This window comes from Mya arenaria, chromosome 5 (genome assembly GCF_026914265.1).
Source record: "Mya arenaria isolate MELC-2E11 chromosome 5, ASM2691426v1".
Classification (NCBI taxonomy): domain Eukaryota; kingdom Metazoa; phylum Mollusca; class Bivalvia; order Myida; family Myidae; genus Mya; species Mya arenaria.
The window spans coordinates 40359266-40487310 of record NC_069126.1 but is presented as its reverse complement, the minus strand read 5'-3'; the positions used below and the strand labels follow the sequence as shown (position 1 = coordinate 40487310).

Genomic DNA, 128045 nt, shown 5'->3' with positions numbered 1-128045 from the left:
GGTTAATAGTTATGTAGCGGACTAATATGGTTATCTGGCTTTTGGCCCTGTGGGGTATAATCATTCAGTCATGCAGTAATTAATGAAACATATAACCGACTTTTAAAAATTACGAATTGAAGACATGTTGTTGTTGCACACACATGACCGATATCAATGTGGTATTTTATGAAATCAACTAATTTTCAAATTATTCCACAAAAAATTCACATCAATGTCAACAATCCTAATGAAGGAACTTAATATTTACAAACACAGTTTGAAGAGTGAATTATTTGCATTAATGTTTACATCGAAAGTACGCTTAAACAGGAGTCATACGCAAGTTTAAATGAATACTAAGCAATACAACCGTCAATAAATTTCATCGCCATATGGATATATTTATCACTAACCTCGCCGGAAGTTACATAGACGGGATGACAAAAAAGGTTACATGACATATGAATTCGTGGCAATCAGTTATTGGATCATTGCATACGAAGAAGATGTGAAATATATACCTAAAACATGCTCAGGATTATGCATAAAGTTGCTAACTAATTAAGCCACGCTTTTACTGCATTGTAAGCATTTCTGCAGCTTGTTGACATTTTATGTGTACCAAATGCATAAATGAGAAATATGCATTACCTTCTCTCTGTATATAAGCAACATAAACACTAACAATTGTAATTTATTCACGCGAGAAATTGTCAATGTGTCAACAAAGAATACAACATATATATCACAAAACAACAATCATATTTATTACTATTTTCACTAGTACACGATCTGTCATCATACAATCATACACATACAGTAGAAGGTAAAGCATAAATTACATTGATAGTTATTACAATACATAAGCGATATTATTTCATGCTTTTCAGTGAAATAAGAAAAAAAGGTATGTTCTATATAAACAACAATATGATATATATATATATAATATATATATATATATATATATATATATATATATATAAATGACAATAACAACGTTAAAGATTTAGAACTATTTTTAAAATCGAATGTGGTTATTTTCTTTTGATCAAAGTCATGCACATCACTAATGGAACTTTTAATGTTCGTTAGGGAAATAAGACTCCTATTTTTTAAACGTTTTCTTTGAAGCTGACTGCTCGAACACTTGCTTTCATACAAAATCATTACAAACGGAAACGAGGTCGATACCATTTATGTAACTTACTTTTAGACTGTCCGACTTTGTCAACATAATATAAACGTAAACATTCAATTTTTAAATAAAATAAAATATCCCATACTTAATCATCTGAAACACGTCAAATGTCTACATCCACCAGAGTGTGGTGTTTACTCTTCAGCTGGAAAACTGCGCAATCTCTTAAAGCGAGACTGATTGAATACCATGAAACAATCTCAAAACGTTTTGTTCATCCTTTGTTATTCCACTTTGCCACTTTTTTGTTTATACTTTTGACGTTTTACATAGTTTATTCAGTAAATGGCAACCTATGTAATATTGCCACATTTATTTTTGCGTTGTTTAGTTAAATTTGCTGTGTAAATTAAGTTTTATGATTTGGAACAAAAAGACATTCACCAAATTTTATTTATATTTGCATGATATTTTTAGTCTGAAATATGAGTAAATAATAAAATAAAAAAGGTAATCATGGATAACTTTTTCTCCACAAGCTGGCGTTGGAATAACATTTTACGTCATCAGCGTTCAAAACTGTGCGTGAGCGGCGTCCAAAGGGTAGCAGTAAATTTCAGTGAAAGATCGTATCTTATTTTACTCGTGATCATGGAAAAACACGAGATAACACTGAAACACATCAAATATCCTTTGTAGCCTTATTCTTAACAGACATTGATTGACAAACATAACAATGGTGAGGGTAATTATAACAAGTTATTTAGTCATCATTTACGAATTCAGGTATTAAAACACTAATATTCAAATATACAAAATACAACAACATTTTTAGCAAAGTAGAATTCAAAATAGTTTTTTTTTTACTTTCATTGCACTACTGATAAAGTTTTATACAAGACTTTGTATTAACGCTTTGTTGAAGTATTTTAGCTTACATTATATACATCATAGAATTCACAGGCCTTTAAAAATAGTTCTTAAAAATCACTTAAACGTCCATACAATATTAATAATTGTATGTCTTAGGCATTTATTGTAAATGCCAACAATCTTTTCTTGTCTAAAATAATAAAAACAAATAACTCTTATTTTAAAAAAGCAGCAAAAAATGCAATTTACTTCAGTCGGAGATGCTGTTCAGTCTGCAAAGAATACACATATATATCACATTTTAAAGATTACAATTAGTTCTAACAATTACTTCTAGTTCATAAATATTTGCATAAATGGTTAATGAAATAGTAAATGTAAATACAAAAATTATATTCTTGTCCGAAAACTTCTTTCCAACTGATATATTCAGTGTTGTTGGAAAAGCGATAATGTTAAATATATATTATGCTTGAAGGCCGTTATGTGTAATTTTGATGGTCAATACATATATGATATTCGTACTCTAATGTAGCTAAATTATCCAATTTGTATCGTTTGATTTCTAAAGGTTTTCATGCCAACTTCAACACCCTTACCATCAAAGGTATAATCATCTCGCTCACTTTACTAATCATCTGCAAGGTACACCCATTCAGGGTCACTGCTAAGGTCGCTGCCGTTACTAGCGGCCACAAACATTCGGCAGGTGCCTGTTTGTCCGTCCACTGCTTCCGCTTGTCGGAAATTGGCGGCTTGGCACTCAATGTGCGAGCGGCACAGAGCAGCACAGTCAAACTGGCTGCGAGCGGTCTTCTCTTCAAGCAAACTGGGAGTGTCGTCGCGCACTCTATTGAACATCAGGTTGATTCGGCGGTTCAGGCGCTTCTTAAATGCTGAAGTAATCAGGAATTATAAACAAGAAGCTAGTTAGAGAATTTCATAATGTTGATAAATACATATGGCAGCAAATTAACTCACATAACTACACATACAGATACGAGTTCAGGCTTAAATGACATAGAAAGAGACAATGGTAGAACTACATTTAAAGGATCAAATAAGGGTTTAAATGGCCACGATAGAGTCAATAGCGGGGTCACATATACAGGATCAAATGATGCGTTAAATTACCAGGAAAGTGACAATGGCAAAGCTACCCGTATATATACATGAACAAATTAGGGCTTAAATGACAAAAATATACACGAGGAATTTATTAGGGCAGAAATATACATACACGAGCTTCAGATAAGCGAATAGATGGAAAAGGATTTATTTAAACCTACGTGAGCACTCAGGTTGAGGGATGGTCCACATTTTATTGGCCCGACAGTTGACCATCATCGAGAGAAAGTCGTTGTCGGCCCAGAATCCGGCGTTGCACGTGATTGTTGCCACTGACCCATACGTTAGTGACGGAAACGACACTGCGCCGTTCGCAACCGTGAAGCTAGGGCACTGAATCACTGACGGCAATAACCATATCGTCAGTGAATACATGTTATATAATGTAACAATAATTCAAATGTTAACCAGCATGTCAACGATGGTGGATGGATATGATTAATTCGCTCGAAGATAGTTGTTGGTGTCTTCGAGTAGACTAAATATACTTATTACTTCAGTCATAAAAGCTAACTTTATCTGCCCCTCCGACCATTCAAAGATACTCATAATCCTAGGTATGTTTACTTCAAAGCAAGTCGTTTCCTAAGCCATTCATTTGTTTCGATCTCATATAAAATACTTGTTTAATTTCGGCTGAGGTTGAAGTGCATAACATTTTTATTTGTTTCTTTACTAAAAGTAGCCGAAACTATATCAACGCTGCTTAGCAAACCTTAGTTCATAGAACGTGATGTTATTCAACGGATATGCGTACTATGATGCGATAAAACACATATCTTTATAAAATACACTTCGTCAAACAATTAATTAATCCTATCCTCGTCTACACATTAGTAGACTTCGGATCTTCCTAAGAAGGTAAAATGACAGACCTCCCGCTTCTTCACTGAATGAGTATATCAAAGATGCACTCTTATTCCCAAATAGATTTACCAAATTTAATACAATTATTTAAGTATACCAAAGATGGTGAATAAATGTCAAAACAATGGTTCTTATGAAGAACACCGAGTTTAATTTGAAAGAAAGTTGCAGAAAACACGGTATTCATTCCTTATGAGACGAATTTAGATCATAGTAAATATTTTCGCATTCACCAGTCATTTAATATTTTTGCGTGCTTAGCCATTAAATACACGGTTACAATCTTGTTATTAGTAATTTATATTTTCCATAAATGCATTATTTAGTAACTAGTTAAAGGTTTATCACTTAAATTTATGTTTGTTTTACATGCGTATGTATTGATTTTGAATAAAGTGTCACTTCAAACAACCCAACTGATATGTCTGTTTTTTTCTATCATATCATTTACTATCATTTGGCCTTATTGTTTAGAACTATTGTTGAAATTAACAAGAAGACATTGTTAACTTCTAAACGTGAATTATTCGTTGATGTGCTAACACATTTAAATAAAACAAATACAGTTGAAACAGTTGTTTGAAATATTGTAAGAGATACTGCAAATAACAAGTGTATTCATAATTTATTCTAGAGCAGTAAAGATTGGAAAGGCAACAATAAAGACTTTAACAAGGTTGTTGACTTAAACAAAGTATTGAACAATCGGCCCATGGCCTTATAAATTGAAATAAATTAACATTTAAATTGAATAAGAAAAGCGCCAATGAACAAAAAAGCAATTATAACTTACAAGAGCAATTGGTGACTGGTTCCCAGATGTTGTTCTGCTGACAGTTGAGTGTCTGTTCGGTGGACCAGTCTGGCAGCTCATACCCGGTGTTACAGCGGTAGGTCACGCTCGTCTTGTAAGTGTATATGCCGCTCTGGTACGGATGGGTCACAACAAGCAATGTGCCGTTCTCTACTGCATTCTGATCAGGAGGGGGGCACTTCCGGTCTAGATTTGTAATTTGTAAATATTTTATCAAACAATGTATTCTTTTAAGATTTAAGCATTGTTAAACAATAAAACAAATGCATGCATTCATATAATGTTAAACATTAAATATTTTTATGTATAGATATGCAATAGTCTGCATAAACTGTTATGTGCATCTGGTAAAAGTTATTCTGCAATTGCTCAATATACAGCATATAAAGCGTCGTTATATGTGGATTACCCTGTCACTTATTTCCAATTATATTGTAATAAATAGATAAATCAATAGAAGATTTACTTATTTATTTAGCGAAAGTTTAACCCATACTTTACCGTATGTCTTGTGGACGGCCTTGAACACCCCGTGTCCATGTACCGATGTAGCTACCTTCGGACAGTAAGTAGAAGTCACCGAACGCAGAGGGTCGTACACACCGCATGAACACATGCTCGATAGGTCTGGGAATGAGATTATATTAAATTTGTTTTAAAGCATTATTTATAATTTTGACAAACAAGAAACTAGCGTCATCAAGGAAATAAACAAAAGTCGAAAGGACAAACCAGTGGTTGCTGCCCGGAATATCAAGCTTATGATTGCTTATCCAGTATGTAACCCCCTAGGTCAGTATGTTTCCCACTAGGTCCAGTATGTTAACACAACGATACACAAAAACATTTGCCAGTAGGAATTAAGCATAGAAATGCCAACTTAACAGAAACTCTTATCTTTCAAATGACCATCAAACCGTTACATACACCTGCTGAACAACATCCGTATCCACGAAGTATCAGCACATACACCCCCACACACATGCACACACGCACACACGCGCGAGCACACGCACGCACGCACACACGCACACAAACACACACACACACACGCACACACGCACGCACGCACACGCACACGCACACGCACACACACACACACACACACACATACATAAATACACATCTTGTGGTCACGCGTTTGAGCACATACTTCCGCCACACAATTGGCCTGGTAGCGTATTGATAGAATAAGTTATATGAGGTTAGTCCTTGAAAGGTGGTCACTAATGTAGTACACTCAATCTTTATAATACCTCTTTATGAAAACATTGCATTGTCTGGGACAATCTTTCGCAGAAAAAAACGACCTTGAATAAATAAAATAACAGGCAGCAAGAATTTTGTCTGGTGCCACTCAACTCGTGTCCCTCAACAATCTATAAAATGAAACTTCATTATAATATCTCAAAGTTGAAAGATATTAAAATAAGCTCCAACAAAATGATCACTCTGTCCCCAACGTGCCAAACTTCTATGATTCCGTTACGCGTTGTCAATACGAGTTCATGCACTCTCCGGAATTCGAATTATCTAAAAAAAACACATCGCCTACAAGTCTCAGCTATTTTTCAATTAATTCCTTCCCATAGGAACAACCTTGAGGAATGCCCCTCCGGACGATATTCTGTATTACCCATCTCTGCCAGTTTTTATTATACACAATCTCGGCAAGAACAAGAAAAAGACCCACTGTTCTATTACGAATGTGATTGGAAGTAGAATCTTCCTCATGAAAGGCTGCAATAAACATTCTTTTTTTGCTGTCTTAAAACAAATAAGGCCGGCATAATGTAACACATATGCCGAAATATACTTTTCTAAGCAAATGTTTAAGACGTGAACCTGAAATTCAATACTCCAAAACTACAATGATAATAACGATCATAATAGTTTGCCGAAAAGCCTTTGCGTAGTTTGTTATTGGATTTATTACATGTGATGCCTGGGACCATATTCATTAAAGCTGCACTCTCACAGATTTACCGTTTTTATAACTTTTTTTTATTTTTTGTCTTGGAAAGAGCAAATTTTTGCGTAAATATGTGCAAACCAATGATAAAAGATTGCTGACAAAAGATCAGCCTGCGGATTTACATATTTCCGTTCGAAAATTATTGTTTAAAGCATAAAACATCAATTTTTGAACTTAAATATAAAAATCTGCGATCTAATTTTTTGTCAGCAGTCTTATATAACTTGTTTCCATGCATTTTCGCAATAATTGGCTCGTTCCAAGACAAAATTAAAAAAAGTTGTCAAAACGTACAATCTGTGAGAGTGCGGCTTTAAGAAAAAACAACAACATTTTTTCCCAGACGGTCATAGGCAAAACATGTAAATATAGAATGGAGACAAAAGCAGCAATAAGACAATAAACACAATTTATGCAAAAAAATAAATATATAAAAAAATCATAATAATAAATACATAATTATGCAGACATAGAGAGGTGAACTAATAGTTAATACATTATATCTATCTTTGTTTTCATAAGAGCACTTGATTAAGTTACTGTGTAATTGTTAACAAACAAATAAATGACAATTACAACAAACCTATACAAATTACATGAAGTATAAGGTAGTGTTTCTCAATTCAAATGCTCCAAAAATATACACACTTACATTTTTCAAAATAGCTTCATTTTTTCGATATTATAAGTTCCACTAATTTATGCATACTGGGACGTTTTCTACAATACCTAGGTAAATATATAACTCTGAGTTCAGTATACAAAGTGCACTCTAAAACAAAATGATATTCGTCTTCTAATAAATTACAAATGGTACATATACGTTCGTTTAAGGGTTTTGATTGTGGTCTATTCCATCTACCTGTTTTAATGCTTAATCTGTGTGTAATTAAGTATCTTAGTGAAAACATTCAGCTTAGTGAAATTTTCCGAGATATTTGTACGCCCCCTCTACTTTTCATTAACATATTAATTTTTCTCATTCATTATTATTATTTCGACCACGTTTTTTTTCTTATTGTCATAGTCACATAGTTACATACAGTATAAAATGCCTTTATGATCAACCTAGAAAAAAGAGTTAATTTTTCAATTTATAAATACGGCCGCTGCTGGAACAGACAAGATAATAATACCTAGTGATGCGTAAGGCTGGGAGATGCCGGCACACAACTCGATACACTCTGGAACCGTGGCTGCAAGTCCCGCGTCAAACATGCTCCCACCGTAGTCAGCCATGCAATCCACGTATCGCGCATCATCTGGAAAAAAGAGTATTTTCTCATGTCTTATAGATAAGAAAACATTTAAGTACACGCTCGCAGGCCAGATACAAGACACATTATTTAGATTTACCAAAGGCATGATTGTAACACTTTTGAGATACAAATAATTAAGTAGGAATTGGAGCTTGTTGTTTCCTTGTGGAGGACTGCCTTTGTATATATTATTACACGCAATGTACATGTAATAAGCTCAGTTAATAAAAGGGCTTGTACAATATTGGATTATGTGTGTTTGTTTATTGTTGGTATTGTTTTGTGGGTTTTGTTTTTGTGTTTTGTGTTTTTCTTTAGAGTTATTTGTTGTTGTTTTTAAGGGGTTTGGGATATTTATTAATTCTTTCATCAGAAAGGTAACTATTTGTTCCGTGAAATAAGTAGCGTACGGATCAATTACAACGATGTTTCAACACATACATGTAGAAGTAGGTATCAGTGTCTATGTCATGTCAAAGCCATTCAATCTCATTTCAGTTACATTAACTTACGGTTGTATGAAGGATATAGGTCACCATGTAGGGTCACTTGAAAAGCGATGCCGCCTATCCAGGTCTGCGGCCAGATTGAGACCTGGGTCGTGATGAATGGGTTGTCTAACACGGCCGGGCACAGGGTCGCCCGATCCGGACAGCCAGTTAGTGTCTGAATAATAATAGTTCTTAAGCACTCTGGTAATGGTAAACTGGTTGTGTGGTAAAAATAGAATTTGGTAGGTTAAATTTCATACAATTTGCTTAATTTTATGTCATTAATATCAGTTTTCATAATTGTTGCATAATTTAAATATTCCATTGTTTTTTTTAATTATAAAAATGCAAATTTTTGATACTTTCCTCTATTTTATATTTCACTTTATTAATGATGAACCAGTCTATTTCACTTTATTAATGATGAACCAGTCTATTCTTAGTTCTGACCTACCTGTCCACTTCAGTATTGAAATCTATATTTAGCATACTTGAACACTTGTCCATTTCAAATCAGGGGTCAATTTTTGTAAATAGTTCTTAATTGCTTTTGATTATGTTGTGTTTAGAATTTATTTAGGAATTAATCTGGCTATTTCGGATTCATAAATTAATTTTCATTATTTTTAAGTTTTTTTTTTATAAAAGTGTTTATCCGATCACCTCAATTCAGTTAGTTGTTTGTAAATGATTATTCAACTTTAAGGAGATATTTCATATTCACCGCTATACTAGTGAATATTCTCTTTTAGGTGATCATCATTTACAAGATATCTTAAGCAATTGATTTGTTTAATGATATTTTTCCGACATGCATGTCTTACAATATTATAACTTAGTTATTAGCTTGACAAATATTTGCTGCCTTATGCAAAGACATGTGTGCTATTTGAAGACTTGAATTCTACGCCAATCAGGCCAGTAACTTTATTTACTGCTGGACTATGAATTTCTGTGTGTAAATAAAGCAGTGCATCTCTGTGAGCAACACTCTGTTACGGAATGTTCACCTGGCAACACCAATCTAACTAGACGGCCAGGAGAAGAAGAATCCTTAACAAGAAGGAAAACCTGAGGCCCCAATATCACGAAAATACTCAAGTCAAATCTAAATCTCAGTCACAACTCCTTTTATCAAATAAAAGCATCATATTAATCAAATTGTAAATGTTTTACCTTTTTTTAAATCACATTCTCTCATTCATTATGTTGATAACAAAATTTGGTAAATATTTTATAGAAATAAATTGAGAGCAAAAATTGTACTTGAGTCCAATATATTATTTTTGAGTTTTGCTCAAGTACATTTTGTGCTGTAGATTTATTTTAGAATATTGAGCAATCATGTTAATCAACATAATGCATGTGAGAATGTGCTTTTAAAAATAGTAAAACATTACTAAATTTCAATAGTGTCATACTGTAATGTGGAAAAATGAGCTGAGATTGAGATTGTATTTCCGTGATATTTGGGGTCAGAAGAAGAATATAAAATTTCCAGAAGCCCAGAAAAAAATACTTTTACCAGAAGAGAAAACAGCTTGACCTTCAACAGCTTCCTGCTTCAAGAAATTATCTTTCAAGTTGACTCCTATTGACTGCTTAATTTTATGAGAAATCATGCCGATATGACCAATAACAATAGCCTCAAAAGTTCAACCCGCAAATTTATTGTCACACACTTCACTTGCACTAAAGTCTAAAACTGCATAAGCATGAGGCATTTTTGGCATTGCCATGCTGTCACTTCATTCTGTCTTGTTAGAGACAGCCTGCCTGGCTTAGATATTTATTCTTGATGTAAATTACATCGGATTTTCATTTACTGTTTTGAGCATCCATATTTGTATGTACACATTTGACTATTTTTAATTAATAGTTTTCTTGATTAATGACATTGTGGTTTGCTTTTCTTTAATTGTTAGTGTATTCCCTCCGACTCTGGTCGGTCATATTTAATTCGGTCATTAGGTTTATTTCTTTACGATTCATAAAGTTAAAGGTCACTTCCTCACCATTTAATTTTAAATCAGAGTTCGGTAACTGCAAGTTTCAAGGTCTTAGTTTTTACACTTAAATTTTGGTGCTGGAAGTTATCATTATTATAGAAATATTTTGGTTAAAGTAATATGTACTATTTCTGCCATCTCAGTTTAAAGCAACACTCTCACAATTTGAACGTTTTGACAACTTTTTTTATTTTTTGTCTTGGAACGAGACAAATTTTTTGAAAATCAATACAAACCAGTTATATAAGATTGCTGACAAAAAATAGGTTGCAGATTTTTATATTTAAGTACAAAAAATTATGTCTTATGCATTTTTTTTTAAAACCGTTAGTAACGGTTTAAGCCATAAAATATTAATTTTCAAACGGAAATATGAAAATCTACGATCTGATTTTTAGTCAGCAATCTTATATCATTGGTTTGCAGATAGTTACGCAAAAATTTGCTCTTTCCAAAACAAAATATAAAAATAGTTGTAAAAATGGTTTATCTGTGAAAGTGCAGCTTTAAACGCTCGCAACAGTAGTCTAACACCAACGGACAATGGGATGTCCAATCCTGACAAATCTATGAAAGGGAGGGAAAATTTAAAGACGACGTTAAACAGATAATGCAATGTTCTTTTTGCAGCTGGGAAAGCTATCATACAGCCCTTACAGTTGTGCCATCAGAAGTTACGTATGGAAGTGTGTGCCCCTGCAGTGTGTCCAGATACTCGAGCCGGTAACCAGTCACATAAATGAGCTCCGTGCTTGACAGTATACCTGCAGGTAGAAAAGATGATGCTTCTACATACTGTTCAACCTAACCACTTACAATCATTTCTAAAAAGTGACCAGCCTGCCACTTTGAAATGAAAGCGATAAAAGCGTTGAAAGGATGTAGGCGCGACATGTCTGATATTAAATTTTTACGATTCTGCTCACACTTCACAGGCAAAATAATCGATTTCAAATAATCGTATAAGTGGCCCCAAGCTGTAACCGACAAGTACCTGTCATAACCTAAGAATAGGTAATGTAAATTGATGATTGTTTTAATATAATTAGCTTGTTTTCTATTAGTTACTCATAAACTTATATATACTATTCGAACATTGCTTTCAAAAGAATAAAGTTATTTAAATGAAACCCGATATTGGCTGAGGACGTTTTGACTATTTGTAGGTGGTAAGATAAGGCAGGGTCTTTTAGTCATCCTCGGTTCCTCGTCAAGTTTTATTGAAGATCCTTCGGCTTGCTTTCAAATTCACTTTAACGTTGCAATCTTATGAACGTATTAAAATAAGTTGGTATTTTAATTTTCACTATTTTAATCCGCAAACTTCCCATTTTGTAAGCATATTTTATTTAAACATGTCATGTCAAAAGGTACCTTATTTCGATTTGAAATACCAAAGTATGTAGGCCTTCAGCCCAAAACATGACTTAATACACTCAATGTAACTTTTGAGCAACATTTCTTTTCATCTCGCTATGCCACTTGGGTGTTTTCAATTAATGGTACTATAACTTTTATAAAGTCATCCCTAATATAAGGTAAAGAATGGCGGTCACAAACTCGTTTTTTTTAGGAGAGAAATTCAGAACTTGTAATAACCGTAAATAAAAAATAACTGTACCTTTTATGATTATGTCCCGTATGAGGTACTCCTCCGGTAGAGCGAGAGTCACAAACTGGGCCGTGGTGAAATAGTACGGCTTCCATGCCTCAACAAAACCTTGGCTGAACCTGAAACAAGAGCAATAGAGTGAAGAACTGTTCCTGACTAAATATTTATACTCGCGTGGTACATTGCTCACACAATTTTGGTACTACTAGTATGCATTTAATTTATCTTAATTGTGGTAAAGAAAATATGCCATAAAACACAAGCTACTGGGTGTTTTTATTGTAAACAGAATTCCAATAACCATCTTTATGACATGCTTTGTTTCCGGTTTAATAAAACCATTTGTTGTTTTGTATTACACCTGGGTAATATAACACTGTTTTATTTGTAATGGTCGAGAATATATCACTCCGCAAACATGTAAATGATTAAATCAGTTAATAATATATCAATAACATTTCAATTAAATAGTTCCTGCTAAGGCCTTCATTAAAAACTTACGAAATAGTGTTTTGTTAAATAACCGAGAAGCGGCTATGTATTAAAGATCTTAAAGAACTCTTACTCCCAAATAAGATTTAACACAATTGATACCATTGTATTGATTTACCAAAAAGGGATAAATAAATATAAAAAGGAATAGTTTTTATACACAGTATTTCTACCTTATGAGACGATAGTGGATCACAGTAAATCTGTTAGCACTCACAAATCATTTAATATCTATGTATTCACCTATTAAATACACGGTTACAATCTTGTTATCAGTAAATATTATTTTCCATAAATGCGTTATAAAGTAAGTAGTTTAAGCATTATCACTCAAAACTTTAAGTTTGTTATCCATGTGTATGCATTGATTTGAGTGTCACTTTTAAATACGTGTTAAAATTACTGATGTTAAATTACTGAAGGATTAAGAGGCATTTGCTTATTAAGGAAACTTTCTTGTATTTTTATACGTTTCTTATTTTTTACGATAAACGTTTATTTTAACTGTAATAAATTTCCATCCAAATCATTAGAAGAAAATATATTTCCTCTTTATTCTATAATAAACATTGCTTCAATGTTTTGTCAATTTATTCACTATTTGGAACATAACAAAATATACAACCTTGACATAATAAAAACAAGTGTGATGTTACAATTCAAAAGCTACCACTATTCTACTGGTTATATCGTGATCTTTAATAGATTTCATCTCAGTATTTTAAAATAAAAACAATGAATTTTAAATATTGATTCTTTTTTTGGTTTTAAATTGCACGGGTACTACTTTTCTGCAATGCATTCACCGCGGAATATGGCACTGCAGTATGTTGATTGGCCAACAAGCGGTACATGTAAAACTGTTTGTTTTACATTCGACAACATAAAAATATTTTATGTGCATATTAACACATTTCATAAATGAATTGCATACAAAAGTATATTATATGCCGGGTCGGGATAAATCCTATAATTTATAGAAATATTAATAGTTTTTGTTGTTATGTTGTATCTCATATGTCTAATAAGGATGTGATATTTGTAAAGGTACATACAATACGCTGGTTTTTGTGAAAGGTGCAATTTCTGAACTGACATTGGACGCAGTGACGTCAATCGGCAGCCCTAAAAATAAACAACTACGATAAATTAATCTGAAGAAGATAATGCACTTTATTCAGGTTAGGTTTGTCTTTCAAGACGCCTACAAAGATGCTACATTGTATTTCAGTACTAAAAAGGTTTGTATTTTAGTGCCAAAATGATGCTTAAAAATAACCAAATTTATTGGAAATAACGGATTATATTCTTAACTGATTACAGAAAGGCATTTCACGTTTAATTAGACTCACCCTCTGCAAAACATTTAAAGGTAATGTATGTTGAGGTGATACTGTTCCTGATGGCATACATTCCTGACTCTGTTATGCCCGCCCGCCATGCATCACTACACGTGCCTGTTAGCCCGTCCCAATCAGCTATTAATGCAAAGTACTTTTGATTTATGCATACTCTTTAGACTAACAACTTATATTGCTTAAATATATTTTTGTATTCTTGTTGGAGAAAATTGATTCTTAATAGATAAAGCTTTATTTTATCGACAATAAGTTCGCAAAAATAGGATATTTTTTTGCATAACTAGTTCAATTAATTTACATAATAGGTATATAAATCTAAATATAAAGACCAAATCTAACAAACATTTAGATTCTAGTCTCTAATACCTTTTCATAAAAAAGTCACACAGTGTGACAACGTCTTCTAAACGCGAGGACTAATAGTTTCTCATAAAACTAGAATTTCTCTAAATCAAATGTGTTTTTTTGTTAAGCTCACCTTTACTTTGACCTTGACCATAAAGCTATTGACCTTATCATAAATAGGTTTCATCTATTTATCATGATGAAGTGGCATACCAAGTTTCAGGAATCTACGACAGGTCCTTCAAAAGTTATTGAACAGGAACGAATATGTGACGCCAACATGGTCGACGCCGGCTAACGACGACGCCGGACACAGAAATCCGTATGTGTATTCGTGCTTCGCAGGCGACACAGTAAAAAAGATGGAAATTTATGAAAACAAACTTACTGATGTTCAGCATGGTGTAGACCGTTTCATTAGCTACAACTCCGCCACATGTCTGCAGGTCATTTCCGGGGCATGGTGAGCTGCATCCTGTATCTAGGGGCGTTCCAGCCGGGTTTTCAATGAAACATAGACATTCTGTCGGCCCAACAGCAGCAAATAGACAGTCGACAGTTCCAAGGCACAGCTGACTGCACTGAGTTAGAGAGTTGTCTTGGATGTTCGAAAAAGTGTATGCCGGCGTGCTGGTAATCTGTGTACAACCTAGGTAGTCTGAAAAAGCATGTATTGCCAATGGTTGCCGAAAGGACGTACATGACTAGAATCCATGTGTTTCCGATACAAATGAAAAAGGTCAGGCGTGCGAAAGCCGGTAACAAGGCTTATGACGTAATTTAACCAGTTGTATACGACATAACAATTATTGGTTTAACATTCATTCAAAAATTTAATACGCACCTGCGGAACATTTTACTAGTTTTAATCGCAAAAAATAATTACTTAAAATTAAAAACGTATAATAAAGCTATGAACAAATGTGTTTTCGTATCTATAACACAAATTAACACCTTTATTATGAATTATCCACCAAACCATAAAAGATTTAAAGTTTTAAAACTTGACCATTTTTTTCACGCCGATTTAGTGACAAACCGCAAACCATTATGAAAAGATCGCGCCCTCCGACTGTTATGCCATGCAATTGACAGTTATAGATGCAAAAGATTCATTTTCAAATTCATTTTAAAATGTACAATATGTTCAACAACAGCCACAACAATTACCTTTATTTGTCATGGTAACATTTGTTACAACATACTATTAACTTCAATAAAGCATCAATAAACAAGATGGTTATGAATATTTCGTAAAAAATGCATTTGCTTAGATATTTCTTTCCTATCGAAGTGAAATTATTACGCAATATAATAATGTCAACATGTGCAACTGAAATAAAGCTTTATAAACGTATTTGCGGGTTCAGTGACATGGGTAAAACTAGTTAAACAATTCATTTTAACATTTTGAAATTAAATATTTTTGTGAATAAATATAGGATATTTGTGGTATTAATATTTTCTGTCAGTAAATAGTTATCACAAAAAGAGATTATTATATATACATCGTTCATCTTATTTCACAGTAATACTGCTATGAAAACATGACGCTTTAGTGTAATCTGGCACAAATCTATAGAAAGGATAGTAATCAGCACACCATGAAAATCCATGTGCAAAATACAATTGTGAATGAATGTGTTTATTTAAACTTTAAAAAGTGAATGGCATTCCAGTGTGGATATAGTAACAGCAGGTCGGTTTGAGTTTTATTCTATTGTTGGTAAGGCAATAACATTTTTAATAAGGATATTTGCAATTTTGCCTAGATTATTCGATACCTTGTTATTTGTTTTATTGTTTTTGTTCATTTCTATGCTCAATTTGCCAGGGAATGTATGAACTTGACATAAACAATGAATTAAATGAGGCAAAACATCAAGTTGGCGCGATAAAAACGGAGAAAAAAACATGCATGTAGATCTCCAAAAAAGGTAATTATTTACTTCAATGAAAATATGTTCAGTAAATAGTACTGTAAACAGTTGTATTAAAAATGGTTTTATGAAAACGCTTTACTCTTTTGAGTTAATTGAACGGGGATAAAAAAGACCATCATCATGAGGGAATAATCTGTTTTTCTTTTGAATGACATTTGCAAAACAAACAATTAAGCTTTTTTTTTTAAACTGCCTTTGTCCCTGCTCACAAAGCGAGATTACTGCGTAGGAGATTGAGAAACATAGATGTTATAGTTGCGTGTAACCTTTACTTTTTCGGCGAAAAGTTGGTATTTAAAATCAATATTTTCAAAAAACAATATTCGGGGCCGTTATAATTTAAGACTTCGTTAACAATTAAAATTTATAGTTTTTAAAACTATTTTTACATTTTATCGTGCAACCTGGAAATAATCATAAGCATTCTGCAATTCATTACTGGTCCTAAAGTTGAAGCTACATTTTGGACAATATCTAATTTCTGGGCGCCGACAAATAATAATATCGGATGTGTTTGGGAGTCCATAACACAAATAACAACTTAATTATATTATAAATCAACCCCCAAACCAAAAATTACGTTTTAATAGTTTGAACCTTGAGCATATTATTATCACGCCGATTTAATGACAAGCCGCAAACCATAATAAAAGTTTTCGACATCTGACTTTTATGCTATGATATTAATACTTATATATGCAAAAAGTTTATTTTCCATTGCCAGTTTAAATGTACAATATGATCATTGCTATGTCCATATTCCCATGGGTGTATAAACTTGACATAAGGATGAATGAAACGTGTGAAATTCGAACGTTTTGAAAACACCATGTTTTCGATTTTTACATTTCGTCGAAAGTGATTTTTTTTTCTAGTAAGTCTCTTTAATAACTGATAACTTTAATAACCCGGGGACCGAAATCGACAATATTTGATAAATATATACTCTAGTATCTTAATAGATGAAAACAATCGGTATCGGTAAAAAAGTGGACAAATCTCGAGCAAATCGAATTTTTCACTTAATTTTAAATTGGCGGGTTGTTGGGCGTGACTCATCATGGGGTGTAATTTCAACATTTCTCGCACTGGCTACATGACCGGAAACACGTACGTTTGAATTAAAATAACAACAGAAAATCACTTAAAGCACACACCTTTTAATAATACAAACTATTAGATGACAAAACTCCAGGAATTTGGTACCTTGGTCTGTTTGACATATGTGCCGGTTTGATGTGCTGGTGGCTGTCTTCCACTTGCTTAACGTTACATTGTACACAAAGGGCGATGCGGGTATGTCGCCTGGCACAACCTGTGCGTCAGACAGAAGACGCCCATTGGATGCCGTGTATAAAAGCCCATGGGTTGCGCTTCGGATTCCTGTCCAGATGTTTTCCACACTCGCCAGGACACCAGATTCGCTGATCACCTGGGTGAATTTCATAACATATAATCTTTAACAGATGTTCCTCGAGAGAATGCTTATGCTCAATGGGTTTTCTCGGCAAGTGAACTATCTGAACAAACAATAAAGCTGTTAGTATTGGATCTTAATATACATAGAATAATAAATGATGTTTTCTAATGGATGTTTGTTTAGACCTAATGTAAATGCTTCATTTCTTAATGAATGTTTGTTTAGACTTCTTATGACTGATTCATTTCCTAATGGATGTTTGTTTAGACTTCTTATGACTGATTCATTTCCTAATGGATGTTTGTTTAGACTTCTTATGACTGATTCATTTCCTAATGGATGTTTGTTTAGACTTCTTATGAGTGATTCGTTTCCTCCTTGGTGTTTAGATACTTTATGACTGATTCGTTTCCTCGTTAATGTATGTTTAGACCTTGATCTATTTCCTTATTTTTGACTAATTTATTTCCTGATGTTTCCTTTCAATTTTCAAGAGACAAGAGTTTTTTTTATCATGCTTTGATACATAGTTAAAATCACTGATATGAATAACCTGGTTAATAAAGGTGTGGATGTTTGGATGCCATGGATTAAAGATGTACGAATTTCGGGCTGCACACTCCGCCCGTGTGTCCGCGATGGACCGAAGACTGCGGTAGAACTTGAAACACAACCCCTCCTTGCCAAACCACCCTCCCGGACACCGTGTCTCATCTAAATAAAGAAGAAGCGTTAATTTTAAGCAAGCTAGGTAATATTATGTTGATAAAGAGGCGTTGGATCTTGATTGTCATTGAATGAGTTTTAAATATGTGGAGTTCTAAAAAACATTGCCGTTCGTTTTTTGGTTGATTAAAATAAAAAAATGAAATATCCGTTTTACCTTTAGAGGTGCGGGACACAATTACTATCGCAACTAACACTTCCACTAAATTTACATGAAATTGAAAAGAAGTGTGTTTTGCGGTCAAAAATGGTCAAAACGAGTTATATTCTAGATAATTCTTCTATTCTAACAATTTTTTTATTTAAATAGAATAATTATCAATGGGGCCCGTTTTAGGAAGGATATTGGTTGTAAGTTGAAATTATCTAAGTTACCTTAGACTGCTACATATTTGTGTGAATGAAACTTAGATCATTATTATCATGAACATACATTGTGTGGAAACAAAGCAACTTGTTGCCATTTATGACGATTTATGATATTTATTAAAGTTACGACTAAAATTCTCTTATGGGCGTGACCAAGATATCTTTCTATGTTCAATATGTAATTTACATTTAAAATAGCGGTTCAAAAACAAAAACAAAAATGTAAAAGTTAAGGTCATCATAGTTTTTCTTTAACTTTAGTTTTACTCTTGCAGTTATCTAATTTAGATTTTTAGTTATAACAAGCCTGTATTCTTACACTTTTTGATGAAAAAGATTGCAACAAGCCTTTTTACATGATATTCAGATGTTGAACAAGTCGTGCAAATATTTTACAGGTTCAGGGTTCACAGAATTGGGCTCAACTTGTCCAGTGCTTCACTTCATTGAAGGAACACATACCCGAGAATCCGCAATTCGTAAGTGTGCCGTTCACTTTGTATGTGGCGTTGTAGAACACCCCTGTCCTGTACAAGTGTTCGCAGCTCTCCGCGTATGGGACCTCACCCTCCCCTGTTTACAACAGTTTGGTTAGATAGAACTAGAATACGTGCATACATGGTTTGGAAATCGACAATTACTTAAAGAGAAATTGAATAAAAACAACAACACTAAATCATTACAATATTATCCTTTCTGAAATTGCAGAATTGCCAATAAAATGAATACTTTCGACATGATTATCTTCATTTAACATTATGTATTGTTGTATTCTTAAATAGGGTTGATCTGCAGTACTTCAGATTTAATAAAATGACTCATTGTCCTTGAAATTGTGTTCAGTATTTGTGTCGTTTGTTTTCGGTTGACTATATGACGAATAATCATATGACCAAAAACAGAATCCAATTATTTTTCAAAAAAAGAAAAGGATAAATCTGAAATGAAAATGCACATACCAGTATCATAGACCCAAATAACTGAGCCATTTCCGCACATCTGGTCAGGATGCATGGTGCACGGGATGTTACACTCTGCTGCTGACGCTAGTGTCAAATTGTTTAGTACGTCAAAACCGCCGCATGTACAAGTGTCTGCTCCCATGGCAAAAATAGGACGGCTTTTCCCAATGCATAGTTGACGGCAAAGGGTCAATTCCATGGCGCCGTAATTGGACAGAGTTGCTGGCATGGTTGGTGGTTTTTGATAACATCCGTGTCGGTCTTCAGGGGAAGAAATGGAATTTTGATCAACAACACATGGAAATAAAAATTAAGAATGTAAATAAAACAAATTTTATCTTTTTTTCAAGGGATCCCAATCGACAACCCTTTGCAGCCAAGGAAGACAATCTAACATATAGCTATAACACTTATATCGATATGTTGAGTTGAGAAAAATTAAGTTGAGGCATCCTAATTAACATAATTGTGTTTTGGATACATTTACAGTGGTGTGTATATAAATGTATACACAGAATTACACATTTCAATAATTAAACACATATAACAGTGGTTCCAAGAAGCAATCATTTTGTTTTGTTTAATCCCACACATTATGCTAGTTGTTCATACCATTTTTCTTGTTCAAATTGGCCAAACTTTAGTAATAATTTACTCTTTTATCAAAGAAATCGTATGTCTCTAATATTATTCAGACAGAAAAACAAAATTCATGTTTGTGTTTTAAAAACCATAAAAGTAAGTTGGGTTTCAGGTTTATTGAACCATAATGTTTGTCATAAAATAAGCATACAAACATTATGGACCTCTTGTGTTATGGGTAGATGAGCGTGTATCAAAACGAAAATATTTCATTATCTTTTTAACTTTGTAATCATTGCGTGTTGTTTACAATGTTAAGTTTCAGTGTTAAAGGTACACAAGGCGGGATAAAGATTTCATTGCTGATAAAAACAGCAAACAAAATATGAATTTGGGCGTTTTGCGAATTGTGATAAACGCGGAAGAATACAACTTATTGTTAAATTTATATAAAGCCATTCATTCATTCTATATTTTTTCCTTATTCTTTATGTCCTTTTTTATTGGATCCTTAGCTAAGTGGTGCACTAGTTTATTAGCTAACAAAATGATGCTTTAAATATCACGAAGTGAAACATGTTTATTCAAGTCTGTTAAAAGGCATGCTTGGAAGGTATTTACAAAAATGAATTTTACAAAAGAATGCAAAAACGGGATAAGGACAAACCAAATGATCCCTAGGACAATTATGATTTGTTATACTATACTTGTAAATAGGTTTGACATATTATGTTTGAGTAAGATCAGAGTGAAAACACTGCACGAGCAGAGTACCCAGATTACAGGAGAAATAAGCATAGTGAAGGACGATATACTGATCATTGGTGGTGTAGCGTATGGTACCACATGGTATCCTTGTAGCTCCATGCAGGCGTTTGTCAGTCTAAAGAAAGGTTAGAAAGTGTGGAACAGGGCCAACTACCATAGCTACCTGTTCCATCGCGGCGCGAGGTGGACAACACTTAGTGGGGTGTTGTTGCGTCCTTACTCTTTAAGCACTGTTCACCTGCTGGCTAGTTTTGAGACTTAGTTAATGGAATATATATCAATGGTTTGAAAGCTTTGACAACTATATACTTATATATATTGCATCCTGACGCTTAAAGCACTGTTCACCGGCTGGCAAATTATTTCTAACCATTGAATTGAAAGTTAATGACATTAACGCTCTTTTTAAATTTATTAAGACCATTGTTACAATTTGAAACAACGGGCTGTATTTTGTCAAATTTGGTTGCAATTATAATTTCCTTGTGTTAACAAAGCGTTTATTTAAATAAGCGACGTAGTTCAAATGTTTTATTTCAATGTTTATGTTTAAGCACAAGCCTTTTGTAATAAACGATACAATACAACTGAGTCTCTATGGATTTGAACTCTTACTCGAAACTACCAGATTTTTAATACAAATCATTTTTTGAAATATACCAGGAATAATGTTTGGTTTACAATTTATTTTCATGTTTATTCAGAAGTAAAAATGTGTAATAATTTGTTAACAGTTAACAAACATTAAAATATGGAAGAGAAAATTCCTTTGAACTCGAAAACTACTGGCAGTTCTGACTCTGATCTTAATGATTCTGTATTGCATAATAATTATATAAATAACGAAGACCACTACCTATTACAGGGGACGCAACCAAGATATGCAATACAAAATTAAGTCAATGCAGTTTTTTCCCTTCTTAAATATAAATTAGCTAAATGGAGCATAGTATATCCTATACATTATCAATCAATTTATACCTCAGATTTTGCAAATATATATTGGCATTTATACCCTTAACTTCTTAGTATTTCTCTGCATTGCTATGTATGTTAGTGCAAGTTTAAAAATTATCCAACCTTGCAGATATACGGCTTATGTTTTATGAACATTTTAATGATTAGTTTTTTCCATATAGCATTGCTACGGATAATTGGTCTAAATTTGTAACAAGCTATGTTTGGAAAAGAAACCGTATTATCTACACTACAAGTGTGTTCATGTTCTCTTGAAATTGAAGTTGGTATGCATAATGAAATAACAGCCCAGTATACATGTATGGTTGAATCCGAATACCATTTTTTACTATGCTGTACGATTTTCAGCTCATGGAATACACTGGATCAATTTATATTGATAAAGTCATTAAAAATAAAACATAACGACGTTCTGTCACCATTGATGCAGTTGTTCACAGTATAATAGCTTGTTTATTTCTTATTAAATGAATTAATAATGACTTGTGCATCAAACTGTTAACGGTATTGTTGGAGTCTTTGTATTTATGTACATCTCACTGAATATAAAAATATGTTTCAGTTTTTTGCCAATGACTTTCCAATTGCCAAAATACATACAAGGCTAGAAACTAGAAAGTATATAAAATGCAAATTAAAAAGGATGAAGATTGAATGATGATAATGAATATGATGAAGATGATAACGGTTAGATTATGGTTGTCATGATGGTGGTGGTGATGATGATGATAATGGTGATGGTGACTTTTGCTTTAGCAATTCAGCGCTATCAGTGTTTTGATTTATTACAAAATAAAGTGTGACGAATCATTAGGAGTGTTAAAACTAAGAAACTGACAAGTGAATCCCTTTAGCAAATAATGATATTTGCTCAAATATCGTCTTTGAAAGACCACACTTTTCAATAGTGTAGCTAACAGCTTTCAGTGATTTTCGTTATTGCGAGATTGGTTGACATTTTCACAAATGTTTTCAGTTTTTTAACGGACAGAATATCCATGTCTGTTGAAAGAAGTCCTTGTTGCTTTTCGGTTAAGGCCTGAGTTTTCTAATTTATTTGACTGAACCGGCGTGGGTTCGGATTCCATTGAAACCAAAATTTTGTTAATACTTTAATTGTATTATGATGCATTCGATATCATAGAGTACAATTATGATGAAATAAGTGTTTTAGATGTATAACGGGGAAAACTTATTTCTGCTCTAAAAACATAAGCGAGACCCTTTAAGCTACACTATAGTCTAAATTCTTACATATATTCTCTGTATTCCACCAGTTGGTGAGTAAATAAATGCAACATATGATTCCCTATTTAGCTAATAAACCGTGATATTATTTGGAAGCACTGGGCTTAAAAGAGACACATACATGAGACACACGAGACAGTTGATTCACGGTCTGCCAAAACGACTGATGCATGAGAGTGGGTCACCAAATTGGAAAGGCAAGAATTTAGTATATGCTTTCCAGGGGTTTAAACAGAATCGTATCAGATCACGCTGTACTGAAAATATAACATCAAGTTTCAATACCTGATTTTTGTAAACCGTCATGATATTGATCAAGTTTAGTTGGGTTGAGTGAGTTAACTAATGACGAAAAGCATTATAATAACTACTAAGAACCAACTGTGTTTACAAAGCTACATTTCGTAATGTGTAAACATACCATCTATGCATGGCTTGTTGTGTACACATAATTTGATTCGGATAAGAATCACAAGTTAATAATAAGAAGAAGAATAACATTGAAATAGATTTAAAGTTTTGTTTTTTATTAGTCAATGTCATTATTACTAATAAACGTTTTTTTATGAAATCAACTATAGAGCTAAAATGTAAATAACTGTTTTGAGTCATTTATCAAATCGTCATACAGAATAGAAGTTAAAATGTCAAATTTACTTAAGTATTTTGCTTTATTGCTCAATGTTTTGCTATTGATGTACTGACAGTTAATTTTAGTAATACTATTTGTTAATACTGTTTTGTATATGCGTTCATCTGTAAATACTGAATAAAATATTTGTCCTCATGGCTTTCTGGATGTTATGCAAGTAAAACATTGAAACTTTGAAACATAACATTCCTAGCCATACGACCTATTTAACATTAATATATGTTGTATTTCACATGTTTTATACACAACTTTGTATAAGTCATGTTTCCTACTGCCTCTAAACACATGTATTATGTGAAGAGAGTAAAATAAGACAGTGAAACCAAAATGGAAGGGGAGGGGCGGGGGGGGGGTGATGATTCTAAATGAATGTTTGTGAAGGCAATGTAAAGATGTAAAGAGGAATGATATCATCTTAGTTGTATGTTTTGTTATCCTATTTAAATACCACTTGTTCAATGTTATTCAAACAAAGCATGTAATCTATTACCCTATTTAAATATGTTTTTTTATGTTTAACCAATATTTATTGCAGAATATATTGAACAATGTAAATAAGCATTTGAGCTACAAAAATGTATAACATACATACAAATTAAGAAGTGATGAAATGCATAAACAGTGTGTAAATTACAGAATTGAGAATTAACTATGATTGGTTTTACTAAGTCTCTCTTCTGACTAAGTCTCTCTTCTGTGCTTTTATTGTGCGTGTTAAAAGAAATGATCGATCAAACCTTCACAATTATTATTACGTACGCCATATATGTTTGTAAACACTGCTAATAAATATTCGCACTCATAGAATTGTGCTTTTATTGTCTAGGTTATCATGAGGGAAATCACATAAGAATGCATCGGATGACATCATGTAACAATGAGCCACATTGTAACTCTTACAAAAAGGCTTAGCTACATTGAACGAACATAAAGGGCCATAACCGAGCTTAGCTCTGTACACAGGTCACTGAATTAGAACATAAGTCACTACAAAAGCGTTCTTCCTTGATATGAATTGTATATATTTGTATTATTTCCGGGCTTAATTATAGCAAGCGCGAAAATTCTAGCAAAATGTTTTTTCTACCAAAGATTAAGATGATTAGTCAATATTTAAGTCAATTCTGCTCATATAAAGTGATTCGAACAAATAGCGGGGGAGTATTTTTGTACAAAGGACTTACTCGTGTGTTAATGTTAATGCGCAGTTAATGTTTGGGGTGATGTTGGAGGGAGGTTCTATTTAGGTTTTGTAAACACTGTTAAACCAATGAAAGTTACCATTAAAAACTAATTGACTGTTCTATTGGACGCTAGACTACATACAGGTTCGTACATATATTAGGTTTGTATCACTCGTCATAAAACACATTTAAAGAGTCGTTCCTAACTTTATTCATGTTAATTTATGTTTAATACGAGTCTTTTTATGTCCTTTTTGCCGATTACTAAAATATTTTTAATATTTACTTTCCTCTTAATTCAAACGACTTTTGGCTCGAACGCTGCCTTATCAGTCCTTAAGCGAACTTTGTCACTTATTTTTTTTAAGAAATCGACTTTGAAAGTTAAGTCCGGAAAGTATAAGAGCGATATGGACTGTCAATACTTGTGATATATATTTGGATTATTCATTTGTGAAACATCCGGCTTTTACATTTGTTCCATCTTAAACAAACATCACTTAGAAATAGTTATTTTTTACATCGCTCGATTGTACAATGCAGTGATGAACCATCATTTGTTAGATAACACAAAAGACGATTGCTGATTGTCTGATAGTGTAAGAACAATAAAGCGCCAATAAAACTTGGGCTGGAGCAACTAAATGCACTGCATATAACATAAGCATGAAACAAGAAAAAGAAAACACTGATAGAACGAGCTCGAAAAGACATTTCAATGGTATGCATTCAAATTTCACAAATCATGTAGATAGAGCAATTTAACACTGAGGTGACGAAAAAGGTCGGTATATTAGTTCCAGTAAAGAATCTATGGTCATATACATCGCATTTAAAGCAGAGTTTTGACGAATTTCAAACACTTGAAGATTTAAGTGAACTACCATCTAAGGAACAGTAGTATTGAATAATTGGGGTCATCGCTTTCCTATAATGGTTTAGTTGTATCAACCCTATATGATGTGTCCTAGTTATTATCACCACACGTAATAAACGCATCACAAAACGTGTAAAGCCATGGAGCTCCGGCCAGGATAGAGATACAGTGCAACTATGTATTTAATACCCCATTACAAATGCATGCTCAGCGGACATTTTTACCATAAGGGCCACAATCTAATGCCAATAGTATAACTTATGATACTTTGCAAGAAAATACATACATATATCTGTCTTGCAGATGACGCCCCCATCCCATGAAAGCACATGAGCTGTATCCACTCGCAACATTGCATAGTACTGGTATGCGGGCTGAATAACGTCCGTATTCCGGATATTTGTGTTCTCCAGAATGAGGCCAAGATCCGTTAGGTGTCCGTCAGCGCTCACGAGCACCAATAATTCAGCAACGCCCGCCGAATACGCCCCGCTGTTCAGCCCCGAGAAAACCATAGCCGGCTGCCCATCAAGTTCAAGCTCTGAAGGAAAAGAAAATATAACAGAAATGACAACACACCAGATAACTGATACTGCTGGATCTCCATCAAAGTGTGATTCTTGATCTGCTTCTGTTTTCATTATCCGTTAAACTATTTATGTATCATTTAAACACACACATCTTAATACATTATCAATACAATTAGAAACAAAATTTAACAAGACGTGACATAGTAAACAATAATATTTATCTAGGACAACAAGTGTTCAAAGACGTTTTTCTTACGACGGATGTACTCCGCTATGACGTTATACTCATATCTTGTGATGAGTGAGGTAGGTAGGGCGCCTTGATTTCGACAGATCTGGCCCTTTGTCTGTCCACCCACGTTTAGAAAGTGCTTGTAACAACTTCCGACAATACTGATCCAGCCATCACCTCCACAATCACCACCGTCTTAAAAGATGAAGTACATATGAATATATTTCAACTTATCCAAAAAGCTTTATTTAAAGTTGGTTTGGAATAGTTTTGGATTTACTTTACTTGATATTGAACTATATTTTATAAAAGTGATGACACAGGATTTTAATATGCTGATAATAACGTTGAACAATTTGAATTATTATGTTAGTTCATAGATCTGTATCAAGTTCTAATGAAGATTTTGATGTACATCTTCAGTCATTTACTGACATAGTTAATAGTGTATGTAAACCTTTGTTAAAGTAATATGTGTTACAAGTATTAATACAAATATTAACCGTAGTTAGTTTAAAAAAACTGTCAAGGTGTTATATAGAAGCGAGGGCTGGTTTTAGACCAAATATGTGAACTGTTTTTCCTATATTCGTATTGCATTGAGTTATTAATTTGTAGACATTACAAATGTATTTGATTATGTTGTCCAGGATAGTATACGGTATAACCTTATTCAACTTGATTGAAGAGGTAAACTGTTTTTATTATTACATTATTTTTTAAATGTATTTGAATGCTGTGTCGAGTGAAATATGACAATGTACAACATTATTTTATGGAGTTCGTCAAGGAGATCATTTTCAATATTTTTATTTTCAATGAATTTAAATGATAAAGAATAATATCTTATTACAAAAAATTATCATGAATAAATCTGGATTAGCTTTAACGGTTCATATTATTGTATGCTGTTGATATTGTGTTGCTATCAACACCTCAGGCTTGTTTACAAGAAGGCTTGTTATCACTTGAAGAATTTTGCAGTAGATGGAAGACCAAAGTTCACATTCAAGTGAATGTGATAGTTGTATAGAAAGAAGGTAAAATGAAAAGAAAATTGATTTTTTTTGTACAAAGGTCAGGAATTTTGACACATTTACATATTTTCGGATTTTGTTCTTATATGGATGTTCTTTTACTTAAACATTTGATACACTATCTGGCCAGGCTATCAAGTCCATCTTTACCTTGTACAGTGCTTGTCTAAATTCTCTACATTGTATGTTTAGTATAGATAATATATTTATTACAAACGTATATATCCTGTCATTAGCTACGGCGTTGAAGTAACGTGCATATATGAAAGTTCACAAATAGAAATAGTTAAAAAATACTCAGACAAACGTTCTTTATTTGGATCCAGGTAAAACGTTATTGTTTCTTAAACTTGCTGTAAATGTGATAGGCTGAAAATACTGATATGCAAGCTATTAAATATGCAAGAATTTTGATAAAATTTGTATAGAAATAGATAGACACACACTTGGTAAATTGTGGGTATACATTGATAGAATCTTATCTCTTATCATAAAGAATTGGTTTTAATGGTATATGGTTAAATAATGTATATATATATATATATATATATATATATATATATATATATATATATATATATATATATATATATATATATATATATAAATATTGATATATTTTGCATGTTTAAAGCAGAGAGTTCCGGATGTATTTATGGAATACTATAGCTCAGAATGATAAATGGTTAAATCAAGGTGTTGTAAATATCGAATTATAGCAGAGTTGTATGTAAAGATGCATTTATACAAAACTGGAGTTAGAATTAGCAGGTCTTGAACATTTATGTGAATGCCAAACGTTATCTTTCAGTCCAACATTAACGTTGTTTGTATTGCTTTATAAAGAATTGCGGTGTCAAGAATAATGGTATCATCTGTTAACAGATTACACGAAGTGGCAGGCAGAAACCAGTAGCAGCTATTTCAAGATGTCATTTGTGTACATAAAGATAAGTATCATTTCGTTTAGGAATGAAAAGTTGATACTGATATTTTGACAAAACATTTTTTAATAATATTACGTTTGTACGCTCAAATGTGAGTAACCAACGTCGCACGCGCAATTTCGTGCCCATATGTCAGTCACCGACTTCGCACGCGCAATTTCGTGAAATGTACAGACATGCGTTTTCTTAGTTATTTTTTATACAAATGGGAAATTACAAAAAGTATGCATGAACATCAATCAGTCATGTATTTGCGATCACATTAAAAAAAACTTCAACCCTTGGGCACCTTGCAAAACCTCTTCACCGGCTTTTGCATGTACCCTCGCGTCGGAAATATTGATCCCGACCGGAAAAAATAAACATGATACATATGTTTTCAATCAAAAACATACTTCACTGATTGCTAAAGAAATGAAAGTGACAAATAGGTATTGTAACTCTAAGAGGAATGTAATCCAGATCATACCAACAAAGTTGCATGTCTCCAACATGGTGTTAACCACGTAAGTGCCATTCAGAAATACCCCTGCCTTAAACAGGTCCATGCATGTCATGGCAAACTCTGGGTACATATCTGAAAGTTTAATAAATATTAAATAACCAAAAGACATCTACAAATATTATGGAATCAATATTAAGACTCAACAAGAAGCAGTCTTAAATGGCTCTTGGAGTTATTTCTAAGAGTTACGCCTCGTCCTTTGTTTCCAGTGAGCTGACAAAGTAAACTCAAGCAAGGTGTGCTTGGATGCACTCGTTTTTCTCGAATTCATTCTGTTTTGACAACCGACTTCCAATGCGTTTGCAGAAACATTTAAAATTCTTCTATATTTATTTACGCGGGGGATATGACAGTCCGTGACTGTTTCTTATATTAGTAGTAATTCATTCTCAAATGGTAAAATTTAAAATTTAGTATGAACATACGGGTATCTCCCTTATTATCTTGAAACCATGATGAACTTGTTATATGATTATCGAATACAGTACTTAAACAACTTAGCCGGTACTATAAAGAAGTACCTGTGTCATAGACTGACATGTCATCTCCGCCTCCACCGCAGACTGATAATTTCTGTCCTGGGCACGGGGATTTACACAGTTCGTATTAAAACTGCTTAGCAGATACTATAAACAAGTACCTGTGCCATAGACTGACATGTCATCTCCGCCTCCACCACAGACTGACCATTTCTGTCCTGGGCACGGGGATTTACACAGTCCGTATTAAAACTGCTTAGCAGATACTATAAACAAGTACCTGTGTCATAGACTGACATGTCATCTCCGGCTCCACCGCAGACGGACAATTTCAGTCCTGGGCACGGGGATTTACACAGTTCATATTAAAACTGCTTAGCAGATACTATATAAAAGTACCTGTGTCATAGACTGACATGTAATCTCCGGCTCCACCGTAGACGGACAATTTCAGTTCTGGGCACGGGGATTTACACAGTTCGTATTAAAACTGCTTAGCAGATAACATATACAAGTACCTGTGTCATATACTGACATGTCATCTCCGGCTCCACCGCAGACGGACATTTTCTGTCCCGGGCACGGGGATTTACACAGTCCATATTTAGCCGGGTATCCCACCAAACTTGTATCGCACCCACATCGGTTCGTGCCAAGAAATGCGTACCGCTTGTTAACTCCCCTGCATGTCTCTACGCATTGCTGAATTGTCATCCGGTTGTAATTGGTTATTTCCATGGTAACGCCCGTACCAGTGAAGCAGCCGACATAATCTTGATATATAAGCGGGAAAATTATCAAAATGTAATCTCATTTACACAGACAAAGGTTTGCTATTCATTAATATTATAAAGGCTAAGATTTGTAATATTTAAGACTCAACATCAAATGTATAACAAAACATTCTTATCGTTCTATCTTTATTATATTTGGCAAAGAAGTGAAGACAAAGTTCTGAAAACTTTTATATATTGCTTTGCAGAACAAGAAGCGAAATCAACAAGTAAGTAGTTATGTTTTTTCCATCCTTATCTTGCAACGGAATTGATGAAAAAGTACCAATATGGAACTACTTTTTTCATTACGCACAAAAGAGTTCCAGCGGATTTTTACTATATTTTGTTTAAACAATGTGGGATAAAAAGCATCTACCATGGCCGCTCGTGTAAGATAGGTCCATCCCAACCATCAGAGTGTTCTGCAGAATTCGTTAAACCGCGTTGACGCAAAAAAACTATGCTTGGGTTAGGATGAAACTATCTTATACTCTCGGCCATGGTAGTGACGTGTATTCTTTGACTCCTGAAGACTGTCTTAACTTCGTGATAAACTTCTTTCGCATTATTTTGTTTCGGCGATTTGTACGGGTTTACAATTACCAATCAATCATTTAACAAATGACAAAATTAATTTTCGAATTTAACAATCTGCTCGGATTTAGATTCCACAAAAAGCGTAAAAAATATCGTGAAAATAAAACAATAAACAGTACACTGTGATATGGAGATCTGGCACATATAGAAAACACGCGTACCCGGTGCTTTTTCGCAGATGTATGATTGACAAAAGTTCAACTTCTCAGAATAAAGGGTGTCATAATTGTCCTTCTGTACAAAAACACTTGGACCAGCTCGACCCATCGGTCCAGGATTCCAGTTAAAGGGGTCGTCTGCTCGTCCGTTCGACCATCGTAACATTCCATTATTCAGGGACAGAGCAGAGTACCCAATACGCCAGGATGTCTTATTGGAATATGCACCTGACAAAGAAAATAGTATGTTTCTTTTAAAATTGATGTGTTTGTGTTATTTAAGCAATGTAAGGGACATAACTCGAAATGTCTTTGTGTACGTGGCTATTTTTGTACAAAACGTTCCTTCTGATAGTCACAATGCATGGATACCGAAACGATGCATGTATAAAACAATACATCATGTACTTAAACCTCAACATGCAATAAAGGCTAGTGCAACACATATAGCAATTTCTTTTCTTAAAAAATAGAGGCATCCCTGTGCCAATAAAAATCTAAAATAATTGTGGTGGGGTAAAGCTAAATATACCAAAAAGCAATAATTTTCATGAAACCTTTTCCGAACTTTTCAGAACTACATTTATCACAAGACTTAGTCAATCCTTTTTGGAACTAAATTCCTACACGAGCACTCTAGACTCAAGTTCTAAACAACCTTAAAGATGCACTCCTACTCCCAAATCAGATGTACCACAATTAAAACAATTATTTTAGTTTACCGAAAAGGATGAACAGATTTCGAAAACAATGGTTCTCATGAAGGATACCATGTTTAATTTGAAAGAAATAAGCAGAAAGCATGGTATGAGACAATAGTTGATCACTGTAAATCTTTTATGACCTACCAGTCATTTAATATATGTGCGTGTTCAGCTATTGAATTCACGGCTTTAGTCTTGTTATCAGTAATTAATATTTTCCATTAATGCATTATTTAGAAAGTAGGTTAAGGTTTATAACTCAAAATCTTTGTTTGTTATACATGTGCATGGTTTGATTTTAAATGCGAATGTCACATTAAATATTGCACTAACTTGTTTTTTCAGCAATACTTAAAACGCTCTCAAGCTCCTCATTAGTTTCCAACGCAATGACGTAGGAATCGAAAGCGGCACATTTACTACGTGTTTGACCCTCCTTGTCGCACATCAATTGGTATCTATAGCAGTGGCCATCCAGATGAACCCAACCATACTCACATCCTGGTAGGAAGTACAAATGTAAAAGAAAATCATTGCTCTTAATTTAAAGACCAGTTTGTTTCTTACGGTTTTTGGCTTTTCTCGTGCAAGGCAAAGCCTTTCATAATAATTCTTATTCAATAGGAGCACTTACATATTGAACTTGTTTTGATCAGTGAATGTGATTTGCTTTTTTAAGTCTTCTTAAACGATGGTCGAGTTATGTTGAGAATCGATCGTTTACGACCGAGGACGCTATTGAATATATTGGAATAGATTATTGTTGCCAAATTCTCCGAAACTAGAATTTTACAGTAGAACATTGGGTTGATAACAAAGCCTTAGCGCATATTTTACTATGTATGGTAACAACTTTGTACATACCTTTCCCGATTATGCTTATTGTTACGGCCTGCCTGTTGATTGTTCATATTTCGTTTTAAATCTTTGAATCAAAATGGCTACTTACGAAATCATCGGTAGCAATATTAACTACATATTCACATTTAATACGTAGGTCTGTTAAATATAGTAAGGTAGTAAAGTAGTACTAAATATATATTTAAAACTTTAAAAGGCACCATATAGATAGGAAAGTATGATAGTGATCGATAACCATGCTGACTAATAGATGATGGTTTTTATCCAGCGTAAACATTTGCACAAAAAACAACAACACAAAACGGCCAATTTCATTAAGTATTTTCATAAATTCTTAACACTTTACATGAAATTCGACATCAAGAATATTGTCTTGGCCTGTTGCCGAAAATGAATAACTTTGATTTTGCTTTGGTTCAATCGCATACTTTTTCACCATTCTGAGACAACATGAAGTACTTTCTGTGAATCAGAATATTGTGCAGCAAATAAAAATATGTCATCAGCATAAAGCATAACCATTTCCCCCCTGAAAATCAACAAAATAAAGTCACAATACAGACTCTTTATCTCATTTACCAAACCATTAACGTAAATTGCAAACAGCGTGAGAGGAAAGTACATCCATACTTCACCTCGATGATTATCACAACAAACAACCAGTCAGACAGTCTTTCAGTTTAACTGCACATGATAAAGAGTTACATAGTGATTTAATTTCGGACAATATTTAACAATGCATACTAATCGAATGTCTTATGAACAACAACAAAACATGCACAGCTGTGTCTTTTCTTCATAGCATTTGTGACGCAATTTATCACGTGGTATACACACACTGTGTATTAACTTGATCGATAAGGTATTTTTATAATATTGTGCAGCTAAATGATAATGCTAGCAATGGTGCGGCTTTGTTTTGTTTGTCAACGCTGGAAAAGATAGTCTTTATTAGTCAGCATGCTTGTTGCATTCTCGTTCAACAGAGCGATGATGCTATGCGTAAAACAAGTGTTTAGATTTATTGTCGAACTTCTGATGAATAAGAATGGAATAATGAAAACTAAAGTATTTTTCTAAATTATATTCGCTTTTGCCTGATTTTAATGTTTGAAATGGCATTTTTATATTGAACACATCACCAGTCCGTCAGCGATTTTGTTGGTTGTCAATTTTGATAATGAAATATGAATTAAAGTGCGAACGATCGACAAGCGGGTGCCTCATAGGCATAATCGGTCCATCCACAAAACCTACAACTGTTGGGTCAAGAAAATAACCTCGAAAATACTGAACACTATATAATATATAACATAACATCAACATATGTATATATAATACATGTATATTGTAAAATGTAAATTTATTACAACTGATCACGAAAAAATATTTATAATTAATTGTGTAAAGGCAGTCTAAAACCAATTTGTACCAATCAGTCTTGATTGTCATCATGTTTTACATGCTTTCAATTTCGATAACATAATTGATCAATACTCGAAATGTCTCTTCGGATGATCGATTGTGGTGTTGGACAGATTTTAATCTTGTTTGTTATGAATAAGTGTCATAGGCTTGACTATACCAACCTGACTCCCCACAATATGACAAAACAGGTGTGTCCACTGGCATAATCTCGTATGTGTTGTTGTCGATCCCTATCAGCTGAAGTTCCTCACAAGACCTAGCCGACGCCATGAGGGTCACTGTAGCAGAAATATAACAAAGCAAGTTTGTAAAACAGAATGAAAATGCATAATGCAGTGTCAATATAAAGATGAGCATGGCGAGCATATGCCAATGCTTGCCTGTTTGTTTCGCAGTACAATAGGAGAATAATTCGATTATGATTGAGGCCTTGCTATACCTGTTGGTATCGTATCTGGCTAAATGTGAACAATTTTCATATGAATATCATGAACAGTTTTTTAGTAATGGTCATTATAAAGTTAAAATAAAATGCATGACGACACAGCTTATGGTGACATTGAAGCCTATCAAAATACCTCAATGGTTGTTTCGAAAAGGATATGTATTGATATCTCGTAAAGCACACACTCAACAAACGCATGTAGTTAGTATAGCACTGTGTGCATGGTGCGTCATGAAAAGGTTACTGTATAACGTTGTCACAACTTTGTGACAACGTTAGTGCCTAAATTAATTTGTAACCATTTTCCACTAATTATCACTAAAATTTTGAGTAATAGATTAATAATTTAAGGCAGGCATCTAATAAAGATTTGCAAGTAGTACAAGGATAATGAAATTTTATTGAAAGCACAGCGTTATGTTGACGTGATACTAACGTTGTGTTTGAGACTTTGAGATAAAAAAGAATGGCGGTTTTCTTAAACCAAAACAAGTTTTCCAAACATTGTGACAACGATGTCCTGGTCGTTTTGGTAGACGCAGTTTCGAATTAAGGAAACAAATGGTTTATACCATCAATTTCAAATTTTAATAAAATATTATAAAACGTTAAGTGTATTTTTTTAATTCATTTATTAAAAAGTTTTTGTTGTTTGCAGGAAAGAATAGTAAATAATTCGAATCTAACGTTCTATATAATGCACTTTATATTCGTCGAAATGACAAGATGTTAGATGTTAAGAAGAATAAACTTAAATCCTGCTAGTGGCATAAATTTAACAGTAACTTAATTGCTTATCGTGAATTTATCAAGCAAGGTTATTAGTTATCCGTATTTTTATGTATGTGCTTCTTGTTAAGTTTAACTTTATTTATGTAACAACAATTGCGAAGAAAGTTTTATAAGTTTTATATAAGTATTATATTATACTAAGACACTCTCTCGTTGGTACGATGTTGCGCGAGAGTGTGGTCTTGTTTTGTTGGGGAAACGGGAGTACCCGGGTCAAGCCCACATGTCCGGCTTGGTGGTCATCAACCAAACTCACATGCGCCTAGGCCAGAAATTGAGCCCAGGTCGCCTTGGTGAGAAGCTAGTGCGCTAACCACTACGCTTGCCGGACAACCAAACTTATATTGTGTCCATGGCCATTTCATTTGACAGACATTTTTTTGTTCGTTTTGTTTACCCAATCCACCCACTTGTATAACTATAAAATGTAGCAACAACCCAACAAATACATAACGTATTACAACGTTGGTACAACGTTATCCGCTAAAGTTGTCTTAATGTAATGCCTCAACGTTGTCACAGCGTTATGAATGTAGAGGGTTTTTTTAACGTTGTGACAACGTTACTTTGGCAAACAATACAAAACCTTCACACAACGTTTTTAGAACGTTTTAATGCATGGTTGTCTCAATGTTGTGGCTATATTGTATGCATGTTGTGTATTGGTTGCCAATACAACGTTGTCTTAACGTTAAAAAAACTCCACATTCATTACGTTGTGAAATTGTAATGTAATAACATTAAGATAAAGTTAGCGGTAACGTTGTTTCAAAGATGTCACAAGGTTGTCGTTTGCTGGGCAGTGATAAAGGCAATGCCACGCAGTTATGAATTAGATACCGTTCAAAACACTGTATTGGTCCACACTCGGTCCACCGCAATACTGGAACGTGCTGCCAGGACACAGCGTGGAACAATCAGTCGTGTTGTATGGCGTGTGTGGTGGGAGAAGGTCATAACACAGACAGCTGGTTCCTTGTAGGAGGGCCATTGTGATTTGCTGTCCCTTGCAGAACTGGGAACAATACGTCCGTGTCATCATGGCATCCGTCAAGCTTTTAAGAGGAAGCGGAAGGTTTGGGAAGATGCCGCATGGTGGAGTATCACCTACAAGTGTAACCTAATATTTATAACGTTCTGATAAAGCAGGCAATCTAGAGTGAATGGAATCTTGTTGTTGATAAAATGCAAATTATCTTAATTACTCTAATTAATAAGCTCAAATCATTGTTTACAGTGAAACAAGTCAGAAGTTACAGAATTCACTTTATTGAGCAAATTAAGAAGAAAACAATTATTATATGTCAAAGCACAAAAAAACATAAATGGGACATATTTTACGAGTATAAACAAATCGTCATTTCCTGAAGACGTAACGCGGCCATATTAACAAAAGTGAATGTTTGTAGAATTTTTGACGATCATTATATTCAGAACTACTACAATCAACGGAAGCCTGTGTTCAGTGTTTTTCGTAGCGTATATCCAGACTCTGGATCTTACGGTATTTTTTCGGGATGAATTCATGTTGTTCAGCCGAATGATGTTTAGTTGTTGAGACTGCGAATTAGTTTCATATCTATTAAAGTTGAATGTTTACGAAAACCCAAAAGGAAATGTCGAGGACGTGCCCAAAGATGTTTTTGAGAAGGATGGAGGAAGACAAGATGTCGGAAATCACCCTGACCTGGTTGGTTTTCAATCTGCTATAATTGTTTAGGTTTTTATGGCCGATGATCTGAACTATTTTATATGGCGGGACTCCTTTATGGTACAGCTTTTGGACAAGCTTTTTCTGAGCATTTTTTAAAAAGATATATGAATTGTTGAACTGATGAAGTTAAACAGTTGAAAGAGATTAGTTAATTCAAAATGCTTGTGCATACATGTACACGGTTAGATTTTGTAGGTAGAGCTGATCTATCAACTCTTTAACTAGCACATGTGGCCAAGTAAATATTCAACCAATACCTATGATGTGGGTTAATTGTAACAGTATGTTCCATGAAATAGTTCATACATAAAATGGTAAGTTCATTCTTTTTTTAATATTTATAATCAATCGCAAAAAATGTTTGTTTTATTAAAACTATTGCATAATTTTGATATTGACAATTCTATACAATTCGGTCAATGTGTCCATTACCATACTACAGACGAAAGCAAACGTGTGCTCTACTTGTTACATACATATACTTTCTTCAAGACAAGGGGATCAAATCTTATAAAAGATGGAAAAAAGTAGTCCCGAGTTGTCTGCAGAGTGAAATGATCAAATGTTATCATTTCACTCTAGCCAGAGTAAAATGGTCAAGTTATCATTCACCAATATTTTTTCACCGATACGCATGAAATAAATGGATTTTCAATACGGCGTGCTGTATTTCCATTATTGGATATAATAAAGAGAATTATCAGTGAAAAAATAATTGATATATCACTGTTCCAAATAGTAAAAATGTCAATTGTGTTTCACTGTTATGTAATATGAGCCCGTTTTCACGTGCAAATGAAAAGTCAAAAGTCAGTGCGCAAAGGCCTGAGGCACAATTTCAACGTAGTCATTACCGAAATGGCTTTACGTTCGCATAGAATTTGGCGAGCTTTTCTGAGAATACAACAACAGCAAAATGGTATTTTATATTCTTGAAACAAATAAGTATGCTCGTTATAAAGTTTCTTACCTGCAGGCTTCTTGCACATCGCATTAAACTTTCCGCTGGTGCATTTCGTCTGATCCCATTTATACGAGAACGCGCTGGCGTTATGCTTTTGTTCAAAAGCGCACTGCATGAGAGGGTCGTAAGGGGCGGAATAAAAGTTCGAGAATGTGTTCACATTGCCATCCATCCAAGTGTAGGTAACTGTGCTCTGATCGTCAACCAGCCCGACCCAAAAGGGAGACTTCGAGTCCGCCCATAGATCCGGGTATTCTACAAATCCAACAAGCAATGATTGATATGGTAGTGTGGCATTTTATTGTGTAATGTAGTAAGATTTTATTTTAGTTTTACTTCCGTTGCCCGATAGTCAAGGTAAGTTTTGTTCATCCAAAGGTCTTAGTATGCTTTAAAGGGACTAGCACAAGATGATACAATTGCAAAGAAAAATGAAAATTGTCATCAACTTACATAAAATTAACATCGTTGTATACAAAGCATTGAATCTAACTTACTGGTGTATCACATCGCTAACGACACATGCATCGTTCGCAGTTTTTGCGTATTTTTTTCCAAATCGAAATTAACTACGGTTGTCTACCACTTAAATCCCAGTTAGTTTAAAAATAGCATCGGTATATTGATCTGTACTCATAAACTGATATGATCTAAATTGGGAAACCGTTATGCGCTATTTTAAAGGGGTAAACACAGATGTGACAGCATTATGATTATTGCGTTTTTATTATTTTAACCATGTAGAGTGACGTATCATCGGCCTCCTACTAGCTCGCATTGACGATTCTAGGCTGAGGAAATACTGTATTTGCCGATTTTAGGACCATCTGGTGTCAACCCCTTTAACAATGATAGAAGATCGTTCTAGAAAATATATATATGCCTATGATCTGTATAGAGTGAGACTTTATTTTCGTAATTTCACTAAATATAGAAAATTGAGCTTTATCTAAAAATCTGAATTCCAAAGACGGATACAAATTCAGAGTATAAATAAATTCAATAATATTCATAGGCTTTTCAATCTTATTTTCTACTATCTCATGATTATTATTTTCTTAAAGCCGACATGTTCACTTCAATTGTGGTATATATATTTGGAGGACATTTTTTTTTTCTTGACAAAACGTTTGAAATGTTGAACCATCATTATTTCTTTAATCGAGGTTTCCACTGTATTTTTAATTAAAATTATTTCTTTAACGTATACCCAACCATCCAGTAAGAGTAAATTGCCCCATTTCGACGACAGAAATTTTCGTTAAGTCACACGGGGAATGTGACGGGATCATACTATAAAGCACACCTTTATAAACAAAAGTACAAATACTGAATGACTGAATGACATACGAATTAACTTAAAAAGCAGTATTCCGATATCCATTACAATTCCCTTGATTTTTTTTATCTGAATAAAGGTAATTATGTCTATGAAGGTAAAACAGTATGCATTCCATATTATCTTTTAACCAGGCTTTTGGAAACTTTTCCGTGCAGTCTGTCTAATGTTGGTGTCAATTCTAACCTGACAGAATGTTTCTGTATCTTAGAAAGTTATTAAAGCAATACTAAATTTGATGCAAAGCATCAAAGACGTCACGAATGTTTTTAACATGACTGAACGTTATCAGATGTAGTTCACCAGTTTACCAACATTGAGGCACCTGGATACAAGCATTATTCAGTTATTGAACGAAATCGGATTTTCAGCTCAATGTCAACCACCATGACTTTTGACCAACCGACGTCAAAATAGTTATTGTGCTGGTCTTTTTTGAGGGACGTCTACCAAGTTTGAAAGGAAAGTGCGTAATTCAGCTTATGGTCACAGCGACCTAGATATTTGACCCACTGACCTCAAAAGCAAAAAGGGTCATCAGCTGGTCATGACTTATCTGCCTACAAAGTTTAAGGTCCATGCGTCATAGTTTTCTTCACTTTCGTTCTTTGATCCACTGACCTCAAAATCATTACAGTTCATCTTCTGGTCATGACCAATCATACTATTAAGCTTGATGCCCCTGAGTCAAAGCGTTCTTCAAACATTGAATGTAACCCGGTTTTCAACTGAAGGTCACCATGACCTTGATCTTTTTTTTATAAAAAATGCATTTATCGCAATAATAAAAATGAAACTGAAAGTAGAATCTAAATTTAGCGTGCACAAAGTCAATTTGCATATCATGTGACTTTCTTAATGCACAGAACACAATTTTGCTTTATATACTAATAATTTTCATATTTGAACTATGGAGTAATTTGTTTAATTATTTTTTTAAACAAAATAATCATATTACACTATTATTTTCATCAAATATTTCAATTGTAAGCTAAATTACATTATACTAAGACAATGATACGACCACGCGTATTGCATAGTTCGTATAGATACGTACAACTCCTACATTTTATCATTCAACCTGTTATATTTAATGAATTGTCATTGATTTTTCAAGCTAGGGTGGGGATGGGGGCTCACCCAAAACATGGCAGAACGGACCAATGGTTAAAGCAAAATCCATGGGTTTTGCTACACATATGCGTACTGTCTATTGAAACATGCTTTAAATATCTATATAAAGTTGTTGTTTTTTAAGTTATGGCTAAGATTAAAGATTATGCATGCAAACACAACAATGGCATCAATGCTTTCACAATATCTTTTTCTGGGCCAAAAATATAAACATGCCTTATAGACAATATAAATTATTTACTTTCCCTTGTGTTCATCAGAAAATCCTTTTCGGCCAGAGACGTGACGGACGTCATTTCAGCGTTCCTCTCTCGACAGGCATCCCTTCCATCAGACCAGGACAATATGGCATCGGTGTGGAAGTAGTAGCAGTGACCGACAAAGCCGTACCACCCTAGCTCGCAAACCGTACCGTCTGTAAACATTATATAGGCTTTAAGTTAAATAACAAAACTCAAGGAACTTGCACACTGAATGATGAACATGTTTACTACGTTTTGGAACAATACTTTTTTTAACTTTAAAAAGATTTAATGAGATACGTTCTCAAACGTGTAAAGACCACAAACAGACCAAACCACCAAACTATCTCCGGATGTTAATACAGCATATGTCATTACGGCATAGAAACGGCCAGTGAAACACGAGTGCACTGAAGTCACTGGGATACGAGTTCACTGGAGTCACTGGGATACGAGTTCACTGAAGACGAGTTCACTGAAGTCACTGGGATACGAGTTCACTGAAGTCACTGGGATACGAGTTCACTGAAGTCACTGAGATACGAGTTCACTGAAGTCACTGGGATACGAGTTCACTGAAGTCACTGGGATACGAGTTTACTGGGGATTTAGACTAGTTTGGATGCCCATAACTTGTATATGATGTAACTTAAGCGTGATAATTAAAGCGTTTAATTTTCCACCACTCAGAATGAAAAAAAAGAGAAAACATTTACCAAAAATTAGATAAAGCAATGATTTTCAAGAGCTTTGAATTGTAAGTTCTTTCGATTTACAAACGAATATTATCGTCAAACCTATGCATTCAGGCTCTTTTCACTGTTCGTAGAAATGCAGTGGGCGAAGTAATATAGTAGAAGCTAAATGATGCTAATTGCAGAATTCCTGCGAACGTTTGAAGAAAGAACACGGAAGCTTCATAATGTTCCTTCACTCAGTTTTCAAAAAGGTGATTTTATTCTAACATTTATTATTAGTTACACGTTGTTGTCTTGTGTATAAAAATCACCTACCATAGAAGTTACAGTAGTCTTTACGTAGCGGTGAGTTCAGATAGTAGTATCCATGTTCCTTCACTCCGTTTTCAAAGAGGAGCTGACACGAGCTATACACAGGCAAATCTGTCCCTATAAATATAAAGGTATACGACCCATATAAAGATATCGCTGAATTAAACGACTTATTAAAATGTTAATGTATCAAACCCATATCATGATATCGGTTAATTTAATGACATATATAATTGAGGTATCCAACCCATATCATCGTATCGGTGAATTTGGCGCCTTATTTAATAAGGTATCCAACCCATATCGATATCGGTTTATTTAATGCCTTGTTATTAAGGTATCGAACCCATAGCATGGTATCGATGAATTTGGCGCCTTATATGATTAATGTATCAGACCCATATCATGGTATCGATGAATTTGGCACCTTATATCAATAAGGTATCTGACCCATATCATGATATCGGTGATTTTGGCACCTTGTATGGATACGGTATCTGACCAATATCATGATATCGGTGAACTTGGCACCCTTTATTGATAAGGTATCTTACCCATATCATGATATCGGTGAATTTGCCACCTTAAATTAATAAGGTATCTAATCCATAACATAATATCGATTAACTTTACGCATTATATTAATAAGGTATCTGACCCATATCATGATATCGGTGATTTTGGCACCTTGTATGGATACGGTATCTGACCAATATCATGATATCGGTGAACTTGGCACCCTTTATTGATAAGGTATCTTACCCATATCATGATATCGCTGAATTTGCCACCTTAAATTAATAAGGTATCTAATCCATAACATAATATCGATTAACTTTACGCATTATATTAATAAGGTATCTAACCAATATCATGATATCGGTGAATTTGGCATCTTATATTAAAAAGGTATCAAACCCATATCATGATATCGATGAATTTGTTGTCTTATATTAGTAATGTATCTTACCCATATCATGATATCGGTGAATCGGTGAATTTGGTGCTTTATATGTATAAGGTATCTAACCCATATCATGATATTGGTGGATTTGCTGTCTTTTATTAGTAATGTTTCTAACCAATATCATGCATGATATCGATGAAGTTGACACTTTATATTATTAAGGTATCCAATATGTATCTTGATATCGTTGAATTTGGTGCCTTATATTAGTAAGGTATCCATCCCATATCGTGATATCGGTGAATTTGGTGTCTTATATTGATAAGATATCTAAACCATAACATGATATCGGTGAATTTGGCGCCTTATATTGACAAGATATATAACCCATATCATGATATCGGTGAATATGGTGCCTTATATTAGTAAGGTATCCATCCCATATCGTGATATCGGTGAATTGGCGCCTTATATTAATAAGGTATCTAACCCATATCGTGATATCGGTGAATATGGTGTCTTATATTGGTAAGGTATCCATCCCATATCATGATATCGGTGAATATGGTGCCTTATATTGATAAGATATCAAACCCATATCGTCATATCGGTGAATATGGTGCCTTATATTGGTAAGGTATCCATCCCATATCATGATATCGGTGAATATGGTGCCTTATATTGATAAGATATCAGACCCATATCGTCATATCGGTGAATATGGTGTCTTATATTGGTAAGGTATCCATCCCATATCATGATATCGGTGAATATGGTGCCTTATATTGATAAGATATCAAACCCATATCGTCATATCGGTGAATATGGCGCCTTATATTGGTAAGGTATCCATCCCATATCATGATTTCGGTGAATTTGGCGCCTTATATTGATAAGGTATCAAACCCATATCATGATATCAGTGAATTTGGCGCCTTATATTGATAAGATATGTAACCCATATCGTCATATCGGTGAATTTGGCGCCTTATATTGATAAGGTATCAAACCCATATCATGATATTGGTGAATTTGGCGCCTTAAACTAATAAGGTATCTAACCCATATCATAATATCGGTGAATTTAGCGCCTTATATTATCAAGTTATCTTACCCATATCGTGATATCGGTGAATATGGTGCCTTATATTAGTAAGGTATTTATCCCATATCGTGATATCAGTGAATATGGTGCCTTATATTAATAAAGTATCCATCCCATATCGTGATATCGGTGAATTTGGCGCCTTATATTGATAAGGTATCCACCCCATATCATGATATCAGTGAATATGGTGCCTTATATTAATAAGGTATCCATCCCATATCGTGATATCGGTGAATTTGGCGCCTTATATTGATAAGGTATCTAACCCATATCATGATATCAGTGAATATGGTGCCTTATATTAATAAGGTATCCATCCCATATCGTGATATCGGTGAATTTGGCGCCTTATATTAATAAGGTATCTAATTCATATCATGATATCAGTGAATTAGGTGCCTTAAACCAATAAGGTATCTAACCCATATCATGATATTGAAGGATTTGGCGCCTTATATTATCAAGTTATCAAACCCATATCGTGATATCGGCTTATTTTGTGCCTTAAACTAAGAAGGTATCAAACCCATATCGTGATATCGAATGATTTGGCGCCAATATGTATAAGGTATCTAACCCATATTGTGATATCGGTGAATTTGGAGCCTTATGTGAATAATGTATCCAACCCATATTTTCATTGTAATATCATAACCCAAAATTCCTGGAAACTCAATTACAGTTCAGTGCTTAGTCGTTAAGAATTTTAGTTTTACACATGTATAACTTAACTTACATGACGTCATTATCAGCTTCTCAGTCCGGTTAAACACGTTATAATCGAAGTCAATAACCATTGTATAAAAAAATGACTTTAAGAAGCACGATCGATTCGATTGCTGTGCTCTTTAAAATCATTAAGTTTTACAGAATATGTTTAAACTATTACTTGTGTAAGTTTGTTTGTGCTATTAAATATACACATATACCCATATACCCATATTGGCGAAATTTTGTGCCTGATATATGTTGATAGGGTATTGTTTTTTTTTTGTTTTTTTTTATCGTTGATTTTTATCCCGTACACACAAAAAATAATTAGGATTATCTTTAATTATTAAACTGTTTTAAATAGAAAAATTGTAAAAGGGTGATGTTCAATACAAACACTTAGTATATTGACAAGGAGCACAGTACTTTTTATACGAATGCAATAAAAAATCATTGCTAGTTCTGCAATTATAAACTCTTATTTTTAATAATGAAACATACATTAATATTTCAATACACAATAAACGCAATATTCTCATAATTTACCAAGGTTGTAGGCCATATACGTGTCATTGTTGTATGTACAATAGTAACTGCTCCTGGAAATGGTCGCAGGCGTTACCATGGACGTGTCACTCGCACACGTGCAAGTTCCGCTGTAGTACATAATGGCGTACGAGAAATCTTTGCCTCGACACCGCTCCTTGCACGTGAGAATCGTGTCCCCGCTTACCAGCTCCGAAGGGAGGCCCGTCAAGTCCAGATACTCGTAACAACCATCTGAAAAACAAACTTAATGATACACTACTTAAATCGTAAAGATGCACCCTTATTCCCAAATAAGATTTACCACAATTAATAGTATTGTTTTAATATTCCAAAACAGATGAATACATGTCAAAAACAATGGTTCTTATAAAGGATACCAAGTTGAATTTGAACGAAATACGCATAAAATGCCGTATGTCTACCTTATGAGACTACAGTAGACCACAGTAAATATTTTAGCATTCACCAATCATTTAATATTTTTGCCATTCTGCTATTAAATACACGGTAACATCTTGATATCAGTAATTAATATTTTCCAGAAATGCACTATTTAGTAAGTAGCTAAAGGTTTATCAGTCAAAATCGATTTTTGTTATACATGTGTATGTATTGATTTTGAATAAGAGTGTCACTTTAAACATCTTAGTTCAGATTGTTTGTATTCAGCTTACACTGCGGCGTCTCATGTTTTTGATAAGGTTAGACTCCCAATTGATCAGGCAACGGTATTATAATACAGTAATTTTTTTGGCTGTGTGAAGTTAGCTAAACATACGACATTGGACATTGGACATTCAAAATCGAATGTTGTGCTGGCACGACATTGGACATTGGACATTCAAAATCGAAAGTTGTGCTGGCACGACATTGGACATTGGACATTCAAAAGTGAAAGTCGTGCTAGCACGACATTGGACATTGGACATACAAAATCGAATGTCGTGCTGGCACGACATTGGACATTGGACATTCAAAATCGAATGTTGTGCTGGCACGACATTGGACATTGGACATTCAAAAGTGAAAGTCGTGCTAGCACGACATTGGACATTGGACATTCAAAATCGAATGTTGTGCTGGCACGACATTGGACATTGGACATTCAAAATCGAATGTTGTGCTGGCACAACATTGGACATTGGACATTCAAAAGTGAAAGTCGTGCTGGCACGACATTGGACATTGGACATTCAAAATCGAATGTTGTGCTGGCACGACATTGGACATTGGACATTCAAAAGTGAAAGTCGTGCTAGCACGACATTGGACATTGGACATTCGAAATCGAATGTTGTGCTGGCACGACATTGGACATTGGACATTCAAAAACGAATGTTGTGCTGGCACGACATTGGACATTGGACATTCAAAAGTGAAAGTCGTGCTGGCACGACATTGGACATTGGAGATTCAAAATCGAATGTTGTGCTGGCACGACATTGGACATTGGACATTCAAAAGTTCCTGGTTGTCATAGATATTCGCGCAGTGATTCAGATTATGTTAATTGTCAAATCGTTCTTTAAATAGTTCTGGATGCAGCAAAGTGAAGGCAATAAAAAAGAGTTCCATACGGGTACTTGTTTATCTTTGCCCGTTGGGAAGATAAGAATTTCACGCATGGACAAATGTTTGAATCTACTTTTCTGAGGTGGCAGAAATATATATATCCGAAATCTTGGACTGGTGATAAGGCTGCAATTCTAATTTGTCCATTCAAATTATTGTGTTAAATAACGACATTCAACTTGGCTTTTATTTTTTAAAATATGGTTTATAATAACGTATATCTGTCTATTCATAGTGACCAAATATTATTTAGGCATCCAATGGAAGTGGTAAATATTAAGAGAAAAAATATAATGAAACGACAACCAGTATACAAATAATAATTGTTGGACAAAGGTCATTTTTACTCATTAATTATCTGTTAGGAGTACCCTTTAAAATAATACCAAAATTATATGGGATCCCCATGCATCAAAATGTAGCATTATCGCCAATGGTTTATGCATTGACAAGTTTAGCTGTGTGTGTATGTTGCCTTAAGTCACATCCATGTCCGACAATATTATACATTTGAGGTACCTAACACATATTTAACAAAGAAACTTGTATTTGAAAGTCCGCAACATTGTTATTGAGAGTTGTATTAAAAAATCCTTTCGATTGATATACATACATATTTCCATGTAAATGCAGACACATTCATTAATGTAATATAATTATTCTAAAGCTCTGTAGATAAACACATACTGAAGTGCACATTTGTTGGGTTTATATAATTATTTGCGCTTTGTTTCCTTTCAACCCTTTCAACCATTGTCAGTTCTGCCCAATATGCCATTTCCAATGGCGCTGGTGTCACATTTTACATGTATAAATTGTATATTCTGTAAAACCTATAAGAACTTATGTCGTATGTGATGAAGACGTCATTTTGAATTCTTTAATGTCGATGCGATTGATTATAAAACGCTTTGTGTAATTCTGTCGACTTATCAAAAAGGTTTATCGAACACAATTATTTCATATAAACTTAACCAAATGAAGACGACGTAGCATGTTCGACTAACTGAGTCGATAAAAAAAAACAAGTCGACAGGCAGGAATAGGTTACTTTATCGACTCATTGACAATATTTTTTTGTGTTTACGTAAAACCAGATAAAAAAGATGTACGGACGATTACATTTATACTTGTAGGAATCATCAATGCATGTCTATATTTTCCATATGTCATTATATACTGTGGATATAATTATCTTCACTTCCTTTATAAATGGTTCTAGATGTGTAGCAGTGGTGTGTAAACAATTAATCTTATTAAAAATATGCCCTTTTGAAAGCATTATCACTGTTTGTCTACATATAATCCACGACCATTCATAACTATATTCATTTGAATCTTTCTCTGCATATGTGACATCATATATATCTGAATCATGCTTAAGTTTCAATTATTGCGATGGAATCGTCATGCCAATGCTCTCTTGGTGTTAATAAACTTGATAATGGTTCATTGCTTTGTGATCTCTGACCCTTTTCAAATAATTTCAAGACAATATCTCAAACAAACAAAAAATCCGAATAATGCATGCAATCAAAATTAATTTAAAGTCGGTAAAAAAAACATTCATTCATAAAACATGTCATACATTGATTTAAATGTGCTAACTGCTAGCACGACTAACACTTTTAAATGTCCAATGTCCAATGTCGTGCTGGCACAGCATTCGATTTTGAATGTCCAATGTCCAATGTCGTGCCAGCACAACATTCGATTTTGAATGTCCAATGTCGTGCTAGCACGACTTTCACTTTTGAATGTCCAATGTCGTGCCAGCACAACATTCGATTTTGAATGTCCAATGTCCAATGTCGTGCCAGCACAACATTCGATTTTGAATGTCCAATGTCCAATGTCGTGCTAGCACGACTTTCACTTTTGAATGTCCAATGTCCAATGTCGTGCCAGCACAACATTCGATTTTGAATGTCCAATGTCCAATGTCGTGCTAGCACGACTTTCACTTTTGAATGTCCAATCTCCAATGTCGTGCCAGCACAACATTCGATTTTGAATGTCCAATGTCCAATGTCGTGCTAGCACGACTTTCACTTTTGAATGTCCAATGTCCAATGTCGTGCCAGCACAACATTCGATTTTGAATGTCCAATGTCCAATGTCGTGCTAGCACGACTTTCACTTTTGAATGTCCAATGTCCAATGTCGTGCCAGCACAACATTCGATTTTGAATGTCCAATGTCCAATGTCGTGCCAGCACAACATTCGATTTTGAATGTCCAATGTCCAATGTCGTGCTAGCACGACTTTCACTTTTGAATGTCCAATGTCCAATGTCGTGCCAGCACAACATTCGATTTTGAATGTCCAATGTCCAATGTCGTGCTAGCACGACTTTCACTTTTGAATGTCCAATGTCCAATGTCGTGCCAGCACAACATTCGATTTTGAATGTCCAATGTCCAATGTCGTGCCAGCACAACATTCGATTTTGAATGTCCAATGTCCAATGTCGTGCTAGCACGACTTTCACTTTTGAATGTCCAATGTCCAATGTCGTGCCAGCACAACATTCGATTTTGAATGTCCAATGTCCAATGTCGTGCTAGCACGACTTTCACTTTTGAATGTCCAATGTCCAATGTCGTGCCAGCACAACATTCGATTTTGAATGTCCAATGTCCAATGTCGTGCTAGCACGACTTTCACTTTTGAATGTCCAATGTCCAATGTCGTGCCAGCACAACATTCGATTTTGAATGTCCAATGTCCAATGTCGTGCTAGCACGACTTTCACTTTTGAATGTCCAATGTCCAATGTCGTGCCAGCACAACATTCGATTTTGAATGTCCAATGTCCAATGTCGTGCTAGCACAACATTCGATTTTGAATGTCCAATGTCCAATGTCGTATGTTTAGCTAACTTCACACAGCTAATTTTTTTGGAAATGTTTTTACCGCCTATGCCTTGCAAATTGGGGAAAAAAGTCCAAATTGGGAAAAATACAAAATCAGATCAAAATAGCTAATATAATGTCGAATATACATCTGTTCACCATTTTATGCATACTTTATGCTGTGAAAGAGATAGTATTGTCAAGATTTTGTTCATTTTTCAAGATATTCATTGCTTTTTTATTCACTTACATAATGTGCATTTATCAAATTGGGAGAAAAATAACAAAAATGGTGGAAAATGGACATTTTTTCGCAAGGGGAAACGGCAGTAAATTGCACCAAAAAAACTGAACACATACAGTTGCATAGACGGAGTAGACCAAAACAGACGTTTATTCAAATTGAACACATGACATACACTCAATGAATTAGGTCAAAATGACCCATAATCATTGCAGATCTATAAAAAAAATACATATTAAAGAGGCATGATGATGGACAGATCGATAATTAACACAGGAAAATAAATAACTGTATTATTTAGGTATATAGAATGCTGTAAAGGAATGATTCTTGTTATTATGGGGCGTTTATACTAAAATTACTGCCATTAGTATATTTTCTCATAAAGTGTTAATGTAGAACATTGGAGTTTAAATACCTCTATCTGTATACACTACAAATGAGAAACCTGAAAATAAGAGATGTACCGACTTTACATACCTAGAAGAGCAAACACCGCTTCCTGGCCGCCGACGCCACCGCAGAATTTCTCGGCCATGGACTGCGGGCCCGTGTACCCGGGACAAACAAGATCACAGTTCGCGTTTGCTTTTGTCGTCCAGCCGGGGGCCAGGTCATCCCCGCATGTACATGTTGAGCCCAGCACACTTGCATACCTATACATGTATACAAATAAATACAAGGCGAAAATTGATGCAACACATAGAAGAAAAGCAGTGAAAAGCAGGGATGACATAAATTGATATGCATGGATAACATATTACACCAAGAGAGCGCCTTGTTGTCAGAAACATGTTAAAGAGCATATAAAACATACCCCCACCAACCGAATGGCAGCCAATAATTCATTTCGCAGTAAATGTCTGCGGGATAATTTAAGGAGACCTGTGGAAAATAGTCCATACGCCTAAAGGTATTTCAGTATAGTTTACCCGTCTTTGCCGTAGCCCTTACCCAGCTACTTACCCAAGTGACGAATCCTTGTTTTCTTTCAAAAAAAGGGCTATGAAACTCCCCATTTTTAGAAAAAGATCCCGACAGAAAGCAATATATTTTTGACAAACCCAAAACAAAAGATAGATCAGCAAATCGTTAACTTTTAATTCCCGGTTGAATGACCGGAGAGTCGACGATCGTCAAAACTTGTCGAAAGGTTTTTTTTATATTCTCTATTCCTCAGAGCCTCGCTCTGGAATTGACCTACTTGTATACTAAATATAACTATGTTAAACCAAACCAAATGGTTTCCCGTTGAACTATGAATTATTAGTGTCTACATTTAAACAAAAGAAGAAGAGAGAAACAATGAAGTTGGATACAATAATGATAATGAATTGACATACATGTAATTAGCTTTACAGGCAATAATTACTATATTTATAAAAGTCTTCCCGTGCCCTGTAATGAATGCATTATGGCTAATTTGCGTTATCGCCTGGAATGAATCATCAAAGCAAAGACTGGAACCCTGTGCATATTATCCTTAACATTTCCGAGAAGAATGCACGTTCATTTAAAGCGATTTTTCAAGCGCATTACCAGCGACCAGTATAAATGAAAAGCAAGTGAATACGTTTATAGATTACATCTTTAGCCGTTTTGCTTACATTTCCTAATAGAAAGTTGAAATAAATGTGTTATTGCTAAACATTTGTTTTTTCTTACAATCTAAAATTGATCTTTATACTCTTGTCCGTTGAAAATGGTAAACATGTAACCCTATAAACGCGGCCTTCTAACAAATGAAGAAGCATAAGTCCTTGAGCTAATGTGGTCCTTCAAAAATATACAGACTATGGGGATGCCATGGCCTACTTTGGTCTGTCCATAATTATTTTGTTCTTCTCTTAATACAAAATAACAGCAATCAATTTTAAATTAGTTCAAATAATAGTATAAATAATTCTAGAGGGCATTTTACCTGGTTCCCAAAGGGAGACAGAACTGTCGGCACTCAGTTCCACAGTTACTGGCACTTGTTTGTGTTGCAAGAGGCACGACAGCTCCAGGTGAAAGACATCCTGCGTACCGCTCGTCTCCTGGAAAACATTGAAATGCGGTCATGGATTCAGATAACATAACATCATCAACTGTAACACCACATTCACGCGAGTGTTTGTTTAAAGCTAAAACAAATCAAGGTCACTTTCTTGCCGTTAATTCAATTTTGATAGAAAGTTAATAGTATAGCAAATAAAAACAAAATGGTCAATGAGTTTGCCATTGCTGCATTGTTAAACTTATTAAAAAGAAAACAGACTTCTCATGTTTATTCACACTACAATAACCCATTCAAACACGTAAGAATAGTGTTAATACACATACTTTTGCATTTCCCCATGGCGTCCAGGCTTGTTGTTGTTGACGTGTTCCAAAACGCATTTTCGTTACACGTCGCCGTCACTGAGAAGATACCATCTGCTAGGTAATGGCCGGCAAAACACTCGACGTCTGTTGTTGTTCCTGGTAAGTGGATCACAGGGTCACTGAACACCTGCGTCGCGTTGCCAACGCTAGCCCCATTACACACAATCTCTGAAAAAGGAAGGTAAATATCTTCACTAAGTTTACTAAATTTCTACCGGCAAAACACCAACAATGTCGATCGCGCAAAAACACGATCATAGAACACATGTCAAACAAGTAATAAAACAATGCCAAGACTATCCGACTTATGAGCACTGAGTGGGATCTTTGACCTTTGACCTAACCTTCAAACAGGAGTCTTTCACGCCATACGCCGTCTTCTCATGGTGAACATTTGTCTCAAGTTATTAAGTGTGTGTATACCACGTGATAAATTACGTCATATATGTTACATCAGAAGGCAACATTTTGCTTAAAATGAAGACTTAAACCAAAGATAACTTTTCTTTTACAACACCATTTTAAATGAAATCAAACAAAGGGCAGTCTATGACGCTGTAAGAGCCCCGCCTTCGTTTTATTACCGGAGTTTGATAAGGTGATTAGTTTCATCAAACACTTTGACAAACCTGTTTCCAAAATAATGTTTTGACAGTGCTCCGTCAGACGGCCATATTTTGAAAAGGTTTGTCGAAGTGTTTTTAAGAAACTAAACTCTCAATCAAACTCTGGTAAAAGACCGAAGACGGGGCTCCGTAAGCGGCGTAGACTGCGCTATGTAACAATTAAAATGGTGAAAAAAATAGGAAAGTTATCTTTGTTTAAAGTCTTCATTTGAGGCAAAATATTGCCTTCCGACTTAGCATTTATGACGAAATTTTCACGTGGTATACACACACTGTTATTGTAAAGTCCCTACACGCATGGATAAGTTACAGCTCGGACAAGCCAAAATACAAGGGTGTTTGACCATTTGACCAATAAACATTGAGTTTGACCTTGACGTTGTCAATGCAGCGGTGTAAGCCTGGCGTTTTTTTAGTTTGAATGAATTATAGATAATGAATGTTTCCTTAAACACCTCCAGAATGCTAAAACATATAAAGTATTTAAATTCAAGAATGGCAACACCAACTGCGACATACTTTAATCATCTCCCTAACCCTAACGTACAGTACTAGCATTGTTCTTGTCGAAGCCCTATACTCGTGTCCTTTTTAGAATGTAACCCAAGAGAACACGCTGACAGAGAGATGACCATCAAAACCAAACATAAAATCGGTAAAATGGTGACAAATATATCGTCTAGAACAGATAACAACATTAGAAAGTGACTACTCATTGTAACACTTGTTGTTGTTTTGTTGTTGTTGTTGTTGTTGTTGTTGTTGATGATATTGTTGATGTTGTTGATGATGATGATGTTGTTGTTGTTATCGTTATTGTTGTGTTTAATGTTGTTGTTGTCGTTATTGTTATTGTTGTTGTTGTTGATGTTGAAGCTTTATAAAAACTTACTGAACACGCTAGTTCTACTTGATGTACTAATTTTGTTTGTTACAGTTTCATCGCAGTGCTTTTACTCCTACGCCGGAATGGGGTCCCTTCCTCGAATACATATTGGTAACGTACAACCGCAAAAAGTAACTTTTTTAAACTTGCTTAATGTTACGTACACAAGTGGAACTTTCAACACTTGTATGAAAGACTGTATACCGCGTGATAAATTACGTCATAAATGGTGCTTTGGAAGGCAACATTTTGCTTCGATTGATGACTTAAAACAAAGATAACTTTCGCCATTTTAAAAGCCAAATGGCAGTCTATGCCGCTTAAAGAGCCCCGCCTTCGTTTTATTACCTAAGTTTGATTAGGTAATTAGTTTCATCAAATTCTTCGACAAACCTCTTTCCAAAATAATGATTAGACAGTTCCTCATTAGGCGGCGGTTTTGTGAAAAGGTTTGTCGAAATGTTTTAAAAAAACTAATTTCTCAATCAAACTCTCTGGTAAAAGGCCGAAGGCGGGGCTCCGCCAGCCGTGTAGACTGTGCTACGTTGCATTTAATGTTGTGAATAAATAGTAAAGTTATCTTTGATTTAAGTCTTCATTTGAAGCAAAATATTGCCTTCCGACGTAGCATTTATGACGTAATTTATCACGTGGTATACACACACTGGATTAGAACGATATTCCCGTATGTAGTGTTGGAGTCTAGAAATAAATATAATTTCGCGAGCAAATCGGTATATAATTCAATATATAATTTAGAAAATTATTTTTCATTGTCCCTAACATTATATAGCAAAATATTTCCAATTGGTAAGGGTTTGAATCAGAATGATGTATTTTTATAAAGGCCCTTTAACCTGTTAATCATTTAATGGGGCATCGCCGTATAGGGTACCTGAACAGTTTCCTTGGTTTGTCCAGACGCCAGAAATGGATACATTATCGTCATCACAGCCATAGACGGCAGAGTCCTGTATGCGCTTCCATAAGATTGTCTTCTTAAAGTCGAGCTTGAATGCAAAGTCGGGGTCACAGTCCATAGTTATGTTCGCGCCATATTCGTACGGGATATCAGGGTCCATGGTCGACATGTTCGCGCCAACAACCGTCAAGATGGAGGGACACTGCTTGACTGAAACCAGAATTAGGAAGTACAACTATGGCTTATTCATGTTAAATTTAGCACCTCTGGTAACGCTTGAATTTATATTACTTAGCGCTGTTTAATGATTCTGTTCTTAAAAATTAAAATAGATCTGTTTCATGATTCTGTTCTTAACAAATATAATAGGGCTGTTCCATGATTTTGTTCTTAAAAAATAAAATAGAGCTGTTTCATGATTCTGTTCTTATAAAAATAAAAAAAAGCTGTTTCACTATTCTGTTCTTATGAATTTAAATAGAGCTGTTTTATGAATCTGTTCTTAAAAATTAAAATAGAGCTGTTCCATGATTCTGTTCATAAAAATTAAAATAGAGCTATTTTACTATTCATGATTCTGTTCTTTAAAAAAAATAGAGCTGTTCCATGAATCTGTTCTTAAAAATTAAAATAGAGCTGTTTCATGATTCAATTCTTAAAAATAAAAAAAAACTGTTTCATGATTATGTTCTTAAAAAATAAGATAAATCTGTTCCATGATTATGTTCTTAAAAATAAGATAGACATGTTCCATGATTATGTTCTTAAAAAATAAAATAGAGCTGTTTCAAGATTCTGTTCTTTGAAAATAAAAAGGCTGTTCTATGATTATGTTCTTATCAATTAAAATAGAGCTGTTCTATGATCATGTTCTTAAAAATTAATAATAGCTGTTCCATGATTCTGTACTAAAAATAAAATAAAGCTGTTTCATGATTCTGTTCTTAAACATTAAAGTAGATCTGTTTCATTATCCTGTACTTAAAAATAAAAATAGAGCTGTTCCATGATTCAGTTCATAAAAATTAGAATAGAGCTGTTCCATGATTCTGTTCTTAAAAAATAAAAAAGAGCTGTTCCATGATTCTGTTCTTAAAAAATAAAAAAGAGCTGTTCCATGATTCTGTTCTTAAAAAATAAAATAGAGCTGTTCCATGATTCTGTTCTTAAAAAATAAAAAAGAGCTGTTCCATGATTCTGTTCTTAAAAATTAAAATAGAGCTGTTCCATGATTCTGTTCATAGAAAATCAAATAGAGCTGTTCCATGATTCTGTTCTTAAAAAATAAAAAAGAGCTGTTCCATGATTCTGTTCTTAAAAAATAAAATGGAGCTGTTCCATGATTCTATTCTTAAAAAAATAAATAGAGCTGTTCCATGATTCTGTTCTTAAAAAATAAAAAAGAGCTGTTCCATGATTCTAATCTTAAAAAATAAAATAGAGCTGGTCCATGATTCTGTTCTTTAGAAATAAAATAGAGCTGTTCCATGATTTTGTTCTTAAAAAATAAAATAGAGCTGTTTCATGATTCTGTTCTTGAAAATAAGATAGAGCTGTTCCATGATTATGTTCTTAAAAATAAGAAAGAGCTGTTTCATAATTATGTTCTTAAAAATTTAGAATGGAGCACAGATAATGTGTAAAACAGCACCGAAATGGAAAAAAACAACATCCATCAAACTTACTCAAGCATGTGCCGACAACGTCATCCCAGACGGCCGACGAACCGTTGAAGATGCAGGTTATGTTTTTAACATTGACGTTCGTGTCCAGGTAGAATCCCAGGTCACATGACACGAGGACAGGCGGGTCGAAGACGGATTCGCTCAACGAGCTAAGGTACATGTTCGGTGATGCCGTAAGGTTACTGCATGGTAAGGCTTTAAGAAATAAAACAAGATGGTCGACATGTATAATACTGCAGATATACATGCGGAACTCCTCGGCCATTTTTATCGAAAACAACCTCGGATGTATGACGGTACACCAGTTGAAGTAGCTCGTATATTTTTTTTAATTATATCTTTCTTTTATCATATGTAGTGTTTCCGCTTGTATTAATTGATCTAATTTTAAATTGATTGCCAGTGAAGTGTTTTATTGCAAACATGATTAAAATTCCTAAGAGTTAAGTCATTGAGTTTCACTGCTAAAATAAATTACTACGCGATCTACTTGCAGCGGACTTAAACATACCGATTCCTGAGTATGTAAACCGTCCAAATACATCCGAGGTTGTTTTCGATAAAAATGGCCGAGGAGTTCCGAATGGCAGATATAAAGACATACGCAGAATGAAATGAACATGTTGATAATGCATCTATCTACGTTTAAAGGGCAGACAAACCTTTAACAGTGTGCGTTCATAATTCTACACACAACTATAATTATGGTTTTATTTTCCTTCCCAAGGCAAACTAAATTCACTAAATAATACACATCAGTTATATTATTAGAATCACAAAGTTATGTATGTACAATAAATGTGAAATTCATTCTTGCATTAACTATTCCAAAAATCAACTAACTAATAATTTGATTTGCATATATGGTTTTAGACTAATGCCTGTGTTCTCTTTTCTCTTTAAAGTTACGTAGGGTACCAGTCTAATATGGTTAATGACAATAGTTATAGCATACCTTCACAATACGGTATCACAGGCCCCCATAAGCCATTGGGCAGACATGTGACCGTATCGCTTTCAACCAAGGTAAAGCCTATGTCGCACATGTAACTGGCTTGTGAATTGAGGAAAGTAGTCCCCGACAACAGAACATGGCTGCCATTTGAGACAGTGTCTGGAACACCGCAGTCTGAATTGATAAGAATGGACCCATTTCATCAAATTTCTTATATAATTTCTTTAATTATATTATTTTACACATAAAAAAACGTATCGCAGTATAGGGTTAACAGTTGCCGATTTTTATAATTACGAGTTCGCCACATGTGTTCGGACTTTACAGCTTATCAGTATTCTTTATTCGGTTTGTTTCATGATTGTGATTATCATGGCTATAATAAATGAGCGAAGCTTGGATTAGGTACGTTAAAGCTGCACTTCACAGATGGGATCTTTTGACAACTTTTATTTATTTTTGTCTTGGAACGAGCCACTTATGCGAAATTGCATGAAAACCAGCGATATAAGACTGCTGACCAAAAATCAGGTCGCAGATTTTTATATTGAAGTTATTTTTTTTTTATGTACTATGCATTTTTCTTCAAACCGTAAGTAACGCTTTTAGCCATAAAACATTAATTTTCGAATGGAAATATGAACATCTGCGATCCGATCTTTCGTCAGCAGTCTTATATCACTGCTTAGCTGATATTTACGTAAAAATTGGCTCATTTCAAAAATAATAAAAAGTTATCAAAACGGCAAATCTGTGAGAGTACAACTTTAAAAGCAAATAATAATAATAATAATACCGGGAAAGCCGTACACTAGACAGAACAGTTTATTCGGTAGTATTTGACCAGTTTGACTAGATGTTTTACTAGTGATGAAACGATTATCGAGTACAATCGATAATTCGTCGCTGACAATGCTTTGTCTAAGACAATCGATAGTGGTTGTCCAAAATCGAAGTCGCTAATAAAACATCCGGTAACTACGTATTTGTTTGTTTTGTGTAAATGTTATTTTTTCTTTCTGGTAAAATCTCGTTGACTTTATTTAATCAAGGGAAGTCACTCTCTTACACAATTGCGGGGTATAATTTGTAATTAACTAATTTACTTTTTTGTGATATCTTAATAAAATTAAGATATTCTAATGAAATGTTCAATATAATGGGTATTTTTAATGTAAAGCTGGTTCACAAATATTTAGTTTGCTTTTATATGGATAACTTGCTATGATAACTTACAGTCTTTTAATGTTATTATGTTGCCCTTGAATTGAAAGCACTGGAAGCGTTGACTTCTATACAATACTGTTCACAGGCAATAAAAATCGAATACAAAAAATATTACAGTTGCCCGAAATGTAACCGATATTTGCCTGTTATTACCTAAGAAAACGTAATGTAAATTGATGAATTTTTAATACAATTCGCTCGTTTCATAACAATTAACCCGATTTGCTTCTCTCTCTTCCTAATGATATCAAACTTCATTTACAACAAAGCTTAACAAAGATTAAATGCAGGTCTCTTCTCTCAATCAATGAGATCTCATAATCTAAATTTATTGCTGTTTGCAGATGACGCAGCTATTTTGTCAGACACGATGGGGTGGTAACAGGGATCTTTGAATAATTTAAGTTCTTATTGTAGCAAATGGAATTTGGCGGTCAATGTGGAAAACAACTAATATAATGGTGTCTAGAAAAGGGGGCGTATAGGAAAAACTGAAAAGTGGACTTATAATGATAAGGCTGTTGATATCGTCAAATTATTTAATTACCTCGATATTGTATTTTCCAGTGGTGGATCTTTTATGCAGGCAGCTAGCACACTGGCGGGCAAGGCATTGCGCTCTATGAATGCACTTAAGGCTCTGCTCAAGCAAAACCGGGTCTTATTGATATTACATTTAATCTATTTGATGCATTTGTTTTATCTATTCTGAACTATAATAGCGAAGTATGGGGTTATATCCAGACGGAGGTAATTGAAAGGGTACATAGAAAAATTTAAAAATTTGCAAGTGGGTTATAAACGTTAAACGCTCTACAAATACCTTTATGGAGAGCTTAGCAGATTCCCATTATATATTGAGCGACATATTCGTATTATTAAGTATTTTCTCAAGTTATACAATGAGAAAAAAGATAACTGTATTCTCAGGGCAATTATTACAGAGTAATACCGGGAACTTCATGTTAACACACAAAGTCTAAACTGGGCCGACAGAGTAAAAACTCATTCAGGCATCAGGGCTTGAACAATTTAATCTTTCATCTAAGGGTAAAATGTATTCTCTGTTTATGTCCGATATTAAATTTGAGGAGTACCTTAATATCTCTACGTTTTACATTCTTGCATTTCCGCACTAGCAATCATAAATTCCCTATCGCAGTCGGTAGATGGAGACAGAATGCTGTACCACATGTCAATAAAAGTGTACGTTTTGTAATCTAAACGATATCGGTGACGAACTGCACTATTTACTTACATGTCCATTTTTTAATCAAGACCTAATGTCTTATATTTTAGTGAAGTTTTAAATTACAAGAACCCGGATACCTTAAGGAAAACAGCATTTTTTGTTAAAATCTTAGTTAATCACTTTAAACGAATCTAATCATGTATTTAATACTTTTTCATTTGCTATCTCATTACTGTATCGATTATATTATATCCTAATTCAAATAAGTGAATATGATTTGTTATAAGAAATAATACTATTTAAACTAACCACATTCCCCTTACTTATTATATGTGTTTTGTATAATGATAAACTCCAAACCTGTTGTGAAGCTGCCATTAACCCACCTCATTATACCTGTGTTAACATATATATATATATTGCGTTTTTGCATGCTTTTACTTTAATGTAAACTGTGATATTATAAAGGAATATTGAGTTGAGTTGAGTCTTATATGCTTAATTACCTTCTGCATTCCACATCTTATAAAAATCACATGAATAGCATTCCAAATTATTTGTCAAAACTGGACATTCAATAAAGAAGGGTTCGTAATCTGCTACTTCATTACAATGCATACAAAAAGGAAAATCCTTCAATTTCTCGGTAAATAAATTTAAATTCCTTGCTACAAGATTATGCAATAACTTTATTTTAAAAAATGTTTAACTCTATCATCCACAGACTTATGAACAATATAACACCATGTGTTCCAGCAAATATGCTTTTGTAACCGTTAATCTCAATAGCCATGAATGAAAGGCTTTTCATTAAGATGCTTTATATAGATTTAAATATTTGCTTATTCGTCATAACTTTGAAAAGTTTGTTTTTGAGACGTATAAGTGTTTTTTTAATTGACATTTGTATTTGTAGATTCATATGAACTAAGAGTTTCTTTCCAACTGCTAGTAATTGCTTGTTTTAAAGTATTTAATTCAACAATCCAATTTTGTTTATTTCTGAGCTTATTAAGAATTCAATTGGCGTCTAGGTTGCCTGAATTCGATAGTATGTCGATAAGTGAAGCATGTTGTCAATCCAGTTCTTAAATAGAAGACTTTTATTCATTTTTATAACCCCATATTAATTATTTTCTAGTATTGAGGCTGTTGGGTGTTTCCGTTTGATTAAATAGACGTTGTTAAATTGATACTCGTATTTAAATTCAAACACAAAAATGTAAAACAAACATAAATTTCAAGACATAGACCTTTAACTTCTTTCTTAATAACGCATTTATGGAAAATATCAATTATAACATGCATAACAAGATTGTAATGTTGTGTTTAATAGATGAAAATGCACAAATACTACATGACTGGTTGCTTCTTAAGGATATACAGTGATCAACTATCGCCTCAAAGGAAGAAATACCGTGTTGTCTGCACCTTTCTTTCAAATGAAATTTGAAAAAAAAATCCTTCCAAATAAATATTTTACTACTGATGGTATAATTTTCCTGTTTGCATCAACTGTATTACATTGTTCACTTGTTTAAGTATAATATCCAGAATCTGGCATCACTAAACCACCTTCGTTGGTGTCCCCGAGAACTGTTTTGGGCCTTATTTTATCTCTTTTTCCACCTCCAAAAAATTCAAAACCCGTAAAAATCATAGTCTTTATTATTGGATCAGGCGTGACTATTTTTTGAGCAATATATACAAGTTTTGGTAAAGAAATGAGTAAATAACAGTTGCTTTACCAAAGACAGATGGATTTCGTTTATTCCAATTATTTATCAATTGTTTACATTTATCTATTTTTTTCATTTCAGCTTACATTATACATTAATGTTTATCATTTCCAAATTCTTCTCCAGGTGATGTAACGCTTCTTGACGTAAACTTTTTGTTATTCATAATATTAGTTTATTACTTTTTGATTTGCCAAACCAAAGGCCAGAATAGTTCTTAATAATAGCGAAATACACTTTGCTTTTGAGTAAAAGGTAATTCACCTTTTTCAATCTTTGGTTTAAAGTTAAACAACTAGGTCTCCAATGCAATGCCAAAACGTTTGATAAAACACTACTATTGAACATCGAGTAATGGACTTTTGTTTTAGTTTTGTTCCATTAAGTGCTCTTGTAGCTTCTTCGTAAGAACTTTCTCCTTCACAATGTTCGCCTTATTTGGAATCCAGTGTAAAGTTTAAGACAATATCATTTTAATGTTGGTTACAATGCTTGTTGTCTTTAAAGTTTACAATGCTCGTTGTCTTTAAAGTTCGATGTTTAAAAATCCTTATAAAATTCTGCCACCGCATTTAGTATATCTTGAGTATTCTGGCACCATCTATCTTGAGTGAATTAAGGACTTTCTTACTTTGATGTGATTTTTCAAAATTTAAAATTATCTTGAATTGGTTTCTCCTTTTTCGTTTTTTTTTTACCCTTGACGGTATCTTTGCGCATGTGGCTTTATTCTAATATATATCCTTTAATTCGAATAATACCTGCGGAAATTTCAACATTCGAGTTTTTGTCATTCGATTCATATAAGCTTTTTGAAAGTAATTTTTCTAATTCATTAAGACGGTTATGGCGATTTTGTGATTTTTTTTAAATTCAACTGTTCGATTTTTTATTTCTATTTGGCAAATTTCCCATTTTATTACAGGTTTCATAGTTTGTTAAATGATTGTATCTGAAGAATGCTGATAACTGTTTTGTACTCATTATTTTCAAGAACGGAGTAATTAAATTTCCAATACCCAGGACCACGTTTGTTTGGTGTTTTAATCTTATATTAGAAAGCCATACACTCCTTTGTTTGTATGATGGCAGGGGTTATCTCAGTGGTATAAATGTTTGAAACAAATTTAGTTAAGTTCAATTAGTTAAAAGTCTACTCTACATTTCTCGTAATTCCTCTTTACATCTAAGTAAATTGCTATCTCCTCTCTTTTTCAGTCATTTCCAAATATCACACAGTTTAGTTTAATAAGATTTGATAAGTCATTAATAGTAGTGATCTCATACCTTTGTGACTTGCTTTTTAATTGTTTTATTTTATTTTTATGGGGTTGCTTACATGAAGTCTCGAATTTTTTTACAATGATACTTCCATTATTAGACTAAATGAAGCCACAATGTTAAACCTTGTTAAATGAGCTATGTCAGCATTGTTGCTCCGGCTTGATTCCTTGACAGGTGATGTCGGTATCTGGTCGATTAGTACTTGAATTTCATTTTATCAGTTTATATGTTATTTTTGCCTTGTTCTTGATTGTTTTCAAGTTTTCATGTTTATGAGTGTTCTGATGGCTTATATAATTTAATTTCATAATTATTGATAAATGATGATGCAAGTGAGAGGTTATAGCCATACTACTTTAAGTTTAAGCCCCCAGTAGATTCGAGTTTTAGTGGACTCTTGTTTCATTGACCGTTCCAAGGCGGTAATCCCATGATTTAATGGTAAAGCAATTTTTGGTGACGGTATTGGTTTGTTTGTGGTGTTTGTATTTGTAAAAGTGGTGTAAGTTTGTTTTTGGTACAAAACATTATAAACTACTTTTAAATTCACGGGGCATGGTCAGCGATTCCCGAAAATCTCAATTTCCATACTTTGTTTGACATACATTGAAATCATGAAACACGTGAAAAGGGATGGGTCCAGGATTTAATGTTATACGGGGCGCAACACTGGGGTGTATTTTAATACATTCTACACTCCCCTTATAACAGAGGGCGTTGTAGATTAGGCTGGTTTAAATTCACTTGTAATTTTGCATGATTTAATGTACAATGTGCTTTGGTTACAGACGTCACTTGCGTGTACATGGGAATATTTTGACTTTAGGTTTTCATATTTCATTAAATAAATGTATGTGTGCAGGATTATAACGCGTACATGCTATTTAAGCATACATAAGTTTTGGTTTTTCATTTTCATATTTCATTTGTAAATGTATGTGTGCAGGTTTTTAATGTGAACATGCTATTTAAGAGTATTTTTTTTATTTTTTGGATTTTATATCTTTTTAATAAATGTATATGTGCAGGATTATAACGTGTACATGCAATATAAGCAAAAGTTTTGATTTGTTTGGTTTTCAAATTTCTTTTAATAACTCAAATCATAAATCATTATTAAAATGCTTACCAACAGTTGGTGTCGTGGCGGTGGGAAGGGTTGTTGTCGTGGTAACAGCTTCTGTGAATGTCCACTGGAAAACTGAAACAGTTTTACTGTAATTAACTTGTTTATAAAAAAATATAAGTGAAATACATTATTGATATTCCACTGTTTCAAAACTGGAAACATATTTCAGCGCGGACATAAAATTTTGCACTGTTCATAAAAAAAACAATTGTCATTTTATATCCCTTTTAAGCATACAATAAACTAATATTTTTGAAGTGCAAGATCGCAAAATTGAATATTAATTTTAGTGAAATATATTTCATTCCTTAACTGAAACAACAATTATCCTCTATTTGATCTTCTTTTTTTTACATTTTCAGATTATAATTCAACTTTGTATGTCCATTCAAATTCCAAACAATACATATCTGATGAGGTTCTGCTCTTTTTTTAAATACAGCATGACGAAGAATATTTATTACCGGCTAAGGTCCAAAAACAGTGCCAGCTTGATAGCAACATTGCTTCAAGCTACTGCCAGGTTCTACCTTATTCTACGGCGGGTCTTCTTTTTTTATTTGATCGAAAATAAAACATATGCCTGCTGCTTATTGTACTTTGAGGGTTGTTCTACTGCGGTATTTGAATGTCTATATACTCAGTGTGTGTATACCACGTGATAAATTTAGTCATAAATGATACGTCGGAAGGCAATAGTTTGCTTCGAATGAAGCTTAAAACAAAGATAACTTCACTATTTCTTCACCATTTTAGATGAAACACAGCGCAGTATACGCCTCTTACGGAGCCCCGCCTTCGGTCTTTTACCAGAATTTGATTGAGAGTTTACAGGGGGTCCAACGTGATTTGTGTTTGCCGAATTTTAAGTGAGGGAAATTGTGTGAAGCCGAATCAAATGGCGGCGTTTGAAGGAATTTCGGTGTTTCAGGTAGATATTTTCACCTTGTAAGTAAGTTACATCACCATTCTCGCAATATAAATACGCCTACACGGAGACCACATGTTTAAGCGTCGCCCAACATAAAAGGTGTTTAATCATAAAATAATCGGCCGTATAGAGCCCATGTAAGTGCATTAGCCGTCGAAAAGATAAATAATGCAAACATTCAATAACATGTAGCTAAAATAGGTACACGAATGGTAAATTTGGACTGAAAACACAGTTTCAAGTCACGCAATTTTGTATTTTCACTTTGTAAACAATCAATCGCTCATCTTATACATTCAATATTTTTTTTGTTAAGGCCTCTAGAAACAAAAGTTTAAAAAAACGAGAGACGCTTACACGTGTGGTCTCCGGGTAGGCGTATTTATATTGGGGGAATGGTGAGGTAACTTACTTACACGGTGAAAATATCTACCTGAAACACCGAAATTCCTTCAAACGCCGCCTCGGCTTCACACAATTTCTCTCACTTAAAATTTGGCAAACACAAATCACGTTGGACCCCCTGGTTTAGTTGTCTTCAAACACTTCGTAAAACCTTTTCACAATACGGCCGTCTGACGAAGCACTGTCAAAACATTATTATGGAAACAGGTTTGTTGAAATGTTTGATGAAACTAATCACCTTATCAAACTTCGGTAATAAAACGAAGGCGGGGCTCTTTAAGTAGCATAGACTGCCCATTGTTTTTTTTTGTTTTTAAAATGTAGTAGTAAAGGAAAAGTTATCTTTGATTTAAGTCTTCATTTTATTTAAAATATTGTCTTCCGACGTAGCATATATGACGTAATTAATCACGTGGTATACACAAACTGATACTATAGACTAGAACTTACCTGCATGTAACACCACCAACGATCGACGCACCGGCTTTCTCGGGATATGATTTACTTTTAACACAATTAGCATTTGTCGGCAACCACGGTACTTTCTTCTGTTACTCCTCATGCATAACGAAGCATTGTGCAGTATTGGAACGGGGGGTCCGGCGATGCATAAATTATGGTGGTATATAACAGCCTTAAGATAACCTGTTAACGTTCGCGAATTGTTTCGTGTTAACCACTTAATTTTCGCGATAATTATCCGGCTATCTGGTTAATATTCGCGTTACCGATTTGATAAGATAAATATTATCAGACTAAAAACAGACTTGAAAGTGCCCAAGACTGCCACGTATTACATTTTAGCTGTACCACACTAACAGGTTAACAAGTTATGATTTGCGAGTTCCACTAAATAAGTAACATACAAACAGGTTAACGTAATAAGATTCGTGTTACCACTTGCTAAGTGAAATTCGCAAATCATAAGTAGCTAACCAGTTATATAAATATAGTTATAGATAAGTGGTAACACGAATCTTACCACGTTAGTGGTGCACGTTAAAGAGCCAGGGCAGCTCTAACCAGGGTTACATTCTGTCTGTGTACTATGCTCCAACAACCTAAAATGAATAACAATCCAATCTTTACGGAGAATCCGCCGAATGGGCAAGGCCCGAGTGCAAGTATAAATAAGCTTACACACCACCAACGCCAATTAGAACAACTGCGTCATGGACTGCAACTCTGCTTGACACCAAAAGAGTCAGGGAATGCAACTCTGCCATGACATCAAAAAAGTCAAGGACTGCAACTCTGCTATGACACTAGCGCAGTAAACAGGGAATGCAACTCTGCTATGACACAAGCGCAGTTAACAGGGAGTGCAACTCTGCTATGACACCTGCGCAGTAAACAGGGAATGCAACTCTGCTATGACACTAGCGCAGTTAACAGTGACTGCAACTCTGCTATGACACCGGTGTAGTAAAAAGGGACTGCAACTTTGCTATGACACTAGCGTAGTTAACAGAAAATGCAACTCTGCTTTGACACTTGCGCAGTAAAAAGTGACTGCAACTCTGCTATGACACCGGCGCAGTAAAAGGGACTGCAACTTTGCCATAACACCGGCGCAGTAAACAGAGAATGCAACTCTGCTATGACACTAGCGCAGTAAACAGTGGCTGCGACTCTGCTATGACACCGGTGTAGTAAAAAGGGACTGCAACTCTGCTATGACACTAGCGCAGTTAACAGTGACTGAAACTCTGCTATGACACTAGCGCAGTAAACAGGGAATGCAACTCTGCTATGACACTAGCGCAGTAAACAGGGAATGCAACTCTGCTATGACACTAGCGCATTTAACAGGGAATTAACTCTGCTATGACACTAGCGCATTTAACAGGGAATTAACTCTGCTATGACGCCGGCGCAAATAATAAGGGAAATGCACCAACTGAGCAATACGTAAACAGGGAATGCATATATGAGGCCTGTAATACAGTACTTCGTGTTTTGCCGCTTTGCTATATTACTGTATACAATATATCTTTTTTGGAACGACCCTTTTTAAATTTATAACGTTCATTAATTGCCAGTAATGCTAAGAAAAATACAAAACATAATTAATTTCATTTAAATTGCAAGACGTAAAGAACTTAATTAGATATTGACCGTTAACAGTTTTGTGTCACAGCTGGAAATTCTGAATATTTAATGGATATTTATATAATAGAAAATATTCAATTGATAAATGTTTCAATTATTTATATTGTCTTTCAAAGACACCTAGTGTGTTCCTTGTGCATTGGCAATGTTCTTATTGAATGGGCTTATATATCTTTGAATTGGCTTGTTTACACGATCCCATGTTGAACTTATGGAAATGGCTTGGGTAATTCAAGCTCATTAGAATTGTACCACTGAGCTAACCCATTTTATAAATGATTTCTCAAGAAACTGCATGCTAATTACGACAGCTGCGGTTTTGAGTCTATAATTACAATTACAAGTACAATTAAAACGGGACTAAAGAAGGATGTAAACATTTCAACGGGGAGGGAGGGGGGGGGGGAAGTAAACCAGTCCTTCCGACTTCTTCTCACGAAATAGGGACACATGCGCTCAACGAGAAACACAACGTCACAAGTCAACAGAAACTCAAGGTGACACAAAACAAAAGGCACTCAAAGAGACACACTACGTCACAATACAATAGTCTGTCAACGAGACACACAACTCCCCAATACAACAGACACTCAAATAGACAAACAGCGCCCAAAGGCAACAAACACTCAACAATACACACAACGCAACAATACAAAGGACACTCAACTAGACACAAAACTCCACAATACAAATGACACTCAACTAGACACACATCACCCAACGACAACAGACACTCAAGGAGATACACAACACCATAATACAAAAGACACACAACTAGACACACAACACCACAATACAAATGACACTCAACTAGGCAAACAACGCCACAATGCAAAACACACCCAACGATAACAGCAACGCCACAATACAAAAGACACTCGACAAGACACACAGCGCCCAAAGATAACATACACTCAACGAGATACACAATGCCACAATACAAAAGCCACTCAAATAGACACACAGCGCCCAAAGACAAAAACACTCAATTAGACACACAACACAAAAAAACACTCAACTAGACACACATCGCCACAATACAAAATACATTCAACTAGACACATATCGCCAAAATACAACAGTCACTCAACGAGACACACATCGCCACAATACAAAAGACACTCAACTAGATACACATCGCCACAATACAAAAGACACTCAACTAGACACACAATGCCAAAATACAAAAGACACTTAACTAGACACACAATGCCACAATACATAAGACACTCAACTAGACACACAATGCCACAATACAAAAGACACTTAACTAGACACACAATGCCACAATACAAAAGACACTTAACTAGACACACAATGCCACAATACAAAAGACACTCAACTAGACACAAAACTCCACAATACAAATGACACTCAACTAGACACAAAACTCCACAATACAAATGACACTCAACTAGACACACATCACCCAACGACAACAGACACTCAAGGAGATACACAACACCATAATACAAAAGGCACACAACTAGACACACAACACCACAATACAAATGACACTCAACTAGGCAAACAACGCCACAATGCAAAACACACCCAACGATAACATCAACGCCACAATACAAAAGACACTCTACGAGAACAAAAACACCTCATTACAAAAGACACTCAACTAGACACACAATGCCACAATAAAAAAGACACTTAACTAGACACACAACGCCACAATACAAATGACACTCAACTAGATACACATCGCTACAATACAAAAGACACTCAACTAGACACACAATGCCACAATACAAAAGACACTTAACTAGACACATAATGCCACAATACATAAGACACTCAACTAGACACACAATGCCACAATGCAAAAGACACTTAACTAGACACACAATGCCACAATACAAAAGACACTCAACTAGACACAAACCTCCACAATACAAAAGACACTCTACGAGAACAAAAACACCTCATTACAAAAGACACTCAACTAGACACACAAAGCCACAATACAAAAGACACTTAACTAGACACACAACGCCACAATACATAAGACACTCAACTAGACACACAATGCCACAATACAAAAGACACTTAACTAGACACAAAACTCCACAATACAAAAGACACTCTACGAGAACAAAAACACCTCATTACAAAAGACACTCAACTAGACACACAAAGCCACAATACAAAAGACACTTAACTAAACACACAACGCCACAATACATAAGACACTCAACTAGACACACAATGCCACAATACAAAAGACACTTAACTAGACACACAATGCCACAATACATAAGACACTCAACTAGACACACAATGCCACAATACAAAAGACACTTAACTAGACACACAATGCCACAATACAAAAGACACTCAACTAGACACAAAACTCCACAATACAAATGACACTCAACTAGACACACATCACCCAACGACAACAGACACTCAAGGAGATACACAACACCATAATACAAAAGACACACAACTAGACACACAACACCACAATACAAATGACACTCAACTAGGCAAACAACGCCACAATGCAAAACACACCCAACGATAACAGCAACGTCACAATACAAAAGACACTCGACAAGACACACAGCGCCCAAAGATAACATACACTCAACGAGATACACAATGCCACAATACAAAAGCTACTCAAATAGACACACAGCGCCCAAAGACAAAAACACTCAATTAGACACACAACACCACAACACAAAAAAACACTCAACTAGACATACATCGCCACAATACAAAACACATTCAACTAGACACATATCGCCAAAATACAACAGTCACTCAACGAGACACACATCGCCACAATACAAAAGACACTCAACTAGATACACATCGCCACAATACAAAAGACACTCAACTAGGCAAACAACGCCACAATGCAAAACACACCCAACGATAACAGCAACGCCACAATACAAAGACACTCAACGAGACATATAACGCCTCAGTACAAAAGACACTCAACTAGACACACAATGCCACAATACAAAAGACACTTAACTAGACACACAACACCACAATACATAAGACACTCAACGAGAACAGCAACGCCACAATACAAAAGACACTCGACAAGACACACAGCGCCCAAAGATAACATACACTCAACTAGATACACATCGTCACAATACAAAACGCACTCAACTAGACACACAACGCCACAATACAAAAGACACTCAACTAGATACACATCGCCACAATACAAAAGACACTCAACTAGACACACAACGCCACAATACAAAAGACACTCAACTAGACACACATCGCCACAATACAAAAGACACTCAACTAGACACACATCGCCACAATACAAAAGACACTCAACTAGACACACATCGCCACAATACAAAAGACACTCAACTAGACACACAACGCCTCAATACAAAAGACACTCAACTAGATACACAACGCCACAATACAAAAGACACTCAACTAGACACACATCGTTACAATACAAAAGACACTCAACTAGATACACATCGCCACAATACAAAAGACACTCTACTAGACACACAACACCACAATACAAAAGACACTCAACTAGATACACATCGCCACAATACAAAAGACACTCAACTAGACACACATCGCCACAATACAAAAGACACTCAACTAGACACACATCGCCACAATACAAAACACACTCAACTATATACACATCGCCACCATACAAAAGACACTCAACTAGACACACATCGCCACAATACAAAAGACACTCAACTAGATACACATCGCCACAATACAAAAGACACTCAACTAGACACACAACGCCTCAATACAAAACACACTCAACTAGATACACATCGCCAAACGACAACAGACACTCAACAAGACATACAACGCCACAGTACAACATACAGTCAACGAGACACACAACCCTCACAAAACAACAGACACTCAACTAGACACACAGCGCTTAAAGACAACAGGCACTCAACGAGACATTCAACGCCACAGTACAACGCCATAATAAAAATGACACTTAACGAGACACATAACGCCACAGTACAACAGGCTTTCAGCGAAATACACAAGGCCACAAGACAACATTTACTCAAGGAAACACACAACAACACAAGACAACAGACACTCAACGAGACAAACAACGCCAAAAGACAACCTTCACTGAAAGAAACACACAACGCCACAAGACCACATACACACAACGAGACACACACCGTCACCAAGGCAACCTACACTCAACAGGACACACAACGCCACAAGACAACATACACTCAACAAGAAACCTACCATCACCAAGGCAACCTACACTAAACAGGACACACAACGCCACAAGACAACATACACTCAACGAGACACACACCGTCATTAAGGCAACCTACACTGAACAGGACACACAACGCCACAAGAAAACATACACTCAACAAGACACACACCGCCACAGGACAAAAGACACTTAACGTGACATACAACGTCACAAGACAACAGACACTCAACGAGACACACAACGCCACACTACAAATGACACTCAACTAGTTACACATCGCCACAAGACAAAATACACTCAACAAGACATACAAATCCACTATACAACATACACTCAACGATACACACAACCTCACAAAACAACAGACATTCAACGAGACACACAACGTCACAATACAACAGAAACTCAACGTGACACACAACGCCACAATACAATAGACACTCAACGAGACCTACAACGCCACAATACAATAGACACTCAACGAGACCTACAACGCCACAATACAACAGACACTCAACGAGACACACAACGCCACAATAAAACAGACACTCAACGAGACACACAACGCCACCAAACAACATACACGCATTAAGGCCCACAAGGTCACCGAACAATATACCCTCAACGGGACACACACCGTCACCAAGGCAACCTACACTCAACAAGACACATAACGTCACCAAACATCACACACTCAATGTGACACAAGACGCCTTAATACAGCAGGCGCTCAACGTGACATAAGATGCCCCAAAACAGCATACACTCAACGAGACAAACAACGGTACGAAACAACATACACTCAACGAGACACAACACTTCACAAGACAACATTCACTCAATATGACACACAACGCCACAAAACAACAGACACTCAACGAGACACACAATGCGACAATACAACAGACACTCAACGAGACATAAGACGCCCCAAAACAACATACACTCAACCAGACACACAATGTCACGAGATAACATACACTCAACAAGACACACAACGCCACAAGACAACAAACACTCAACGAGACACACACTGCCAAAGGACAACATACACTCAATGTGACACACAACGCCACAAGACAGCATACACTCAACGAGACACACACCGCCAAAAGACAACATACACTCAACAAGAAACACACCGCCAAAAGACAACATACACTCAACGTGACACACAACGCCACAAGACAACATACACTCAACGAGACACACACCGCCAAAAGACAACATACACTCAATGTGACACACAACGCCACAAGACAGCATACACTCAACGAGACACACACCGCCAAAAGACAACATACTCTCAACGAGACAAACACCGCCAAACGACAACATACACTCAACGAGACACACAACGCCAAAAGACAACATACACTCAACGAGACACACACCGCCAAAATACAATATACACTCAACGAGACACACACCGCCAAAATACAACATACACTCAACGAGACACACAACGCCACATCCAACATACACTGAACGAGACACACAACGCCAAAAGACAACAAACACTCAACGTGACACAGAACACTTCAAGACAACATACACTCAACATGACACACAACGCTACAAGTCAACAGACACTCAACGTGACACACAACACAACAATAAAACAGTCACTCAACTAAACACACAACGCCACAATACAACAGTCACTCAACGAGACACACAACGCTACAAGACAATATACTCTCAACGTGACACACAACGCCACAATACAACAGTCACTCAGCTAGACACACAACGCCACAATACAACAGTCTTCAAAGTGACAGACGACGTCACAATACAACAGACACTCAACGTGACACACACCGCCACAATACAACAGACACTCTACGAGACACACACCGCCACAAGACAACATACACTCAACGAGACGCACACCGCCAAAAGACAACATTCACTCAACGTGACACACAACGTCACAATAAAACAGACACTCAACGTGATACACAACGCCCCAAGACAACAGACTCTCAACGAGACACACACCGCCACAAGACAACATACACTTAACGAGACACACAATGCCACGATACAACAGACACTCAACGTGATACACAACGCAACAAGACAACATAAACTCAACGAGACACACAACGTGACACACAACGCCACAAGACAACAGACACTCAACGAGACACACAACGCCACAAGACAAAAGACAATCAACGAGACACACACCGCCACAAGACAACAGACACTCAACGAGACACACAACGCCACAAAACAACAGACACTCAACAAGACACACAACGCCACAAGACAACATACACTCAACGAGACACACACCGCCAAAAGACAACATACACTCAACGAGACACACAACGCCACAATACAACAGACACTCAACGAGACACACACCGCCACAAGACAACAGACACTCAACGAGACACACAACGGGACAATACAACAGACACTCAACGAGACACACACCGCCACAAGACAACAGACACTCAACGAGACACACAACGGGACAATACAACAGACACTCAACGAGACACACAACGCCACAAGACAACAGACACTCAACGAGACACACACTGCCAAAAGACAACATACACTCAACGAGACACACAACGCCAGGATACAACAGACACTCCACGTGACACACAACGCCACAAGACAACAGACACTCAACGAGACACACACTGCCAAAGGACAACAGACACTCAACGAGACACACAACGCCACAAGAACACAGGCACTCAACGTGACACACAACGCCACCAGACAGCATACACTCAACGAGACACACAACGCCACAATACAACAGACACTCAACGAGACACACAACGCCACAATAAAACAGACACTCAACGAGACACACAACGCCACAAACAACATTCACTCAACGACACACACAACGCCACAATACAACAGACACTCAACGAGACACACAACGCCACAAGACAGCAGACACTCAACGTGACACACAACGCCACAAGACAACATACACTCAACGAGACACACACCGCCACAAGACAACATACACTCAACGAGACACACACTGCCACAAGACAACATGCACTCAACGAGACACGCAACGCCACAAGACAACATACTCTCAACGAGACACACAACGCCAAAAGACAACATACACTCAACGAGACACACACCGCCAAAAGACAACATACACACAACAAGGCACACAATGCCACAAGACAACATACACTAAACGAGACACACACCGCCAAAAGACAACATACACTCAACGTGACACACAACGCCAAAAGACAACATACACTTAACGAGACACACAACGCCACAAGACAACATACACTCAAAGAGACACACAACGCCAAAAGACAACATACACTTAACGAGACACACAACGCCAAAAGACAGCATACACTCAACGAGACACACAACGCCAAAAGACAACATACACTTAACGAGACACACAACGCCACAATACAACAGACACTCAACGAGACACACAACGCCAAAAGGCAACATACACTCAACGAGACACACAACGCCAAAAGACAACATACACTTAACGAGACACACAACGCCAAAAGACAACATACACTCAACGAGACACACAACGCCAAAAGACAACATACACTTAAGGAGACACACAACGCCAAAAGACAACAGACACTTAACGAGACACACAACGCCAAAAGACAACAGACACTTAACGAGACACACAACGCCAAAAGACAACATACACTCAACGAGACACACAACGCCAAATGACAACATATACACAAAATGGCACACAATGCCACAAGACAACAGACACTCAACGAGACACACAACGATTAATACCACAAATACTAAGCGAGAAGCACAAAGCCCAAGACAACAGATGCGGATTACATTGATATTGAAATACCGTTGCATAGTTTAAAGTTTATTTACAACACATATAGGCGAACTGTCCATGAGTACACCTATAATGAAGACCCAACTATTCTGAATTTTGACCCAGCATTGATATATATCAATATATGAACATTCGACCAATAAGATTGAAAATCACCAAAATAGAATGTAAATTTTAGCTCTTTAAGGAATAATTTACTCCGTTAACCAGTTTTGTATAAATACAACAACAACAACAACCATAACTCGTTGGTTTACTGAAAACATAAATACATTATTATCACCCACACTTCGGTACATACTCGCATGGTTAAATCCTAATGAATGGAGTAAGTGTTCAATAAATTAGCCTTTGATGTGAAAATTTGATTTTCATCATCATCACAACACATGTAATCATAGAATATTTTTACATACTTTATAGTATTTCATTATCTTATTATTTAATCTAATCATCATCTTTTCATTATAAAATGTGGATGATACCTTTATAGAAAGGTCTGCAATATGGAGTTTGAAGTAATACAGATCGATCCGGTCAAAACGTGGCATACTTGCCACACGGCAGCCAGCCATAAACAAGTTTGTCAAAGCCTTTGGCTGTCCTTTATACGCCTTACGTCGTAGGCAATGTTATTGGTTTTTATATTATTAAAACAGTCGCATACCAGTTATTTTGTGTTAGTACGTACTTTAGTGTTCTGCATGCTATTGCGTAAACTAGCAAAACTCTCAAAGCTTATTGTACACTCTGCACATATAATACATGTGGTACGAGGTGTTTAACAAATGAACATACAAAAATTGAGCCTGCCGCTGATTATATCTACCGGTTCACCTGATTAAAACCAATAACGGCTGACTTCTGATTTATTGAAATAAATGTAATGGCAAATACTTCCTCATTGGACTAAACAATATGTTGACCACTTAATGATGTTTCATGAAGTGAGTGTACGATTTAGATAATGATATTGAACGCCTAACCCTTCATAATACAGAGGTTGTGAAACACGATGCGTACGTGTACTTGTACGTGTAGTTACGCGTGCACGTCAGTGTTGCAGTTTGGTTATGAATATATATGCAAAAATTCTCGTTAAACATGCACTTGCGCGTTTTGAAGCCTCGCTCAATCGCGCATAAATCACTTTCAACGTATACATTTTACACATGCCACGATCACGTAGCCCACTTAGATAAAATAGTTCAACCATGTTTCTGTGTTTATATATGAAGCACAAATTGAAACTTTCCACAAAGGCTTCTGGGATGTTCATTCATTCTAACTTTCAAATACGAATTGTTTCGAATAGCATAATGATGGATTGACTTTAGATCGCCATAGTTCAGTTTCCAAGCCAAATTCTCTGAAGGTCTTCTTTAAATAGGAGTGGTTGAAACCGGGGTGGACGATAACCAATAGGCTTGTCGGCCCGTTAGTCAGCTCTCTTATACGCCTAAGATGGAATGCTAAATGGTGTTTTAGCGTCGTGATGTCCGTGCCGTAAATCTCCATGTTGCAGGCGTATGGTGGATCTATGGATTTAAAAATGGTATCAAACGATAACAACCCGCTCGGGGACTCACCCTCGGGTACACTTGTAAAACCGGCACAATTACTCCCTGACCATGTCAGTAATGGCACGTTTTCAGGTTTTAGTCGGAACGGAATCCAGTCTACGACTATTCGATCGTCAGGAAAGAGATAATTGGAAACCGCTGGCGTAGTGAGATACCTCAATAACGCAGACTGGTTGGGCGTATTGACCACGCCTTGACTTGGACACACGTCGAGTGACGTCAGCTGAGCAGCATCAAACACGTAGCGTGTCATTAACTGTAAAATAAACAACAAATACCGCTTTAATGCAATCATCAAAGTAATGAGTATATAGATATTATGTTATAGTTAGATGACATGAAGTAACATTTAAATAATTAAGAATGGACGGAGTGAACGTAGCGAACGAGCCATTTTTAATCATTAAAATATCACTTCAGGCACTTAACTGACATAGAAAACTACCTCATTTGCTGACACATTGTCAACGCAAAATCTGACGCAGGGAGTGTGTGTCGGATGACTGACAGTAGGCGGACCTTGAACACCCGACAAAGTTGAAACTCCTAAATAAAATGATTTAGCCTAGTTACCAATCGGCAATTTCATTGATGCATTCTTAAGCTTATGTGCGTTGACATCAGGTGTAGTGCGAGAACATGTTCCTTAGTTTTTAAAGCAAACACAAACGTTTAAAACATGCTGCTTGCTGCCAACTTACATGCGTCAGAATGAGCTTCTTATTGACCTGAAACGTCGGTTTCAACACAGCCTGGTTGGCGTCCACTACTACTGAAGTTTGACGTATTGCTCCTGACTGGGCGTAGGCGTGTGCTTTAAGGGCCGTGTACACTCCCTTGCTGGCGACGCGAGGACTAACACGGGACGCTCTGGAAACACATGTTTTCCCAGAATCCACCAAAAGGGACGCACAAAATCCTACCTGGAAAAGTTAATGAGGCTTCAATAATACCTATTGTGTGCTTTTGTGCTGTGTAAATACAGTATTATGTTGCATCTTTCGTCGAACCAGATTGATCCCGTGGGCTCTAGTTGAGATAATAGCGGAAAAGGCTAATGTTGTTGTTGTAACTTGAATTTAGACATGATTAAACAAGAATATCGATTTCCATTACAAAAAATAAGCTTACACATATTATCAATACTTTAGTGTGGTTCAGAAATATGGGGATTCGCAAGAGTGGATGCACTTGAAATAAATCATCAAAATTAATGCGATGTAAAATTGCCCACACAAGTTAACATAATGAAGGCATAAAGCTTGGGTTATCGTAAATAGAGAATTAAAGAGCATATTGATTTACTAATAAACTTACAATCTCTCCATCTAAAACAGCAACGTAGGACTTTGTCATTGCGCACTCCATGAATTTGTCATAGTATGCGGGCAGATAGTCACGTCCCTCGTATACATTTCCATGGATACTAAGCACTGCATCCTTGTCTTCTGGGGTCGACAATCGGAATGCAACGGAGCTTGGTGAATCGGTGGCCATAACTGATGGTTTCACTGCCCTAACCTTTGAAATCAAAAGTATTGGCATATGATAATATTAGCCGTTGGAAAGGGCTGTGAATTTGCCATACTACAATTAAATGTATTTACTAATACAAAGTCGATTCCCGAATCTGACTTTTCTTAGATTGATAATATGTAAGACTTTCTTGACTTAATTCAGTGTATTTACAAACTTTATTTTTTTACAGAATAGTAAGTTGTTTAATGGCAAGGAAAGCTGAAAAACACAAGCAAACAATGACTTTAAACTCACATTCCATATGGTTAACGTACGCTAATTGAGAAAATGCTGGCGTTTAGTTCATGCACGCATTTAAGGGCCGGCAGCGATGCAAAAGTCGATTGAAGTACCAAAATTGTTTGTTTAAAAAAATCAATTTCTATTTGGTTTTGAGGTTCAATATATTTAAGAAGCATGTTTCATATATTCGACACAACATAACAAGATGTAATTAGGAGTTGATCATTTTTTACAAAAAAATATTTTATCAGATTTCCAATCAAAAAGCATTTACGTTTCCCGGCAATGTTTTAATATAAAATGAATATGTGTATTAGTCAAAGTTATCGGAACTGCCCAGTCAACAATGTCTTGGGGCTTTGTGTTGATTACAGATTTTAAAAAAAAAGATATATGCATTTTTTGTAACCCGGAAATGAATTTCATCCATTATTTTTCATTACGTTTCTGAATAACTTTCTTATTTGACAAGATACCATCAAGAACTCTCAAGACGTTGTTGAATAGGTAGTCTGGGGCATTTTGACTTAAAAGAAAGTCATAATGTCGAAAGACTTTTCCGAAATAATTTGAATTATTTTTGATCCAAAACCTATTAAAATCTTCTTTTGTAAAATTTGTTGAACTCCTTACTACCCAAAAATATGTGAGTCGACAAGAATATATGTTTCACTCCCAAAAAAGATCGTTCCTCAAAACTAAATAAATCATGAACTTTTTAAAAGTTTTAGTTTTTTGTCTTCCCCAGTCCAGTGGCGTAGCTACATATAGGCCTTCAAGGCCTGTGCCTACAACGTTTTTGAAAAATGACAAAATTTGAATAACCCCTAAATGAAATAAAAACTAAAAACAACTCAAAACTTGTATATAACGTTATTATAACAAAAGCAAGTCTGGTGGTTATTTAAACTATGTGCCGGGTGTATTGCTCGATTTTATTGAAATCATTGCATATATATCCAAGTTATTGTAAAGTGCATGTACAATGGATGTTATTGTTCCTTTTGTTTTTCTCTTGGAATTCTCCCAAATTGCACTTTTTTGCTTCTAATTTAAAGAAATCTTTAGGGTGGGTATCCCCGAGCTCACTTAGAACCATCGGGCCTACAAGTTTTTTAGGCATAGCTACGTCCCTGCCCACCCACGTTTGCATTGTGGCCGTTAATCCGATGTATTGTTTCATGCATGTCATGAACTATGATCATTTCGATTACTGTCAATTATATTTCTGTGTGCACACGATTTTTTCTAGAGGAAACAGTGTGCTTCAACTATAAGACATCTAAATATTCAAATGTGACCATTCTTTGATGTTACAATAAATATATTCTCTTAAATACGCACACTTAAATTAACACAATCCATTTCCTTATTGTAACAATGGGCCTTCTTTATGCGGATTGAAATTGGTGTCAATCGCCGGCAGCCTCATCGCACTTTCGTATATTCTTACTACTATTTACAAGTCTATCTCGAAGCTTGCCGGAGATGGCCGAGTTTTTACGATTGACACTGTTTACTGACGGCTCGTCGATTATGCACAAGTCAATTGTAACTACGAACACGTGTGGTTAAAAACTTACCTGTCTTATTCCTATAACTGGAATATATTTATTACTATGTATGGCTGTGTAACTTAAAGTTCACTGCGTTTAATTAAAATATGTGCTAATCAGTATGCAAGGAAACGCGTTATATGTGTCCCGTTCTGTTCAAATGTTCACTTCATATATATATGTCATCATTTGTACATGCTTTGAGGAAATGTCACCAAAATATATCAATATCTATTCTCATACCGTATGTTTGGCAATGACGTTGAGCTACATTGACGATATAATATAAAGATAAGACCTCCTGTATTTTTGTTGAATTACAGTCGTGGGAAATGTTAAAGTTTACCGAAAAGATAAGAATAAATGTATGGCTTCATCGTCTTTTTAAACAACGTGGATACAAAAAATCTATGAATTGAAACTTGTTGGGAAGATCGTCATCAAACCAATAAACTGCTGAGATCAACAGATCTTGGGGAAATACATGTATGCGCCTTAATTGTTTATCTCAACTACGATATTCACTAACATGGTGCTGTGAGGCAATTACGCATTCTTCCCTTCAAGCCACGTACTCTTGCCTTCAAGCTAATGGTGACGTCAATAAGGCTTACATGTTTATTTTCGCACTAACTAATGTTTTAATAAAAGTTTTAGTCAAGTGTGAGTTTGGTTGTCCGCAAGTTTTCCACTGACCGTGCCAAGGCGGCTCATTTACCAAATGCTACCCATATTAAATCCACAGTTCTTAATGTTCATAAACTCCTGTTAGCAATCGATAACACTAAACTTTGAAAACCAAGAGACAACTCTTGTTTAGTTGCATACATGTATTTTGTTAAACTTGATTTGCATTGTAACCTGTATTTTGGGTAGCAGGCCTTTTTTAAGTAATAGTCCGTTCGTTCGTAAGCCAAGTCGGTTCACTGACCGTACCTAGGCGATTCACTGACCGTGCCAAGGCGGTTCACAGATCGTGCCAAGGTTGTTCGCTGACCGTGCCAAGGCGGTTCACTGACCGTGCCAAGGCGGTTCACAGATCGTACCAAGGCGATTCACTGACCGTGCCAAGGCGGTTCACTAACCGTGCCAAGGCGGTTCACAGATCGTGCCAAGGTTGTTCGCTGACCGTGCCAAGGCGGTTCACTGACCGTACCAATACGATTCACTAACCGTACCAAGGCGATTCACTAACCGTACAAAGGCGATTCACTAACCGTACCAAGGCGGTTCACTGACCATACCAAGGCGATTCACTAACCGTACCAAGGCGGTTCACTAACCGTACCAAGGCGATTCACTAACCGTACAAAGGCGATTCACTAACCGTACCAAGGCGGTTCACTGACCATACCAAGGCGATTCACTAACCGTACCAAGGCGGTTCACTGACCGTATCAAGGCGATTCACTAACCGTACCAAGGCGATTCACTAACCGTACCAAGGCGGTTCACTGGCCGTTCCAAGGCGATTCAATAACCGTACCAAGGCGATTCACTGACCGTACCAAGGCAATTCACTAACCGTATCAAGGCGATTCACTGACCGTACCAAGGCGATTCACTGACCATACCAAGGCGGTTCACTAACCGTACCAAGGCGGTTTACTAGCCGTACCAAGGCGATTCACTGACCATACCAAGCCGGTTCACTAACCGTACTAAGGCAGTTCACTGACCGTGCCAAGGCGGTTCACTGACCGTACCAAGGCGATTCACTGACCGTACCAAGGCGGTTCACTGACCGTACCAAGAATGTTCACTGGTCGTACCAATGCGGTTCACAGACCGTACCAATGAGGTTCACAGACCGAACCAATGCGGTTCACTGACCGTAACAAGGTTGTTTACTGGCCATAACAAGGTTGTTCACTGGCCGTACCAAGGCGGTTCACTGACCGTAACAAGGTTGTTTACTGACCGTACCAAGAATTTTCATTGGCCGTACCAATGCGGTTCACAGACCGTACCAATGCGGTTCACAGACCGTACCAATGCGGTTCACTGACCGTGACAAGGTTGTTTACTGACCGTAACAAGGTTGTTCACTGACCGTACCAAGGCGGTTCACTGACCGTAACAAGGTTGTTTACTGACCGTACCAAGAATGTTCACTGGCCGTACAAATGCGGTTCACTGACCGTGCTAATGCTGTTCACTGGCCGTGCCAATGCATTTCACTGGCCGTGCCAAGGCTGTTCAGTGACCGTAGTAAGGCGGTTCACTGACCGTACCAAATGCGGTTCACTGACCGTACCAATGAGGTTCACTGACCGTACCAAGGCGGTTCACTGACCGTACCAAAAATGTTTACTGACCGTACCAAGGCGGTTCACTGACCGTACCAAAGCGGTTCACCGACCGTACCAAGAATGTTTACTGACCGTACCAATGCGGTTTACTGACCGTACCAAGGCGGTTCACTGACCGTAACAAGGTTTTTCACTGACCATACCAATGCGGTTTACTGACCGCACCAAGGCGGTTCACTGACCGTAACAAGGTTGTTTACTGACCGTACCAAGGCGTTTACTGGCCGTACCAGGGTGGTGTTCGTATAAATCGTAAAAAACTGCATGAATCATAAACCAATGCCAAGTATGTAGTATTTAGTAAACACTGTCTCATTTGAGATTAATAATATTTTATGTCGAAAAATGATATATGTGAATGAGTTCATCAATAATATTTAAAATAAATTACACAAACACAATATGTTTTGTAGCCTTTTAAAGCTAGACGTTTCGGCGTAACGCCTTCATCATAAGATAAAGAAAACAATCATAGAAAGGAATGCCACGTCATATACTCGTACTGTTTACTGACGGCACGTTGTTTAACGCCATAAAGCCAATACATTTGTACAAATATGACATAAAGTATAATTTACTTATACAAATAAGGTTTATTTGTAAAACTGACACATTAAACAGTGTGTTAAAAACTTACCCTTCTTATTCCTAAAATATAGATATATTTATTACTATGTATGGCTGTGTTACTTCTAGTTCACTGCGTTATATATGTCTTAATCATTATGCAAGAACATGACTGGAAATGGTCGAATATCCGACTGGCGAATATACGAATAAAAGTGAATTAAAACAGTGCTTGTCGCAAAGAAACATATGTGTACATGTTTACAGAAACATTTGGCGATTAATTTTCCCATATGTGACCTTCAAAACCATACATTAAGACACAAACTGAATCCCCATCTACTGACTGGTTTGCAGTTGAATATTCGCGAATAATCGACTGGAAATGGTCGAATATCCGACTGGCGAATATACCAATAAAAGTGAATTAAAACAGTGTTTATCGAATCCCCAACTGGCAACTAGCAGGTAGTTGAATATTCGAATCCCCAACTGGCAACTGGTAAGTAAGTGATTATTCGAATCCCCAACTATCAAATACCAACTACCTTCCAACTTTATCGTCATCATATAGTTTACCGATTAAATAGGATTTAACAAATGACTACTTCGTTTTGTTAAACAACATGAATGAAAAAAATGAAATTTATTAGTTGAAATACACATAAAATATTGCGATCAACAGATTTGGGGGAAATGTATACTAACAATTATTAAACAATTAAACAAATATAAAAACAATTTATGCGCATATATTTATCTATCTAAACTAAGATATTAACTAACAAGCTGATGTGAGTCCGTTTACGAACTCTTGCTTTAAAGTCACGTACTCTTCCTTCAAGCCATTTACTCTTGCCCTCAAGCCACATACTCTACCTTCAAGCCACGTACTCTTGCACTCAAGCCACGTACTCTTGCTCTCAAGCCACATACTCTTGCCTTCAAGCCACGTACTCTTCCTTCAAGCTATGTACTCTTGCCCTCTAGCCACATACTCTACCTTCAACCCACGTACTCTTGCACTTAAGCCACGTACTCTTGTCTTCAAGCCACGTACTCTTGCCTCGAGCCACATAATCTTGCCTTCAAGCCAAGTACTCTTCCTTCAAGCCCTGTACTCTTGCCCTCAAGCCACATACTCTACCTTCAACCCACGAACTCTTGCACTCAAGCCACGTACTCTTGTCTTCAAGTCACGTACTCTTGCCGTCAAGCCACGTACTCTTGCCTTCAAGCCACGCACTCTTCCTTCAAGCCACGTACTCTTGCCCTCAAGCCACGAACTCTTGCCCTCAAGTCACATACTCTACCTTCAACCCATGTACTCCTGCACTCAAGCCACGCACTCTTGTCTTCAAGCAACGTACACTTGCCCTCAAGCCACATACTCTACCTTCAACCCACGAACTCTTGCACTCAAGCCACGTACCCTTGTCTTCAAGCAACGTACTCTTGCCGTCAAGCCACGTTCTCTTGCCTTCAAGCCTTGTACTCTTGTCCTCAAGTCACATACTCTACCTTCAAGCCACGTACTCTTGCCTTCAAGCCACTTACTCTTGTCTTCAAGCCACGTACTCTTCCCTCCAAGTCGCGTACTCTTGCACTCAAGCCACATACTCTACCTTCAACCCACGTACTCCTGCACTAAAGCCACGTACTCTTGCACTCAAGCCACGTACTCTTGTCTTCAAGCAACGTACTCTTGCCGTCGTGCCGCGTTCTCTTGCATTCAAGCCTTGTACTCTTGCCCTCAAGCCACATACTTAACCTTCAAGCCACGTACTCTTGCCTTCATGCCACGTACGCTTGTCTTCAAGCCATGTACTCTTGCCCTCAAGCCACATACTCTACCTTCAAGCCACGTACTCTTGCCTTCAAGCCACGTACTCTTGTCTTCAAGCCACGTACTCTTGCCGTCAAGCCACGTACTCTTGATTTCAAGCAACGTACTCTTGCCGTCAAGCCACGTTCTCTTGCTTTCAAGCCATGTACTCTTGCCCTCAAGCCAAATACTCTACCTTCAACACACGTACTCTTGCACTCAAGCCATGTACTCTACCTTCAACCCACGTACTCTTGCCTTCATGCCACGTTCTCTTGTCTTTAAGCTATATACTCTTGCCCTCAAGCCACATACTCTACCTTCAAGCCACGTACTCTTGCCTTCAAGCCACGTACTCTTGCCGTCAAGCCACGTTCACTTGCCTTCAAGCCACGTTCTCTTGCCTTCAAGCCACGTACTATTCCCTTTAAGCCACGTACTATTGCCTTCAAGACACGTACTCTTGCATTCAAGCCACAAATTCTTGCATTCAAGCCACATACTCTCGCCCTCAAGCCACGAACCCTTGCCGTCAAGCCACGTACTCTTGCATTCAAGCCACGTACTCTTGCCGTCAAGCCACGTAACCTTGCCGTCAAGCCACGTACCCTTGCCTTCAAGCCACGTACCCTTGCCTTCAAGCCACGTACCCTTGCCGTCAAGCCACGTACCCTTGCCTTCAAGCCACGTACTCTTGCCGTCAAGCCACGTACTCTTGCCGTCAAGCCACTTACTCTTGCATTCAAGCCACGTACTCTTGCCGTCAAGCCACGTACCCTTGCCTTCAAGCCACGTACTCTTCCCTCCAAGTCACGTACTCTTGCACTCAAGCCACATACTCTACCTTCAACATACGTACTCTTGCACTCAAGCCACGTACTCTACCTTCAACCCACGTACTCTTGCCTTCATGCCACGTTCTCTTGTCTTTAAGCCATGTACTCTTGCCCTCAAGCCACATACTCTACCTTCAAGCCACGTACTCTTGCCTTCAAGCCACGTACTCTTGACGTCAAGCCACGTTCACTTGCCTTCAAGCCACGTTCTCTTGCCTTCAAGCCACGTACTATTCCCTTTAAGCCACGTACTATTGCCTTCAAGACACGTACTCTTGCATTCAAGCCACAAATTCTTGCATTCAAGCCACAAACTCTCGCCCTCAAGCCACGAACCCTTGTCTTCAAGCAACGTACTCTTGCCGTCAAGCCACGTTCTCTTGCCTTCAAGCAACGTACTCTTCCTTCAAGCCACGTACTCTTGCACTCAAGCCACGTACTCTTGTCTTCAAGCCATGTTCTCATGCCGTCAAGCCACGTACTCTTGTCTTCAAGCAACGTATTCTTGCCGTCAAGCCACGTTCTGTTGCCTTCAAGCCACGTACTCTTGCCGTCAAGCCACGTTCCCTTGCCTTCAAGCCACGTTCTCTTGCCTTCAAGCCACGTACTCTTGCCTTCAAGCCACGTACTCTTGCCCTCAAGCCACTTATTCTTGCATTCAAGCCACAAATGCTTGCATTCAAGCCACGTACTCTTGCCGTCAAGCCACGTACTCTTGCCGTCAAGCCACTTACTCTTGCCTTCAGGCCACGTACTCTTGCATTGAAGCCACGAACTGTTGCCTTCAAGCCACGTACTCTTGCCGTCAAGCCACGTTCTCTTGCCTTCAAGCCACGTACTCTTGCCTTAAAGCCACGTTCTCTTGCCTTCAAGCCACGTACTATTGCATTCAAACCACGAACTGTTGCCTTAAAGCCATGTACTCTTGCCGTCAAGCCACGTACCCTTGCCTTCAAGCCACGTACTCTTGCCTCCAAGCCACGTTTACACTGTCCGTGCAAGTTTTCACTGACCGTGCCATGTTTTCATTGATCGTGTCAAGTTTTTTTTGACCGTACCTAGTTTGCACTGTCCGTGCCAAGTTTTCACTGACCGTGCCAAGTGTTTCACTGACCATGTCAAGTGTTTCACGGACCGTGCCAAGTGTTCATTGACAGTGCCAAGTGTTCACTGACCGTGCCAAATTTACACTGTTCGAGCCAAGGTTTCACTGACCGTGCTATGTGTACAGTGTCCGTGCCAAGTGTTTCACTGACCGTGCCAAGTATTCACTAACCGTGCCAAGTTTTCATTGACCGTACTAAGTTTTTTCTGAGTGTGCCAAGTGTTCACTGTCCGTGCCAAGTTTCACTGCCCGTGCCAAGTGTTTCACTGACCGTGCCAAGTATTCACTAACCGTGCCAAGTTTTCATTGACCGTGCTAAGTTTTTACTGAGTGTGCCAAGTTTTCACTTTCCGTGCCAAGTTTCACTGTCCGTGCCAAGTTTCACTGCCCGTGCCAAGTGTTTCACTGACCGTGCCAAGTATTCACTAACCATGCCAAGTTTTCATTGACTGTGCTAAGTTTTTAATGAGTGTGCCAGGTTTTCACTGTCCGTGCCAAGTTTCAATGTCCGTGCCAAGTGTTTCACTAACCGTGCCAAGTGTTCATTGACCGTGCCAAGTTTTCATTGATTTTGCCAAGTTTTTATTGACCGTGCCAAGTTTTCATTAACCGTGCCAAGTTTTCACTGTCCGTACCAAGTGTGTCACTGACGGTGCCAAGTTTTTGTATACCGTGCCACTGACGGCGGTTCACAGAGCGTACCAAGTCGGTTTACAGACCGTACCAAGGCGGTTCACAGACCGTATCTCGTCGGTCTACGGACCGTGCCAAAGCGTTTAACTTACCGTGCCAAGTAGGTTCACTAACCGTGCGAAGGCGGTTCACAGATCCGACAAGGCGGTTCACAGATCCGACAAGTCGGTTCACAGACCGTACCTAGTCGGTTCACAGACCGTACCAAGGTGGTTCAATGACCGTGCAAAGGCGGTGAACAAACCGTGCCAGGGCGGTGAACAAACCGTGCCAAGGCGGTTCACAAACCGTGCCAAGGCGGTCAACAAACCGTGCCAAGACGGTTCACAGAACGTGCCAAGGCGGTTCACAAACCGTGCCAAGGGGTTTCATTGACAATGCCAAGGCGATAACCCCAACACATACAAATGATTTGTTGTAATATTTGTTTTTTGTTTGTTGTCTTGTATTGTTGTGTTTATTGATTGGTGTTCGTTTAGCCTTGATAGTTGTAACTTAAAACGGGCAATCAGTTAAATGTTGAGCTGGTGTCCTTGTCCTTGTTGTTGACATTGTTTTAATGATACATTTATATTCGTATTTATTGTCATGTTGTCACGTTACATCATCTGATAAATAAAAAAATACATGGCTCCGACCATGTTTAAAAATCGGGTTGAAGGTACTTTATATCAATCCCTGCCATGCATAACAAATTGCATAATCTATGAATAATGAATTCCTTATACGTTACACGAACGTGATATTCAATAAATTAACTTCGGACATATCATGACAAGGCAAATAAGCACGACGAAATACCCCAAAACTGGCATATAAAGCAGTACATTTGAATAGAAAAAAGTGTCGAAGGAGATGGAATTTTGTAAATGGATGGTGTATTATATTTGTAGTCACGTAAGCCAGTACAATAAGATGATAAACTCTCAATTAGTTTACAGCGGTTCTTTTTCATCTCATGAAAACGCATCGAATGGGTGTTTTTTCAACTTGCATTACCTGTAAAATGAATTCCTGTATCCTCCCATATATCTTCTTCTTTCAATAATATGCTAGTATGGCCCACTTCGCATATATTCAAAAAAACTACAAACAAAGAATTCTGAAGAAAACCATCCGGCTCGTGTCCCTAACCGCCGTCCGAGCGCGACAGTGCTCGGCTGAGGAGCGCGAGGACTCTGTTTGGATGGTAGGCGCCGAGATCTTTCCATCGGTTCATCGATCTCGATCTCCCCGATCACACCACGATTCCCCCTAGTGACGACCGTTCACAGTCTTTTCGTGCTCCTGTCTTGTCGTCCCGTCACCGCGGCGAGCCGTGGTCGAAAATAAGCAGTTCCGCCGGGACCGCGAGGAAACATGAAGGGGCCATGTCGCCGCGGCCATGTGCAGGTTTTAATGCACTAAGCATCTTAATTAGTTTTTAAGTAGTTATGGATTATGTATAAACCTGAATTATGTGCGTTGATTACGGGTTCAATGAATACCGTATTACACATTATTTTTTTCTATAAATTTTAATGTTCTAACACACTACAGTAAACGTTTAAATCTATGTTATTTGGTACGTGATTATATCTCTTACATGTGTTAGGCTAAGCTTTTTAGCAGTCTGTAACCTAGCACAAATGTGTGTTCTATGTATTAGATTTGTTTATTAAAATGAATGCTGATATTCCCGATTTTATATTTTACTTCCATCAAACCTCCAATATTTTGAAAAAAAATAATCAAGATTGCATGGATGATAAAAAATGATGACAGGTGAAAAAAGAGAATTATTCGTCAAAATATGGGCGAAATAATGCTGGCAGATATATCCTCATTTTGGTTGGAGAATTTACTGCGTAGGAAAATTCGAAATCGCGACACAGTTCTAGACGTTTTGACTAAATCCGGAAAAAGTGTTATGTGCTCACTTCGAAAACAGTTGTGTGCTACCAACTGTCAAATGCACCAAAAGCTATAATTTTCATCAAATTTCAGCATGTTTGCTCTTGCCACCACAAAAATAACTCAAAATTTAGTAGACCAGTTTGATCCTGAAACACTTGCATCAATGCTTATAATAATTGAACAACAGTGCGGTGTGAAAATAAGCAAATCGAAAAGTACTTTCAATGTTACAGGATCTTGGGGTGACTTGAAAAATGCCCATGAATTATTGAAAAAGCTCGTTCAAACTCCATGTGCAGAATCAATCAAAACAGAACAATTAGATCAAATTGTTTACTCTTCCAGTAATGAGAAATATATTCAAGTCAAAGGTTGGTATCATGGACTTGTATAACACTCGGTGTTCCTTCTGAGTTCCAAAATGTTGTGGTCACTTTTCTGCCAGGGGTTAAGGGAGCCGCAAAAGGCGCCCATACAGGTCCAGGGCAGCATCCTTGTGGGGGTTCAGAGGGGGCGAAAAAATGTGTCATTTTGACTAAAATTTAGAATATTCCAGTTATGTGGTAAATTCTGGGAGGCAGTACATAAGTGTACCCTATCGGGCTTCCGCTGGCAAATCGCCAAAAGTGGCGACAACTTTCCAAATTTGGCATATTTATGGAGACAACGATTTTTTTTTTTAATATTTTCTTAAGCAGTGCCCCTGCCCAATGATAATCGATTCTGTCACTGTCATAAATCAAGCGCATCTGCTGGTGCATCAACAAATCCGATAATTAGGGCAAGCAGTCATGGCCCAGTCAACACCTCACTAATTATTGCGGAATTTTATTTCACAGAATAACAATGACATCCCTTAACTAGTATGTCTCTTATTAGCAAAATATTTAAAGATTTAGCTCGACAGCTTTGTTGTTGCGTAACTAAAGTATTAGTTTTAAAAATGCAAATCTAGGTTGTTGGAAAGACACGTGATATCATGGACCTATAAACCATGGATTGGCAACTCTCATCTGTGTTAATGCGATAATCTCAAACTCACGCGTGCAGCGGGATTTCATTCCGAGATCTTACCGTGTGGTCATTTTCGGGACGTCCGACATCGGCCGAATATATACATGTAGGAAAACATTAATTAAAATTGACTTAAATGCGTGGTACTTTTATTTGAGTTGATAATAGTCCAATGGAATCTGATTAAAATCACAGTTATTAATTATAATTAAATCTATAACGAACAAGGCATTATTAGCAGAGTTGGCGGAAATATCCGAAGATTGCCGTTAATCACCGATCGGAGATTCGGCGGAATTTTTCGATATTTGCCGAGCGCGCGCTAAGGATTGTGGGTAAATTATTATTTCTTATCGTTTCACCGATATGGGGCAGTTGCCAATCCATGCTTTATAGGTCCGTGGTGATATGCAAATTTCGTAATGACGTTTACGCGCTAAAAATAGATTTGCTTTTGGTTTTGTAATTCCTATAAATGCAGCATTTAAGGGGGTTAAAAAGTGTCAAAAAGATTAACAGAAGTCATTGGGTATGCTTACAAATAATAAAGAACTACATCCCATTTGATAAGGCTTCCAATACGTTGGCTGGAGTAAAGAGTAGACACTATTTTATTTGGACAGTATGGCCTTAGTTTGACAATGTACATTTCTTTAATGACACTATTGTATGCAGGCATTAGACTGAAATCAACCTATTGATGTATATGTCGCATTTTTGGCAATATTTTCATTATTTTATATTTTATTTATATACTTGTGTCCATATATTTTGTCAATAGAATAACAATTTGCTAATATCTAGTGCTTCATGTACAACAATATTATATAATGTTCTGCACGACAATGTGCTAATTAAATGCAATTTAAGGCTCTTAAAATGCTTAAACCCCATGAGCTTTAGGGGGCTTCACCCCCTCTGAACCCCCACAATGGCACTGCCCTGGATCCGTAAGGGGGCATTTCGCGGCCCCCTTTACCCCCCGCGAAAAAGTGGCGACAACATTTAAGAACCCAGGGGGAACTCTGCCTATATCGCAATATTGCATGCTTTGATAATTTTTCAACATAAAATATTATTTCTGTCCATTCATCAACAAATAAAGAGTATTGTAGAAGGTTACAGTACATTCAGTAAATTGTAGATGGCAGAAATCTTATGTACAAACAGATATTCAAGACTTACATGTTCAACAATTTCTACTATTACTTGTTCAAATGATATTTATTTCAATTTTTACGATAACTTGTTCATAAATTTATTTACTTAACAAATTCAAAGCTGAAACATGTTGAATTGAAAATGGTCTCTTCTGAAATATGATGGGCGCTATTATACAAAGTGCTGATTTTGCAAATTCTCTCATAGACTGAGATTTCGTGGGAACTTGTCTCATTCCTTATCTCTGTTATATAGGATCTGTGGATTTATCACTTAACAATATAAAATACATTTTTTCAATAGACTTAGGGTACATGAATGAACAAAAATGAACACAAATGCAATTGGCAATGTTAAATAAAATATATTTTCAGGCAATCCCAAAAGGGGTCGTTTCAAAGATAAGAAACTTACAGATGGCAATGTTCCAGAACCGGATATGTTTATTTGTTATCAGGATCAGGAGTATGACAATGCCAGCTGCCTTGATATAACAAAAGTAATCAGTAACTTTGAAAAGACATCGGAGAAACCAGTATCCAAAGAGTCACTGTTAGATATTTTGCAGACAAGGAACAAAACTAAACATCAGTCCAAAGATATTCCAGAATCAGATCAACTAGAAGATATTGGGAAGTCAAATACAGATAATCATAACTTGTCTTGTGATGAAATTTCTAAGCAAACAAGTGAACCTAGAACCAATTTTTCGAGCATTCTAACAAGTAGTAATATTACTGATGTCAGTGCAGAAGTTTCTGATGAACTGGATATTGGTGAATACAAACCAGAGATAGAGGAAAGTCCCATTCCTAGCACTGTAAGGAATGAAGAATTATCCTCTGTTTGTACACATATAAAAGAAGAAGTTGTTGAAATATCAGTTGAAAGTTGTACCACAGAGCAAACTACAGAGACAAGGGACATCAGTGGACATGTGAATTACCAAACAGAGCATCCAACTGCTTGTTCAAGCCCTACAACCCAGTAAGTTTAAAATTAGGTGGGAGTTTTATCATTTTTCCTAATTATACCAACGGACCCGATTTGCTGCTACTTTAAATATATACATACAGTATATATTTAAATCCAACTTGAACCAAACAATGTCAACTCACTGTATTCGACAATGCTCAAATTCAATCCATCAGCTATATTTTTTATATGATAGTCCATATAGACAATTTAGTGCTTTTTGATATATTTTCAATAACATTTTAACATTTAGTAGATGTGAGCATTTACTGAACACAATCTTAATACAGAATGATGATTATTTTCCCATTGATCTTTGTATATCAAAAACTTTTAATTTTAACTGAATGAATGGAAAAAAGTAAACTGGTCCAAAAAATATTTGTTGTGTTTCATATTTCTTCTGACTGCAGACATTATTTAATATTTAAGTCTGAGTAGCAAAAAATAATTCCTGAATGTTAGAATTAGTTTTTTTTCCTGTCTTTAAAATCAACAATGCACTTTGATTTTTAGAATTTCACTTTTGTTTCAGTGTCAGCAATGGGTCATTGAGCGAAGAAAGAAAAGATAATCATTCTCTTGATTTGGTGAGCTTAAAATAATTTATTTTGAAGACATTATTTAAATAATGGTATGTAAAGAATATGTTCTTGACCCCTCTTTTTCGTTTGTTTTCATAATGTTACCAAAAGGCTTAAGCAAGTACTGTCAAAGTATTCTATCCCAATTTTTCTTTTATCAGAATAAAATTAATAAATAGCGTTTTTAAGCTCATTGGTCTTTTGACGCCCTGGTGTCATCATAGGCATCAACGGTGGTGTCATCATAGGCATCAACGGTGGTGTCATCATAGGCATCAACGGTGGTGTCATCATAGGCATCAACGGTGGTGTCATCATAGGCATCAACGGTGGTGTCATCATAGGCATCAACGGTGGTGTCATCATAGGCATCAACGGTGTCAGCATCTTAATGCATAAACTATTTACCATAGCTGTATCTCAAAAACTAGTCAAGATATTCAATTAAAAATTTGTGCTCATGTTGCCAGACACAATACACACATGTTTTTCTCAAAACATTAATAAATTGTTAAAAGTTTTGCCCCTTGATTGGATGGAGAAAAAAACAAGCGTTTGACTTCGGCTTGCACTCTTGTTTATTAACCTATTTTAAATATTTCCTATCAGTGTATAAATATACCGTTGATGATTTATGAAAATTTTGGATTTTCTTATTCTTTCAAGGAAAAGGTTGAGATTGATAATCCAAGCAAGCTTTTGAGGACGAGAGGAACTGCTAAGATACGCAGAGATAGCAAGGTAAAGCCGAGCAAAAACAGAGGTAAGGCCAGTGTGTTACAAGCAGATGAAGTCAAGGAAGCCAAAATTGTAGCCACAAAAACACCTAAAAGCAAACATTTTGCAGATAAAAGGAAGAAAACAATCCAAAAGAAACCTGCAAGTGAAAAAAATAACAGGGGAACTTTGAAAGCCACATTGACAAAACAAAAACCAAGTGCAGTTAAAGATGATAGTGAAATAACTGTATACAAATGTTCAGAATGTGATTACCAAGGTACAAAAAGAAAGCGCCTTACTGAGCATATGGGGCGGGTACACGGACTTCTGACCGAGGCTTGTAAGGGTTCGCAGTTACAGTCAAACTTCTCGTGTGATCAGTGTGAGAAGGTGTTTGTTTTCGGCAAAGATCTGAGTCGTCACAAGAGGATTGTACACCATGCAGAGAGGTTTCATTGTGAAGTATGCGGGAAAACTTACAAGGCCAGATATGTGTTTGATAGACACATGGCTACACATGCAGATGGGTATGTCCAACCCATGTTTAAATGTGAGGTATGTAATAAGTATTTAATTGATATGATTAAATTATGACCAATGCAAGTTTTATTGCATTTTCTAAAAAAAAATGTACATCATATATATTGCGATGTTTAATACATGATTCTTGAATGAAATAATTACTTAAGAATATTTCCTTATATGTTAAACATAATTTGAAAACTTGATAGTAGTATAAATGTGCATTGTATTTTATAATTTATATTTCATAATAGCCATTGGTTTCAAAACATACATAGCTAGAGGGTCAATATTTATTGAGTTGGGGCTTTTTATTAGTCAATTGGGCTAAACAAACAATCTTTTAAGGATGGCTTTATGATACCCAAATGATGTGATTGTGTCCATTACAGGTTTGTAATCGAGAGTTCACCACCAAGTTTTCCTTGGGTAACCACATTAAGTCAGCTCATCTCGACATGAAGAAGACGTATAGTTGTCCGACTTGTGGCCGGACATTCAGCCAGATTCGTTCCTATCGGCAACATGCAAATGTTCACGCAGGTATCCGTCCATATGTCTGCGAGATATGTGACAAAAGCTTCACCTATGACAAGTCACTAAAGGTATGCTTTCCAACTATATATACTTGTTTTAAACAATATTTATTACAAAAACATTTTTAAGATATACAAAGTTTAATCATAATCAAAGGATTTACTACATGGTAATAACATGTGAGATATAGGCAAGTTATATATGCACAAAATAAAATAATTATTAAATTTGCAGCCTATAAAATGTCTTGCTTTTGTACTAAGTACTTAAGATGTGCTTTCCAACAAGTTACTTACATGTAGGTACGCTTTCCAACATGTAACTTGAGATTTGCTGTCCAAAAAAGTCACTTCAGATATTATTTCTGACTAGTCACTTACGGTATGCTTTCCGAAAAGTCACTTAAGATATGCTTTCCGAAAAGTCACTTAAGATATGCTTTCCGACTTGTCACTGCCTTTTCATATCATATTCAAACCAAACCAGTTCTCCTGCTTAATTAAAGCTGCACTCTCACAGATTGAATGTTTTGACAACTTTTTAATTTTTTGTCTTTGAATGAGCCAATTTTTGCGAAAATCCATGGAAAACAGTTATATAAGACTGCTGACAAAAAATTAGATTGCAGATTTTTATATTTAAAAACAAAAATTGATGTGTTATGCATTTTTCTTAAACCGTTAGTAACCTATAAAACATTAATTTGCGAATGGAAATATGAAAATCCTTGATCTGATTTTGATTTTGTCAACAATCTTATATCATTGGTTTGCAGATATTTACGCAAAAATTTGCTCTTTCCAATACAAAAAATAAAAAAGTTGTAAAAATGGTATATCTGTGAGAGTGCAGCTTTAAAATAAACTGTGTGAATATTTTGATTAATTCACGGATTATAATCCATGTGTACTTGTACATGTTTGATTATGCCACACTTAATAAATAGTTTGTTTGCTGTTGTTATTCGACCCACAGTTTTGGGTGTGGGTAAGTAGGAAGTATTTTGTTGGGTTTAAAACCTCCTTCCCCCTTTTTCCGTGATGATTTTTTCTTTAATAAAAAAATACATATAAACACAGGAGAGGCTAAAACTTTTTCCAGTTTTCCCCCTTTTTCCATAATGATCTTTTCTTAAATAAAAAAATACATATAAACACAGGAGAGGTTAGAACACTTTCCAGTTATGCAGGTAGTCAGTTGGTCTGGGTAATGCCAGACAAGATATTTAGTAATGTGGCCTTATCATTCTTCATTATGTTGATATTTTGCAGGAGCACAGATATATGCACGACCAAGTACGTCGGTTCTCGTGCCAGCAGTGTGGGAAGGCGTTCCGTCAGAAGACGTGCCTTATCATTCACCAGAAAGTTCATTCTAACAAGAAAGAGAATGTGTGTAGGTTCTGTGGAAGGGCTTTCTCTCAGAAGCAATCCCTGCTTCGTCATGAACGCATACATACAGGTGAAATCATACTTTACATTAGATTATTCATTTTTTCATTTAATGAAACGTTATTGGGACATCATTTAGCTCATTTTTATTGATTACCGTATTTCACATTATAAGAAAGTCAAATCATATATTGTTTTCACTTAACAAGTGGTAATGGAAAAGGAAAAGGCTGCGACTTCTCCTGCAAGCTCTTTTTTTATGTCTACATAGTATATTCTTCATTTGGTCTTTCAAAAAAATATGAGGTCAGCGGTCCCCACAATAACAAAACAGGCAAAATAATTTATTCATCAATATCATACGAGTTGCAACACATAATTTTGCGACTTGGCACATACATTTGCTTTTTATGTTAATTTGATATTCCAAATCAGTCACATTTCAGGAAGCAATGCTGAAAGTTTTAATATTATATACGGTACTATATTTATATGTCTGAGAAATGTGAAAGAAACAGATTATAAGCATAACATTGAATGTGAAAAAACTTTTGACTGCTAAAATTGATGATACACATATGACGTCTTAGCAAAAGAACTTTACCATAAATGTAGAGGAATTATTTTAATACTTTATAACATTCTGCACGTTTGAAAAGGACAAATATGATATTTTTACCAAATCCGTCCTGATAAAGAACTTGGTTACTATGGGAATATAGGTTTTAATACCGGTAGGTGTTTTTATATAGCTCTTTGAGAACATCATTATTTGTGGCATTTTTTAACAATGATTATCTTATTTTTAAAAGTTATAAGCGAAAATTCAAAATTGCATGTTGGGGCTCATATGGACGGTAATAGATTCATAATTCTACCACTAATGCCCAACACCTGCCACTTTTTATGCAAAATAATGATAAAAACAAAAAAACTATTATTTTTTTCCACAGTAAGAATGTGTTATGAATATATACCGGTACTGTACCATCCAGTCAAAATTCAGTAACTGAAAGTTTAAAAAATGATTACACCATTTCGAAGCATAAGTTTGTTCAAGACATGTAGCTTTTCAATAATAAAGACTTAAGCAAAACATTCTTCTTTAATTTGTTCACTGGTTTTCAATCACAAATGATAGTAGCAAAATACAAGTCAGCTACTAATCTAAATTAGTTAAGCAAACCAAAATGTGTGGGTGCACTGGCTATAAATTCAGCATGTCTTATCTTTACTGATGAGTCCAACTAAAGAAAGAAGTGTAAAACAAATAGACCCCTGCCTTAGCCAGATTCTTACATTGCCTTTTGTTACGGGAACAAAACATTACCCAACAATAAATGATAATCTCACTTCGACAGGTGACAAGCCTTACCAGTGTCGTCTCTGCCAGAGGGAGTTCAGTGATGCAGCCGTTGTTCGAAAGCACATTCTCATGGTTCACAAATGTGACAAGGATGGGTGGAAACAACACATTATCAAGACAGATGGGCCAATCTCGGATCACTACATAGAAGGAGGTCCTGGATACAGACATAATTCAACAGTTTCGTCGAACACTATGATTGGAGATTCAGATTCCTCAGAGGATATGACTGGTGGGAATACTTCGGTAGAAGGGAACATCCTTTCTTCAGAACAGAAAAAGCTTTTTGATGGTAATTTTATCAAAGACGATGGTCAGACTCTAGAAGTTTCAAGTGATGGGGCACCGCTACTTAGAGATTATAATAGCAGCTCTGCCTTTAAAACTCCATCGAGTTCAGCAAGCTCATTAGGGGCTGACACAGTTCAAGACTCTATATCAAGTGAACCTTTTATGGTGAAAAGGGAACCAGTGATTGGAACATTGGATTCATCAGTTTCATCTTTGACAGGAATTTCATTAGGAACACACAGCTATCCAGCTCAAAGCACAGTCACACTCGCAAGAAACTATCCCGACAGTTTTGTTAATATGAGTTATAGTGCTAATGGAAACATTTCTAGCACCCATTTATCTCAGCATTTTAATACCAATGAGATTCAATTATCTGACCATTTCAATACCAATGGCAGTAGAGCTTTCTTGAATTCATCAATTTCACTTTCGTCATCAGAAATTCCAGGGAGCTTATTGTCTGACACTCCAATAAACTTGCCTGTCAATATTCCATCTGGTGTTGCCATGGAAACTGACAGTGAAGCATATGCCAACTATTCCCAACAGTCATCTGTTGCCATGGTAACAGCATCTAGTGAATCTTCTGGTGTTCAACAGTGGAATCAGCTGGGATATCCTGATATGTATTATTACAATTCTCACTATCCTCAGAATGATACCAAAAACTGACAAAATCTGCAATGCTTATGCCATTAAAAATGATGGAACCTTATTTGAGATGTTTAATGGTTTATGTGTTCACAGTTTCTCTTGCTACATGTGTCCGAATTACCAAGACGACATGTCGCGTGCAAGGCACATGTCCCTACCTCTAAGGTCAATGTCACGCTAATTGTTTGTTTACTATAAAATGCTGCATATAAGGACATTGTCCTGTCCCTGATATAACTTTCTCATGTATGGACGGATTTTATGAGAACTTGCAAAATGTGTTTGACATATCAAGACAACGTGTCACGGGTGATTACCATGTCCTTACCTATAGATCTATCTGTATGTGCGTCCGGCTAAATTCCTTTTTTATCCACACATTTCATTTCTAGTTTTTCCCTTTCTAAATGACCTTTGAATCACACTTGGCACCACTTCGGGGGCATTCGTCACCTTCAGGAACAGCATTTGTTCATAATGTAACGAAAATGTGTGGTTATGCTTTTATACAAGTCATGCTCAATAAAAGTTATTGGATACAAGATAGAACAGCACAGGGAGTGTGAAATGTCAACATGAGACAGTTTAGGCTCAAATGCGCAGTAGTCAAAATTAACACAAGCCCTGCACTGATAAAAATGTCATCTGGGCTTGCTAAAATTCTGAATTTGTATAAAAGGGCTTGTTCGAAAAATTGATGCCAGGCAATAGTATAAAAATTCAGGCTTGTTTATCCAAAAGTCTAATTTCAATGACTGATGTGTAAATTGTGTTATCTAAATAATTCGTTTGGAAATGAACAGGTCCATGGTTTATTTGTCAAAGTAGTTGACATCAAATTCATCTCAGACGTTCACACATCCATTTTAGTGAGAATATATTTGTAAACATGTGTTCTTATTATAAATGAATGATCTATGTATAATGTATATTGCTTGTCTTTCGGTTTCCATGCACATAACACCCAGATAATTACAAATGTAAGTTTATAAACTTAAGTACCAATGAAATTTGGAGCCAAGTTTCATGTTCCGAAGTCAATCTGCTGTTGTTGCTCACAAAGAAACAATATTCAGAGTGTATCATACTTGCTATGTGATGATAATCAATTAAAGCACATTATATTTCATTCAATAGGGATATTTTTATTTCACCTAGTTGCCTGTAGCTCGCAGCCAAACATGGGTTTAGCCAAGTTTTGACACCCACAAAGGGTGTGGATGAATGAAGTATGTCATCCATTTGCAATTGTTATTTTCATTCAATCTTATTTAATGAAACTTGGTTAGAATATTGGTCATTAACAAAACATTTTATATGGTAGGGTACAATGTGAAGAAGGATATTCAAGTTTCAAAGTGAAACAAGACAAGAGACAGTCAATCAAAGGAAACTAGAACTCAACAATTACTTAGAGGAACTAGACATCAAATGGTTCCAAAATCGACAAATATAGTATTTCCTCAAAACAAGATTAGAATTGTCAATATGAGCAAGTATGAGGCCGATAATACATCGTTTTACATGATAAAAAAATAATATTTTGTCGCGGTCTCAGCTGAGTTTACCCATTTAAAAATAGCGCATAAAAGTTTCCTAGTTTATAGTGTGTATATTTAGCATGTGAGTCATGTGAATAGTACAGGTACAATAAATTTACGTGAGACAATCCAGTAGATTTTTTAATTGAAATATACGCAAAACCTTCAAAATATACATGTGTCAAAAGCAATGTGAAACATCAGCAGTATCTAGTCCCTTTAACCCGGAGTTAAGGGCCTTGCTAGACATTAGCACATTGTTACTGGTAACATGTGCACATATTTTATAAACAAGATTTGAAGTTGTGGCAAATTTTTGCACACTTGAAACTGGAAGAAAAACGACAAACAAACGGCTATAATTAATTCATCTATATTTAGAGTTGATCTACTCTAGAGTAAATATACAAACGTTTTCATTCATTTTACAAACATTTTACAAACATGAGAACTGGCTCAGAAATGATCATGATAAAGCAGTATGTAATTTGGTGCAAGAGGTAAAGTACATGTACAATACAAATATTTAAACAAGGTTCTCTTATAAAACGCTACAAGCAAAACATGGTCTTTTCATAGAAATTTGCAGCCAACTGTATAAACTTTGAGTAAAATTAAATTTGCAGCCAACTGTATAAACTTTGAGTAAAATTAAGTCTAGTTTGCACATTTAAATGATTTGATTGGTCGGTAGTAGTGATTGGATAATTATTGACCAATCAATAAACATTTTGGCTAATTTTGACCATTCCAAAGAATTTAACCAGTTTTATACCATTGGCTGCTGATGTCAAAGTTCGCTGAATTGAAAAACAAGATGGCGGTGCCCATATAGGCCACACTTTGAAGGTCATGGTCGCCTTCAAGGTTATTTGCATTTGAACAGACAAGATCCGAGATATCAGGGGCGTAGCTAAGGCCAATTTAGGATTACACAGATCAATGCCTTGGGGCATTTTTATTTTAAATTCGGGGGTTTTGTATGACAAAAACTTTGACCTTAAAAAATTTCATTACCCAATTGCATATTTGCGTACAGTCAGCTACGCGCCAAGATATGAAAGAAGCAATAATTCAAACCTAAATTTCTCTATTCTATAAGTCATTTTTCATGCAGCTTATAATTATGTTAAACATTGTTTAGCACTTGTGCATTTCATCACTACAATAATTATAATTACCTGTAGTTATGTTGCAACAGAAATGTAAAAATCGGTTCAAAAAATAATTTCAATTTTAATCACAGTGGCTAACGAAATGTAAGTTAAAAGTTATTTAAAACAAACAGGACAAGAACAAATCAATGGTTTCAATTCAATGCTTTGGTTTCACTAAGCTCACAACATAAAAACACAGGGTTGAAACAGTTATTTTAAGGTGAGATTTTTGCTATTGATAGAAAAATTCAGACTTTTTTTATCAACAATTTGTCAACAAAATCATAACAACTATCAGATCGATTCAAACTGGAGAAAACATTGCATGTGATTGCTCACATGCAGCTTCTTTACGCTTTTTAAAAAAGCACAACAGCGGATTGCATTTTAAATAAAATCATAATTTATGCTCACTAAAACATGCCAGATTGACCATAATGGATTACTGAGGAATTTTCAAAAAAAAATCTTAATTTCAAGCAAAAGAAATAACAGCTTCATAAAGAGCTCAATCTCACCATTCCTGATTGACATTGTAAATATATATGTAAGCAACTCAAAATATGCATATGCAGAAGAGAAATCCAAAATTTTGTTCATATATGTTAACCTGAGACTTTGAAACAAAAAGAGTAATAATCACAAAATATAGTTTCTTTACCCTTAAAGAATTGACCAGTTTTCAGAGTAATTATTGCAGCTTTTCGTGAAAAGTGAGAGTTTTTCCAGTTCATTCATGGTATAAGGCAACCATGTGCTATTATTAATTATCAATCTATTATTCTATTATTGTTGGACTGCCAACCGGTGACTGGAAACTTATCACTTGCTATTTGTTCTATATGAGACAAGAGTAGGGATTTGATTTGGTTATTTTTACTGCTGAATACCGGTCTTTCCCCTCATTAAAGCATTCATCCATCCACCCACCCACCCACCCTTATTTTCTTTCCTTAAGTATACAGGGTTAACAAGAAGTTTCGGTTAAACCATCTTTTTGGTAAAGCAAGCGACCAGCTTCTACGGATTGTACTTAAAACTAACTTATTTTTCCAAATTTGAACCGGCAGTATAAGGGATATATGTAAGAAAACCATGCTCTTATTTTGCCACTTCTAGGACCTTTCATCCTTATTCTCCCCAATTGAAAAGGCACAGGCAGTTATATTATCTTTGAAAACAAATCACTGAATTGTTTAATGAAACTAAAATAAATACCCAATTGCTTCGTGTTGGAGCATCTTTTTCTATACCAGCATTTCTGCGCATGCTAAATGTTAAAAGTAACGACTTTGAAGAAGCAATATTGTTGCTAAGAAATTTAGGCCAGTATTTCAGATATCAGAATATGTTAACATTATCATTAATGGACTGAAGAGCAAACACTATATACCAATGTAAGTACACTCAATTGAAAAAGTTGGTCTCAATGGGTTTTTTTAATTCAGAGATTGCTGCATAACAGTTCTGTTTAATACTGGTACTATTTGAAATAATATTGCAATTAGAATCAACATAACGCCTTGACTTCAAGATGAAGCCATATGAGTAATATATATAACCCATTCATTTAATGATGTCATATTACAGCAGATGCTCCGACATCAATATTTTCTACATGGAGAAACTAAAAAACAAACAGAAATTATAGGACTACAATAAAACTAAGCTACAACAAAAACAAGAGATATTTTTCAAAACTCCGTTGCAAGAACTAATATGTAACTATAATTGTAAATATTCTAATTTCCACCATTCATGGTGTCAACGCTAATCAACAGTAATATTTTAAATCATCTCAGTTGTGACCTGAAGTCTGAAATGTTAATGCACATTTATAATGCACTGTGAGATCTGTAGGGTTTATCTGGTGACCAATATATTGAATGTTGTCAACCATATCCTAGTATCATGCTATATCCGATCCTTATGTCACGATCCTAATGTCAAGGGTTTCAGAAACGAAAACGTCATCTTAAAAAGTAATGAATTGTGAGTCATTAACATGTGGGTCATTTAACAAATAAACACTTCCAACATGGAGAAATAATTTAAATATACAATAAAAACATATATACACAAGTACATTGTTCATATGAAAACAATGATTTAAAAAGTCTATATACCACAAACACAAATTAACACAAGTGTCACAAACACGTACTTTTTTCAGTAACAATATCATTAACATTGACCAATTCTCGATTTGGTTTACTATTGTGCTTATTTAAGAAAACAAAGCATTGTAGTATCTAATATCTACGTAAAATAGTACAATAACAACCTTTGTAAAATGTATTCGTAAAGAAATAATACACCATTAAATCTCTGCTTCACAACTAATTCATTGTCAGTATATTAGCCTCTTATTTGTACTACAGGTATATTTTAGAGATTTAAAAGTAAATTAATATCATAAATGACGTTGCAATCATGAAATCAGTCATTATATTTAGTTAATAAATACTTTGATACAAGTTTATTGATGGCCACATGCTTTAAAGCGATGATATCAATAAAAACAACAACTTGATTTTCATCAAACTTGGTAGGGTTTCATCCATCATAAAAGTAGATTTTCAACAAACAATTCAGTTATAACTTGTAAGTTACTAGTAAGCAATATTTGATCCCTAAGTTTCAATTTTGTATTCAATTTGTAGGCTGACTATTAAACACAAAAACAATATTCAGAAGATTTAAAAAAGCAATACAAAATAACATGTAAGTTCATGTATGTATCAAAAGCAATGCACACTTGTTATAAACTAACATTAAATGACAACATGCATTGGAGGAATTTAAAAAAAAAACATAAACAAGAGAGCTGCAGAGTGAGTACCAACGCTTGTCTGGTTTTGTTCTTTATTAAGTCAAAAAGGCGGCATATCTCTCAAAGCCAGAGTTACAGTGGTCAAATTTAGCACAAGCCCACAGACCTGCACTGGGAAAATACTTTGCAGGCTTGCTCAAATTCTGGGTTTTATACAGCAGGGCTTGTTCAAAATGTAATGACAAGCAGTAGTATAAGAATCAGGCTTGTTTATACAAAAGATTAATTTCGATGACTGGAATTATGGGCCGTGCTAAACACGTGCCAATTGTCTCTGGCAACATGTGTATCATTCAAATATTGTGTATGTTTTTGCCGGTAACAACACCAACACCAAAGCTATGACTGTATCTCAGACCGATTTCTTCAAAAAACAGATGAGCTAAAAATAAATGTCTCAAAAAGGTAAAACATAACAAGTAAACATCACTTTTTTCGCATTATAGCACAAAGAAGCTATCACAACATTCAATGTTCAAAAATATAACCCATATGGTGTGTAAAATGATCAAGATTGTGATATATGTTCTGAATGAATACATGATTTTGAACATTAACAATGACAAAAAAGTTTTAAAATGAACAATGGTTAAATGGAGAATGAAAATCAAATCCAACTTTATGTGTGTGCCAAGTTGATTGGCTCTTCATTTTGTATGGTTTCTTGTTCATTTGTGTCGGAGGTTTCCATTGGTTGATCAGTCTTGCCTTGTATTAAAGCTAAAGCGTTAATGGCTGAGAGATCTGGCAGCTCACCACTGTACTCAGCAATGCTTGTTGCTATTGAACTAGGAATTTGTACCCGCAAATCAGACCCTGGTTGATGCTCAATAAGTACTGAAGGTCCCGAACTGTGCACAGACAGGTCTAACGACTGAGACTCATTCATTACAGACACTGCACCGTCAGATAAGTCTTTTGATTGGTTCCTGTGAGAATTTCCCGCTACACTCGAGACCTGCCCCGGTAGCGGCACATTTAAAACACTGGCGCTTGACTCTGAAGAACGAACATCACCTGTTTCTGACAAGGACCCATCAGAAGTTGATGAATTAGACCCGTTTTGCCCCACAAGTTCACCGGGGCCCCCGCTAGACACAGGGATATGTAACACACCCTGCTGTGATCCAGAAAGTGTCAAGTCTAAACTATGCGTGGGGGTCGATGAAGTTGATCCAGCAACTAGCGTATTGTCCGATGATGGAATCGGAACATTTAGAAGAAAGTGTTTTTGAATGGTTTCCCTGTCTGCTGCAGAGAGCCCGGCAAACGCCACACTCTCCAGCTCCTTAGTAATGACCCTTGGGCCGGTGGTTGGGAGGCAAATCTCCCCCGGGGAACCCTGGGGATAGACAGTGTGGAGGGCCACGGGCATGATCGAGGGTGAATGGGTCTCGTGGCGAACTGTGATAGGGGGGTTCTGGCAGCGCTTCAAGTGATCTTGGATAGAAAACAGAGATGAAGTATCAAATTGCTTTTCAGAAGTAAATTCTTTAATTTGTTGTTAATGTGCTGAGCATATGACTTGTCAAGAGAATTGTGGACTATGAATATTATTTTTAAAAAAAGAGTAAAATCTTACCAATATTATTTCATCTTCACTGTCTAGAGCAGTAAATAAAACCAAACGAAGTAGTGTTAGCGATTCAAATTAAATTCCAATCTGAGGCCAGGCACTTACAGTTTGAGTAGTTGTGCAGCATCCTGGCTCGTCCCAGTTTCACCTTTGCCCCGCACGTACACAGGAGGGTCGAATCATCCACCGCCTGCACACCCGGGTATGTGATAGCCAGCTCTTGAACGGTATGGATAAAAATTTATATATTTTGTTTCAACTTTTTTTTGGGTGGGGAGGGGGGGAGTGGGGTTATAATTTACATGTCTTCTGTATTGTATTCATAATTGATTTACATGTCCAAGGAATTCAGATATATATATTCTTGTTTCAGTTCACGCTGCCTTATTCATTTTTGGGAAGATTGATGCATATTGTATGTTGTTTGCTAAGAAAGAAGCATGAAAACTAAGTATCTTCACTGTCTATTTGAACTTTGAACTTCTGTATTAAAATCAAAAGGTCATCTACTGAAAAGCAGTTGGCTTTTGACAATAAAACCCTAACACCAATACGTCTTCAACTGATCATCACCAAGCTACCTACCAAATTCAATCATCTCTTGTCAAATACATGTTGGGGCACAGTCAAAAAGATCACACCAGATTAATTATGACAATGCTCGACTATTTCGCTTCTATGTGTAAGGATTGCAGTTTTATTGAAACATGAATGGATCACTGTAAAATAAGATTACATGCAAAACCTTAAAAGGGGCAAAATATGTATTATATGCGAGTAATTGACTTATAAGTGCTTACATGCAAAACCTTTCTGTCAAATAATAAAGGGGCAAAGTTTATATTATTTGCAAGATAGAGTTATATAATTGCAAGATAGAGTTATATAAAATTTAAATGCAAAACATGATGTATTTCCTGAGATATGGCCTTAACAGTCGAATAATAAAGGGCCATAATTTGTGTTTTTTGCAAAATAGTTATTTTACTTTTTGATTGAAATAGTGGAGTACCATTGTATAAAGTCTCAATACAACAGATCATCAAGTATTTGCTGAGATATTAACCTATGTGTGCTTACATGCAAAACCTTAACCAGAATTTTTAAGTGGAATAATAATAAGGCCTATAATTTGCATTGTTTTCAAAATAGTGTTATCTACCTTGATTAATGAAGTAGGTTGGATAGTTGAGAACACATATCTTAAATTTCAATGTATTTACATAATGTATTTGCTGAGGTTATGACTTGACGATTCTTACATGCAAAACCTTAACCAAGGTGTATAGCTGACTCTAGGGGCATGGTATAGCCCTCCTTATTCTTCGAATAGTCGAGCTCATAATAATTCATTCAGAGTTTGTCATCTGTGACCTTTGACTAAAGGAAAAAGGTAAATTCTGTGCACATGTGTCAACTACATAAATAACCTTGACCCATTCTCATGATATGGTGCAAAGCTCTGAATGAGCGAACATCTCTGTACTCACTCTGTTTAAACCTCTGTAGCGTGACCTGCTGTTGTTCAGGTGTCCGTTCTTTCTGTGGTATGACCTTCTGTGGGACAACCTTCTTCTTGGACGTCTTCACCTCAACAGCATCCCCGACCTCCGGGGTCATGCTTGTAGGTGCCACAGTGAGCCCCTCAAGGTCCACTGTGGGGACAGAACCAACACCCGCTTAAATAAAGCAAAACAACAACACTGACACCACCAACAACAACAACAGCGACAATGATGGCTAGTGTATGCAACATAACTTCTACAAGACTAAAACATACTCCAAGAGCATGCTACAATATGTGACGTATACATGTATATAAATGGCATTATCAACTAAAGCACCACTATTGGATGCCTTCACTAGTCTGTTTTTTTTCTTCTAATTAATCAAGGGGCATATCTTGCTAGAGTGTGTGGGTATTGCAATGGTGGAATCGTGTACCAAGTTTCATGTTAACATCTTTAAATTGATTTCAAATTAGGCTGCCATGCTGTGGTGAAAACAGCAGCTGCTTCTCCTGAAAATAGCTCTGACAATTCCAAGAATTTATCCCTTTGAAAAACAATCAACCTCAAAACTTTAAAACGGCATATATTCAACCACGTTTGACATATTCACAACAATAGTGGCATATTCATTAGACATTGATGATAAATCAGAAAATATTCAAAATGAAGATAGCGCTCGAAACGGTACTCCCTCACATGCATTGAACAATTGTTGCTTTCAAAATAAATTGATAGCAGAAAATAATGAGGAATTGCAAAACACCAGGAAATGAAAGATAAATTCCACAGTAAAAAAAGATCATGCAAATCTGCTTATCAATTTAACTTGAACATATCAGTCTTTACAACGAAACTCACAGCTGTCAATTCGAACAAGACATTTTACAGAAATTTGGTTTAAAATATCTCTCTAGCTCAATCCTTACTTTGCTTTTTTAGAAGAACAAAATATTTGACTCAAGGTTTAACAATAGTTAATATAAATATACTAGATCAATTGATAATACAGCATTTTATTTTACCAAAGTGGTTACCTTTTGACCAAATTGAGGGCTATTGAAAGCATAAGAGCTATTTAAATGTGAGGTCTTTTTCTGCCACTGGGGTCTATATGACTTCAGGGCAACAGCTTTATGCACATCCAATAACTTACGCTGGTAGTTCCTAGCAGCTAGGACTTCGTCCATGTGCGCAGAGACGACATTCTGCACGATAGCAGCCACCTCCGCACTATATGGCTCATCACTGGCTACCGCATGGCTTGCAACAGCCTGGGCTATGGCCTGACTGACCGCTACTTGATTGGCTGCAACTTGCACAAGGGCTTGATCATTCACAACTCCCTGAAACATAAAGTTGACAAGTTCGAAGTCAGCCCACAGCTTGGCTCACTAGATGACAGGTGGCAACCCGATTCATGGGACAACTGTTGCTCACATTTCCCCCAAACAAGTTTCAAGGTCAATGAATTTTGTTTTAATTCTCACACAATGTTCTGCTTTAATCTACTAGGCATAGAATTGGTGAAAATACATTTCTTCATCACGCAAATAGAAATAAACGAGATGCAAGAAATCTATGTGATAACATATCCACATGGGCTTATCAGTACCTTAGTTGCCTCCACCTCCATCTGCCTAGAGAGATCTGGGTCCACTGGGTAGTAGGGTTTATGTTTGCTGTAGTATTCAAGCAGACTCGCAGCGTAACGTTCATCCAGTATCGGCATTTCCGCCGCCTTCTGCACACGCTTTGGCGAATGCGTTTTTCTCCGTACCGATCGCTTTTTCTCGGCTAGCTGGCGTCTTTCGTCAGCGCTCAGACTAAGGGTTTTCTCGGTCTCAACTGCTAATGGTGCGACATGGGATTGATCTTCTTCATCATCATCCGAGGTCATCTCCACGCCAACCTCCTTCCCGGAAACCTGAAGTTAGTAAACATGTCATGTGTAAAACAATGAATATACATACAAGTCATGTGACCTCTCAGAAAATAATAAATTAATAAATTACACAGACGTCTATCTTAAAAACTATAATTTAAGGAATTAAAAGATATTACTCTCAAGGAGGTATTTTCAAGATATAACTTATATCAAAGAATAGTGACATGCTTCAATTATGAAAGAAAAAATCTAAATTAATTCAAATGCTTTTACAAAATGATTCCATTAAAAGCTGGTGATTACCTTATCCAACAAATAAACCTACAGTACTTTTGTATACGCAATGAATGTTACTGTATTTTGATGTACATAAATAGTATAAACCAACTGAAACTTCAACAAAGAAACAAGTAATTGTAAGAACCATGCAAAGCACTTTTTTTTATATATGATTGAAGTACCTGTTATAGAAATATACTGTTTTCAGAAATGATAAACCTTTTAACAACTGCTACATAACAATATATACTTACATCTACAATAAAATGGTACATTATACCTTGATTCTTTCACATTTATCAAAGATGAAAACAGTGGACTTTAAGCATTTAGAATTACTAAAGTGCACCAATCATATTACAACTCTTCCTCTTTTCCCCTCAACTTTCCCTTCCCTTGTTTCTGCTGCATTAATTTCAACACACATGCCATAAACATAAAAATAAATTAAAAAAAGCCAAAAAGCATTTATATAAGCTGGGAGTAAGAACACAATACTCACCCATCATGTATATCTTCACTTATCTTCATGCTAAAACTATTTCATACTCTTGCGACCCAAGGGCCAATTTCATTAAAGGATTTTAGCTTTGATAATCTTAAAAACTATATAAATGTAACAAATGGCAATAATTTTTTATTTACTCAACTTGGTTTTCATTTTTAATACTGGCTTAAGTTCAAGTTTACACAAAAATGTATCAATAAAACAAATATACTGCAGTTAAAGAAGATTTCAATTTACACCCAAGACTCCACACATAAAATCTTTATTGAAATGGGCCCTTGCGTACAATAATGTTTTACATGTGTCTCTGAGATAGTATCAATCAGCAAAAAAGTTTACAATATTGATAGATTCTATCCATCCCTCTAAATCTCAGTTTAAATTATCGAGATCTTCAGAACAAAATTAGTACTTGGAAATAACCAGCAGTACCTTTGGTTTATATAAACAAAATTGTACTTAGTAAAACTACTGCCCTTATTACGGTAAGCAGTCTGAAGCACGATAAAAAAAAATCACAAGATTTAAAGAAAAATGTACAGTATAAATTTTATTTTAAAATCATCTAAATATATCAACATGTCATGCAATGTTTTATTAACAAGTGCAAATAAAAAAAATACCAAACATAGAAAATCAACAGTTTCCAATCTCTGCCTACCTAGACTTTATCTAGGAAATAATACGTAAAGCCCAAAACTACTTCAATCCATGTAAAGCTCAAGGAGTAGATGAAGTTCACCTTAGAGGGTAAGTAATACATTAAAAGTAAGCACTAAATATAATATATGAAACATCCTTCATCAAGAAAAAGTCCCAAAAATCTTGAAATCAGCTAATATCAGTGCAATATTTGAAGCAGAAAAAAACAAGGGTGGAAGTCTACAGACCTATGTTGGTTAGCCAATACGCTGCCAAATATTACAACAAATTATAAGAAATCACATAGTAATGCATCGGGGAAAATAATATCTTAATATAAACACCAACATGGATTTCAAAAGAAAAGGTATTTTTGAATGTATAGAAGAATGGACAGAAGCCATAGATAGTAAACAAAACATTGGTATTATATACCTTGATTTTAAATAAGCATTTGATAAGGTTCCACATTAAAGGTACGGAATATGTGAATAGGTGGAAAGATTTACAATTGGGTTAAATATATTTTTAGGTAACAGGAAACAAAGAGTTGCAACCAACACAAGCTTTCCATTATATGTCAAACCATGGAAAGTGTTCCACAAGGCTGTATTATGTGACCTTTTCTCTTCCTTATTTTCATATATGACATACCGGTAAATATGATATCTAGAACTTTTTGCAAATGATACTAAAATATATCAAATGCTTGAACATGAATACCAAGAGTTAATATTCCACTGATCAGGATGACATTTTTACTGCATATGATCAGGATGACATTTTTACTGCATACGCATGGTCAGACAAGTGGCAATTGATGTTCAATGTTAGAAAATGTTTAACAAAGCACATCGACAACCACTAACCAAATGAATATTACATGAATGACTGGGAACTATCATTATTGAAATAACAAGGGTTGAAAAAAGAAAATATCTTGATGACAAAGACCTGAAATTCAATGATCATACCGGCAGGAAAAACAACATAGCTAATAAAAACCTGGGCCTAATGTAAAAAACTTAACCCAATTATAAAAGAAAGTGTTCCTCACAAGAAAATGTTAAGACCAGACTTGGGAGTATGCTTCGAATGTATAGGCTCCAAGACATGATTGGACAAAATTGAAAAAGAGCTTAGAAGATTTTACAGAATGGTCAGATAAATGGCAGGCCGAAACTATGTTGACTTTTTTTATGATACAAGATAAGGGGTGATAATACAAGATAAAGGGTGATAATACAAGATAAAGGGTGATAATACAAGATAAAGGGTGATGATACAAGATAAAGGGTGATAATACAAGATAAAGGGTGATGATAATACAAGATAAAGGGTGATGATAATACAAGATAAAGGGTGATGATACAAGATAAAGGGTGATGATAATACAAGATAAAGGGTGATGATAATACAAGATAAATCGTGATAATACAAGATAAATCGTGATAATACAAGATAAAGGGTGATAATAAAAGATAAAGGGTGATGATAATACAAGATAAAGGGTGATAATACAAGATAAAGGGTGATAATACAAGATAAAGGGTGATGATACAAGATAAAGGGTGATGATAATACAAGATAAAGGGTGATGATAACACAAGATAAAGGATGATGATAATACAAGATAAAGGGTGATAATACAAGATAAAGGGTGATGATACAAGAAGAGGGCAATATAACCTAAATCAAAAACATTTCCAAAGAAGAAAAGAACCAGAATGGACCTAAGAAGCAGAAATTGTTAATGAACCGAAGTAACAGTGCATCTGGTCTGTACAACTACATTAACTACATGAACTTAAAATATTTAATGCAGAACAAGCTGAATAATATACATGTTGCATTTTAACTGAAGTTTTAAAAGAACACAGCTATTTAGCTTAAACAATACAATACTGACAAGGGGTTCTCTTAGCAAGATTACATTACAAAAAAGACATTGAATTGAAGATGTATTAACTTGCAACAGCAAGATTTAAGGAAATTTACAACAGGTAACCCTTACAAGAGCTGTCACAGAGACAGAGTGCTCGACTATTCCGCCGCTTTTCGGTGTATGGATTGAAAAATTTTGGCGAAACATGCACGGATCACTGTTAGATTAAATTTCAATGCAATACATGATGTGCTGAGATATTTACATAAATTGAATTGGAAAATATTTGAGGTGGTATGCAAAATTCAATGTAAATTCTAAGTTGAAAAAGGGGCATAATTCTGTCAAAATGCTTGATTCAGTGACCTCCTCCTGTGTACAGGTTGGGGGCATGATGGTGAACAAGCGTGCAAAGTTTCAAAGCCAGATGTCAATGGACTTTGAAAATATTTGAGGTAGTACGCAAACTAACATAAATTCTAAGTAGAAAAAGGGGCATTATTTTGTCAAAATGCTTGGTAGAGTTACCTCCTCCTGTGTACATGTTGGGGGCATGATGGTGAACAAGTGTGCAAAGTTTCAAAGCCAGATGTCAATGGACTTAGAAAATATTTGAGGTGGTACGCAAACTTTAACGTAAATTCTAAGTCGAAAAAGGGGCATAATTTTTTCAAAATGCTTGATCGAGTTACCTCCTCCTGTGTACAGGTTGGGGGCATGATGGTTAACAAGTGTGCAAAGTTTCAAAGCCATATGTCAATGAACTTTGAAAATATTTGAGGTGGTACGCAAACTTTAACATAAGTGGTTACGCCAACGCCGACACTCGGGTGACTAGGATAGCTCTCCTCTTTCTCCGAATAGTCGAGCTAAAATTAAAAAAAATGTATACCTACTTATATATATTACAGACTGTATGTTTTTTTTTAAAAATGTACGTTTTGCTTATATGAAATTGATGTACATAAATAATTTTGTGCAATTTTTTTTCAAGAATTGACAAGAGCAACGCAAACAGATGCCAACCTTTGTCTGTTGTTGTTGTCAATCAATAAAGGGCATATTAAACATAAATTAACACTAGAGATGTGGGCCTCATACACTTGTGTGTATTGTCACTGTTAAGATGTACTAATTTTCATGTTAATATCTGCAATGATTTCTGAGTTTTGGCAAAGGAAAAAATAGTCTAGCAGCCATTTGTTTATAACTGGTTTATTATTTGGTTTGGTCAAAGATAGCCAAAAATGTTTTGATCGCTCAATATTTATCATCCAATACTAATCAATCCAATAATTTTAATGTGCAAACTAACTCAATAGGCCGCAGCCAAGTGGAAAAGCTTGACAATTATCATAATTCAAGATATGGGCCTTGGTGCATTCATGTGTATTATTATTAGTAACATGTTAATTATTATATTTCCATGAAACTTGGTAGAAATATTAACCATGATGCTAAAGTATGTAAGAAGGGACATAAACCTGGTTCAAACATATTTTGAGTTGTGCCCCTTGACCAACTAAGAAATACTGATGAAGGTGTCATCTGGCTGTGATGCCCTTGTAAGGATTTTTTAAAATCGTTTTCAGGTTCAAAGCTTTCATGTAAATAATTTCAGCATTTTTTGAGTTCTTTTCAACATTAATTTTTACAGACAATCAGAGGGCATAACCAAATCATTACTAATGCCAGAGTTATAGGCCTTCCGCAACATATGCATATTGTCACTGAAACCATGTGTTCTGAGTTTCATGTCAATAGCTGGAACTGTGAGTAATGCCTAAGTCCTTGCACAACGCCTCCTTTGATAACTATACCATGAATGAGGGATGACTATACCATGAATGAGGGATGACTATACCATGAATGAGGGATTCATGGATGACAACAACATAGACTACACCATCCATGACTTCACCAAGGCTATGATAAAAACATGATTTATTTTCTTCATTTTTCCAACAATGCATACATTATAAGTTATCTCTATAAGAAACAATAGCACATACACTCTATAACATTATTAGCCTGGTCCAAAAGATAGCATATGAACAGTACATCATGATTTCTAACATAAGCATGGAACCAAGTAAGCACAGAGGGCGCAACTATAACAGATCTTCACAGATTTCAAAGTCAGAAGAAGCTATGCTGCAGTCCAATACAATAACACAGAGATAATAGCAATGCGTATAGCTAGCAACACAAAATACATAGTGGTAGCTATGGCTCAAACATATCCATGCAATATGTTAGCAATGGTTTTAGCCAGGTTTTGAAAAGGATGCTGCACAAGAGGGAAACTGAGCTTAGGGACAGAGGGGCACATTGTATTCGGCTGCGAAGAACTGAAATATTATGAATTTGTCAGCAATTGAAAAGATTGTGTTTATTTGAAAGTTACATAAGGTTTCAACTGCCAAATATGTAGTAAGTATGCATTTATAACCACATAATAAGTTTAAATTAAAACAAATAAATAATTCAGTATATTTTGCATTTTATTCTATGAAGGTAGAAGGGTGCCCATGCTGGTCTCATGATGGCAGAAGGGTGCTACCAAAAATGGACAGAGTACATCACCCTACCCTAGCTAAAACCGTATGTTAGCACAATGCCACAATACATAGCTTTAACTAATGATATCACATTAAACCATAAAGCACAACACAGTAAACATGTTATCTCCATCTAGAACAAACAAAATTCATATCACAGTTTTTTTTGTCAAAAGTTTTCATCTGACTCTTATATGAGCCCTGATTGTTAGCATGCTACATAGTTAGTATAGTACAGGTGCAAGCTGGAAGGAACACCTAGCATTTAGGGTTTACACTGACAGACTTGTCTATGTGGGATGATGGGAGAGGTGGTAATACCTGGGTGTAGTTCTGCTGGTAGGAAAGAGCGCCCTCATGGTACTGGCCTGCTGATACTGCTGCTACTGCTGCCTGGGTCACAGCGGCTTGCGATGCCATGCTGTCTGTGACTATCTCCTGTAGTCAAAATCAAGTTTTATTCCCAAGGTGGAAGAAAAGGTGCAACGCATGTGTCATTAATGCAGTTAAGAGAAATTTCTAAAGTAAGGAATGAAATTTGATACCTTGTGGCAGTGGTCGAAATTAGCACAAGCCCGCAAGCCCTGCACTGGTTAAATGTCTTTCGGGCTTGCTCAAATTCTGAATTTTATGTAGCAGGGCTTGTTCAAAAATTTGATGCCAAGTAATAGTATAATAATTTGGGCTTGTTGATCCAAAAGTCTAATTTCCATGACTGTTGTGGGTGCATCAGACTCAAGTAAAAATACAGAACAATTTAAATTTTACACTGACATGGATGTTTGATTGATATGAATAATGTACACAAAGGATCTCGCCGATATTGCAAGTCATTTGCCTATGAACAATCCAACGAAGGCACCAATTTTCAGTGAATGCCGGTAATATCTATGAAACACATTTTTTTCCCCATGTATGACCTTTTGTCTGCTGATCAGCCATGTGAATTGATCTAAATAACATAAGCACGAAGCAAATGAACAGTGTTGCTTGCGGTATCATCTATGCCTGTAAACGGTGCCACCAAATCTCGACAAGATTTGTTTAAAAATCCTCAATTTAGAGAGCCAATACAATTAATTGTGTCAAATTCTGATCATTTTCTTATTATATTAGAAATACATTGACCTACTTGTAAAACTTGATCAACGTCAAAATCCCAGACACCCACCTCCACTTCCCCTTGTCTCATCTCCATCCCGCTGTCATCGATGGTTTCTATGGCAACCTGCTGCTCCATTCCCATGCCAACACTGGAGTCGTGGTGCTCCTTCTTGGCTCCTTTCAATCTCGGTGAGGCTCCAGCCCCTCCCAGCCCGCGCCTCTCGTTACGGAACTTGTCACACAGTATCACATACCAGGAGTCCTGGAATAAAACAGGTAAAAGTCAAATATAAAATAGATAAAGGTTAAGTACCAAGGAATCAAGTTTAACCTAAAAACTGATGTGAGATAGATTTATATTTAAGATCTAAGTATATAGGCACAGTCAGTTCTGCAAAGATATACATTTTGAATAAATGCTATCTGTATTTGAAATGAAAAGCACCGCCACTATTGCGTTTCACTTCTATCATTTCAATTCTAAACAATGCTCTCAAATAATGTCTATACTGCCTGTAATCACCCCTAAATTAGTTATATAAAAAGGCATAACGAACTTGCTGGCATACAAAATGACTGAATAACTGACTGATAAGCATTAACTGAATGATTTATCGGCCAACTCTACTGTTACAATGATTATAATTATGCATATTCATTCAGTCATTAAAATAAGACGTTTTGATGAACAAGCCCAAATTCTTCACTCATGCTTCTCAACATTTCAACAAGCCTTGCTATATAAACTTAAACATTTTAGCAAGCCCGAAAAGCATTTAATCAGTGCAAGTCTAGAGCTTATTTAGTTATGAACCAACTTACAGCTGGAGATATATGGCTGGCTTTCATTTTCGCAGCCAGAGTGGGGAAGGTTTCCACAATAGCATTGGCCACAGCCATCTTCTGGGTCGGGGTGGGGTACCTGCAATCAGGGAACTTTTTGTAGTGTTTCTTTTACATCTAGATCTAGTTATAACAAAACTTAATACATCTGGGATTTAAAACCCAAACAACTTTAATTAAACTCATTTCCAACATTTTTGTTCTGCACAACCAGATACATTGTGCCCTTTTTGCACCCTGTCCCTTTTCAGCAACACCCTGCCTCTTTAAAACCTAGCTCAAACCCATTTTAAGCTCGACTATTAATCATCCAAGTAATTACGCTTCACATGGGGCCTGATGGGGGTACTGTCACTAGCAACATGTTTTAACAATTTTAATTCCAATAGTTTGAATGGTTGTGAATTATGGCTAAGGTTTTTGCACTATAATACAGATATCACAAAAGTTCAGAAAAGTGTCGGTCATGTGTTTTCAAACAAGTATTGTCGGACCATCAAATTTCCTTTCTGACCAACACTGTCGGTCCAAAAGTCGGACACTTTTTCTGACCTTTCTCTCATATTGCAAAGGAAGGCAACTGTTGCATGGTGTTCGACTTAATGTGGTAGGAATTTCGACATCTACACTACCAAATACAACATTGCATTCGTGAACAAATAGTTATTTGAAAATATCACTGATAAAACTAAATAATGTGTCACAAAACTTAATGTATGGGTTAAAGTTTAAAAATCCCTTAAAATATAGCATGGAAGAAATATTTTCAAAAGTACTTGATTCAGTATTAATATTGAAAAATTTTCAACCATGAACATAATTTTAGGATTTGTTCCCAAGTTGTGAGGCAGTTTCCAAGATTCTTTTCTTAAACATAGTACTCAGGACTCAATATGGTGGTAAATGGAAGGCGAGAAAAATTTGACATCATTTGGAACACAGAGTCAAAATTGTTGAAATATATATGTATCCGGGGTAGTTTGTACATACAGTCCAGTGTACTTGATGAGTTCATGGAAGATGGTGTCTATCAGTTGAATCTTGCCAGCTCTCGTTATCTCCCCTGTCTGTATCATCTGCAGGGCCTGCAAACAACACAAACATTCAAAGTATGAAATTAGAAAAATAAATGTAAACTAAATTACAGATTGTACTGGACCTCATTATTGTCATTAGTTTAAACATCTGAAGACAGGGATTCCAGTACCAATATAAGTGAGCAAATTGCCAATTTAAATAAAAACAAAACCTTGGACTTATATTGCACTAACACCTGGCCATGAATTTTTAACTGTTTGAAAGCAGGATTTCTTAAAATACATGTATAAAGCATTAAATTCCTGGTGCAATATTCATATGAAAGCAATGTCAGTGTACACGTTCTATAGACAAACTTGAGAGATCATTTGAAATGGTTTAACAGATTAAAGATACGTAAGTAATAATTTTCATTCATTTCCAATAACACATATTTTGCTGTAGCCCTATATTTTGCTGTAATCGTATATGTCACAAACATGTCATGTATCAAATCTTTATTCTCAAGAAAGTGTACTTAAAAGTGCAATGAGTCAATCCAAAGTACTTAAAAGTGCAATTACTTAATCCAAAGTACTTTAAAGTGCAATTACTTAATCCAAAGTGCTTAAAAGTGCAATTACTTAATCCAAAGTACTTTAATGTGCAATTACTTAATCCAAAGTACTTTAATGTGCAATTACTTAATCCAAAGTACTTTAAAGTGCAATTACTTAATCCAAAGTACTTTAAAGTGCAATTACTTAATCCAAAGTACTTTAATGTGCAATTACTTAATCCAAAGTACTTTAATGTGCAATTACTTAATCCAAAGTACTTTAATGTGCAATTACTTAATCCAAAGTACTTTAAAGTGCAATTACTTAATCCAAAGTACTTTAATGTGCAATTACTTAATCCAAAGTACTTTAAAGTGCAATTACTTAATCCAAAGTACTTTAAAGTGCAATTACTTAATCCAAAGTACTTTAAAGTGCAATTACTTAATCCAAAGTACTTTAATGTGCAATTACTTAATCCAAAGTACTTTAATGTGCAATTACTTAATCCAAAGTACTTAAAAGTGCAATTACTTAACCCAAAGTGCTTAAAAGTGCAATTACTTAAACCAAAGTTCTTTTAAGTGCTATTACTTAATTCAAAGGATCAAATGGCAATGTAAATTCTAGCATTTCTTAAACTAAACTTGCTACTTAACTATTAAACATCAATGGAAATCGCTTAACAATGTGATATTGATGAATTGATGTGTCCGATGATCCTACATGTAACAAGGTGATCTTCAGTACCCACCTTAAGTCCATAGTCCAGGTTAGCGACAGGGAATTTGTCTGGGAAGGGAATGATCTGTTGTATTTGGTGAGAGTAATACTTGGGATTACTGTTCTTCATTGACTCGAGGAACTTTCGACGCATCTTCTTGGTGGAGAGCTCCGCTGCTAGCTTGTCATCTGTAAAAAATACAGTAGTAAACATGTACTACATGTATTAGTTTATCAAGATAAACTGATCTTTACCTGTGACCGTTTTGTTTCTGCTTTGTTTCTTTACTGGTAAAAAAACGGTGTGCAGCGTATATGGTAAATTCACAGTTATAGGTATTTTGTTACCATTTTCACAATTCTTAGGGCTCAGGGTTTCAATAGTTTTATTCACAATTGTTTTCTGATTTTGTTTCCTCAGATGTGTCTTCAACTTAAAACTACTTAAAGCCAATTGTTAAAAATATAACAGAAATAATACACTAAGATAATTTTACTTTACGACTAAAATCATTATTGAAAGTTGCCCCTGGACCAATGCACAAAAAGGTGGGAAAAACTGCAATTTGTCAGTTCAACATACCCGCATTAGCCTGTGTACTATTAGCCACAGCAGCGTACATGGACACTGGATAAGTCCCCTCATCCTGAGTCCCGTCTGGCCCAATCTCTGCTTGACCACCAACATCAGGACCCAGACCTCTGAGGGCGTTAACATCCCCCATACCCATACTGTCCTCGTCCGACTGGCCAGCTTCCACTATGGAAAAAGGGATACCACTAAACATTTAAGCTTCATTCGAAAAAAAATATAAATATTTGCTGAAAGTCAGAGAATTTGTGATATCAAATAACATACAGACTCATTTTTGAAAGAAATAGCAACCAAAATGTATGAGCTTATAGGTAGTGAGGCACTCAAAATTCTTTGCACAAAATTGGGCAGACAGAAAAACTCAACTTTACTTCCATTCTGAACAAAATTGTATCAAAACCTTTTCAAGAAATTAGAGAGAACACTTATAACAGCAGTGATTTTTCTTGGTGCAATTAACTGCCTTCTTAGGGCTGTTTCCCCTTGCTCAAGTGTCCATTTTCCAAAAAAAATCATACGATAATTGTTTTCCAAAATTTGTAAACTCAGATTCCTAAAATAAATAAACAAGAATATTGCTGGAAGCGATGGATGCTCCCCATACGCATTTCTATGAAAAGGCAGAACTTGTAATACACGCTGGTAGAAGGTAAATTGTTTTAGCATTATTATACACAGTTGAAAAGATTCATGACATGAAAAGATATTGGGAGGTTTAAGAAATAAATTTAAAGGTAATTTACAAGAAATGAAATAAAAAGCAGCAATTGAAATCAACAAATATTGAATATATGAAGCAGACAAACTCCTGCCAAAATATATAAGATTTTTATTTTTTAAATACAGTGTGCTACCTCAACACACATGATAGGATTATGGTGCTTGTGCACTGCACTTCCTCTCACTGCAATCTATCTAAATACCAAGTTTTATTTCAATCCCATCAGTAGTTTTGAAGTTATGACCTGGACAAGCACTGATTATGAAAAAATGGTTAAGGGGAAATAACTTAATAGATATAATTTTATAGGATTATGGTTCTTGTGCACTGCACTTTCTCTTATTGTCATCTATCTATATACCAAGTTTTATTTCAATTCAAGTCCTAAAAAAAAAAATACATTTGGTTCGGGTTACCCGACCCTACCTACCGAATAGGCGCCGACCCTATTGTTTTTATAGTCAGTTTGAAAAAAAAAATGAAAAACAAAAAAAAAAAAAATGTATTTTTTTTTTCGTTTTTTTTTAAATTGCTTTTCAATATGTAGTTTAAACCTTAAATGCTTATACAGAAGATAGCTTTAACACCATTCTCCAATGATGAAAATGATATTCTTATATAAAGCCTAATAAAAAAAAAATAAAAAAAAATAAAAAGCCTACCTACCCTACCTATTTTTGAAAAGGATGTAACCCTAACCAAACAATTTTTTTTTTTAGGCCCAATCAATAGTTTTGAAATTATTTACCGGACAAAAGTGTGACAGATGGAAGAACGGACGGATGGATGAACTAAGCGGCAACTATATGCTCTCCCTTTGGGAAGCATAAAAAACAATGTTTTCCTTAAAACAAAGAATCTGTACAAACCCAGCTGTATTTCACAGTATAGTGTAAACATAATAAAGTCAATTTCAACAAAACATGTCTTGTAGTTGCTATTATATTATTAGCTATTTGGCATGATTTTGTATTTTCACAAAGGCAATTTTTTTTTCTTCCAATTTGGATGACACAGGCAGTGATGTTTTTCAAAAGAAATTTACTGAACCTGCCCATTCAACACTTTCAAGATGTAAAATTACCTACCTTTGACCCTGATTTCATGTTGCTGGTTGGCATATGAGACAGAGGTTGTATCTGAGGTGGGAGTGTAGGTTTGTTCACGATCCATGATGTTGAAGTTCTGCTCAGGGTCCACCTGGTTCACATAGGCGGCCATTTGGTCTCTATCAACACCAAGGTGATGCAGGCTCATATCCTGAGCACTGTTTTGAACTTCTGCAGCAATCTGCGCTCTTAGAGCCTCAGAACTTGGTGGGAAGGTTTGTGTACGCAGTGCTTCAAAAGCTTCTAGGGTGGACTGGATATTTTGTGAACGTAATGATTCAGGGATGGCCTCAGAATCGAGACGATGCATACGAGCGAGCATGTCCATGCTTGTATGTAAAGGAGGTAGAACTCCCTCGACACTAGATGCTGCGCTCACAGCTCGAACTGGTGACTGTTGGCGGGACTTTTTAGCTGTCGGGGTAGCAAATGGAGCTGATGAGGCATTCTCATCAGTGGTCGTGTCAGCCTTGCGTCTTCCAGACTTGCTGGTTGTAGATGAAGTTGGGACGGCTGATTCAACAAAGCCAGTAGTGGCCTGCGCAGACTTTTTCAAGCTGCGATTCACAGCTGCAATCTGGCTTTCAAGCACAGCGATCTGTGACTCAACTTCTGCCGTAGTAAGAGATTCCTTCCCTGCAGCCAATGAGACTGGTAGTGACATCGTTAAATTCTGGTCAGTAATATGAGACTGTCTGATATGTTTTGGTGACAAATGAGAGATCGGTGGTATTCTTTGTGTGTTGTTCTGAAAAGCATCTTCAACATCTGGAGAGGAAACAGGGGCTGATGGTTTTTGAAATGAGTCTGTAGTTTTTGACACATTGCTCAGCACATTAGCTGCCACTACTGAAGTAGCTGGCGACACCGACGGTGACACTACGGTGTTATTCACTGTCGAGACCGTAAACTGGGAGCTAGGGTTTGTAGCAAAGGCGAAGGATGTCACAGATTCGCAATTGGAGGTAATCTGTTGCATGGCAGGTTTGAGAGATGCGAGGGTTTGGGCACTGCGAGGGGATAATGGGGGCTGAAGGGAGGTGGGGATGGTTGGGGAAAGTTCTCTCTCCCCCTGGGCGGCTGCCTGGGCTTGTGCTTCCTTCTGCTGTTGCTCAAGGTAGTCGGCACTTGCACGCAGCCACTGCGGAGTGTCATTTGGTGTGTTGTCTGTAATTTAGAACTTAAGCATTTGACTATATTTTACATAAATACATTTGTAACTGTACTTATTAAAGAAATGTAATATTTTGAGTAAAAAATTATCAATATATCATTTATATGGTGAATATATTTTCATGACAAAAAAAAATGATTACAGAACAGAATTATTTTTTAAAAAACAAATATTTACCAAAAAGTACAAGGTCACACAAATTCTCAAAGTTCAAATAAAATTATATTTGTGGACAACACAGTAACACTGTACCCATGATCATGCGCCCGAAGACCTTGTACTCGGCCACTTTGATGTCGAGCCACATGACAAAGTGGGAGAGAGTCCATGGCTGAACTTGGGACAGCAGGATGCTGAAATCCTTCTTCACAGCTCCGAGGTCCAGCATTCTGCCTGCTCACCTGAATAACAATCATGGAAAAAAATCACTTATAACCTATTAGCCTTTCCATCATCATACACCTTTTTACTCCTCTAGCCAAAGTCTTAAATAAATGCCTTTTAACACTAAGTTTTATAATAAGGGGATTAACTAGAGTTGGTAAACGTGGCCACTTCTGTATGAAGGAAAGGGTTAGCAAATTAGTTTCATGATGTGACGATGTTGGTGGTTTACCTTAATTATACCTCTTATAAAAGTTATAACTTATAAAGACTACTTGTGATTAAAAGAAACATCTTGCTTACATGTATATATTCGAACAGATATTTGTCACTTTCTGATATTGCCTACATACTGGGCATTAAGCGACATCCATTATCACAAGTGAAGAATGATTAGTTAACAATGGAGCCCACAGAAGAGATTTCACAAGACATTTTGTCAATACAGCAAAATGACACTCTAGTAAATAAGCTTGATGATATGGAACCAAATAAAAAAAGGTGCAAAGTTTAAGATCAAACTTACTGAAGTCAAAGGAGTGGAAAAATTACACAAACAAAATTATAGCAAAAGGAGCAACAAAATTTGAAATGGTAATGACAATTATATTAAACCTATAAAATGCTATGCAGTTGCGTATGTAATCTAAAGTACTAGTGAAATGGTTGTCAGATTGCAAAAATTGTACATATATGGGCATGTTTTAAGCCAAACGAAGACTAGAACTCTAGATGAACAATTATTTTGATTTAAGTTTGGGTAAGATCTACATGAGCCCAGACACATTTATTTTACAGATTTGATCAAATTTGATCATGCGGTATAATTTGACTTCAATGATCTAATCTCATCATCTTTAATCATTTCATTATGGCAAATGTCAATATGATTATTGTCATATAGATAAATATGCATACATTACACCAGACTACAAAACTTAAGACAAAAATAAGACAGGTTCCATACCAAACCTCCATACCACTTTTTCATCCCAATTTTAATGATTTCAGGGTAGTGCCGCACATAATTTGTAGTGCACAGTAGGCATTTCTCTAACGTCAAAATACTGGAATTTCTAATGCAGGGTTCTCAATAAGTTTCAGTTGAACCGTCTCAATGAGTAAACCGACCAGCTTCTACTTATTCTATTTAAAATTCATTTAGTTTTCCAAATTCTTATTGAGAACACTGCTAATGGAATATACCCTTAATCTAGATGATAATCTTCAATACTGTACCATAATGAGCAGAGGCACGGACCTATAAAGCATGGATTGGCAACTGCCCCATATCGGTGAAACGATAAGAAATAATAATTTACCCACAATCCTTAGTGCGCGCTCAGCAAATATCGAAAAATTCCGCCGAATCTCCGATCGGTGATTAACGGCGATCTTCGGTTATTTCCGCCAACTCTTCTAATAATGCCTTGTTCGTTATAGATTTAATTATAATTAATAACTGTGATTTTAATCAGATTCCATTGGACTATTATCAACTCAATTAAAAGTACCACGCATTTAAGTCAATTTTAATTAATGTTTTCCTATATGTATATATTCGGCCGATGTCGGACGTCTCGAAAATGACCACACGGTAAGATCTCGGAATGAAATCCCGCTGCACGCGTGAGTTTGAGATTATCGCATTAACACAGATGAGAGTTGCCAATCCATGGTTTATAGGTCCATGGCAGAGGTAACTTGGGCCAATACACATGTAATATACAGTACACTCCACGCGGAACTACCACTTTCCGTTTTCCTCGGCGGATTTCGGTCATCGCGGACACGACATCCAATTGATCATAATCCTCTTTCCTCGGCGTTTTTACTCTTTCACCCACCAAGGCTGATCAGTGGACCGTATAATTACAATCGCCGCGTTACTCGGAGGTAAAAACACCGCGAAACTCGGAGGAAAACCGATAAGAATCTCCCACTGTATCTAATTTTGTTTAATTTATTTGATAATTTTTGCTACACCCGCAATTGTTTATAAAAATAATTTATTTCGCGTACCTAATTTTCGGACACCCAAAGAACATCAATCGTAACTTTCACACTTACCAAGTTTCACAGACGAAGATTATTGATTTTCATCTTTTATCCTGGCTAGATTACCTAACCGTATAGTACACCACTGTGACAAGTTAATTAGTAAATACCCATCTTAAACGATGTATTGCATGTAGAAAGAGAAAGTGTGAAATATTTATTGGAGGATTAAATAAATAACAAGGGCAATCAAGGGATTAAGAAAACAAAGACATGACATTTTTGTAAAACAAACTTATACCACACTTATAGACTGTAAGAAGCAATAATGTACAGGTATACTTATTGAATCATCAATAAAAGTCAACACATTCAATGATATAGGTAACTAATTAATGTGATGAATTAAAGTTGGAAATGCAATACTCCAGTTACATTCGAAAACACCACTCAGACACATTAATCCTGCATAACAATATACATGCTCTCCATGAGATCCTCGTGGGTAAAACAGTGAGTTATGTGACGTCACACAGTGTGACTGTTTGATCTGAAGCCGATAGAATGTGTTATTCATTTCAATGCATGTATAAAATGGTGTTTAATGGGATTTTAATTAACTTGATAAAGGATTTACACTTATATGCGTAATAAATAAGTTTAGAATCATTGATAAGTACGGATAAATTAATAAGTCAGGTAAAATGCAAATTAGGAAAAAAAGACCGAAAAATTATCACACAAAGTTCTCAACACCTTCATTACTCCAATCTAATTTAAGTTCTCAACACCTTAATATATAGTAAGAGAAAGATAACAATAACAAACACAAACGAACGCTATCTTTTAATTACATAATGTGAAAAACAACAGTTGTTAGACGATGCTGATGAATATTGATATGGAAATTTTCGATAATTGTTTTTAAAAAGAAACTTACTGTACTTTGAAAAATTAATTATCTAATTATTTAATACTGTTTTAACAGAAGCAATGTACTGTAGTAGATATGCACAACACGCGGAGTTCCGCGATTAGGTCAATAAATCGATACGATCACCGGCGCTACCGGCAATAAAACCCTCCATAGAAAATGATTAACTCGGTGCAACTCGGCGAAATTTAGCGAGGAAAAAGGTTGCGTACTCGGCGGAAATCCGCGATAAATTAAAAACGCCTCCGAGTCACCGAGGAAAGTGGTAGTTCCGCGTGGAGTGTACTGTAATCAGTGACGATATTTTGTTTGCTGCTTATTTTTGTAATAATTCAAACAATATTAAATAATAGTTCAAACAATATAATATGAAAACTCGTTATATATAAGGATTAAATCAACAGATAACATAATTTAACTATGAAACACCGTGACTCAATTCCTGTGGAACTGCAAATGTCATGTTTTTGAATTGGCCAAATTCTAATTTCAATGAAACAGCGATGGTTTTCAATTACTGAACGACTTCTACTAACAGTTTTAACCCAAAAATAAAAAATAAATATGAGGAGGATGACAGTATTATAGTTTGTTTAGGCCTTTTATTAAAGGTAAAGTATTGTATGAAACTATGCATTTTTTCTAGGTTGTTTACAAATGCGACACACTGTCTACAACGATAAAATATGTCACTTTCATGGCAATATGTCATTTAAAACTAAGTGCATATGCTTGTTAATGGAAAGTGAATTTTACCTTTATGTGTAAACTAAATGTCTTGTCGACATGTTATGCATAAATTAATCAATAAATCGAAGAAAAACAACGCTAATATTCACAAAGCTTGCTTTGTTCAAAAGCCGGAAATGACGGGCACCTGCTGAATTTCTGAAATCATCGTTATCGGACGGGCCTAATTCCCGTACGTAAACCACTAGATGGTTCACCTAAGGTGGTAAAGACGAGAAATACAGAAAAAAGAAAGCACCTAATTGAGCATATGAGATAATGTCATTATAATATAAGGTTATAGTTAAAAAAAGAGCAACAATTAACATTAAAATATTTTTTTTAAATCAGATTTATTTTAGGTTAAATGTTACTCGATTTTGTACAGGTCATATGACACCATAGTCCAAATACTTGTGCAGTACGTTGACAGATTTTTTGATATGGCAAATCGATGGGGATTTTGAAGAATTCCATATAACACGTCTATTATTTAAGAATAATGACACCAAAGTTCCCATCAAAGTATTTTGCCTTGGACTAATAACTCAGCTATTCTTCAATCTAAATAGAGCCCTTAAGTAAATCATTGACAGGATGTGCAGTGCACAAGAACCATAATCATATCATGAATATTTATTAAGTAATCTCCCCTTAACCATTGTTTCATAATTGGTGCTTGTCCGGGCCACAGCTTCAGAACTACTGATGGGATTGAAACAAAACTTGCAGTGCACAAGCACCATACTCATATTGATGTATATTAAGGTAGCACACTCCTAATGAAAACCTCCACTTGAAACTCATTAATTTTAATGCTTTTGCCTATATGTTGTTAAGCACCGGACTACAAATCTTTTGAGGGTTTCATGGTAACTGTTCGAATCAATCCAGAACTATTTTTTTCTTACATATTTTGGCAGGAGTTTGTCCGCGCCATATCTTCAATATTTGTGGATTTCTATTGCTGCTTTTTTATTTTATTTCATGTA

At 35.8% G+C, this 128045-nt stretch overlaps 3 protein-coding genes across 4 annotated transcripts; 1 reads left to right on the top strand and 2 right to left on the bottom strand.

The window, feature by feature from the left end:
* Window positions 1–75721: 75721 nt before the first annotated feature.
* On the bottom strand, window positions 75722–83324 carry LOC128233374 (histidine N-acetyltransferase-like). The gene is made up of 4 exons (XM_052947021.1): window positions 83282–83324; window positions 78333–78536; window positions 77717–77938; window positions 75722–77271 (listed from the first exon to the last, which is right to left on the bottom strand). The coding sequence occupies exons 2-4, from the start codon at window positions 78510–78512 to the stop codon at window positions 76717–76719; spliced, it is 957 nt and encodes a 318-aa protein (XP_052802981.1). The 5' UTR covers window positions 78513–78536; window positions 83282–83324; the 3' UTR covers window positions 75722–76716.
* Window positions 83325–89594: 6270 nt separating this feature from the next.
* LOC128233512 (zinc finger protein 836-like) lies at window positions 89595–100086 on the top strand. The gene is made up of 7 exons (XM_052947216.1): window positions 89595–89937; window positions 92116–92728; window positions 93252–93306; window positions 93967–94575; window positions 94935–95147; window positions 96351–96540; window positions 97832–100086. Exons 1-7 carry the CDS (start codon window positions 89658–89660, stop codon window positions 98800–98802), a joined length of 2931 nt encoding a protein of 976 aa, XP_052803176.1. The 5' UTR covers window positions 89595–89657; the 3' UTR covers window positions 98803–100086.
* Window positions 100087–102435: 2349 nt separating this feature from the next.
* Window positions 102436–127199, bottom strand: LOC128234563 (uncharacterized). 2 transcript variants are annotated; one of them, XM_052948849.1, is made up of 14 exons: window positions 127081–127199; window positions 123261–123409; window positions 121814–123001; window positions 119993–120169; window positions 119441–119598; window positions 118100–118194; window positions 117089–117188; window positions 116295–116528; window positions 115484–115600; window positions 109015–109326; window positions 108556–108745; window positions 107382–107570; window positions 105997–106110; window positions 102436–105755 (listed from the first exon to the last, which is right to left on the bottom strand). In XM_052948849.1, the coding sequence occupies exons 2-14, from the start codon at window positions 123394–123396 to the stop codon at window positions 104935–104937; spliced, it is 3831 nt and encodes a 1276-aa protein (XP_052804809.1). In that variant the 5' UTR covers window positions 123397–123409; window positions 127081–127199; the 3' UTR covers window positions 102436–104934. The 2 variants fall into 2 exon arrangements, with proteins under 2 accessions (XP_052804809.1, XP_052804810.1); XM_052948850.1 differs by having other exon boundaries at window positions 116334–116528.
* Window positions 127200–128045: the final 846 nt, after the last annotated feature.

Coding starts and splice junctions, on each gene's coding strand:
- LOC128234563 (XM_052948849.1), bottom strand. CDS start 123,396: ATGCTGGACCTCGGAGCTGTGAAGAAGGATTTCAGCATCCTGCTGTCC. Junction 119,599..119,992: donor TAGTACACAGGCTAATGCGG/GTATGTTGAACT, acceptor TATTTTTTACAG/ATGACAAGCTAGCAGCGGAG. Junction 106,111..107,381: donor GCTACAGAGGTTTAAACAGA/GTGAGTACAGAG, acceptor ATACCGTTCAAG/AGCTGGCTATCACATACCCG.
- LOC128233512 (XM_052947216.1), top strand. CDS start 89,658: ATGTTTGCTCTTGCCACCACAAAAATAACTCAAAATTTAGTAGACCAG. Junction 95,148..96,350: donor CCTATGACAAGTCACTAAAG/GTATGCTTTCCA, acceptor GATATTTTGCAG/GAGCACAGATATATGCACGA. Junction 96,541..97,831: donor TCATGAACGCATACATACAG/GTGAAATCATAC, acceptor TCACTTCGACAG/GTGACAAGCCTTACCAGTGT.
- LOC128233374 (XM_052947021.1), bottom strand. CDS start 78,512: ATGGCCACCGATTCACCAAGCTCCGTTGCATTCCGATTGTCGACCCCA. Junction 77,939..78,332: donor CTGTTTTAGATGGAGAGATT/GTAAGTTTATTA, acceptor TAACTTTTCCAG/GTAGGATTTTGTGCGTCCCT. Junction 77,272..77,716: donor AGAAGCTCATTCTGACGCAT/GTAAGTTGGCAG, acceptor TTTATTTTACAG/TTAATGACACGCTACGTGTT.